This window comes from Prorops nasuta, unplaced genomic scaffold (genome assembly GCF_024137725.1).
Source record: "Prorops nasuta isolate Cenicafe-Biocafe unplaced genomic scaffold, Cenicafe_Pnas_1.2 PNAS00003, whole genome shotgun sequence".
Classification (NCBI taxonomy): domain Eukaryota; kingdom Metazoa; phylum Arthropoda; class Insecta; order Hymenoptera; family Bethylidae; genus Prorops; species Prorops nasuta.
Window position 1 is genome coordinate 1,153,228 of NW_027116800.1, and position 121,896 is coordinate 1,275,123.

The following is a 121,896-nucleotide window of genomic DNA, read 5'->3' on the forward strand; positions in this document are numbered from 1 at the left end:
GCTAGTCAAAAAACACAGCCGTCCGCTTGAAAACGTGATTTTCTGATTCAGAGTCCTACCTTCATAGGTAAAAAAGAAAGATTTTGAGGAGGGCGCGATCCTTCGCGAAACTACCTCCATTCTCTCGAGAATTTTAAAAGCTATAAGACAGTATGGTTGTAAAAAATTAAACAAATTTCCTGCTATCTGAAAAACTTAGCCAAAAGTCAAAAAACATGAAAATTCATCTGTATCTCTGCCTTCAATGTTAAAAAAATCTAATAAGGGAGTCGCTTTCCCTAACGAAAAACATACTGATCTATGCAGAATTTAATAGGCTACAAGATTATATGATTTAAAAAAATGAAAAAAATTTCCTGCTAACTGGAAAACTTAGCCAAAAGTGCAAAAACATAATTTTTCATTTGTATCTCTTCTTTCAATGTTAGAAAAGTATAATCCCACAAAAAACAGGCTTCGCCTGTATAAAAAGGCGGCAAGTGCATAAACCATTTATCATAAATAATATAGTACAATTATCCAATTAAAAAAAGTAGTGAAATCCAAATATTAGGCAAGTGTATTTTTTGTCCTTAGCAAAAATTAAATTTTTAAAAAAAAAAGGAACAAAAAAATTACTTGCCGGGCCCGTAATGTCCATGCACAGTGGGAAATTGAATCGTGTGTGAGATTCAGCTATAGCGTAGTACAGCAAATTTCATGTTAAAATACAGAGTGAAGTTAGCCGAACCACAAACGATTCTATTTCTCACTGTGCATGGACATTACGGGCCCGGCAAGTAACTTTTTTGTTCCTTTTTTTTCCAAAAATTTAACTTTTGCTAAGGTCAAAAAATACACTTGACTAATATTTGGATTTCACTACTTTTTTTAATTGGATAATTTTACTATATTATTTATGCTACATGCTTTATGTACTTGCCGCCTTTTTATACAGGCGAAGTCTTTTTTTTGTGGGATTTCATAACGTTTGGTAAAAGTATAATATTTAAAAAATTAAATAATTCTTTCCACTTTCCTACAGAATTTAAAGAAAATTTCCACACTTCTCATTTCTTGAAACAGCAGCGCTTAACTAATAAAATAATATATATTAATATTGAAAAAATATCACAGTCAACACATTAAATTTATTGATATTTGTAATGCATTCTGCATAAATGAAATTCATAATTAATGCCCCGGCTACTTGTTTAATGTTTTCAGTTTCACTATAATAAAATTTTGATTAAATTTTTCATAATCCATAAACACATACTTTCAACATATAAAAATCATTAAGTAAAATGTATGTTTTAATTAAATTACATTTTCTGTTTATCAACATTTGACTTTTACCACCATCTGACTTTGCCAGACTTCACTAGTTTCATCAACTACTTGAGTTGATACTGGGGCAAGACGACAAGCAATTCGCAAAGCTTTGAATAAGCTATAATCAAGCATATATTCAAAGCTGACAATGTCGTTTTGCATACCACGTTTCTTTTTAGCACCAATTACTATCACATTTATGCTGCTAATTCTTGACAAAGGTGATATAGGAGATACATTGGCGAATCGTCCTTATAACATTTCCTGTGCCAGAGTCCTCAAATGTTCGTTTCGCTAATTTCTATACACTGTTGAAACTGGTCGGATTTCTGGTGTTGCAAAATGGAGTGGAAACCATTAATTTTTGGAATGAGTTTCAATTGAGAATAAACTTGCATTTTTCCATCCATACCAATGACCAGTATACTGCCTTTGGCCTAGAATACTAGCATATGTAACAGAGGAAAACAATCAACAGTTATCAACTCAATTTTACAGAATTTCATCCAATGAGTCTCATCCTTCAATTGTGGCTGAGCAATGGATGACGTTTTTCTGAATATTGGCTTATTCTTACTTTGCCAATCTTTCAATGCTTTCATCTTTGCCTGTTTCTAGTACCAGAATGCAGGAGTAAAAAGCCCAATTGTTGATTCAACTCCAATAGTCAGTATGTGTGCGAACCTTCCTCCTTGGATTTTTAATTCAATTGTACCAAATGTATTTAAGTCAAAACACAAGTATTACTATTGGCTATAATATACTTGCACAGTGACTGTAAAATACTAAATGATAACACCTGAGTAAACCTAAAATCAAATTCATCATTTAAAAATCTCAATTCTTCAAAGAAAATAATATTTTCAAGAAACATGAATCATTCCATTTGTTAATCAACATTTGACTTTTTACCAACATCTGACTTTGCGAAACTTCAGTAACTCCATCAGCTGCTTGAGGTGATACATGGGCATGACTGGACAAGCAATTCGCAAACCTTTAAAAAAACTACATTCAAGCATATAATTAAAGCTGACATTGTCGTTTTGCATACCACATTTCCTTTTAGCAACAATTAATGTCACATTTATGCTGCTAATTCTTGACAAAGGTATAACCTATCGGACAGTTGAAACCCACATCAATTTAAAGAGAAGAAACAACTAAAAATGAATTTTGTTAATAATTTCAATACCTGGAAGTTTAGCATATGGTTTTCAAATATTTTAACAATTTCTTGCAATTAATATGCTCTTGATAATCACCGATGCACATAAATGTTGACAGTAACTTCTCCTTGGCAGTGTTAAAAATATATAAATATTAATCTTACTTCATCCAGTCAGCTCTATCCTCAGTAACTCAATCCACGTAGTTTCATCCTCAGCAATCAAGAGACACGGTGTATATTATATTTTAATCTCTCACTCCACACAGCTCAACCCTTAGCAGTCAGATAATAAACACATCACTATTTAATCTGCAATAAAATCACACAAAGTACCAGAACATATATTACATTTTATATCATAAAATTCATTGTTATACTTATCTAATCTGTTGATTCCTTCATGTAATTAAAAATCCTTTTAATGAGTATAACCTCATCAAATTTAAATAAGAACAGCCTAATCATGTGTGTGTGTGTTTTTTCATTTATTTATTTCATAATTAGGTTCAAATTTGTTTAAGGTTAATACTGTCAATCTTGCAGCTTAACCTGATTTACCGTAATAAACAAAGTAAATATATATCGCTGAGATACACGCACAGACACACTGTTTACAATTGTGTGCAACATAAGCGTTTGACGATCTTTCTATGTAAAAAAAATTATTAAGGTGACCGCGTTCCCTAAAAAACGGCATACCATTAGATTCAGCGTTAAATTTTCTATAAGGAGGAGTCATTTAAAAAAATTAAAAAAATTTCCTGCTATCAGATATTAGTCCGAAAAAGATGTACTGCACTGTAGCCTATTTTAAGCGTTTGACGATCTTTCTATGTAAAAAAAATTATTAAGGAGACCGCGTTCCCTAAAAAACGGCATACCATTAGATTCAGCGTCAAATTTTCTATAAGGAGGAATCATTTTAAAAAATTAAAAAAATTTCTTTCTTACTTAATTATGATTTAAAAGAGTCGGAAAATGAATTTCCTGTATAAACTGTTTTTAATGATTAATTTACACAATTAATGTTTTAAGAATAAATTATGTTGCCTTAAGAACAATTGCGCATGATAGCTATTTGGCAGTGCATGTAAAAACATTTATTATTTATTTTAATAAGAGCAGCGTATACCGGGTGTCGCGCAAGTTCAGAGCGTCTCGCTAGCGAAACTTGCTGCTGGAAAGTCGCTGCCAACTTCAGCGTCATTTAAAATTTTTTCAGATTTTTCAAACTAAACATGAGATTGTACGACCCATAACATAACACACTGCTTTTATCTTTTCTCTCATTCCCTCCCACGCAATTGACGCACGACAGACGTGTATCTGCTTCTCGACTAGCCTGTGGGAGGGGAAAGAAGGGAGTGCAGAACAGCGTTTTATGATTTCGACTCGTGCAGCCTTTTTTTTGTTTGGAAAAATCAGAAAATAATTTAGCGTATTCCTCATGTAATATACTTTCAGGTATAGCAAGAGAAACGCTGGGATCAAAAATTTGGCTGTCAAAAATGAATAAAAGTTACACAGTGTTTCATTGGAGAAGGACGAACGTAAGGCTTCGTGTTTCGCTCTATTTCCTGCTAAAAAATTCAAAAATAATGAAGAATATGAAGATGTACTAGAAAGTAGAGATTATTTCCTACATTTACGCTCAAAAAATCATGTATTAATCAATTTTTACAGATCAGCTGTTGTTGGGAAGAGAGTGATGCGTGCCGTTGTACCTCTGTCCTTCTTCAATTAACTCTCTGTTACATTCAAACATTTTTCACAGCCAAACTATTAATTCCAGCGACTTCATTTTCATTTTAGTCGAAAATATGGTAAATGAGGAACACGCCAAATTAATTTCAGATATTTCCAATCAATAATGTGCCTGTACGAGACGAAAACATAAAACGCTGCTCTGCAATCCCTTCTTTCCCCTTCCCACAGGCTAGTCGTGAAGCAGAATCACGCTCACCGTGCGTCGCCTGCCTGGGAGGGAAAGAGAGAAGAAATGAAAGCAGTGTGTTATTTTTATCGGTCGTACATGCTCATTTTCAGTAGGAAAAATATGAAAAAATTGTTGCATGTTCCTCATTTATTTTACTTTCAGGTAAAACAAGAAAGAAGTCGCTAGGATTAATAGTTTGACTGTGAAAATTGATAGAATGTAACAGATAGTTGATTGAACAAGTACAGACGAACTACGGCACGCGTCACTCTTTTTCCGACAACAGCTGATTTATGAAAATTGATAAATACATGATTTTTTTAGCGTAAATGTAGGAAATAACATCTACTTTCCAGTACATCTTTATATTCGTAATTATTTTTGAATTTTTGAGCTGGAAAAAGAGCGAAACATGAAGCATTATGTTCATCCTTCTTCAATCAACACTGTGTAACTTTTAATGATTTGTCAAAGCCAAACTATTGATCCCAGCGATTTCTCTCTTGCTATACCTGAAAGTATATTACATAAGGAATACGCTAAATTATTTTCAGATTTTTCCAAACAAAAAAAAGGCTGCACGAGTCGAAATCATAAAACGCTGTTCTGCACTCCCTTCTTTCCCCTCCCACAGGCTAGTCGAGAAAAAATCTGAAAAAATTTTAACATGTTCCTCATTTTCCATACTGTCAAGTAAAACAAGAATGACATCCCTCTGACTTATAGTATGCCTGTGAAAAATGTTTAAATGTTACACAGAGTTGATTCAAGAAGGACAGAAACAAGTCTAAGGGAATCTTTCTGCATAAAAACCTTGACCTAATGCCCATTTCATACCTGCAATGTTTCATTATTTTCAGTGACCTTCCATTCTTTTCCTCACTGAAATACTCGCTCTCTCTCTCTCACTCACCCTCCACCTGTCAAAAGGTCTCCTTTCCAACTATTCTTGTGCCCCATCCCTGTACTACCTACCCAGTCTTGTGTCAAATTCTACCTTGTTCACCATTTCTCTCTCTCCTTTGTAAGCCCTTCCCCTCTATTATCCATGTTCACTTGTCACTACCGCAGCTGGACAAATATATAGCAAAATCTCTATTGCACATAAAGATTGAAAAAAGGATAATGGAAGAATCTTTATGTACAATAGAGATTTTGCTATATATTTGTCCAGTTATAATAGTAATAGTTGAACATGGATAATAGAAGGGAAGGGCTTACAAAGGAGAGAGAGGGAGAAATAGTAAGCATCCTAGAATTTGATACAAGACTGGCTGCGTAGTAAAGAGATGGGGTACACGAAAAGTTGGAAAGGACACCTTTTGACAGGTGGAGGGTGAGTGAGTGAGAGAGAGAGCGAGTATTATAATGAGAAAAAGAATGAGAGGGCACTGAAAATAATGAAAGATTGCAGGTATGAAATGAGGAGGAGGAATAGCTGGTGATGGAAGAAGGTTTCCTTACACCTGTTCCTTTCTTTCCTTCCTGCGTCACCAGCTATACCTTCTCCTTATTTCATACCTATAATGTTTCACTTTTTTCAGTGACCTTCCATTCTTTTACTCACTGAAATACTCGCTCTCTCTCTCTCACTCACCCTCCACCTGCCAAAAGGTCTCCTTTCCAACTATTCTTGTGCCCCATCCCTGTACTACCTACCCAGTCTTGTGTCAAATTCTACCTTGTTCACCATTTCTCTCTCTCCTTTGTAAGCCCTTCCCCTCTATTATCCATGTTCACTTGTCACTACCGCAGCTGGACAAATATATAGCAAAATCTCTATTGCACATAAAGATTGAAAAAAGGATAATGGAAGAATCTTTATGTACAATAGAGATTTTGCTATATATTTGTCCAGTTATAATAGTAATAGTTGAACATGGATAATAGAAGGGAAGGGCTTACAAAGGAGAGAGAGGGAGAAATAGTAAGCATCCTAGAATTTGATACAAGACTGGCTGCGTAGTAAAGAGATGGGGTACACGAAAAGTTGGAAAGGACACCTTTTGACAGGTGGAGGGTGAGTGAGTGAGAGAGAGAGCGAGTATTATAATGAGAAAAAGAATGAGAGGGCACTGAAAATAATGAAAGATTGCAGGTATGAAATGAGGAGGAGGAATAGCTGGTGATGGAAGAAGGTTTCCTTACACCTGTTCCTTTCTTTCCTTCCTGCGTCACCAGCTATACCTTCTCCTTATTTCATACCTATAATGTTTCACTTTTTTCAGTGACCTTCCATTCTTTTACTCACTGAAATACTCGCTCTCTCTCTCTCACTCACCCTCCACCTGCCAAAAGGTCTCCTTTCCAACTATTCTTGTGCCCCATCCCTGTACTACCTACCCAGTCTTGTGTCAAATTCTACCTTGTTCACCATTTCTCTCTCTCCTTTGTAAGCCCTTCCCCTCTATTATCCATGTTCACTTGTCACTACCGCAGCTGGACAAATATATAGCAAAATCTCTATTGCACATAAAGATTGAAAAAAGGATAATGGAAGAATCTTTATGTACAATAGAGATTTTGCTATATATTTGTCCAGTTATAATAGTAATAGTTGAACATGGATAATAGAAGGGAAGGGCTTACAAAGGAGAGAGAGGGAGAAATAGTAAGCATCCTAGAATTTGATACAAGACTGGCTGCGTAGTAAAGAGATGGGGTGCACGAAAAGTTGGAAAGGACACCTTTTGACAGGTGGAGGGTGAGTGAGTGAGAGAGAGAGCGAGTATTATAATGAGAAAAAGAATGAGAGGGCACTGAAAATAATGAAAGATTGCAGGTATGAAATGAGGAGGAGGAATAGCTGGTGATGGAAGAAGGTTTCCTTACACCTGTTCCTTTCTTTCCTTCCTGCGTCACCAGCTATACCTTCTCCTTATTTCATACCTATAATGTTTCACTTTTTTCAGTGACCTTCCATTCTTTTACTCACTGAAATACTCGCTCTCTCTCTCTCACTCACCCTCCACCTGCCAAAAGGTCTCCTTTCCAACTATTCTTGTGCCCCATCCCTGTACTACCTACCCAGTCTTGTGTCAAATTCTACCTTGTTCACCATTTCTCTCTCTCCTTTGTAAGCCCTTCCCCTCTATTATCCATGTTCACTTGTCACTACCGCAGCTGGACAAATATATAGCAAAATCTCTATTGCACATAAAGATTGAAAAAAGGATAATGGAAGAATCTTTATGTACAATAGAGATTTTGCTATATATTTGTCCAGTTATAATAGTAATAGTTGAACATGGATAATAGAAGGGAAGGGCTTACAAAGGAGAGAGAGGGAGAAATAGTAAGCATCCTAGAATTTGATACAAGACTGGCTGCGTAGTAAAGAGATGGGGTACACGAAAAGTTGGAAAGGACACCTTTTGACAGGTGGAGGGTGAGTGAGTGAGAGAGAGAGCGAGTATTATAATGAGAAAAAGAATGAGAGGGCACTGAAAATAATGAAAGATTGCAGGTATGAAATGAGGAGGAGGAATAGCTGGTGACAGAAGAGCTACTGTCATGGAAAAATATATTAAAATAAGAGAGAAAAAGATAGAGAGAAATGAAAACATAAAGAAAAAATGGAGTAATTACTCACCTATTACGCCAATCTAACCAGGAACCACTAAATAGAATTATTCACTCACAAAATCACTTTTTAAATAAAACTGCACACTGCACTGAAAGACTTTTAAATCACGTCTACGTCACGCACGCATACCACACACAATTGAAGTTGTCACCACTGTAGACATTATAGGGAAATCGCGAATTATGGGTAATATTGGGTAACCGATGAACGCCCCCCCTCCCACCTGCGGTGAAGAGCATTATTAGTTCCGTTTGAATCACACCAGTGAGAGGATCGTGTGTGCAATCGAGTCCATCATCAATGTCGGAAGGAAGTGCAAAGAAAATGGTAAGTGTTCTTTATAATTCTTATTCCGCGAGTGAAGTAGCTGTAAATAAAAACCTGAAAATAAGAAAAAAGTGTTATAAAATATATTCAGTGTTTCATATATTTCTGTCCTTTTTACAACTTCTTATATCTAATTTTTGTAGACTTGTAATAAGTATGCAAAGAATAGATATAAGAAGCTGTACAAAAGACAGAATGAAACAATGAACATATTTTACACAAAGCCGAAATCAGACCATACTTTTTCTCGTGCTGGATTACTTGATGAATTAAAATGTTGTTTACTGATTGGTTATAATAATGCAAATATCCAATCAGCAGTCACCATTCTAAATTCAGCAAGCAATTCAGTACGAGAAAAAGCATCGTCCGATTTCGGATTTAGTTATATTAATTATTAAAATTTTATATCCATGTAATGGCAATAATATGTACAACCTTCAAAGAGTCGCAAATGTGGTTTCAGTTACGCTGTGAATGTAAACAATATCTAACATAATGTTTACATTCACAGCGAACTTCGAAACACAAAAGCGACTCTTCGAAGATTGTACATATTATTGCCATCGTCGTTATTTACTACAAATGATATTGTTTTTTTTCAGAATACGCGACGCTCGAGGACCCCCTCAAGAAGTAAGGAGTTTCCCCCCTTACCATCGCCGAAGAATTCCACTTCGGCCACGACTGGGTCGCGGAGAGGGCCTAAAAAGGCCTCGCCTCCGCTGCCATCTACCAGGTGGGTGCAATGGGTGCCACCTCCACCACCACCACAAGCCATCGCCGACGCCGCTGCACCTCCGCCACAAGCCGCCGCTGCACCTCCGCCACAAGCCGTCGCTACACCTCCGCCACAAGCCGCCGCTGCACCTCCGTCACAAGCCGCCGCTGCACCTCCGCCACAAGCCGCCGCTGCACCTCCGCCACAAGCCGCCGCTGCACCTCCGCCACAAGCCGCCGCTGCACCTCCGCCACAAGCCGCCGCTGCACCTCCGCCACAAGCCGCCGCTGCACCTCTGCCACAAGCCGCCGCTGCACCTGGACCATCCAGGACTAAGAATCCGGAGGAAAAAGTGAGTACCTACCATTTTGTGTTATATTTATTTAAATTAATTCTTTTTTTAAATTAAAATTTCAATTTTCAGGAGAAAGCTCGCCTCAAGAGGCAAAAATACCGCCAAGGGCGGTCTAAAAGATTGGCCGCTGCCGCCGCCGCTGCTGGGGCAGCCGAAAAGAAGAGCCGCCGCGCCAAAAAAACCTCCAACGTAGCTGTAAGTAAAAAAATCACTCAATTTCATTATTTATTGAAACATATTCTAACGATCTGACTATTTACAGATGAGGAGCTTCTCACTCCAATCCATGGAGGTCCAGCCTCCACCGCAGCCAACGGCAGTCCACCACCACCACCACTACCAGCAGCAGCAACAGCCACATTACCCCATGTGCTATAACACCCCCCCTACATTCATGCAGCCCCCCAATTTAGTTTATGGGATGCCCCCCCCCGTTAGCAACTATTACCCCTTTATTCCTAATTATCAAATGTACAGATAAATAAAACATTGTATATTTTAAATTAATTGACTCTTAATTTCAAAACCTTCAAAGCTTCTTTTGCAGGTAATAAGGAAAACATGCAGGAGATCCGTCTGTCCTTCGTCAACCAACGATGAATAACATTCAAACATTTTTTATAGCTAAACTATTAATCCGAGCGTCTTCTTTCTTGTTTTAGTCGCAAATATGGTTAATGAGGAACACGCTATATTAATTTCAGATTTTTCTCATGAAAAATGTGTCTGTACGAGTCGAAATCATAAATATTGCTTTTGCCTCTCCCTTCTTTCCCCCCCTCAAAGGCTAGTCTAGTAGCAGATTCACGTTCACCGTGCGTCGTGTGCCTGGGAGGGAAAGAGAGAAGAGACAAAAGTAATGTTTCATGAGTTTCGGTCGTACAGGCTCATTTTTGATGGGAAAAATCTGAAATTAATTCAGCATCTTCCTCATTTACTATGTTTTCGACTAAAACAGGAAAGAAGTCGTTCGGATTAATAATTTGGCTGTGAAAAATGTTTGAATGTTGCATAGTATCGATTGAACAAGGACAGACGTACTACGGCACGCGTTACTCTCTTTCCATCATCAGCTGATCTCTCAAAATTGATAAATATATGAATTTAGGATCGTAGATAGAGAAAATAACATCTACTTTAAAATAAATGCTTATTTTCTTGAACATTTCTTCGATTTTTACCAGGAAACACAGCGAGGCATCAAATAGTTCGTTTATCTTTCTTCAACCAACGATGAATAACATTCAAACATTTTTTATAGCTAAACTATTAATCCGAGCGTCTTCTTTCTTGTTTTAGTCGCAAATATGGTTAATGAGGAACACGCTATATTAATTTCAGATTTTTCTCATGAAAAATGTGTCTGTACGAGTCGAAATCATAAATATTGCTTTTGCCTCTCCCTTCTTTCCCCCCCTCAAAGGCTAGTCTAGTAGCAGATTCACGTTCACCGTGCGTCGTGTGCCTGAGAGGGAAAGAGAGAAGAGACAAAAGTAATGTTTTATGAGTTTCGATCGTACAGGCTCATTTTTGATGGGAAAAATCTGAAATTAATTCAGCATCTTCCTCATTTACTATATTTTCGACTAAAACAGGAAAAAAGTTGGTCGGATTAATAGTTTGGCTGTGAAAAATGTTTGAATGTTACAAAGTGTCGATTGGACAAGGACAGACGAACTACGGCACGCGTTACTCTCTTTCCAACAGCAGCTGATCTCTCAAAATTGATGAAAATATGAATTTAAGATCGTAGATGTAGAAAATAACATCTACTTTAAAATAAATGCTTATTTTCTTGAAGATTTATTCAATTGTTACTAAAAATCACAGCGAGGCATCAAATAGTTCGTTTATCTTTCTTCAACCAACGATGAATAACATTCAAACATTTTTTATAGCTAAACTATTAATCCGAGCGTCTTCTTTCTTGTTTTAGTCGAAAATATGGTTAATGAGGAACACGCTATATTAATTTCAGATTTTTCTCATGAAAAATGTGTCTGTACGAGTCGAAATCATAAATATTGCTTTTGCCTCTTCCTTCTTTCCCCGTCGCTAGCGAGTCGAGTAGCAGATTCACGTTCACCGTGCGTCGTGTGCCTGGGAGGGAAAGAGAGAAGAGACAAAAGTAATGTTTCATGAGTTTCGGTCGTACAGGCTCATTTTTGATGGGAAAAATCTGAAATTAATTCAGCATCTTCCTCATTTACTATGTTTTCGACTAAAACAGGAAAGAAGTCGTTCGGATTAATAATTTGGCTGTGAAAAATGTTTGAATGTTGCATAGTATCGATTGAACAAGGACAGACGTACTACGGCACGCGTTACTCTCTTTCCATCATCAGCTGATCTCTCAAAATTGATAAATATATGAATTTAGGATCGTAGATAGAGAAAATAACATCTACTTTAAAATAAATGCTTATTTTCTTGAACATTTCTTCGATTTTTACCAGGAAACACAGCGAGGCATCAAATAGTTCGTTTATCTTTCTTCAACCAACGATGAATAACATTCAAACATTTTTTATAGCTAAACTATTAATCCGAGCGTCTTCTTTCTTGTTTTAGTCGCAAATATGGTTAATGAGGAACACGCTATATTAATTTCAGATTTTTCTCATGAAAAATGTGTCTGTACGAGTCGAAATCATAAATATTGCTTTTGCCTCTCCCTTCTTTCCCCCCCTCAAAGGCTAGTCTAGTAGCAGATTCACGTTCACCGTGCGTCGTGTGCCTGAGAGGGAAAGAGAGAAGAGACAAAAGTAATGTTTTATGAGTTTCGATCGTACAGGCTCATTTTTGATGGGAAAAATCTGAAATTAATTCAGCATCTTCCTCATTTACTATATTTTCGACTAAAACAGGAAAAAAGTTGGTCGGATTAATAGTTTGGCTGTGAAAAATGTTTGAATGTTACAAAGTGTCGATTGGACAAGGACAGACGAACTACGGCACGCGTTACTCTCTTTCCAACAGCAGCTGATCTCTCAAAATTGATGAAAATATGAATTTAAGATCGTAGATGTAGAAAATAACATCTACTTTAAAATAAATGCTTATTTTCTTGAAGATTTATTCAATTGTTACTAAAAATCACAGCGAGGCATCAAATAGTTCGTTTATCTTTCTTCAACCAACGATGAATAACATTCAAACATTTTTTATAGCTAAACTATTAATCCGAGCGTCTTCTTTCTTGTTTTAGTCGAAAATATGGTTAATGAGGAACACGCTATATTAATTTCAGATTTTTCTCATGAAAAATGTGTCTGTACGAGTCGAAATCATAAATATTGCTTTTGCCTCTTCCTTCTTTCCCCGTCGCTAGCGAGTCGAGTAGCAGATTCACGTTCACCGTGCGTCGTGTGCCTGGGAGGGAAAGAGAGAAGAGACAAAAGTAATGTTTCATGAGTTTCGGTCGTACAGGCTCATTTTTGATGGGAAAAATCTGAAATTAATTCAGCATCTTCCTCATTTACTATGTTTTCGACTAAAACAGGAAAGAAGTCGTTCGGATTAATAATTTGGCTGTGAAAAATGTTTGAATGTTGCATAGTATCGATTGAACAAGGACAGACGTACTACGGCACGCGTTACTCTCTTTCCATCATCAGCTGATCTCTCAAAATTGATAAATATATGAATTTAGGATCGTAGATAGAGAAAATAACATCTACTTTAAAATAAATGCTTATTTTCTTGAACATTTCTTCGATTTTTACCAGGAAACACAGCGAGGCATCAAATAGTTCGTTTATCTTTCTTCAACCAACGATGAATAACATTCAAACATTTTTTATAGCTAAACTATTAATCCGAGCGTCTTCTTTCTTGTTTTAGTCGCAAATATGGTTAATGAGGAACACGCTATATTAATTTCAGATTTTTCTCATGAAAAATGTGTCTGTACGAGTCGAAATCATAAATATTGCTTTTGCCTCTCCCTTCTTTCCCCCCCTCAAAGGCTAGTCTAGTAGCAGATTCACGTTCACCGTGCGTCGTGTGCCTGAGAGGGAAAGAGAGAAGAGACAAAAGTAATGTTTTATGAGTTTCGATCGTACAGGCTCATTTTTGATGGGAAAAATCTGAAATTAATTCAGCATCTTCCTCATTTACTATATTTTCGACTAAAACAGGAAAAAAGTTGGTCGGATTAATAGTTTGGCTGTGAAAAATGTTTGAATGTTACAAAGTGTCGATTGGACAAGGACAGACGAACTACGGCACGCGTTACTCTCTTTCCAACAGCAGCTGATCTCTCAAAATTGATGAAAATATGAATTTAAGATCGTAGATGTAGAAAATAACATCTACTTTAAAATAAATGCTTATTTTCTTGAAGATTTATTCAATTGTTACTAAAAATCACAGCGAGGCATCAAATAGTTCGTTTATCTTTCTTCAACCAACGATGAATAACATTCAAACATTTTTTATAGCTAAACTATTAATCCGAGCGTCTTCTTTCTTGTTTTAGTCGCAAATATGGTTAATGAGGAACACGCTATATTAATTTCAGATTTTTCTCATGAAAAATGTGTCTGTACGAGTCGAAATCATAAATATTGCTTTTGCCTCTCCCTTCTTTCCCCCCCTCAAAGGCTAGTCTAGTAGCAGATTCACGTTCACCGTGCGTCGTGTGCCTGGGAGGGAAAGAGAGAAGAGACAAAAGTAATGTTTCATGAGTTTCGGTCGTACAGGCTCATTTTTGATGGGAAAAATCTGAAATTAATTCAGCATCTTCCTCATTTACTATGTTTTCGACTAAAACAGGAAAGAAGTCGTTCGGATTAATAATTTGGCTGTGAAAAATGTTTGAATGTTGCATAGTATCGATTGAACAAGGACAGACGTACTACGGCACGCGTTACTCTCTTTCCATCATCAGCTGATCTCTCAAAATTGATAAATATATGAATTTAGGATCGTAGATAGAGAAAATAACATCTACTTTAAAATAAATGCTTATTTTCTTGAACATTTCTTCGATTTTTACCAGGAAACACAGCGAGGCATCAAATAGTTCGTTTATCTTTCTTCAACCAACGATGAATAACATTCAAACATTTTTTATAGCTAAACTATTAATCCGAGCGTCTTCTTTCTTGTTTTAGTCGCAAATATGGTTAATGAGGAACACGCTATATTAATTTCAGATTTTTCTCATGAAAAATGTGTCTGTACGAGTCGAAATCATAAATATTGCTTTTGCCTCTCCCTTCTTTCCCCCCCTCAAAGGCTAGTCTAGTAGCAGATTCACGTTCACCGTGCGTCGTGTGCCTGAGAGGGAAAGAGAGAAGAGACAAAAGTAATGTTTTATGAGTTTCGATCGTACAGGCTCATTTTTGATGGGAAAAATCTGAAATTAATTCAGCATCTTCCTCATTTACTATATTTTCGACTAAAACAGGAAAAAAGTTGGTCGGATTAATAGTTTGGCTGTGAAAAATGTTTGAATGTTACAAAGTGTCGATTGGACAAGGACAGACGAACTACGGCACGCGTTACTCTCTTTCCAACAGCAGCTGATCTCTCAAAATTGATGAAAATATGAATTTAAGATCGTAGATGTAGAAAATAACATCTACTTTAAAATAAATGCTTATTTTCTTGAAGATTTATTCAATTGTTACTAAAAATCACAGCGAGGCATCAAATAGTTCGTTTATCTTTCTTCAACCAACGATGAATAACATTCAAACATTTTTTATAGCTAAACTATTAATCCGAGCGTCTTCTTTCTTGTTTTAGTCGCAAATATGGTTAATGAGGAACACGCTATATTAATTTCAGATTTTTCTCATGAAAAATGTGTCTGTACGAGTCGAAATCATAAATATTGCTTTTGCCTCTCCCTTCTTTCCCCCCCTCAAAGGCTAGTCTAGTAGCAGATTCACGTTCACCGTGCGTCGTGTGCCTGGGAGGGAAAGAGAGAAGAGACAAAAGTAATGTTTCATGAGTTTCGGTCGTACAGGCTCATTTTTGATGGGAAAAATCTGAAATTAATTCAGCATCTTCCTCATTTACTATATTTTCGACTAAAACAGGAAAAAAGTTGGTCGGATTAATAGTTTGGCTGTGAAAAATGTTTGAATGTTACAAAGTGTCGATTGGACAAGGACAGACGAACTACGGCACGCGTTACTCCATTTCCAACAGCAGCTGATCTCTCAAAATTGATGAAAATATGAATTTAAGATCGTAGATGTAGAAAATAACATCTACTTTAAAATAAATGCTTATTTTCTTGAAGATTTATTCAATTGTTACTAAAAATCACAGCGAGGCATCAAATAGTGCAATTATCTTTCTTCAACCAACGCTGTGTAACTTTCAATCATTTTTTGCAGCTAAACTATTGGTCCGAGGGATTTTTTTCTTGTTTTAGCTGAAAGTGTGGTAAATGAAGAATATGCTACATTATTTTCAGATTTTTCTCATCAATAATAAGTGTATACGACCGAAATTAGTACAACGCTGCATTTGACGCCCCTCTTTCCACTCCACAAAGCTATTACGCCAGCGTGAAACCGAGTTTCATGATTATTGCGCGGTATGACGTAAGGGGAACGCTCCGCTCGCTAGCGGGCGAGACGAAAGGAGACGCGAAGGGAATGCAAGTTATCGATTAAACAATTCTTATTGCCAAACCATTGGTCCGATCGAGAATATCTTTGTTTTAGACGATAGTCTGTCTAAAGATGAATATGCCTTATTTTTTCCAGATTTTTCCACCTACAAGTAAGCCCGTAGTATGAAAATTCCTTCTGAGAGACTTGCATTCCCCTCGCGTCTCCTTCCGTCTCACCCGCTAGCGAGCAGAGCATACCCCTTACCTCATACCGAGCAATAGCCTAGAAGCTCGGGTTTACACTGCGTAAATGCTTTGGTCAAGGAGAGGGGTGCGGGAAGGGGGGGCAAGAGGAGCGTTGTACTAATGTCGGTCGCACACGCTCATTATTGATGGGAAAAATATGGAAAAATTATAAAGAGCTCCTGATTTGCAACATTATCATTTAAAACAACAACGAAATTGATCCGACCGATAGTTTGGCTGCAAAAATTATTTGAATATCATCGATTGTTGGTTGGAAAAGGAAAGAGATTCTACAGTTAGCATCGATTCTCTCGATCATTAGATGAGCAATCAAAACAGTAATTTCTATTCTTTTAAGCTAAAATCTATATTACAACATCTACCTTGATAATTATCATTTTATCTTCTTAATTTCGTTTATATTTGAGATTTGTTGCTAGAATGGATAGGAGACAGAAATCACTACGTTTATCGTTTTTCAAACATCTTCTCTGTTAGATTTATACATTTTTTGCATCTAAACTATAAGTCCGATCGTCTTTGTTGTTGTTTTAGCTGAATGTGGGATGAACAAGGCATCCCTCTCCTTGTAGCATCAGCTTCAGCATTCTCAAATAATGTATGTAATAATAATCCTGGGAAGCCGTATTTTGTTTTGAATACTTTTATTTATAAAATCGTGTATTTACAGTGCCCTCTTTTGGGTAAAAATAATATTAGAAAAAGTGTTCTGTTTTACCGACATTACGTCTCTTTAGAGCAAATTTCATCATAATTACTAGTTTTCAAACTACAGCGTTATTTGTGAACCGATTTTCGATTTTGAGGACATTTTGGAATCAGCAAAATAATGTCTATGGGATAAAACAGCGAAATCTTTAGATTTTAGCTTCATTAAATTTTAATATTTTTTTATTAATATTCATATATATTTTTTTTTTAATTTTACAGTATTTCTTTGTTTTATCCCAAAGCTGCTATTCTGCCGATTCCAAAACCATCGTAAATTTGAAAATCGGTCCATAAATAAAGCTGTAGTTTGAAAACTAAGATTTGAGGTGGAACCGCTCTGTAATGTCGGTATTGACCTTACTCTTAATCACATTAAATTTGATTTGTATATCGAAGATGGTAATTAGGAAATACATTGTATAATAAATATATGTCACTAATTTTTTGATAAGCATTGTATAAATATAGTTAAGGTACAAAATCTAAGAAATTATTGATGACGTATTCGACTGTATACTTATATGATATAACAAAGTTTTTCAGCCATAAAAATTGAATATATTGTATATTTTGGCTGGTTAAATCGTGCATGGCACTCAAGAAATATCGTTTACTGGTTTTTTCTTGATAATATTGACGAATATTGAAGTATAGCTTGCAAAGTTCTATAGCTAAAAAAATCGTTTAACATATAATTAAATTTACAGGAATTTGCTTACAAATACAGCTTCTGACTCGTTGAAATAATGTAATTATCGAGATTACAGACTTGTGCGCTTGTATCAAAAGCGAAACGCTTAATTGACGGATAATATAATTAATGAACTGAAGTGGTATAACAGTATCGCATTGTAGTATCAGGCATTGGTAACGTACTGAAAAAATCACTTGTCAATTTATAACCCTTCTTCGATATACTACAAATAATGGCAATCGCTGATGACAGTAAACTGAGAGTAATGAAAAACTCATCACGATAAAATCATATATTATATTACAACATAGAGGAACCGAGAAATCAAACTATCAAACTATATAAATGTATTTGATGAAAATTCGACTTAATTAATTACTCGGAATGTACTTAATACTCGATTGTTTTTTTCTGAAAATAAAATTATATATAAATCTGCAATATTTTTTAATTGTTCGAATCTCACTGTCGTATTTGTACTACTCCTTTTCTCTATTTTTCTATATGGCAAAAGAAATAAACTTTAAGCGCTTCTCACCATAAGGAATAAATATGAATAATCTTAAAGAATTACCACAATTAGCTCACTACAAAATACATAAACATTGATAATCAAACGAATATATTAAGTTCATTTGTAAATTTTATGCTATGATAACAATGCAATTGCATTGCTTTAACATAATTTTCTTAACTATAGGCTCAAAAGACAAGTAAAGGCGATGGCGACTCCTACTGTACAACCAATGTATTCGTACATTATGTACAGAAATACATCACACACACACATGACATAATACATAACTGCTGTCGCAAATTGGAGATACTGCGAACCTATTAGCATGTCGAACATTGCTGGATTTGACTTTTATAAATAGGCTCTATACAGAACAACATCGAAATAACATCGATATCTCCCAACAAACTCGCGAAACGCGAGAAAGTCAACATGTATACATGCCAGGCAAAATAGATCGTTAGTAATCTTCTCTATTACTATATAGCATAGTACAAATGTACTACATATCCTTATCGGATTATCTCATTTAGTAAATTTCAGATAAACCATTTGGCATTTTAAAATTTTAAATAAAATCGACCATCCTATATTAAACGTTAGATCCTCCTTAAAATAAATTTTAATCGTTTTCTCTTTCGTAATAAAATATTCCAATTCTGATAGTATCAAACTTCCAATATTGTATCAAACATATTGCTGAAAGATATCCGTTTCTTTGTAACATTTAACAATATTACTGATACAGTATTAGAAATTTGATACTGTTATGAAATAAACCTAATGAGATAAATAAGTTGTACAATAATAACGTGTATCAAAATACAGCTATTTAATAAAAAATTTAAATTGCTTTCAAACGGAATATGGTTTTTTTTCAATTTACAGCAATTAAATTTTGATGCAAACTACAAGGTTATTTAAGATAACGCGTTGTTCAGAAGATTGTACAAATTGATTATCAAGATCTGATTGCAACAATTAATAAGTATATAGCACAAATCTCTTTGTGCTTTTTATAGTTAAATTTCCACATATACCGTGTCCTGTTTCATTAAAAACAAAAAAAGATTTGAAACACAAGGCTTACTCATATTGACTATTCATCGGATTGATGCAAACGACGTTCAAAAATAGAGTTTGGTCGCCAATCAAGCGCCCATAGATTTGTCATATCGGTTCTTATTTATTTGCAATATTTTTAATAACTCGTCGTTAAAGTACATTGCATCTTTTAATTGCAAAGTATCGTATATAGTATCTGTAGCCCATTACGTAAGTGGGAAAACATTTTCTACAAATGATCCCTTTTATTACAGCTTCCCCTTCGTCATTTTACCACAGATAACAATAGCTTTTCGACAAAAAATATTCTATGTTTTAACTTCTTATTATAGGAGCTCTATCGATTATCTATGGCTATCGAATAATATATAAACGACCAAGCTCTTGCACCCGACACTTAGATCTTCAGTATATTCTAAGAATATCAAAATATTTATTATATTAGAGGGCTAATTGCTCATTGCTCCTTAAGAAACGTTCTAATTCCCCTCTAAGATCTTCAAGAAAAATTAATTAAATAATATATCAGGGGTCTTATAAAGAAATACTTTTTAAACGGGAGCACTATTGTGAACTAAATAAGGAGTGCGAAATAACAAAATGCTCATACGTACAAAGTAATTAAAGTTTGCCTTATTTACAAAAATTGGCACACCTTAGAAACACGTACAATGGCACTCAATCCGATGGGATAGTCAAACGAGTATACCGCAGGGAATATGCAATAAACGAGAACCTTGATTTCGTAGAGAGACGCTGAAGAGGATTTTAAAGTTATCAATATCATTTTTGCTAATTACGTATCTACGTATATGTACAGCGATTAAGGACAGTGTCTCTCGCCTTTTGTATCGCATCAATTTTTCTCTCTCCTCTTTTTGCTTTCCTTCCTCTCTCTTCGTTAAGCTACTTATTTACGTTGAACACAATAGATTCATAAATGTAACAGCGTAGATTTGACTACAACGTACGACCAGAGTGCCTAGTCAAACACGGTAACCTTCCTTTGCTGTTGGTTTATATATGTACTGCATACGTTCTGGCTTTACATCTACAAACCTCAGTTTCGTCATACCAAAGTCTAATTATTAAATATCAATTTGAAAATATCTTTATATCAATATTCACAAAATCGCAATGTTTTGCATAGTCAATATAGTGGTTCAGTATTATTCATTAAAATTTGAAGAAATCTAGAAAAGAGATGAAAATATCAGAGTCTTGCAAAGCAAGGTGAGACAAAGGGGGAAATAAATCTTCTGCCACGCTGCGCCTCCCAACATATATTTACTCGATGGTACTATTTTACAAGACTGGGATGATCTCTATTACTTGGCGCCTGGTATTTTACTTAGCACCTGTGGGAAGGTAAATTTCACATCGTTAAGTATTTTACATTTTAACTGCATTTTAAGCACTTTCGCTAGCTACTTACTTTCGAAAGATCTACACCGGTCAGTGCTTGGACAGCTGGGGGTACTTGTCCCACGAGACGCGTTAAATCTCCGCTAGTACCGTCGTTTCCTCCAAGCAGAACTATCTCTTCTGTTCTAGCTAATGGTGCTGCAACTTCCGCAGCAATCTAATCAGGAAAGTGTCTGTTTTAAAATTCGCCGTATCACTCCAGCCTAGATTATACCAATCTCTTGGACGTATAAATGTTAGAAAAATCATTTATACACAACAAGTTTACCTTTGGCAAAGCGTTCAAGGCTATGTTGAGTATAGCCGCATCCCCGTATTTCTTATAGATCGCAGCCTTCATGCGCATACGTTCGGCTTCCGATATACCGATTGCTTGTAATGCTTCAGCTTCGGCTTTTCCCAGTAATCGGATTTTCTCTGCTTCAGCTTCGGCCCCGTTGATAGTCTGCGTTCTACAACGAAGACAATGCGTTGAAGCTTGATAAGCACACACAACATCAACGTGCAGGCATAAAAATGTTAGCCGATTAACAAGCGAATCGTGTGTACCTCTTTCCTTCAGAGATCTTTCCAATTCTGTAACTCTCAGCCTCCGCAGGTAACCTCACTGTACTCTGAAGTTCGTGTTCCTTTCGTCGAACCTCCTGTTCCTCCACTTCGATCAGCTTACGCCTTTCCACGACTTCGATCTGTATTTCCTCGTTTCTTATTCTCTGTCGTATTTTAGCTGCTTGCAGCTCGTAGGCCAACTGAGCTTCGGCTTTCTGCAAGAAATTATTTCCAGCATTAATAGACACTAGTGTAAAATTTGGGAAATTCTTCCGGTAGACCGAAATTCTTACCGCTGTGTTCACTTCTTGGTCGAAATTAGCCTTTTGAAGCTGGTAGAGCCTCGCGTTGTCTTCGATTTTCGTGTCGGTATTGTACTTTATGTCCATTGCTGCTTTCTCGCATTCTGCTTCCTGTAGAAATTTTACAGTGGTCTTTAGAATCGAATATATTACATGCCAACACTAATACGCTTAACAGCAGCGTGCGTGAAAAGTTTTACGGGAATAGGAACCAAAGGGATGATCTCTTTTTTGACTCGAAGCTTTTTCATTGGCTCGTGCGTATGTAGGATAACGATTTAACTGGTTGTGTTAGAGGCTTTTATAATTAAATCATTAATAAATTCGTTGGTAAAAGGTGGGTGAGACAAGGACGATAATTACTCGTATTCCAGCGTCACGATTTGCTTCGGCAACTCCAACATCCGCGTCCCGCTTCACGGCCGCGGTTTGGGCTTTGCCGAGCGATGCCAGATATTGAACGTCGTCGTAAACATCCTTTATAGTGAACGAAAGGATCTCGATACCCATCCGACCGACATCCGGGGCAGCGACTTCTCGCACTAGTGCTGCAAATTGATCTCGATCCTTGTAAACTTCCTCCACCGAGAGTGTTCCTAAAAAGAAAAAAAAATAATCATCGATATAAAATTTTCATTTTGCTATTTTCCTCCTGAGAAAAATAAGAAATTTTCAATAATACCATTGCAACAAATTAATTAAATTCGCATTTCTCGTTTCGAAAAAATACCATGTAATTTTTATAATATTTGATATTGTAAAAATATTTAGGACTGCGTTATTTTAATACATATTTACCTAGAATTGCACGTAGATGACCTTCCAGTGTTGATAAAATGGTCGATTTGATCTCGTTGACGCTTTTGCCTAGAAATTGTTCGCTGGCAGTGTGCAACAGCTCGTCGGCCTTCATGATTTTGCACTGCGCCACCCCTGTCACGGTTAGGGGCACGCCCTGCGCTGTCTCCACGCTTTCGCACACAGGGTTCAAGGTCATCACCTCCAGGGAAAGCCGCTGTACGTCCGTGACGAACCACCAGGTGAACGCGTATCCACCCACGATGGTCCTCTTCTTCATGGAGCCACAGCATCCTCCTGTAAATTGTTAAATTTTCCAAATAAAAATCAATCTCTCTCTCTCTCTCTCTCTCTCTCTCTCTCTCTCTCTCTAAGATGGAGAACAATTTAATGGACATTATGAAACAGTCTATGATTCCTTTGTCCATACATATATATATATACGCGATTACCCCTTTTCTATGATTCTAAACATGCAGCGGAAGAGCAAAGTGTTTTCGCAATTTAGAAAATTTTCGACGTGGACAGGTGAATTATTTATTCCGCATTGATAGTCGAATACACGCGCGTGTTGCAACGTTAAGTGGGCCATTCCCGCAGCTACGGCGGGGATCTTTACCGTAAGCCAAGCTGCGCTGACGTCATCAACCATTCTCTAAATGCCGATATTCGCGTAACCACATTTTTTCGTTCTCGTCGCTCCTCCATTTATCAGAGTTTCGTCAAAAGGCGCAACATTTCTTCCGTATCGTTTAACAAATAACAGATAATCTTAGGATAACCGACGAATCATTAATATTTACATTTTCCTCGAGCAGCGTACGCTCGTCTCGCTTGGGCCGAGTGCAGAATCGAACCCCGATGCGTCGTCGTTCGTTCATCCCTATCTATATTTAGTTGCGGATTATTATTAATAAATAAAAGACTGTCTGGTCGCAATGTTGGCACGATAGGAATAAACTGGAAGGTCTCTGGGGGAATAGAAATAATCCGGAGTATAATCGATAATAATCAGTTTTTCTATTAGAGAGATGTATAAGTGTAGAGGAGAAACTGTTATTATGGTTGAATGGTGGAAAATGAAGAAAAAGGAAAATGAGGTAAGAGTTAGAAGAGGGTTGGTAGGTAGAAGAAGCGTGAGGGGGAAAAGAGAAGAAAGGGAGTATAGAGATGAGTGGATGGAGAGAGGGGTGGGGGAGGGGGCAGTCAACCGTTATCCGCGCGCGTGTGAAGCGTCACGAAACCTGTTTATACTTGGCTTCGTTCGTGGTACCCGAAGAGACGATGATCCCGATAGCTCGATGCCCCAGACCCGACTACAGTGCTGAGAATAGTTGTGTCAGCAGCAAGGTCATGGTACCTCTCACACTTTTCTTCCTTCTCAATCTGGCGTTGGTTTCGTCATCCACGCACGTTTTACGCAAAAAAGGACTCGATGCTTCGCGAGTGCTTAATGTTTGGAATCATGATTTATCCAAGTTTTGAATTAATTTGAGACATCGAAAGCCAATGGTAGCCTAACAACGCGATTAGGATCGAATTGGTCGTAATGTCTGTTATTAGCTTGCTTTTTATTAAGAGTCGTTTATTTGTGAAATTTTCTTAACGCCTCTCGCGATCTTTTTTTCTTTCGCGTCAAAGGAGAGTATCGGGGTAGCGTGACGGGTATAGATAGAGTCGGTTATAGGAAGGAATACGGATAGTTCTTAGAACCGGCATAGTCGGTTCAGCCAAGCGTGCCTTGGTTTGTTGACAGTGGCACAGTGGCCTCGACATTGGTAACAGGAATTTTGGAACGCGCTACAAATACTACCGTCTACTGATAAAATAAAGGGATTTTATTTTAATCTATATAATTGGATGACACGTTTATGCTGTAAGTTGAACTTTCTGTCAATTTTGGTTTGAATTTATGAGAAGATTTGCACAGAAATTAAATTAAGCGAGAGGCGAGTAATTAAATTTATATTGGTTTTCTGGTATATTTACTAATTGACTGATCGTCGATCTGTGCTAAAGATAACTTTAATCCAAATTTAATGGTGTAACAAATAAAAGAATTCATCTTAATGATTTTATCAATCTTGCTATACCGATAATTTGGAAAATTTCCATAATGACTTTTGTGCCACTTTAATTATTTATAGGAGGACTGGAAGCTTCTAGAATGCACATTCACCGGTGTGTAGCTTGCAATCTAGGTGAACCAGTGTATGCAGCTTTCCTTTTCAAATAGACAAACTTAATCTAGAATGAAGAATGAATAATTATAAATTGTCGCGGTGAGAATCACAACAAAGTAGATTCAGTGGAAAGTTTATTCGAAAATAAACGAAGTGGCAATTACACCTGAAGAAATTACGAGTAAAGCAGTTTAACACTTGGTTTTTGAAAAGTATTATAAGCATGCAGGAAATTAAATTCTTTACTTGACCATTAAATCGTCCTTATATTTATTATTGCTAATAAGAAAATTGTATTTTAACTATTACGACAAATTAAAAGTTATTTGCCAGAAGAAAAATTTAATAAAAATTTAGTGGCTCCAAAGATGAATCATAGCAATAACACATTGACTATTTGACTTAACTGTGAATAGCTATACCTAAACAAAATTACCGGTTTAAAACGGTTTTATATATATATAGTAGTACTATATTTAAAGGACATGAAACTCAAAGTCATTTTGTTTAATATTCCACCAGATCAGTAAATTTAGGATTAAACCAATGAGGATTCGAGAATTACTATCTAGAGAGTGAAATGTCAAAATCTGTTCAGATCTAATAGCTACATTGCGGAAACAATGTAGTAGAGAATTTGCATGGAAGAATTTTGCTACTTTTACTTGCATCAACATTGCAGATTTACAAGGAGTTTTCGCTGGCCATTATTTATGAGCATTTTCTAGTCTTAGGCGAGGGCTCGTGAGAAAACTGGAGAATCGTGTCGCGTCACCGCCAGGAGTGGGGGAGGGGGGGGGGGGATGGAATCAAAATATACGAGGACCTTGTAAATATTGGGATAAGTGGAAATGGGAAAGACCAGAGATCACCTTGAATCAGGATAATTAAAATTGAACGAGGCTGACTATTTGTAAGAATTAATGGGTCGTTACTTAACGGTTGAAAGTTAGAAGACCAATTGTCATGCAGAAGAGGAAACGCGTTACGAGTTCCGATACCACGTGCAGGACTGGACGCGTCTTCGGCTCTCTTTCAGACAGCGGCACAGTTTTCTACGTGACGATAGTCAGGATATCGGTTTCGTTGGAGCAACTTTTAAAGTATAGCTTCTTAGAGCCAACAGTTCCTCTATCATTCAGTCGACGTCGTTCGAACAAACCTCACCACCCCTCCCTCTCATGATCAAAGATCATCAACACGGGATTTAAAAATTTTTTCAAAAAATTCTTCACTCGAGCCAAAAAATTAATTTCCAAATTTGCATATTTTTCCATGGTATACTGACAATAGTGCTTGTTTTTATTATCTTTTCTTACATCGACCTAAGATGATGAGTGTAAAAATTAGTATACAATTAATGTTTTATGTGGATAATTTTCAGGTGTCCGGTGAAAAAATAGAAGAAAATGGGAATTGAGAACGTTATTGCGGGTGGCTTGACCTCGGCGTCAAGTGGTTTCCAGTGGTTTTTTCCAGCACTAGCAGCGGCGTTGGTTTATTTTCATTACGAAGTTATGGATTCGGAATCTCCACCCATCAATGTACCATCGGAACTGTTGTTGCCAGCGTATGATTTTATCGTCATTGGTGGAGGCTCCGCAGGTTATTATAAGAAAAGTTTTACTATTTTAATACGTTTCTTGGAATAAAGTCATCTTTGGTCCACTTGTAGTATTGTTTTATACAGGGTGTAACATGAATGACTTATTTTCTTGGAACAGTGGATGGAAAACATAATTCTTGGAGGAAAACAGTTATACAACTGATTGATGTTGGCAAAAGTCTCCCAGGTATGCAACAATATATTTAAACTAAAGGTCTGCATAAATTATTATGGAGCTTGGTAAATACTGATAACATTCAAACAAATTTATAAGGGTTTTTTGTAAATATTATAATAATGATGAAAAATTCTAATAACTGTTTTTCTTATTGTTAATATTTTTCAAAATACATAAGAATCTACTTAGGTGTGAATTTGTTCGGATCAAAAGAATTGTGCAACTCGAAAAATGATGACAGTACTAAAAAATTGTATAACAGTATCTTCTGAGAATCGAATCTTCCATCCATTATTCCAAGAAAATAATTCATTAACGTTAAACCCTGTATGGAATTTGTGCCCTTGAAAATGGCTCTAAGCATGCAAGCAAGAAACCGTTTATCTCTGTAACAATCTAAATATAAAAATTATTTCTTGCAAAAGACCTACTTGAATTGAAATAATAAGAGGTTTTGAAAAAGGTTGTATACCAAGAATTAATATCTCTTATAGTTAACGAGACGAAGGCTGTCTTGCATCATTGCTCTGTTGCACTCTAAGTGGCAAATGCAGTGTACAGAAACAAGTGTGTTACTCGTTGATAAGTAACACATCTGAAATTTAAAGTATAAGTTCATAATAAATAAAAATATGTTGATGAACAGGTGCTGTAGTCGCTAGTCGATTATCAGAGATAGAAAATTGGAATATTCTATTGTTGGAAGCTGGTGGGGATGAAACTGAAATCTCAGATGTTCCACTCTTAGCTGGATATCTACAGCTTACCTCATTGGATTGGCAATACAAAACCGAGCCTCAGGGAGAGTTTTGTCTGGGTAAGTGAATATAGATTCTAATACCGAATGAAAATTAATGAAAGTAATTACGATATGCTTCCGTAGTCTGATTTAAAATTCGGTGCACGTTACGCGAAATACTCTGATAATTCATGGACTCTCACTGTCTAATTTCAGCAATGGAGAATGGCAGATGTAACTGGCCCAGAGGGAAAGTAATCGGTGGCAGCAGTGTACTTAATTATATGCTGTATTTGAGAGGCAACAAGAGGGACTACGACAATTGGGAGCAGCAGGGAAATCCCGGTTGGGGATACAAAGATGTTCTGTATTACTTCAAAAAGTCAGAGGACAATCAGAATCCTTACCTAGCCAGAACAGCTTATCACTCGACAGGTGGACTACTGACAGTACAGGAAGCACCCTGGCACACACCTTTGGCAACTGCATTCGTGCAAGCCGGCCAGGAGATGGGTTACGAGAATCGTGACATTAATGGCGAACATCAAACCGGCTTCATGATTGCTCAGGGTACGATTCGACGAGGAAGTAGGTGCTCATCGGCAAAGGCTTTCCTCAGACCGGCCAGACTTCGAAAAAACTTGCACGTTGCTATGTACGCTCAGGTAAGAACTTTTTCCATCCCACGAGAAAGCACAATTTTCTCCATTGACTAATTTCACGCGTGGAATTCTAGGCCACGAAAGTTCTGATCGATCCAAACTCCAAAAGGACCTACGGCGTGGAATTCATTCGAGACAAGAAAATATTTCGTATCAGGGCCAAGAAGGAAGTCATCGTGTCCGGTGGTTCCATCAATTCACCACAATTATTGATGTTATCCGGTATAGGACCCAGAGAACACTTGACGGAGCACGGAATCCCAGTGATACAGGACTTGCGCGTAGGACAAAATTTGCAGGATCATGTTGGCCTCGGAGGACTGGCGTTTATGGTGAACCAGCAGGTATCCATGGTGGAGAAAAGATTGCACAATGTTCAGGCAGTGATGCAATATGCGGTTTTCGGCGACGGCCCATTGACGGTTTTGGGTGGTGTCGAAGGATTGGCCTTCGTCAACACTAAGTACGTCAACGCGAGCGACGACTTCCCCGACATCGAGTTGCACTTTGTGTCTGGATCCACCAACTCCGACGGGGGTCGTCACATCAGGAAGGTTCACGGTTTGGCCAAATCGTTTTACGACGCGGTATTCGGGCCCATAAATAACAAAGACGTCTGGAGCGTGATCCCCATGCTTTTGCGACCTAAAAGCAGAGGTGTGATCAAGCTGCGTAGCAAGGATCCTCTGGATCACCCGTTGATCTATGCTAATTACTTCAAGGAGCCAGAGGACATAGCTACCCTAGTGGAAGGGGTGAAAATCGGTATAGCACTCAGCGAAACGCATGCTTTCAAACGCTTTGGCAGCCAATTGTACTCGAAGCAATTCCCTGGATGTAAACACATCACGAAGTTCACCGATGAGTACTGGGAATGCATGATTAGGCATTATTCGGCGACCATATATCATCCTGTGGGAACTTGCAAGATGGGCGCTTATTGGGATCCTGAAGCTGTGGTCGATCCGGAACTCAAAGTTTATGGAGTTTCCGGTTTGAGGGTCATAGATGCCTCCATAATGCCTGATCTCGTCAGTGGTAACACCAACGCACCCGCTATCATGATTGGCGAAAAAGGCTCCGACATGATCAAGGAATTCTGGCTCAAGAGGAAAACTAGAGGACTGCACGGATAAGCATCGCTAAACCTCTAACCAATACTGCGAATAACGATACGTTATTTTGTATATAATTAGATAGGAATGCGCCATTTTATCTGTTACGTAATTTCTGCGTCTTTTCATCCGCTCTGTTACGAGAGTTTTTACATCGATTTTATCATTTATTACGACAATTTTGGCAAATTGCGTGTATTTCATTTTAGGGGGGTCGCGTAGCCTTATTTACCTAAGATTAGTGGTAAGAGAATTATTTGTATATAGATATGTTGCAGAGTGTAATTGAATGATCGTAATTGGTCAATTGTTCAGTTACTGCGCATAGCGGATACGATTGAAATTACTGTGATGTTTATTGATATAATAGTATTTAAAGTCTTGAAATCGAACAAAGTGTGATTGCAGCGTTCCATAAATTTTAACTCGTACCTTTTTATGCGCATAAAAAATTATACGTCACAGTATCGGCTACCATTTTACAGTTATTTGTTAGTTTATTATGATTGTTTAACGAATGGTTAATTTTTATATTTGTACATATAATATTTTTATACTTTTTAATTACGTTCATTATTTAAATCCCGAATACAGTATTAAACAAATATCAGCAAATATTGTTAAATTTCAATAGCAATAATAGTGTAGATTTAACAAGTTTAATTAGCGATATTCGGCAAAAATACTTTATGAATTTAAGAGAATATGTCACTATTGGCAAAAACATTTTTTACTGCAGGTACAATTTAAAATTTTAAACAAAATATTTTATAGAAAGTACGTTATAATAAAACTATATTGTAGAGCGTTCAGACGTTTGAATGTATATAATTGAGGCAAACATTTGCTTTGCTTTCAATACTTGCTGGCTTTTATTCAGTGTCCGAAAATTTCGGTCGAGAATTGTCTATTACCAGTTTTTTATACGTTATATTGTCTCGTATAATAAAAGGACAGATAAGGCTGGAATAAAACTTAAAAAGAAAATTGAGTTAATGATATGTTGAATAAGACTTTTTTATCCCTATATTATTCAGATAAAATAGATGGAATAAGCAAATACATCATTTCATTGAATAATATAAAACGTGATCTCCGCAATATTCTAATTTCTACCGAATACTAGGAATCTTTGGATTGAAATTTCGGTGATTCGATTATTTAAGAAACGAATGTTATCATTTGCGAATAGTCAATAAATTGATTTACCACTTTTACAATTATTAAATTATGTACTACATCTGGAGGCTCACAAATCTACATATATAAAATGCAGTTTTCCCATAGGCATATATGATACAATAAAAAGCGTTAGAATACATATTGTGTAATCAAAGATACACAAGATTCTCTTTGCTAATTGTTATAATTATTCAGCCTCGTTAATAAAAGATGAGCAGATATTGATATTAGTCTTGATCGAGGTTACGCGCTGCAGACGAATTTACGCTTGGCTAAAACTTGGATAAACCGCCAGAAGTCCATTTCAATGTATGAACAAGTGCTTTAAGCAACCTTTAACGATCATACTCAATCCACTGATCGAAAATCAGCTAGCACCTTCTTATATATCAACAGCCAATACTAAGACTTCATTTGTAAAATTTGTACTGAGATGGTGACACCAACGCGGAAATAATCACTCTCTTAATTAACTCGTGGCTGCAGTCCGACGCGTAATAAGACTCTTAAAAATAAATTGGGTGAGCAATATAATTTATTTACTTTACATTTAATTCATAAATTAAATTCATTCAAGAAAATTTTTCATGCTTTTCGAATCCTCATTGTGAATGCTTCCTACACCATACTTTCTACATGCATGTAATATTTGTTTTAAAGTCATCCACAGTAGCATATAGAAACTCTTAAACGTTAGAATGCTGCAATCAATGAATCTTTTTAGTCTGTACTTGGCAGTTATAGGTATGAAGGAAAAAAATAGCCTTGATAAATATGAGACCTTAAAGTTTTAACAAGACTTCCTGACCGCGTTCGATCGAGCATAAAAGGATAAATCCGGATTACACAAACATTTCACTGTTTATCTTATACACAGGGGGTCCTGCTCACAATCTTACGTGTAATATTTAAGCTTCGCCTCACATGTTGGCTTCTGCTCTCGAGAGTCTCGCGACTCAAAGTATACTTCCATCTTAATGTAACGTTGACGTCATACGCGCACCATGGATTTCTCGGGCAGCATGGCATATGGTGACTAATTAATGTGTTCACCACTCTTATAACATACGACCAGTGGTCACTGCTCTGCTGCCACTCGAGAGAGTCATCTTCCAAAATTCAAACGTTTTGTAGCTCGCATATATATAGTGCTCTAAAAGTGGTTTAAATTACAGGTAAACCCCACAGTGAAAGAAAAGTTACTTTAAATTTCTAGAGCTGTTCACTAGTTTATTACTTCAACTATAAACAATTTAACTTCAAACTATTACCCAAGTGCAAACATTTCATTGATACATGTTACACTGGTGCATCAATTAAAACATTAATTAATCTTTGGTTCTTTCCAAAAAAATTCCAGCGCACGAATCATTTGCCAAACCGTTAAGTGACATGATTTTGGTTAATTTTTGTAATTGGCATTCTCAATCTGATGTATCGTTTTTTATAATTATCGTCGACACTCGGAAAATGTCCTTTCATAGCTGCATGGCTGAATTATCGTTTATTAATGATAAAATTGTGAAATATTCAAAGCATCGCGGGGAACGTGCAGCTTGGGCAAACATTTCGTTCAATTTCCATTGAATCATTACTAAACACGTCGCACGTCAATGGTATAGCCGAAGATTAATGAAAAGGATACTATAGGGTACTCGTGAATTCTTAAATTTTTGCACATACAGATTACAGGTGACGATCGAAGTTGCTCGAGGAAAAAATGCGGTTGCTGTTTGTATTTTTACTGGTTCACTGTTCCTTGGCCGCGCTCAGGAGACACAAGGTAAGACAAATAACCTTGGTCGTAAGTGTTAACTTTCGATGGATAATTTTATCTGAAATAATAGAATTATGTGTGCGTCAAAGCGAAGCATGAATGAATTTTTTGGAAGACTGGCAAAAATGAGCGAATTGAAAATTAGCATTTGTGCTTAAAATGCGGGTCCTATCATATGGGTGAAGGTTAATAGAAATATATATTATGGCTACTTTATAAGTATGATGGCCAAAAATGCGTTCTGCTACTCGAGGACCAATCGCGCAACGCTTCGTATTCTACTTGCAATTATTAGTAGTGTAACACTATGTTAACGTTTAGCAACGAGTCGTCCACAGCCCGTCTAATGGTCGCGTTGTTATTATTACCGGTTCGTGATGGAAGGGTTTAATTGAAAATTCCAGCTAATGTGTTTCATGCTAATTTTCTTGCTTGCAGTATCAGAATGTGGCAGGTTTGAGACATCAGATTAGTTTGGAGCCAGGATGTTGCGCTTGCAAGTTTGACGATACGAAATACATGAACGCTGCTTGTGGTGGTAAAACGAGCTTCATGGATCTCGTGCAGAGTCTGATGATGGCCAGATACGATATTTCTGATCCCTGTAGAAGGCTCGGGACTGATGACATTCCCAAAGGAGAATGGTCGATATCATAGAATTCTTTTATTAACGTTCCAAGTAAAATAATTTTTAGAGGCTTAAATTTGAAATTTGGATCAAATCCGAGGATTGTTTCGCAGGTACGACTTTGTAATAGTCGGTGCTGGTGTCGCGGGGCCTGTATTGGCTAGGAGATTGAGCGAGAATCCATCGGTCAAAGTTCTGCTAATCGAGGCAGGCCCGGAAGAGCCCACCATGACGGCCATTCCAGGATTAGCGTTCAATGCAGTGAATTCGTCCCTCGACTGGAATTACCAAACCGAACCCACTCGACCGAACCCTACAGCTTGCCTTGGTAAAAAATCCTTCGCTTTAATTAACCCCCCTTAAAAGGATCTAGAAATATAAATCTATCCCTGTGCTTCCCTCGCACATATTTGGAGTGCATATACAATTCCGATGAGACACGCGATGGTTTAACAGTGTGATTGAAAAGAGAGAAGTGTTTGAATTTTGTTAATTCACTGTTGGTAATAATTACATTGGTATATACCATTCAAAGTGTAAATTTGTATAGGAACCGATGGTGTGTGTTCTTGGCCAAGGGGTAAAATGGTTTCCGGTACCGGTGGAATTTATGGAATGATGTACGTGAGGGGCCATCCGGAAATCTATAACAAATGGGCTCGTGCAGGAAACAAGGGTTGGTCCTACGAGGAGATCAAGCATTATTTCGAGAGGGCGGAAGATCCAGTAGATCCTATGGCTCTTTCGGATCATCCCAGAAGCATGCAAGTCGGTGGACCTTTAAAAATTGAATATTTCAAGCACAAACCAGATTTCACTGGCCACCTCTTGAAAGCAGCATCAGAGCTCGGTCATAAAACTGAACGTTTGAAGGAATATGATCAAACTGGTTTTATGATTGCTCCAATGGCGACCAATAATGGGCTCCGGGAAACAACCTCCAGGGCGTATTTAAGACCGGTGTTTGGTAGAAACAATTTGCGTTTACTCACACGTGCTCAGGTATACCATGTGTAACTATAAAAAATTACCAAACAAAAGCTTCGATTGCCACCTTCAATATTGTTCATATATAATAATTACAAAAACTTTCTTACAAATATATAGGTGACGAGGATACTGATCGATGAGTGGAATCATAAAGCAAGTGGAGTAGAATTTGTAGACAAGAATGGCGCGAAGAGAATAGTCAAAGTGAACAAAGAGGTAATATTGACTGCTGGTGCAGTGGGATCTCCACAGATTCTGTTGAATTCCGGAATTGGACCTAGGAAAGATTTGGACAAACTTGGTATCAAGGTTTATAAAGATTTGCCTGTGGGTAAATCTCTGCACAATCATGTGTCAGTGGGTGTAGATTTCAGTATCAGCGATACGCCTTATGAAAGCATGACCATGGATGCTGTTAATCAGTTTCTCGACAATAGGGCTGGACCCCTGACTAGTACTGGATTAACTCAGGTTACAGCGTTCTTCGAGAGCTCCCATGCTCTACCAGGAGTTCCCGATATTCAAGTTCGAATCACTTTTTACAATTCTACCAAAAATACTGTAGAATTTAAGGATTAGATTTTATACTAAATTCTTGCAGGTATTCTTCGATGGCTTCAGCTCAACCTGCCCAAAGACTGGACTGAAACACGAGTGTATAAACGGTGTTCTGGAAATCTGTCCAAACCGACGACCGATCACTGCAAGGCCAACGGTGGTTTGCGTAGAGTCCAAAGGAGAATTGAAATTGCGATCTAACAATCCTTTGGACCCACCTCTCATTTATCCAAATTACTTCACTGATCCAAAGTCAAAGGATATGAAAGTTCTGTTGGAAGGTATTCGTAAAGTCACTCAACTTGTAAACACTCCAGCGATGAAACGGTTCGACTTGAGATTGGAGCCTAAAAACAATCCGAGATGCAAAAAGTAAGAAAGATTTCAATGGTTTTGCTAATTTAAGGAATCTTCTACTTGCAGATTACACTAATTTATCTTCATTACTTTATTCAGTTTGTTCTTTGGCACGGATGCGTTCTGGACGTGTATCATACGGGATGAAACTGGTCCGGAGAACCATCAATCAGGAACTTGTAAAATGGGACCGGAAAGCGATCCTACTGCGGTTGTTAATTCTCAACTGAGAGTCCATGGAATTTCTAATATCAGAGTAGCAGATGCTTCGATTTTCCCCATAGTACCTAATTCCAATCCAGTCGCAGCAATCATTATGGTTGCTGAGAAAGCAGCTGACATGATACAGAATGTTTATCGTCTTTGATCAAAATAATTAGCAAAAAAAAAATTTATTCGAATTCTTCTCATTCTGTTTTTATTAATTACGAATCATCATCATTGTTTTGTGATAAGATTTTTTCATGTGGCAGTATCACCGAAGCAACAGCACTGTATCTATTTAAAGCATGACAGAAATACATATTTATACATAGTGATAAGCGAATTATAATTTATTCGCGTATGGTGCAAATTCTCTTTACAGCACATGAGTATCGTATACTTTAGATAATAAAATGACCTATTCGCAGTCTTGAACTTTCGATTATCTATGAAAAGGAAGTGCTGCTTTGCAAATATGAAATATTTATCTGCAGCTCTTACGTAGAGACAAACTCGTTCTCTGCTTGCTCGACAATAATAGTTTTGTACTTATTTCAGTCCTTGTATATAAATATTTGTTTCTTAAATATTATTAATATAATAATATTAATGGTGATAAGTCATTTATAAGATTATGTTGTAATTGAAGATACGATATATTATGTTTGCTTTCTACTAGATAAGTGCATGAGTATATGAAATCTAAGCTGTTTACTGAGATTGTATTACACGAAGTCTTGAGAAAATACAGGGTGTCTCTCGATTCAGACAAATGTTATACAATATTAAAAATGCAGACGAGATTTTTCGCCTTAAGAGAATTGTTCAGATTTAAAAATATTTCTAAGATTTAAGAGATTGATTTACATTTTGAAGAATCTTCGTAGTTCACCTGGCAGACTAGAACCTATCAATAAGTGCTTCATTTTAGACGATACTCAAGGTTTCTTGTCTCAAGAGAATTCCCTATGTATAAAAACATTTTCAAGAGTTAAAGGGTTCACTCAGACATTGAAGACAGTCCATAGTTTATCTGGTAGACTCAGCCCTATCAATAGGTGCTTAACTTTGGTCGATATTCAAGGTCTTTTGTTTCAAGTGAATTCCCCATGTATAAAAATACATTCAAGATTTTAAGGGTTGATTCAGACTTTGGGGTCACTTTGCAATTCATCTAGCAGGCTTAGTCCAATCGATATATGACTGACATTGAATGATTTTCAAAATCCTTCGTCTCTCTTTCTCTCACTAAAATTCTTCACATATCCAAAAATATTTCTAAAATTTAAGGGGTTGATTCAGACTTGAAAAGAACTCTTTAATTCACCTGGAGGCAAACTTAAAGACTCATGTGTATATATGCTTGACTTTGAGTGACCTTTTCAAGGCCTTTTGTCCGAAGAAATTTTTCCATATCCAAAAGCATTTCAGAGGTTCAAGGGGTTGATTCAGGTTTTATAGACACTCTGTAGTTCATCTGGCAGACTCAAGGAACGGTAGGAGGGATACAGAGCTGTATAAAAAAAGAGCAATGGCAAAGAAACTTGTATTGTAGCTCAACGGTAACCAGTCTAGCCTCGCCACTAAAGCGAGGTAGATCTCGAGTAGTTGCTTCTTCCAGACTCCTCGAGCGGATGCATCTCGCGAAACACTCTTTTGCAATTTTCTAAAGTTACTATTTACATTAGCAAGCAAATTACCTTTTGGTAAGTTTGGATTTATTAGATTAGACAAAAGTGTATATCATAAGCGAGTGTAAAATAATGTTCATCTAGAAATGGAGAACTGCATAGCTGCAACTTGTGCAGCTGCAGCTCAAGCACCACAAGGATTGCTATTTGGTCATTTGGTGCAAACGATATTAGCGGCCCATTGCACATTGGTACAGAACGATTTTTATCCTCCCGATCGTACAGAAGAAATTTTGTCAAATCCCACAAATGAATACGATTTTATCATCGCGGGAGGTGGATCTGCTGGATGCGTCTTGGCGAGGCGATTGACCGAAGTAGAAAAGTGGAAAGTTTTGTTGATAGAATCAGGAGATGATCCTTCAGTCTCCAATGAAGTTCCCAGTTTAACGTTCCAAAATATAGGATCCGAGATGGATTATCGTTACGAGGTTGAGCTTCAGGACAACTTTTGTCAGAGTTCGATCAACAAACGTTGCAGATGGGCCAAGGGAAAAGCTCTTGGTGGCAGCTCGGTTATCAATGCCATGTTGCATGTCTATGGAAACGATAAGTAAGCTTCATTTATTTATGATTGGTTCTTCAGGTAGGGTTTAATTAAACAGCTGAGCAGTACAATTAATCGATTTATCTTTATAGAGATTTTGACGAATGGGCAAAGTTGGGAAACAAAGGCTGGAGCTACGAAGAAGTTTTGCCATTTTTTAGGAAGTCGATCAACGTGAGTCCAGAACTGATTTCCAAAGGATATGAGAAATATTTTGGAACCGATGGACCTTTGCCAATAAGACCGTACAATTTCACTGGCAGCAATATGCAGGAGTTATTAATCAAAGCAGCTAAAGAAATGAAGATACCGATCATGGACTATCTGAATGCTGGCGTTTTCGCAGGTTACGGGAGAGCACACGGTCACCTTGACCAAGGTCGACGAGTGAACGTGGCTAAAGCATTTTTAGCACCGATAAAGGATCGACAAAATTTGTACGTAATGAAATCAGCCAGAGTGGATAAGATTTTGTTGAATAAAAACCGAGCGAGTGGGGTATTGGTCACTTTGAAGACCGGAGAGTCAATCGAGATCAAAGCGTCTAAAGAAGTGATTTTGTCTGCCGGAAGTATAGCCTCGCCACAAATCTTGATGTTATCCGGTATAGGTCCCAAAAAACATTTGAAAGAAATGAATATCTCTGTAATAGCTGATTTACCAGTAGGTGAAAATCTTAAAGATCACTTACTATGGTTCGGTCTCCATTTGACCTATCCCAATCCAGGGAACCCTCCGTCACCTACGATACTCCTGGACTATTCTTACCAATATCTCATACATAATTCTGGTGAATTAGCATCGACCGGTGGCACCGATCTTTTAGGATTCTTGAATCTCACCGATTATCATGACAAATACCCTGACGTTCAATTTATTCATGCGTCAGTACCTAGGTGGCACACGTTTAAGGGTGAGTGTGTCTTGAAGAGTCTAGGAATGAACGAGGAAACGATCGATGCGTACTCGAAGCTAATCATGGAAGGTGACGTGTATACTTTCTGCTCGATACTTTTAAAACCTAAAAGCACTGGTCGATTGAGGTTGGTCAGTTCTGACCCTGCTGTTCCCATGAAAATCTATGCCAATTATATTCGAGACAAGGATGACCTTGAGACGTTATTAAGGTCCGTGGATTTCGTCAAGAGAATGCAGGAGACTGAGACGTTGAAGAAACTCAACATAAAATTGGCACATTTCGATATTCCTAATTGTCGACACACCGTACCAGATTCTCGAGAGTATTGGGAGTGTAGTTTGAGAAATGTAGCTACTTCGGTTTATCATCCTGTTTCTACGGCTCGAATGGGTCCTAAGGGTGACTCTCGCGCAGTTGTGGACCCAACGTTAAAAGTTCACGGAATTAAAGGTTTACGAGTCGCTGATGCATCGATCATGCCTACAATTACGAGTGGCAATACCAATGCGCCTACTCTAATGATTGCTGAGAAGGCAGCCCACTTGATTAAACAAGAGTGGGCATTGAAGGATGAGCTTTAAATTTGTTAATGAATGCATAAGAATTTTTTGTTTTTAATAAAATAGGCGAACATTTAATTTCTTTTTGCAAACATACGTATTTAATAAATTGTTTACTAATGTTTAATAATTGGACTCCCTTGTGCAATAATGGATTGAGAGAGAGAGAGAGGGGAGGTGGTTAAATTCTTTAAGAATTTTATTAATAGCAACACCAGATATCTTATATACATTAATAACTGATAATACATAGTATATCTCTCCCTTTTTTCTTTACATGCAATTAGACTGATTTTATTGAATTATTTTTAAAAAATCACGCATTATTTCATCATCTAGCATCGCACACATCAAACAAGAGATATAGTTATTCTAAGCAGCAATAATTATTACATTATATGAGTATTTAGAAAACTAGTATTTTATTATATTACAGAATTATGCACCTACTATTTTGATGTACCACTTATATACTTTCATTGTCAATAAATAACACAGTGAATGTCAGCAGATTTTGCATAAATAAAAATCAATTGAAATTCTATTGTTTTCACTTGAATCACCCCGCTTTATACTCGATCATTCGTATATAGTTGACTGGTTTCACTAAGCTAACAAGTTTTGCGGAAACGAGAACTAGAGAAAGCCCCCTAGATTAATAGATTTGTTGCTCCCTAATGATTTGCGGTGAAATCTGTGGCGATCTTCAAGGCTCATTGGAACGTTTTGAAATTCTTATTCTTGACAATAAAAATAAAAATATGCTCCTGTATCAAAGCGAAATGATGCAGGTGGAAAAACAAATTTGTGCAAAGGTATGTGACGCGGAGAACGTGCCGAACCAAGAGAAACAAATTGTTTTATCCGAAAGTCGAGAGATTAGTCGAATATGATAAGGATATGCGTCAGCAATATGAATTATTTGTCTAATATACGTACATTTGAGATGAAAAACAGGGGAAGGAGTAGCTCTAGCAAAAACAATTGGCCAATTTTACTTGGCGTTACAGGTGGGGTTAAATGGTTCATACCAGCGCGTTTTAGTCGTTTCGCGATATCGCCGCGATCCCACAGTATATTTACTCCCATTTTTTATTGGTAGTAAGCAATAAAGTCAGCTCATTATTGCCGCTACGCTCTTCGTGAAAAGATCCAGAGGCAGTTTGTCAAAAGTTGCCAACGGTTTAGCACGGACGGTTTTCGATCTTTCGAGAAAATGTCTTGGGTTCCACCTGATATGGCAGGACTCTGCCAAACTCACGCAGCAGCCTCCGTGTGTCAGCCGTCGTCCTTGCTCTTCCTCACAGTGGTAACCAGGCTTTTCGGCTTCTCCAAGGACAGAGACTACATATTCGGGGAGAGGAACCCTCCGCGAGGTCAGTTTCGCGACCTTCGCTTCGAATCTAGCAGCAGCAGGGACGAGCCCTACTGGCGCCAGCAACGAGTCCGAGTTTATCCACCAAACACACCACCCTTCCACCCTTTGAGCAACAATCAGTTCTGGAGAATAATATCGAACAACAACGACAACAATCACGGAAATTCGATAAGAATACGAGCTCCCCAGAGGAATGGACCACCGCCTTTTCGTTTCAATTCAGCGACTGGAACCTTCGAAAGATTCCAAGGTGTACCATTTCGAGTGCAACCCGGGATAATGGACCAGCAACTCGATGGGACTAATAGTGGATACTCTCAATCGACCGGCTTCTTCGGCCAACGCACCAATCCGATACTGATGAAACGGCAAGTAGTCGAACTTACCGATTCGAACGAGGATTATCTTGATAGCAACGAGGAGACTCCAGAGTTTGTCCAAGTGTCCAGTGACGACTGTACGGACGGTGACTATGATCTGGATAACGAAGAGGAGACTTCTGGCAATTACCGGAAAGCTCCGATTGATTTTCCTAAACCTACCGGATTCAAAATCAAGGAATACGATTTCATCATCGTCGGAGCTGGATCTGCTGGATGCGTTTTGGCGAACCGACTGAGCGAGATTAGAGACTGGAGAGTAAGTATTTTAGGAATTTATGTTAAACATTTTTTACGATCCTCGGCTCGATCCAAGTTGACAGTGCTCGTATATAAGTAATGGAGGATAAAGTGAAATATATAGGAGGAAGAGAACTCGGGTGTATTGTGATCGGAGTTTGAATTATTATTTTATAGCATTTTTTATGGCTAGGAAAACGTCCGTTAAAGTGTATATTTGTCGCGTCTACGTAACAATAATAGATTCTAGAATTTCGAAGAAAGGACCGAATACGTGATGGGGAAAGTGCTTTCAAACGACGATAAGAGAATTTGTCTTGGCAATTAGCCTTCCCTGTTGGCAAAGTGTGCGCTGCTGTTGTTTGCCTTTTCTCGGTACCAGAAAACAGCAACTCTATATCCTATGACAACGTCTGATTTGTACCAATAAAGAAACGCGTTTATTTTTTATTTGTTTGAAATTCACTATGAAAGTTTATAAAACAGCTTTCTTGCAAGGTTTTTCAGAGAGGTTCTTAGCGTTTTCTCGGTACCAGAAAATAGAAACTGTATTAGGATCGTAAATGCACCGACACAGTGACGAAATATTGAGAATCTTTAACTGTATATCTATATAAAAAAAATGGTTAAAATGGCAACATTTATCGATAGATATCCTTATAGTACAAATTATTACACTACTTCAACTCAGTATCACTGCTGTGCATCAGCATAATAATATCAATTTTCACACGTGTAGCTGTATAAGTGTAGGAAAAAAGGCCATTAAAAATGCAAAAATTGATCAAAAGATTGCATTGGTACATATATGCATCTCTGTACATTCTCGTCATAGTGTTAATGTGTTGGTATGCAGAAAACGTGCAGCAAATAATAGTGACACTGAAGTGTGAACGTGTAGTGGCATATACAAAAAGTACACGCTAAAATATGCAAAAATTGACCGATTGATAATGTTGAGATAGTGCATATAATTTACTGTGCATATTTCCATTTCACTGTATAACTGTATTTGTTGCACATTCTCTATACAGGAAGCAAATATAGCTAATCAAGGAAGATTGACTGACAATCAATGATCGATTCTTGCAAATAAAGGAACGCGTTTGTTTTTAATTTATTTGAAATTCGTTAACAAAGCTGATAAAACTCCTGTTTTACAAACTTTCCTCTGAAGAGGTTGTTAACATTTTCCCAGTACCAGAGAGCATCCACTGTACAGTTAATTCGGCAAAAACATCGGTTAATAATTAATTCATGTCAATACATGCAGACACGCGTTTATTTTTTATTTGTTCGAAATTCATTAAGAGCCTCGACCAAACAACTCTTTTGCAAGGTTTCCTCAAATGAGGTTATTAACATTTTCTCGGTACCAGAAAACAACAACTGTACAGTTGGTCAAACAAAAACATCAATTAACAATCGAATTAAGCCAATAAGCAGTCTAGTTATTTTTTAACAATTTAAAATTATTTAAAAAAAGATTTGTGATAAAACTGCTTACAAGATTTTATCAAATGGGATTATCAGTCTTCTCGGTACCTGAGGACAGAAACTGCATTATACAGTTACCAAGGGAAGCCAACAGATTGAATACTCAAGTGCACCAACGAAGAGACGCGTTTATCTTTTTTTATTTATTTAGAATTCATTATGTAGGAAGTAGGATAGAGCAGCTTTTTTAACGAGGCTTCTCGAAAGGGGTCACAGGAGAGAAGATAGTCTCTTGCTGACATATCACGGGGGCATTGTGCGGCTTCGCAGCTGCCGAAGATATCTACAAGTGGTTTCATGGTCGTTTGAGCGTGTCAATCGAAGAAGCGAGAAACGCGATTACGTTGGAGTGTAAAAGTTCCGGGGTGAAAGATGGGGAGGAAGTTGGCGCACTCGTGACCCGAATAAAATTAGCCACGCCTATACTATATAGCATGCTGCCAATGCTTCCGCCTAGTCACCAATAATAACAATAAAATGTAACCGATCGATCGATGATTACTGTACACAGGTGCTCCTGATAGAGGCTGGTATCGAGGAACCGGAAGTTGCGGATGTGCCATCGTTCGCCTCAATGTTACAAGGCAGCAACATCGACTGGATGTACCGCACTCAGCCTCAGGAACACGCGTGTCGTTCCAGGCCAGGCAAAAGTTGTTCTTGGGCAAGAGGAAAGGTGCGACGTTTAATTAAGATACTTTTATTTATTTTTAGAAGTTGGACATTCCCCCAGCCACTCCCACTTAAACTGACAAATGTTTTTATAAGACTTTTGGAAATTTACATAGTGAAAGTATTGTTTCCTTTATGTCTTTATAATGAACACCTTGCTCCGAAGGTAATGGGTGGCTCCAGTACGATCAATTACATGATGTATATTCGAGGTAATCGGAAAGACTACGATAATTGGGCGGCCTTGGGCAACAAAGGGTGGAGTTACGAAGAAGTGTTGCCTTACTTCCTTAAATCAGAGGATAATCGAGATCCAGAGGTGAACATTTTTCACTCTTCTGTTATATATATATATATATATATATATATATATATACTATACAATTCAAGTGCAATAAATCATATTAAAATAACGTTTGAAAAGAATTCATTTAAAGAAAACAAAAATTCCAATTTATTGAAAAATATTCGAAAATTTAGTTACACCCAATGACGTAATCTCCACTCGAAATAAATTCTTGTTACGATCGAACGCAGGTATTGGCGGAAAATCCTCATTATCACAGGACAGGAGGCTACCTTACAGTCCAGCGATTCAATTACACCGACGCGAACACGGACATTCTTCTCAACGCTTGGCAAGAAATCGGATACCCTCTGGTGGATGCGAACGGAGAACAGCAACTGGGCGTAACGAGAATGCAGATGACGTCGAGCGATGGTGCGCGCCAAAGTACGAACGGTGCTTTCATTCGTCCGATACGTGCGAGGCGCAACAATCTGGTAATCGAGACCCAGGCATACGTCACGAGGGTCCTGATCGATCCACGAAGCAAGCTCGCGACGGGAGTGGAGTACACCTCTGGCATCACAGGCTTCACCAAGGTCGCCCGAGCCCGAAAGGAGGTCATCCTCTCGGCGGGTGCTCTCAATACTCCGAAAATCCTCATGCTCTCCGGAATTGGCCCGGAAAAGCGACTCAAGCCTCTTGGGATCAAGGTCGTCAAGGATTTGCCGGTTGGTGAAAATCTGCAGGATCATTTGACCATGACAGGCCTCACGATACTCATGAACGAGAAAACTTCGAGGTTGGCTGACTACAAGCAGAGGATGAAGGACATTTATCAGTACGTGGAGGCCCACCGTACTGGACCACTCTCCGCCACGGGAACCCTGTCCTGCAGTACCTTCGTTCAGACTCCTTACGAGAAGGAGGAGGGTCAGCCAGATATACAGTACGTCTTTGACGGGACCAATTTCAAGGACTTCCTCATCGACCCCAAGATCCAAATTGGTACCGCTCCGTTGGCTTATTACAACGCCATTAATTTCCGTCCGATACTGTTGGCCCCCGAGAGTCGTGGCTACGTCACTCTGGATGCTTCCAATCCACTCTGGGGACCACCTCTTCTTTATCCTGGTTACTTCAACGATAAACGAGATATGGATGTCATGATGTCCGGCATAGAGATAGCCTTGCAATTGTTCAATACCGAAGTGTTCAGAGAATATGGCTTTGAATTGTTGACCGTTCCTGTTCCACCTTGCGACGTGCACCAATTTGGCAGCCGTTCCTACTGGTCGTGCGTCATGAGAGAATACACCAGTACCATCTTCCACCCTGTGGGCACTTGCAAAATGGGGCCTCTGAGTGATTTGGACGCCGTTGTTGATCCCAAGTTGCAAGTTTACGGAGTTCAAGGACTTCGCGTGGTGGACGCATCGATTATGCCTGTTATTGTCAGAGGAAACACCAATGCACCTACTATTATGATAGCGGAGAAAGCCAGCGATATCATCAAGGCACGCTGGCTCGATCGATAGGAGTCAACAATTATTAACGATCGATCGCTGGCTGCATTTAAATATATATGTATAGTGTTATAGATAAGAGGATAAGAGTACATTGCCATTTTAGTGCTGCATGATTGAAAAAAAGCACTGTTGTTAACTGCTCGTGCCAACGTTATACGAAAATGCTTTGATAACTAAAGTATTTTTTTTTATATTTTTGTATTTTGTAACGCCTGTAGAAAGTAATAAATTTCATACAAGATTTTTATCGACATGCCTCGTTAATATCTGATCGTAGAGGAATATATGGTTTTTAACGATTTAGCATTATTTGTACAGCGGATCGTTTATGATCGATATATCGAGAAGAAACTTACCTGGAAAGAGTAACTAGTAAAAAGCAGAGAGTGCGGCGAGCATTTCCTTACCTGAAACAGAAATTAATACTGATCGTAAGTTGATCTGTTTAGACGCTGCATCCATATAGCTATTTGTTTAAAGTGAAAATTATATGTGGAAGAATTAGAGCTTAATTCAATTGAATTACATTGACCATTAAAGGCATTGGACCATGAAAGATGTTATATAAGCACTCGCGTTTTTCAACGCAGACGTTTAAGTGAATTTTCTTGCGTGCTACTGCAAAAAAACGAAGGATCTCTTTTTCCCTCATCGCGTTAAGGAAGTTTCGGAAAAACAACAACAGAACTTTCATAGCGTTTCTTCGCTGATTATGCGAAGAGCCGGATAATGTTCGAAGCTCGAATGTTAAGGAATACCGAGAATTTTCGAGGAGCTGCTAAAAAAACTTTTCTCCTTTTAAGGCAGCATCGAGAATTTAAGATAAAAACGCGTAACGATTGTACATTGTGCGCCGAAGCAAATCACTTGAAATACAATATTTGGATTTACTGCTCTCAATTATAATCATAATTGAGAAAATTATTGCGCAACACACTGGCCAATTCAAGAGCATTATAAACTTTTTGTTAATGATCGTAAAATTGCTTCCTCGTAATTATATGCGTGTGCGGTGTAGCATTTAAACAAGTATTTTAATTGTAATTCGTAGATTAGAAAGTAGCAAAATTTGAAAGAAAAGTCACACATTGCCATAAAATAGAATCATCATCGAAAATCACTTTCGCCGGAAACTTTCGTCACGTGGTGTTGAAATCGTATAAACATATGGCGCTCCGCACACGCGCGCGCTACGTTATTACTATTTTTATATAATATTTAAAACTCACGAGTCTTTAGGCGAGTCCAAGAGCTGATGACTTTTACCGTAATTAAGATGATTAGAAAAAGTGCCGTGACGTTAGCGATGGAACGAGGTGACAGAAATCTGTTAATTACTAATCAACGTTGGGAAACAACGCTCGATCCTCCGATCGTTATATGTTCCATTTTACGTATAATCAAGCGAAGATATTTATATTTCATTTTATTTTTTTTTTTGTTTAATGAAAATCTGCAACGAGATATTACAAAAGCTTGTTTCGTGGCAATCTCGGCGAGTCCTGCGGGAGGTTTCAGGTCAGTTATGACTGATGCAAAAAATAAATAAAATGTATAGTAGCGTAGCGCGTGCAATGGGGAAAGGACGGATAGCCGCGTTACAACTGTCGTAAGGTCGCCGCTGCATTCAGGTTTCAATTGATAGAAAAAAAAAGAAATCATAGTAATTTCTAGGTTACTAGTACGTATTATAATAAAGGAGTAAAGATCATATTGGCTCGAAAATTACGCAACCCTGCGCGAGGCTGAGCGTAACCATGGCAACGACCTGCAGCATCTTCGTTAAAATCCACTTTCCAGAGTGAAATTTTAATCGTCGATGCAAAGTTGTTTCGGCCAAGTTTCGTCTCACCGACGACGAATATGCGACCTATGCGACACATTGAGTAATATTGATTCTTCGAATAAGCAGACATTTTCAGTTGCTCCACACCACAAGAGTGGCAAATGTTTGTCTTATAATTATTATTATAACGTATCCGTAGAAATATATGCAGCAAAGAACAATAATTTATGTGTATATAAAGAAGACAATTGAATGACATAATCGACAAGCTGTGAATCTATTAGGAATTACAGCGTTGACAGGATTTTATGGTTGAGAAGTTTATGATACGGAGCTATAATTTCGGTGAGGAATTTTAAACACCGAAATGTATATCGTTATAGGAATTTGTAATGAGTTAGGTGAGGTAAGGGAAGGGAAGAAAAGAAAAGAAAAGAAAAGAAAAAGTGTTTGGTTATTTGTGTGTACGAGATTGCGAGTAGCCCGGGGGTCAAAGATTCAGGCAGGACGACACGAGAGTCTTGTCTTTCTCCATATCAAAGTGGTGGTACTTGCAAGGTTTATACGTTCAACGTAATGTTCCAACTCTCAGTCTTTCGCTTTCTCTGCCTTAGCGAGCTGCTCGATCGCGGCAAGCCGTTTTAATACCATGTGCTTCTGAATGTGGTCCATGCTCATCGTGTCACGTAGCCGGGATTCCCGTCTGGATCTCCACCGGTAAATGTCATATAAGCTTTCTTATGTACCCACACAAACTACCACACAATTACCGATCAAATACCTATAATTCACCAGACAATACCTTATCCTGTCACATTATTTCAGCCTTTAACATTTCTCACTATATATAATAGCAGCTTTGGACAAAAATTTAGAGATTTCTAAATGTTAATTAATTACTTTACTGCTCCTTATATTAATTTGTTTGTTCTTATCTTAAGTTTTATGTAATTATCCATGTTAAAGTAGGATTTTCTTTATTCAACAGGCATAAACTGTCATCTTGTATCATTTCAATTTTTAAGCTTCTCACTGTATAATCATAATTTTACACAAAATATAGAAATTATCTTTAAATTTTAATACACACTTTAATTAATTAGTTTTCAATTCTCTGTTAATTTATCTGTTTTCGTCCAAAGTTATACGCAATCATCTGCGTGAAACACAAGTTTTTTAAAATTCAAATAGCAATACCTAGTCCTGTCGTATTTTATCAATTATTAAGGTTTCTCTCTATATAATGACAGCTTTGCAGAAAAATATAGAAATTATCCTTACAGTTTTATAGTCTTTAATTGATTAGTTTTCTACTCTCTGTTAATTTATCTGTTTTCATCCATACTTATACGCAATTAACCATGTGAAATAAGTTTTTTAAAATTCAAATAGCAATATTTGGTCCTGTCGTATTATATCAATCTTTAATGTTTCTCTCCATATAATAACAACTTTGCATAAAAATATAGCAATTATCCCTAGAGATTTCTACACTTTAACTAATAACTATTCTAATTTCTATTAATTTATTTGTTTCCATCCAAAGTTATAAGCAATTATACCAGCGTGAAACACAGCTTAATTAAACATGCTTTAAAAGATCATAAATTTTGCAACAAGATTTTCTGCATGAGTAAATAAGTGAAATAAACAAGTCTGTCGCCGGTAGCTTGGACAGCTTTAATTGTTCATTGAACCTCAGCGAGGAATTGACAAGTTTAGTCAATTAAATTTATTCTCTTCCCGCTCGCTAGCTTCTCCGTTACAAACACCGAAATAAGCGTGTTTCATTGGCATCTTTCTCAGAGAGTCAGTTTGTTTAAGTTTAAAAGAAAATACGAGTTGTTTGTGCGGGAAGAACGGTGGGGTTTTCAATTGGAAAGAAAACCACTTGGTTGGAAAAAATCTTGGAAGAAAGGGAAAATACAGGGATTACACATTAGTGAAACCGGAATAACGTAACACAGTCGAGTTTTAAGAACCTTTCAACGTTCGCGTAAATTCCGGCTATTCGCCACGTGTTGCTTTATATTAAACAGACTGTTACAAAATATCGTTTGGTCTATTACGAAAATCCATAGACGCGTAGGCTCGTTAAATGTTCCAAGCGCGTCCACAAACCAACTTCTCCTCTCCTCAGTCACGGAATTACCATTTCCTGAAATCGAGATACGAATCAGCTCGACTGAGAGTGAGAGCGGGGAGGAGAACAATAATAACGTCCAGCAGCTCCATAAACGAGGAGTTTTTCAAAGCTAAGCGCGTGACTTTGCGAATCTTCGCTGGCGAACGCATGGTGGAGAGAAAAAGAAAGAAAAACAACGGTACCTGCTTCGCATGCATAATGCTGCACTTAAGAAGGTGCATCATCGTTCAGTCGAATCGAAAGCAGGAAGCACGGCGAAGCACGATTCGTCGATTCACGCGAAAAGTCCAATGGCTCTGGGTGCATTTGACAAAGGGATTCTTCTATGGCATGACGCATTGATTGCGTCATCTCCCCGTACTCTCCTCGCGTGCTTTACGTGAAATTTGTTTCATACGTGATTGCAGGTTTCAATGGTACGTGCACCATAAGAGGCAGGATAATGGGGATCTTCGTCAAATGGTACTCTCGTGCCCCTTGAGGGTGTGCGCGAGATACACGCGAGAACGCTCGTCGATTCTACGGAAGGACAAATTTTTCTTTCGCACAAATGCCAGACGAGTGACGGGTGTCGATAGAAGAGGATCGATAGTCGAGTTTCGTCAACACTGATGTTCCTGTCGAACGTAAACACTGCAGCTCCTCTACGGCAGATTTCGGTGTAGAGAAAAAAAAAAGATGGGTATAGTGACTGTAATAACAGCTGCCGTAAAGGCTGCGACTATCTTGATCGGCATTGGAAAACTGACGATCATCCCCGTGCTAATAGCCTCCATGGCTTATTTCAATTACGATCTGGTGGATCCGGAGAATCATCCTAGGTCAACCAGGGAACTGAGAAAAGAATACGATTTTATCGTGATCGGTGGTGGCTCGGCTGGCAGTGTTGTTGTAAATAGACTCACGGAGAATCCTCAATGGGACGTTTTGCTTTTGGAAGCTGGAGGTCCCGAGACCGAGATCACCGATGTGCCTATCCTCTCTTTGTACCTGCACAAGAGCAAGATAGACTGGAAGTACAGAACACAGCCACAGGATTCGGCCTGCCAGGCTATGGTTGATCAAAGATGCTGTTGGACGCGTGGAAAGGTGAGAAGAAAATCTTTTTCATTAATCTTAACGAGACTGGTCAATGATACCTCCTTACGAGCTGTAGTTATATAATTGAATAATTGTAGAATCGTTGAAGCAAAGGTATTTGGAAAATTTAAATGGAAATTCGTGGTGATTATAATAATTATTATTGGAATTAAATTTGAGAAACTTTGTATATATGGAAAGTTGTGTTCAATCCATTTGATTGAATCCTGATTATTTTTATTTGGAGTTTCACGTACAGCAACCTGTTGCATTGTTGCTGAATGCGATATGGCGAACGAGAAATTCTTCCGTTTATTGCGTTATGGCGTAATATCTCGAGTGTCAAGTACGTAATACGAAATTGGGTCGGAGAGTGAAAGTAATTTCGGACCACGTTGCACCGTTGAGCTACTTGTTAGAAACGAAGAGTGCAGTACAGTGGACGAATTATCGTAAGGGTGTAAAGTCGTTGGGTCTAATTATTATTATTTGATTCGCTGGTTAATTTGCAGCGAGAAATGGAATATTTTTCTCTCGAGTCGATAGGATGAATATTTGCTCATTCCCTGTGCGTACGTGGTAATGCAAAACGAAAGTGCTTGATCCATGTATATACTCTGTGTAGAGTGTGTTTATTAATAAGACACGCACGTTTCAGAACTAGAGCGAGGTAAATTATGATGCATCGTCGTTGCCGAGGATGCTCATCGATGTAAACACGTTTTAGCTCTGCCATAAAAGAGTCGTGCATTTCACTTTTTCATTTCAGGTACTTGGCGGCTCCAGCGTGCTCAACACTATGCTGTACATCAGAGGAAATCGCCGAGATTTCGATCAGTGGGAAAGTTTTGGAAACGAAGGCTGGGGTTACAAGGATATTTTGCACTACTTCAAAAAGTCAGAGGACCAAAGAAATCCCTACCTGGCGAATAATCGCTATCACAAAACTGGTAAGCTAACCCAACTTTTCCCTCTACCCTTCGCGCTCGCGGCGAGAGAACATAACCTATCTCTTGCATCAATGGCATTCTTGTCAAGAGCACTGACCTAGCGCGTGAAATGTTAATACCGGTTCGATTGTTGCAAGCGCCTGCGCAGTTTTAATAAATCGAATTTTCATAGGTGTCGTAAGATGTCGTATACGTTCACCGGGAAATTAGGTCGGGTCGGAATGGCCAACCGTGGATAACCGGTTCTCTTAAAACACACTATTAAGTAATAAATGCCGAATGCGCAGGATCGATCGAAAAAGCGAATTTAACGTGACGAGACGCGAAAGGAGAGTTTCGAGAGACAAAATATCACATGGCTTTGGAATATTTTTCAGGCGGATATTTGACCGTTCAAGACGCTCCCTACAACACGCCATTGGGAGTGGCGTTTTTGCAAGCCGGAGAAGAAATGGGTTACGACATAGTCGATGTAAACGGCGACCAGCAGACAGGTTTCGCCTTTTATCAGTACACCATGAGAAGAGGCGCCAGATGCAGCACTGCGAAAGCGTTCGTTCGACCCATACAACTCAGGCAGAACTTCCATTTGTCACTGTGGAGTCACGTGACCAAAATATTGATAGACCCGAAGACCAAACGGACCTATGGCGTGGAGTTCGTGAAGGAGGGTAAGAAGCAGAGGGTGTACGCGAAGAAAGAAGTGATTTTATCCGCGGGAGCCATCAATTCCCCTCAGTTGTTGATGCTATCGGGAATAGGGCCGAGCGAACATCTGCGGGAACTGGGGATTCCAGTGCTGTACGATTCCCCGGGAGTCGGACAAAATCTGCAGGATCACATAGCAGTCGGCGGTCTCGCCTTTCTCATAGATTACCAAATTAGCGTGGTTATGGACCGATTGGTAAACATTAACTCAGCCTTGAGATACGCCATAACGGAGGATGGTCCCTTAACCTCCAGCGTTGGCCTCGAGGCTGTCGGTTTCATCTCCACGAAATACGCCAATCAATCCGACGATTGGCCGGACATCGAGTTCATGCTGACGTCATCCTCAACCAACTCGGATGGCGGTACGCACGTGAAAGTGGCCCACGGTCTGACTGACGAATTTTACAACGAGGTCTTCGGCAAGATCAACAATCATGACGTTTTCGGGGTTTTTCCTATGATGTTGAGGCCAAAGTCACGTGGCTTTATCAAACTCAAGTCGAAGAATCCACTGGAGTATCCGTTGATGTACCACAATTATTTGACCCATCCGGATGATGTTAACGTGTTGCGAGAAGGAGTGAAAGCAGCGATCGCTTTCGGGGAAACTTCGACCATGAAGAGATTCGGTGCGAGATTTCACAGCAAGCCGGTACCCAATTGCAAACATTTGCCTCTCTTTACGGATGATTACTGGAACTGTCTGATAAGGCAGTACACCATGACGATTTATCACATGAGTTGCACGGCAAAAATGGGCCCCCCTACGGATCCCATGGCTGTGGTCGATCCACAATTGCGAGTCTATGGAGTTTCAGGATTGAGGGTGATAGACGCTTCTATCATGCCGACCATAACCAATGGAAACATTAACGCGCCGGTTATTATGATTGGCGAGAAAGGCTCGGATATGGTGAAGCAATTGTGGCAAACTAGACAAAAACGTAGCAACGCTTCTGTCGCAGCTGCGTGACAGACTTTTATGTAAATTATAGCATTTAGTAATTTAATGATTTTAACGGGACCAAAAGTTAGGTTATAATGACTAATTTTTGTACTAGGGAATTTTTACAAAGCAGTCATGCGAAAAGGTTACAAACGCTTTTCTCTCATACACGGAAACAAGTGGTTTTAGCGATTAAGGCAAACATTACAATTTTTCTCATGAAATATTAAAGTATTGCTCTGATACTAAGGCAATTTTTCGAATTTTACGTAGCACCAAAATCCCTAGATTCTGAAATATGAATTATTACGGTGCGGAATGGTAAAATTCACCGCGTGCATGGACAACAAAAAATTGCCTCCTCAATCGCTAGATGACAATTGTTACCTATTTTAAAGCTATAATTTCGGAAAAACTACCAATTCCGCACTGTAATATTTATTATTCGACCGATTCTGCATTGTAAAATTGAAATATTGTCGTCTCGCAATCGAGGGAATCTGGTGCCATGTCATCGTGGCAATTCTTACAGTTTTATCTCCTCCGTGTAGCTGCGTTATAAACAAAGGATAAAATTTAATAGGCCAATGATGTTAAGATTATCAAAAGTTTCGTTATAACGACTGGTTTTACCACTAGAAGATTTTGACAAAGCAGTCAAAAAGATTAGAAACGCTTTTGTCGTAGCTGTGTAATAGTTTTAAATGTAAATGATAAAATGTACCAATTTAACGCATTTAATGACGTCAAAATAATCAATTTTGTTACCAGAGTATTGTGTAAAGGCCCAGTCAGCATTGCTTAGGGCAATACGTCGAAAACCGATATCATATAGTTATCATTTTTATACCTTTCGATCGTGTGAAATTTTAGTTTTCATAATGATAACTTTATTACTCGACCATGTTGACATTGTGATATCGGTTTTTCCTGCATTGCTCTGGGCAGTGTTGACTGGGAGTGGTCAAAAACGTAGCAACGATTTTATCGTGGCTATGTCCCAACTAGCACAAAGAATTCTTTCAGTACAGTCGTGGAGCTCCTTTTATGAAACAAAATAAAATATTCTCTCTCCAACTCTTTAAGAATTCTAAAGACATCTTCTAACACCATGAAAGTTCAAAAGGAACTCATATTTTGTCTCAATAAAATGGAACTCCAAAAGGATTCTCTTTTTACTAGCTGTGGTTATATCTCGAAGTAAAAATAACCAATTGTATACTTATATTTATTTAACTCCGTGTTGTTTCCTTGCCGGTATTAGAAAATCGTGGCAAAATGAACAATATCTATTTCCTCGTTTGGAAAACGTTATTTCGTTTCTAATAGGCAGACGTGGGATAATTGTGCAATGATTTTTAATCACAAATTATATTCATAGGCGGACCTTGTGGTGCTGCTGAAACGATGTCCTCGTATACCTTGGGTGTAGAAATTTTTCGGAATTTTTCGAAATTTATGTTTCATTTGAATGCAGATATTTTATCGAATAACGTAAGAGCGCTCAATGTTAAAAATAATTTAAGAACGGCTACTACCTCGCGGTCGCTACGGCTCGGCGAACGTTTCCCTTATATTCGCTGCTGTGGTGCAAATTCTTGTGTTCTATAAACTTAATATCATATACATTAAACAATGATAGCATTAAGAAATAGTTTATGTAAGTCAGATAATAACTTGGAGTGAGAACTATTTAATTGTTGCGTTAGGTTTCCGTTATTTAGATCCTAAGATAGACTAAATGAGCCATTTGTTGTACTAGTTACATAATATTTGTATTATACCAAAACCAAGTAAATAATGCATATATGTTTATCGTTAAAATTCGCATCTCGTTAAGTTTGCAATTATCTAATGCATCGGGCTTTGATAGGTGAGGCAGAAAAATGTAATGGGCGGGAAGGGTATCGATCAGAAACGTTAGAAAAAAAAAAAGTTGCACGAACCCTTGCCACGATTAGTCATACCACGTTGAAGACGTCTACTGGAACTAATTTACCATTGCGTCAGGCTGTCCACTTTGAAAAATAATTGCATGCGCTTTCGGATGTCGGCACGTTACCTCAATGTGGACTGCGAGATTTATTTATATAACAACAACAAAAAAATACATCAACTGGAGCTTCAACGTCCAGCTATCATATTAATAATTGCCCTGACCATTAACGACGGAGAGATTGCGCGTTAGTTTACATGATTTATAGGTTTGCCATTGGAGTTAAGAAGCGTGCGTTGATTATTTAAAGCTGCCTGCGACTATAGTGTAGAAAAAATACTATTGTTTTTAACCCATGTTATATAAGTCTTAATGGCATTATTACACGCATCGCGCGTATAGTTGATTTCCAAATAAAACTCGAAAGTTCGTTAGAGTGAACTGGGAAGAGTAATAGATAGTCGTCGGAATATTTGAAGAAAAATATCAATGCTATTTATGGCGAGTATTCAAAGATAATGTATGAGTTGTGCGTCTTCCTGGGAGAATATAATTTATATAATAGTGCGTCGAACAATAAAAAATTACTTTGCTACATACTAAGAAAGGATTTTGCTCAATGAATGTTTGTTGATGTATATATAGATAAGCCGTTTTAATAACACAGGGTGTCATCCTTCGAATAAACAGTCACATTTATATATATAAATATTTCCAATGGTTTGACATTTCCAAAAATTTTTCAGCTTCTCCGTTCTCACGTCTTTTAATCGGCCTTGGCTGAGGAGTGACGTTGATTTGTTCGATAAATGAAAGTAAATTTCACCTGCGGTATTAGTTGCATAACATCTGTTTAATGCCAATGCAAGGTCCGGCTGTCTTTTAGACATTATTATTATAATAAAAATGAGAAATTGACCCCCATTCCGACTAGTTACGTTTATTATTCGTAATTCATCGAGTAGCGCTCAGCGTTATTGCTTATAAATAGAATTTCCATAAGTGGCACGTTGCATTATCCACCTGTCGATCAATTCGTATTATTATCAATTTAGAGGCTCGCGGTTTTGACATTTATTTGCAAAACTATCATAAAAGTGTTCGAGTCGTCAGCTATTTAGCGTAACAAAAAAAAGTGCAATCAAGGTAGTATAGTATATACCGGGTGTCCGCGGGCGTGATAACATTTGTAAAATTGTGAAATTTGAATAGTACGGGAAATTCTAAAAAATTAGGGTAATAATTAAAATTTTATATATATTTTTTCTTTCGTGCAAATTATCTCTACTACCCTGAAAAATTTATTATTTCAACGTAAATGAATGGGACACCCTGTATAGAGGTAAAATCCGTTAAGAACCACAGCGCGATCTGGTAGTGAATCCATGAAGCGAAATCTTCCATACCGAACAGTCTTTCGATCCTCGATCTCATAAGATCGATAAGTCAGGTTTCTGTACGAAATCTATATACATAATTATTCTTTGAAAGAATTTGACGCTGATCTAAACGCGTCCGTACGTATTTGCGTTATTATCGTCATATATTTGCGTTTAAATAGTTGGTCGATCGGTGAAATGTTAAAGACGGTGATAAAAATTTGCGGGTAACAGGTCGTCGTATCGTATATATAAATATGTGTATATATTTATCTTGGGGAAGGTGCAATATGCAGATTTAACGATTATGGTAAAAAATAACGCCGTGAAAATATATGCGGACGAATGCAGACAAGTTTACGGCAGGCAAAGTTTTCTTAGCTTTCTACGATCATATATGCAGAGTAGGTAGGTCGTGTAAGTGTGCTTAAGGAGGAAATTGCTGCGGCTCTCTTTCTCGAAAACTGATCAAAATGTGAGGCACGCGCGGATTTGGTGAAATGCACGCAGGAACTGCTCGGCGTCTCGTCATTGATTTTGTAATCCGTTGAAACGTTCAGGAAATCCCAACCACCGTCGCTCCACTGTCAGGATGATGTACATTAATTTTGCGCACGCTAGGTAAATCGCACGCTCGCCTGTCGCGAAAATCCAACGAATTCTCGAGAATGAACGCGATTTCTTTCCCATTCGCTCTCGCGCATCAACGTCGTCAGAAACATATAAGTGGAACACAATAGAGCCGCTAGAATCCTCCTCGGAGAAAATAGCAAATAAACCGCCAAAGGAAATTGCATAATCAACACTCGAATTAACTTTTTCAGCCGATGCACGTGTCTACTTAGATTTATTACTTTTTATTACATTTGCATGTTCTTTAATAGCGCTGTCTTGTATACGGTGAATTAATAATTACACCGATCAGAGTGGAAAGTTTAATTTAATTATTAAAATTTCCACGATGGATCTTGATCAAGGTCTTGCGATTAAATGCAACAACTGTACTCGTTCCCGAAGAGTGCTCTGAATATGCATTGGTAGGATAATGAGGAATGTCGAAGAGTCTGAGGAAGATGGAGGAAAGGATGACTTTCTTTGAAGGTTTTAGCGCAATGCCAAGGTTGGAGCGAAGAAAACTATTCGAGAGATAAAAGTGTACGTAAAGTGTAGGTTGGTTGGACGGTGCAAACGGCCGAAATGTATATGGAAAGATGCCGGAATCGGGGGGCCTGAATGGCACGTAGACCGAGAAGAGAGAAAGTAAGTAGAGATAAACACAACGCGCGCGCCGCTTGAATCTGTACATGAAAGCAAAGAGAAAGACGGCGAGACATCCTTAATTTATACTGAAAAGAAAACGACGATTGGTTCGACCACTAGTCACGTAGGCCACCTGGAATATTTTGCAATACTCGCTAATTGATTTGGTTCAAAAATCCGCATTCAACGTATACGCGTGGCGTATTTGGACTTGGAATTTGCGAGATACAGCGATAAATATCTAGCGAATGATCGAACATGCTGGAAACTATATTTTCTTCTTGGGTGGATCGTTATTATTTGCCTCGAGAGAGATCAGAGTCTCTCTTCCGGCTGGGATTGAAAATTGAGGTTACTCGAATTTGAACAGTCACGTAGGACTCTTGGAATATTTTGCAAACGATTGCTAATTGATTTGATCCAACCCGCTTAGCATACGTATTATCAAAAACGTTTCTAAAAGGTTACTGGTCCCAATCTGAGACAGGTTGTTTTTTTTTTTTTTTTTTCGTGATTGGTGTTTACACGTGACCTGTCAAAATTTCTCAGTCAATATGGAGATTTCTTCTCAAGTTCCACTTTATTACGGTAAAGATGAGTTCTTTCCGGAACTCAAAATTCCTTAGAAAACGCCTTATAATTTTTAAATAGTTTAAGAAATAATTCTTTTGTACGAGCGTAAAATGAAATTTCGGTACTGTTCTAAAACAGTTCTCTATATACTTGCAAGAAGAATCCTTTTAGAATTACATTTTATGAGACAAAAAAATGAATTGTTTTTAAAGTCTCGTAGTATCAGAAAGTGCCTTAAGAATCTCAAAGAGTTCATAAAAAGTTTATAAGAGAGAATACCTATTTTGTTTCATAAAAAGATCTCCACAACTGTTTTAAATAATTAGGTTTTGCTGGCCTGGGATCAGTAAAGCATGAACGATAAATATCTCGTGAATCTGAAAGTGCCATGAGGACCTTTGCCGAGAGAAGGTATCGAAAAATTAGGCTAGTTAAGTTTGAGGACTGAGTCACGTAGACCACTCGAAAAATTTTGCAATGATCGTTGATTGATTTGGTCGAAAAGTTCACGCTTGGTGTACACACGTGGACTGTTTGGCTTTTGAATTAGCGAAGCATGAACGTTACGAATCTCACGAACGTTCGAAAGTATTATGACCTATATTTTCCTCTCGAGGATGATTATCGTTTACAGAGACCTCTGCGTTGCACCGAACTAAGAAAGACCAGCAAGATCAGGGACAACCTTTTGACACGAATTTAAAAAATTAGGTTAGTCGAATTTGAGAAGGAGAGCGACGACTGGGATGGAAAATTAGGTGACGCGTGGTTAGGTTATGCAGCTCCAACGTGAAGTTGCCATTGAAAGGCGCTACTGGGAGTCCAACTGGTTTTCACTCTCAGCATTCACCACACCGCAGTCGGTATCAACCGGTACTACTCGAGTTCTGTTGCCATTTTGCCGGTCAATCTAACGTAATTATTACTTATTTTTATGAAATACGTGCTAGAATTTGCCAAGTACAAAACTCGCCTTCCAATCTCCGCGAGTGACCAGTTGTTTGGTGCAAACGCCATCATGCTAACCCGTGTATATAAACATTGACAAGTGAAACGGGTAAGTTCTCTTATCTCTTCGAAGATTCCACAAAACTTCCAAACGCTCCAAATATCTTAATCGTTTATTTATCGCTCATATATAAATACTGGCCTCGCTTCTCTTCTATTTCTTGCGAGAGGTGTACAATGTGAAAGCCTTTAAAATTTTTTCCTATTAACCTGTGCGTTTCGGGTACCGGTACTTTTGAATTCTTGCGGTTTTAAAAGTGTCGACGTTCGAATCGAAAGCTATAATCGAGAAGGTCGAAAATTGTGTAAAACCGAATAGAGGAGCTACGAGTTATCGAGCGATGTAGCTGTGTCGTCGCGAGTGATTGTAAATATTTTCGTTTCTACCAAGCTCATTGTTAGTGCAAGCAGAGATTCCGTTTCGTAGCAGTGCATACAATGGACGCGATTTCTCAAGTTTTCCTTGGGAAGAAATCTAGTACGTGCTGGTTGCGTCTGTGGCACACGCACGACGAATAATAGTAATCTCGCGAGGAAATATTGTTTCTTAAGATCTGTAATGAAAGCCCGTACGAAAAAAATGAAAACTGAGAAGTAAAAAGGTAAGGTTTATCCTACACCAGAAATTATTCTCGCGTTGACTCTCTATTATTATCAGTCTTTCGTACAACCTCATATTTTCCTTAATACTACCATAGTTTCTTTGCATTCGTTATAATTTTATACTTCCGGATACGCGCAGATGGCAAATAAATACAATTATATATGAACGAGCAGAGGTTTACCATTGTCTTTGATAGCTTCCTAAATATTAAGAGAGTACAATTTTCAGGCAGCGCTACATTTGGCAGGTAAAAGTCAGGCGGAATAATCTTGGACGATTTTATCGAATGGCAAACGATTGGCTAATGACGGCTCGGGGTGGACATAAAAAAGGAAAATGCCGATAGGATTCGCTACTTTGGCTGGAACAACTTCCGTCGTAGGCCTCAGTTTAATTCCTCTGCTTGCGATCGGCCTGACAGTTTTACGATACAACAATGCCGATCCAGAAACGCATCCGAGTAACACCAAAGAGGTAATTATTGCAATGGTGAAACTTGAATTTTATTGCAAAAGAGCAAAGGAGCGACCGATGCGTATACATCCATCTGCCTTCTTTTTTAGTCTTTATACGCGGCAGAGTAGTTTCTCGCACAAAGCAGTGATTATCCTTTCATTGCGTTACCAATTAGAATCATAATGCGAAATATCGGGCAAGGTGGGAGCGTGTTTTACCGATGAGGTTATGTTGTTGTTGTTGTTGTTGGCAGTCGGTACGGCAGTACGTAGGATGATCGAGGTAAAAGAGGCTTTCTCCGGAAGAATTTCAAGTTTCTTTTTCCTTTCAGCTGCTTCGAATGTACGATTTCATCGTGGTGGGTGGTGGCAGCGCCGGTGCAGTGGTGGCATCGAGATTATCCGAGGTATCCAATTGGACCGTTTTATTATTGGAGGCTGGAGGTGACGAAAATGAGATTTCCGACGTGCCAGCCTTGGCAGGTTACACACAGTTATCGGAGCTAGATTGGAAATATCAAACCTCCCCACCAACTACCTCCGCTTACTGTTTGGCCATGGTAGGTGACAGATGCAACTGGCCACGTGGTAAAGTTCTAGGTGGTAGCAGCGTCCTAAATGCCATGATTTACGTCAGGGGTAACAGGTAACTCTAAACCAACAACGGTTCTTCAGCCTAACGTTCAAAATTCCATTGGACGACGAAGGACAACCGTTATATATATTAGGCAAATCGATCAATCGTTTGTCATATTTCAGGCTGGATTACGATACGTGGGCTAGATTGGGTAACATTGGCTGGAGTTACAAGGATGTGCTGCCATATTTTCTGAAATCCGAGGACAACAGAAATCCTTATTTAGCGAGAACGTCGTATCACAATACGGGAGGATACTTGACTGTGCAAGAGGCACCCTGGCGTTCTCCACTTTCCCTCGCGTTTCTCCAAGCTGGCCAGGAGCTAGGCTATGAAAACAGAGACATAAACGGCGAGAAGCAGACTGGATTCATGCTGGCGCAGGGCACGATTAGGAGGGGCAGTAGGTGTTCAACGGCCAAGGCCTTCTTGAGACCAGTGAAGAACAGGGACAATCTTCACGTGGCGATGAACGCCCATGTGTTAAAAATTCTCTTCAACGACGAGAAAAGGGCGACGGGTGTCGAATTTCTGCGAGATGGTTTAAGGCAAACGGTATATAATCAAAGTAGTTATTGAATAATAGTATAGGCAATGACAAGGCATGGAGGGAACTCGAGGAATTAATCCTTGGACTGTTTTCTGGATTTTCAGGTGAAATGTCGCAGGGAAGTTGTTCTGTCCGCAGGAGCAATTGGTTCTCCGCAACTGTTGATGGTGTCAGGAATTGGTCCCGCTGATCATTTAACGGACCATGGAATACCGGTAATATCAGATCTAAGAGTCGGTGATAACCTGCAAGACCACGTGGGCCTGGGAGGGTTAACTTTCATCATCAATGAGCCAATCACTTTCAAGAAGGATCGTTTCCAATCATTTCCCGTGGCACTGGAGTATATCATGAACGAAAGGGGTCCGATGACCTCTCCAGGCGTCGAAGCCTTGGCGTTCGTCAACTCGAAATATGCCGATAAATCAGGTGCTTATCCGGATATTCAGTTCCACTTTGCTCCGAGCTCGATAAACTCGGATGGTGGCGATCAAATCAGGAAAATCTGTGCTCTGAGAGACAGCGTTTATAACACCATGTACAAGCCTCTGGTGAACGCGGAGACTTGGACTATATTACCTCTTCTTCTCCGGCCAAAGAGTTCGGGATGGATACGACTGAAGAGTAGGAATCCCTTGGTGTATCCTGACATAAATCCTAATTACTTCACTCACCGGGAGGACATGGACGTGTTGGTCGAAGCTATCAGAATAGCCATGGCAATTTCAAATACAACGGCCTTTCAGAGATTCGGATCCAGGCCCCACACGATACCGATGCCGGGCTGCCAACGGTATCCCTTTGACAGTTACCAATACTGGGAATGCGCCATTCGACACTTTACATTCACGATCTATCATCCCACTGGAACCTGTAAAATGGGATCGAAACGCGATCCAACGGCGGTCGTTGATCCTAGATTAAGGGTGTACGGAGTGAAGGGTCTTCGAGTCGTGGACGCCTCGATAATGCCGATAATCGTTAGTGGAAATCCTAATGCCCCGGTGATCATGATAGGGGAAAAAGCAAGTGATATGATCAAGGAGGATTGGCGCGTTAAGAAGAGAATCACGGCTAGGTGAGATATCGAACTTGTCCGCGATTATAAAGCTATGGATTTGTTGCGTGAATATAGCTCTTTGGACTAAAAAATTCTCTCGATGATCAAGTACACCTTGGTCACTAACCTGAAGGATCTTTTAGTGGTCGACGATTCTATTTTACGTCCATTTTCATTAGCGGAAATCCAAGTGCTCCACAATTATCACTATAGAGGGGAAAAGAAATATTCGAAAATTATAAACCATTCGATTTAATTTTATTCGCTACAAAATCTTTTCTGCGATCATTAGTCGACTTTGATCGCTGGAAAGTGGCATTAAAATTGTATGGAATTTACGATTACAACGATCACCTTCGTGAAAAGTCCAACCAACAATTGTATTTTATTACACAACGTAAAAATATTATTGCATTCGCAATATCTGCTGCGTTTTCTGTTAAAGCTTAATAATTAAGGGAAGCATGAAGCAGGTATTCCGAGAGAATTTATGCAAAGGTATGACCAAAGAAGACATTATTTTTACTAATTATTGTTACCAACGCTATAGATAATTGTAATTATTACTCAGTCGATAGTAGGTAAACGCTAGAAATTCGGTCCTCTATAAACCGTCTAATTAATATTTATTTAGGAAAGTGCCATTGTTTCTAACAACTTACTGTATACTAAAATCAACTTTTAACTCAGCACTAATGTATTCGTATTTATGTAATATAGAAATTAGCAAATATACTTTTTTACACAGCTGTTGAGTTTTGGTTTCTCTTCTCAATTCTGATAATATGCTATTTCCTCGATTTGGACGCGCACCGACGAGCACAGGGTATAGAGAATAGAAAAGTAATCCGCGCGCACATTTGTAGACCAGACTAATTTCGCACCGCCAAGATCTTGAAGAGATTACGGCAGAGTAGCTCAACGGTATTAGAGGAGCGCGCTCGACTTATCAAGATGATCCACGAAGCACGAGACTCTAACTACTTTCGTTTTATAAGCAAACTAGCATGCTTATATAAGACTCGGTTTGGCGAATAAAAATCCTCATTCTCACGAGATCTCTATTAATCTGTTTTCTTCCCTGTGCAATTAAATAAATTTTGTCGTTTACATTCGATTCTCATTTCTGGATATACGTTCGCACAGTAGAATAATGTCGGGGATAGGGGGAACTTTCGTTTTTATCGTTTCTCGCGCTGTGTACAAAGAGGCGAATCTCGATTTTTAACGTACGGTTCGGTATATCTTTGCGCCATATATGCTTTACTGACCAATACGTAACGTAATTAGCTTTTGTGTAATAGAGGATGGAAGAGGGTGACAAAAAGAATCGTTTGAGTTAAGATCCGTACGTTAACTCGACTAGCGCGTAATAACTAGCATCGATTAGAAAGCAGCAGCTAGTCAACTGCATTAATCACCGAGTGCACTTGTGTTTTGTCGCCGGTGTGCATCGACGACGACGATAATGCGTGATCCGTAGGTGTAAAGGTGCGCACGTAATCGCGTGTCACTCGATCGCGCATATGAAGCAACAGTTGCTCGAATTACGCGGAAAACCGGACGTAACGTACGTTGAAAAATCGAACAGTGCGCCAGCTCTTGCGTCACGAAAATTTTCAACATTGTCGCTTACATCGATGCTTATACATATATATATATATATATATATATATATATATATATTATATACTCGCGCAGGCATCATTTTTTCACAACCAAAACTCGTTTCCGTCAACGAAACTGCTGTGTGCTTTATTACTTATTAGAAACCAGCATCAATTTTCCTGAACATTTTACGAACCGCGAAACTTGACGTTCGCATGATCAGCCTCTCCGAGTCTAATTAATCCGTCGACCACCGGAGAAATTTCAATTGACTTTCCAAAAGGTGAACAAACAATTTAAGAGAGAGGGGGGATTTTCAAAAGACGTTAATTGTTTCGGAGAGATCTTACTGGGTCGTTTGAGAAATAGAAAAACATGCGGTACGTTCCAGATAGACAATTAGACGAAGGACAGTTGTAAAAGTTGATCGAAAGAGGTAGGGAGGGAGGGGGGGGGGGGGGTTACGTTAAGCATCAGTAGAGGAGAGCCGTTGATAGAGTCTAACATCGAAACGAGCGTTTCGCTGACTGTGGATGGTTACCACACTCTTATATATCGGGAAGACAGGTGTGCGTGCGTTAGTGAGAAACCGCAGGAAGAGAATACTTTCACTGCCAAAGTGCGACCGAGAGTCTTCGAGAAGGACGATGAAAAGAGAGGGGGGGGGGGGGAGAGATTTTTCGACAAGCAAAAAATGGAAGAAACAATGGAGGAAAAATTACGAGCTGAGAGGACTCGCTATAGCCGAAAATAAGAGAGAATATAACCACCGTAAGAATTTTCGATCGATCGAAAACGAGAAAATAAGGAAAATGGGGAATCGGAGGAAGCAACGGGATTTTTTGGAGAAGATTTGATTAAAATTAAAGGGAGAGAGGAGGGTGGGGATGAGGAGGATGATATCGCTAGGATATATCGCATCGTTGTGTCCCGTCCGTCCGTCATTACTGTACCGGTTCCCTCTCGGTCACAAAGCGATCGACCCGTTGCAGAGGCATGCTTACCTCCGGTACGCCGTGAACAGTGAACACACTGAAAATCGCGCGCAGGAAGTGGAGGCTAAGCCAACGAGGAAGGAGAGTGTTCCTCCACTGCAGGCTGCCCACCTAGTGTAGACCCGCTCGAATCGCTGCGACTCCACACTCCGAAAAGTTGCTAGCTAGCAGCACGATGACCATTATCGTCCAGCAACGCTGCTAATAACATTTTCCACCTCCCGTCAACCATTTTCTCAAAATTCCATTGTTCTCGGTGTTGTGACTGTGCTTGCCAACGCAAGTGGAAAACAAACCTCGTCCTTTCAAACTTTCGACGTGCAAGGATCACCTCGATTCTCATCCCAACAGGTAAAATCGATTGAAATAGCTTTCTTATTTAAAAAAAAAAAGATTTTTTCACAGTGACTATATCGAGAATAATTCGTGTGTGTGATTTTCCGATGAAAATAATCGACGGCTATATATATACATATATATTGGATGCTGAATAGAGGAAGACTCGATCGAAACGCGCTTCCTTGTACGTGACGCGGAAACGAGACGAATTCCTCGTGAAAAATACAAAATTTTATTCGCTATTTCTCAAGCGTGCAAAGACTAGTTGTGATTTTCCTCGTTTCCAATTACGAACGATGGCTCTTGTGCAGCGTTTTTCTTCCATCTGGCTTTTCCGTAGATTTCAATTAGAGTCGAGTGTTTTATGCACGCACGATCGCGCGAACGTTTTCGGTAATTTTTTTTATTTTTCTAATTTGTCGAGTTGAAAAATGTTCGCGAGAAGCGGAGAATTGGCGGAAGGAGGATCGGATCGCATCCGCACACGTGCCGCCGAGGCTGGCTTGGCGCAGTCCACGTAAAGTACGGTGAAATACTTTCGATTTGCCTTTCGTAATAGTGCAATTACGCGGAATGCACTGTTGCTGATGCCGGACGGACGAATATTATTAGAACGCTCTTCCGGTAATGTCAGTTTAACGCCCGGGGCAAACCGCGTGTAAAATTGTAACAGAGATACAGTATCACTTCCGATTTTTTTCCCGCCGACGGTCATCACGTACAGCTCTCTGTCGTTTCACTTCAAGTATTTGGGACAAGTTAACACAGCCTCGTTACGTAAGTTACGAAATTCTTCCCCACCAAAATTATTTCGAGGTGTCAAGGAATCTCGTTTTTATGGCAACAAAATTTGTGAAAGTGCTTTCACCTCATATCGGCGCGCGGCATTTTTCGTCATTAGTATGTATTATTCAATGATCGAGAGCTCGTCATCATCGAGGACGCCAGGCTGATAATGCAGAAATTATACCACGATTCCCACTTTTTCCTTCCTATTACGTGATTGAGAACCGACTGTTCATTACTCTCCCATGAAATTTTACGATAATTTATTGTTTTATAGTACGCACTGTACGAGTTAAACAAACAACGTATTCTTGTTGTATCTTTCCAGATCGAATTATACACATCATTATTTATACACCTACAGAAAAAAAATCATTCATGTGAGATAAAAAATCTAGGATAAATTAAAGCTTGGGGCGAAGATGTTGAGAGGATAATTTTGATTTTCGCAGGAGAAACAGAGTTGGATAATTGGACCGTTGGAGTTATTATCCGAGCTGTATCGGTTTATGGGAGAAAGGGTTGTCTTTATTTTCTACCTTCGCTACATCCCTGATGGACAACGCTAATGATCGAAAAACACTTCGGGTGAGTTGTTTTTTATTTTGTTTGTTTTTTGTGAAATTCAAGCGACTCTCGATGCAAACGTTCGGTTTAGAAATTTTATAGGGTATCGAATTATCTCGATCTTTAATCGAGACTCTGACTAGATATATATATATATATATATATATATATATTATCACAGTGCACTCGCGAGGATTCGAGTACTAACGAGCAACTCGCTATATATACGCGAAGGATAGACGTATGTACCACTTCCGTGTTGCTTTCAGCGCGTTTATGAAATCAGCTGATTCGATTCACGCTCTTTCCAACTCGTTCTCAGTTTCTTCCCCTGCACCGAAAGCCTATAGGAATAACGTTTTTATTTATTGCACGCAATAATATTTTATTCCCACAGTTGGAAAAATGCTATATATAGATTGGACCGTTAAATTTATCGCCAGTGGCAATTTGAATTTTAGAGGATTCCTCGAGTAATTTGGCAGTGAAAAGGCGTATCCTGGAAATTGCTATATTTCGATTTCTCGAAAAGAGTGGAAAATTAATGGAGGAAAAGCGCGCAATTCTTTGGCTGGGAGAATTTTTACGATTGGTCGTCGTAGTAACTCTGCTACTCGAATGGATCATAAATGTACGGAATTGGAGAAGACCTTGTATGCAGCAAGCATAAATAATGGTAGGTGTCCTAACCGACGATAATTTTACGCTATAAGAATCAACCACGCGGTTCTCTCATCGTGGACATCCGGTGCTGCGGAAAACCAAACGGAAACTTCCTCTTCTCTTTTTACCCACGCGGAAAGCTCGCCAAAAATAGGCACGTGTACACTGAAAACCCAGCCGTCTTTCTTCCTTCCGCATTGCAACTAGTTTCTTTACCGGCTCGATTCCTCTGCTCTGCTCCTAATATATAATACCAGCACGCTAATTAAATTTCCCATCGTTTTAATGAAATCACTCCCTCTATATATAGCCATATCGATTATATTTTCAACATTATTATCTCTTTGTTTTGCCTATTAAATGTTTTTGATGGATTTACTCAGAGGTGCAAATAATTCAATTAAAATTTTTGTTCTTGAAAATTTTACTTTCTTGTACTCTGGAATAGAATTTAACGATGGAAACTCTATCGTCGTAAACGTGTTTTGTGTCATCGATGGATAAGAGTTATAGAGTGCAACTGCACTTGACGTATCTTCGATACGAATTTTTTACTTGAAAATTTTGCAGTTTTATACCAAACAAAAATGTAAATATGATTCAACTATGAAAAATATTTCGTCATCAAGCATATTCCAAATTAGCAGCAGCAGGTTCGACACGTAAAGTATATACATATATATAATAACACGTACTCGATGATTCTTAAATACAAATTGTCTGCTTGAAAATTATACTCCACTACCTTCTCCGGGTGTAAAATTCAAAGCGAAAAAGTCATTGATACATTCTCCATGTTAAGAAAAATGACCTAAAGTCTAAGAAAGTATAAGAAGTGACTACCGTCAAATCCTTCGATAGTTCCAACAAAACCACCCCTTTGAAAAAAACTCACCTCCTACGACCCAATCTAAATTCACTCCCGAATCAAGCGAGATGAAGAGAACAAAAAAGGTTCCGCATCGTTAACAAATTCGCGTCGCGAGGTGCAATTGCACTGCCGCTGGATTTTCAGATAATATTTCCGGCTTGATAATTTTACACGTTCTTGCTCTCGAGTGGAATTCAACGCGGAAGCTTCGTTGATATGGTTTAGGTGGGTAAAAAAAAATGCGGGAGGGGTGGTGGGTATGTACGTATAGGAAAAATTTGCTGAATAAACGTTGAGATTTTGGGGGTGGGGAGCTTGGATGAACAATCGGTCGTGGGAACGTTGCGATGGTCAGGTACTCTGGTCCGTAGGGGAATTAGGCGCGTGGAATATAATCGATGGTGACGCGCAAGAGGAGATTCGAGAGGCAGCATCGCAACACAACACAGCACATATAACGTAACATCGGCTATCCTGGAAGAAAACGAGCAGCGTGCGCGCCTGTCGTTCGCGGCGCGCTGCTGAAACACTTTCTCCTTTCCCCCGTTATGAGATCACCATCTCGTTCCTCCACTCGGCACTCGCCGGTAGAGCCATAACTTCGTCAGGCTTGTGTTGGTTTATGCCAGGATTAGCATGAGCTCCTCGGTACCTCGCTACCCGGCAAACGCACTAAAAAAACAAGCGAACCTCCACTCGCTGCGTGGCGCAGAACGTGCGCTACACACCAACATTTTTTTCCTTCTTTTCGCGCCGTTTTCAAATTTTACGGCCACTTTTATTATCGGCCATCGCCGACTCGCAAAAGCCCATCGAACTCTTTCCTATTTCGACTCCGTGCACCCATTTCGCATTGCTCCAAGAAGAAATTTCTCGCCCCGGGAATAATAAATAATTTATCGCGTACTGCGTCTAATTAACTTTCTTTCGTCGTTGCTTTTCCTTCGATATCGAAAGGGAAAGGGGATAGAAAGAGCGGTGGTGTAGATCGAGCGCTGCTATATATATGTAAATCCTCCTTATATTTTATCCAGAGTTAAAATGCTGATTCCTGCAATGACATCTAAATTTCTACTTTATATGGCTACGCCTCGAAATGCTTGTTATATATTCGTGATGTAAGTTTGGCGGAGAGCGTTATTCGATCGCACGCGGCATATCGAGAGTCACGTTCGCGTTTTTCTGCACTGTTACACGCAGTTTTCACCACCCCGAGTGTTTTCCGGCAGGAAAGAGGCGTTGTACGAATTAGGGGAAAAGTTTTTTCGCCTATTGGGAATGCTAAATATTTTCTTTCGTATGCAACGCGTGACGGGTGCCGTGTAAGCGTTTGCTCGCCATTTCCTTATCCTCTAGGCATCAGCTGTTATTATACACTGTCACGTATAATAATCCCGAGCGAGCTACAGCGCTTTAATAGTCCGTTCTCTCCTCTGTACCATCTCGGCTGAATCTCTGCTGTAATTGGTGATTTTGCCACTTTGCATCCCGGCTCCTTTGCGTATAGAAACCAGATGCTGAGCGCTGTAATACGTATGTGTCCGTAATTCTTGCCCCCTGAAGCCTCACAGAGTACACCATGAAATTTGCAGATTGCTGCTATTTGTACTCTAAATGTGAAAGTCAAATGCAACTTGAATCGTGCATTGCAACGCTTGGAAAAATATCGTTTATTGATTAGCAGAGTTTATTAAGAATATTTTATTGCAATAATAAACTTGTTTGTCAATATTGTGGATATGTTGTAGTTTGTTCTCTCGATCGATCGAATGAAATTATGTTTTTACGTCTAAATAAATGGTTTGTTTCGATTAGTGTTGAAGAATTGATCGAGACGATTAGTCATTTAATGTTATTTGTAAATATGGTCATATTTTCCTTTAAGATCATTAATTGAATATATAAACGAAGTAATTAATATAATCATTTTACTTTTACTATTAATGTGTAGTTTTGTTTACCAAATATAAATTTTTAAATATATCTTTATCCATTAGGAGGAATGTGTGATCATTATTATTGTAGAGTATTTATAAAAACTCATTTATATGCTGGATATATTTCCTCCAACTAATTAAATCATAAACGCTATCTAGCTCTAGCACAAAGAATCCTTATGGAGTTACATTTTACGAGACTAAAAATAAGTTCTTCCTGAATTCTTAATGTATTAGAAAATGTTTTAGAATTTTAAATAGCTTGAAGAGAGAATTCTTTTTTAATCTCATAAAATGAAATTTCACAACCGCTCTAAAAGAATTCTTCGTGCTAAATTAAGCAGTTTGCCGGTTCTAAAAAGCTGGTTGTTAGTCGTATTCTAATAATTAGATTAATCGTCTCATAGAACATTTTTATGAACATTACGTTCTCTTTTGATTAAAATCAAATACACTTCCTTGAAATACGATAAAAATAAGACTAAAATTTGCTCGTTTTCATTTCGATGCAAGAACTTGGCGAAATGTCAAACCGCAAATTCTAAAATATTTCCATGTTTCAGGATACAACAGCGGCGAATCTCGATGGTTCTCTGATGAATAAACTGAAAGCAACGACCACACCATGAAGATCGAAAAGCCTGTACTGCTTTTCTCGAAAAATCTTGAAAAAATTAAAACGAGGCCACCTGACATCAAGCTTTGACAGCTGGATCAGGAAGCCGAAGAAGCTGAAGAAGCCGAAGAAGAAGAAGAAGAAGAAGAAAATTGGCAAATTTTCAATGATCGAACAATTAATGTACGTTTCGATAGTAACGGATTGCGGTAGGCCGAGGAAGCGTTATCTATCGAAGCAAGATGGTTTTCAGCGCTATAGTCGTGACATCGGCCTTGAAAGGAGCAATAGGTCTGGTCGGCACGAGTCTGTGGCTGGTACCACTATTAATAGCAGGACTATCTTATTATCGTTACGATCAACTGGATCCGGAGAGTCGACCTATCGACAGATATCCACTATATCCGGAATACGACTTTGTCGTGATAGGAGGAGGATCGGCAGGTGCTGTGGTAGCCAGCAGATTATCAGAAATACCAAAATGGGACGTGTTACTCTTGGAGGCTGGTCCGGATGAGAACGAAATAACCGATGTCCCTTCGCTGGCTGCTTACTTGCAATTGACCAAATTGGACTGGAAGTACAAAACGGAACCAACTGGAAGGTCCTGTCTGGCTATGAAGGGTGGTCGTTGCAACTGGCCACGTGGCAAGGTATTGGGAGGTTCCAGTGTCTTAAATTACATGCTCTACGTCAGAGGAAACAGGCACGACTACGATCACTGGGAATCATTGGGTAATCCTGGCTGGGGCTACGACCAGGCGCTGTACTACTTCAAGAAATCTGAAGACAATCGAAATCCATACCTGAAGAACAGTCCTTATCACAGTACAGGCGGTTACCTGACGGTTCAAGAGTCACCTTGGAGAACGCCACTGGCAGTGGCCTTCGTGCAGGCAGGCACTGAAATAGGTTACGAGAATAGGGACATCAATGGCGAATACCAAACAGGTTTCATGATAGCCCAAGGAACCATTCGTAGAGGCAGCAGGTGCTCCACTGCAAAAGCCTTCCTCAGACCCGTTAGGCTGCGAAGAAACATTCATACTGCCATGAATGCCCACGTGACTAGAATTTTGATAGATCCGTTGAGCATGAAGGCAGTGGGAGTTGAATTCGTGAGGGATGGTAGGAAACAGATTGTAAGAGCTCGCAAGGAAGTCGTCTTGTCGGCGGGTGCCATCAACAGCGCGCAGATCTTGATGTTATCCGGTATCGGTCCGAAGGATCACCTGAGGAAAGTGGGAATTCCAGTTCTGAAGGATCTGCCAGTTGGCAACAACATGCAGGACCACGTGGGCATGGGTGGTCTGACGTTTTTGATAGACAAACCTGTGGCTATAGTTCAGGACCGTTTCCAGGCTGCTCCGGTGACGATGCACTACGTGGCCAATGGCAGGGGCCCAATGACCACTCTCGGAGGTGTCGAGGGCTACGCTTTTGTCAATACCAAGTACGCCAACAGCACCGGTTCCTTTCCGGACGTACAGTTCCACATGGCACCAGCGTCCATCAGTTCGGACGCTGGTATTCAAGTGAGGAAAGTTTTGGGCATCACCGACGAAGTCTACGACGCTGTTTATCGACCAATCACGAATAGGGACGCCTGGACCATCATGCCTCTCCTGCTGAGGCCAAGATCCAGAGGCACCGTCAGACTGAGAAGCTCCAATCCCTTCCACAGTCCCATCATAGATGCCAATTACTTCTCGGATCCTCTGGACATCGCGACTCTAGTCGAAGGAGCGAAGATCGCTATGAGAGTGAGCGAGGCCAAAGTGTTCAAACAGTTTGGCTCGAGGGTTCATCGTGCCAAGATACCAGGCTGCAAGCACTTGAAGTTTGCTACCGATGCCTATTGGGAGTGCCACATTCGTCACATAACGATGACGATCTACCATCCTGTTGGAACTGCGCGTATGGGCCCTGCATATGATCCGGAGGCAGTGGTGGATCCAAGATTGAGGGTTTATGGAATCGTTGGTCTCCGAGTGATCGATGCGTCCATCATGCCAACCATTTGCAGCGGAAATACCAATGCACCGGTTATTATGATCGGAGAGAAAGGAGCCGATCTCATTAAGCAAGATTGGTTGCCTGTCGCAGCCTAACGTCGTTGTTATACTCTTGAATCCATCGTCCTACGGGTCGCCTGATGAATCTTGATCACTACCTTCTCAAATTTCTTCCTTGCATTTTAATCAAAGTTACCATTTTGATAAATTAAGCGATTCTAGTTGTTAAGCCTCCAATTGTACCTTTACCGCTATATAATAAGAGCAACGCGACAGCACTTGATTCCACATAACACTGATCGTTTGTTTAATTAATCGAACGAACCACCAATGTAGTGTGTATTTTAGACGACAGAAGAATATTAGTCCTACGCGACTCAGGTATCGCTAGCTACACATGTGCCATAATTTCTAAATTACATTTTTTATGTATAAGGAGTGTAAGGTCACTTTCTCACACGACTATATAGTTTACGCCTATTCGTACATTTGTTTTTCGTCGCTTTCTGTAGATATATTTCATAGTTTGTTAAAGCCAAATATTATTAAGCAATGGTGTACATTTGTAAAATAATTCGTTATGCTTGTGCGTTTTTATATATATATATATATATATAAAGTGTTAATCAAACATGTTGATTTGAATATATTTTTGCATAAATAAAAAAATAAGTTTGTATACTTTCTTGTTCATCTCTTTCGCAATTGTCGGTGGATCCTTGATCGACGGCTTCCTTGTTTATTTTAAGATAGGATTGGTAAGTGCATATCGGTAACGAGACAGTTCTCGGTTGATTCTCCATCATTAAACGATTTGAGTAATATCGATGCTTGTCGGATGGATTGGATCAGTCGATATTGACGTATTTGTACATTAGCGTATGCCGGAGGGTTCGAGGATTAGCATTTTTAAAAGCTGATCAAAAGGATAGTGGCTGACGTTGATGAAAAATCCCGGTAAAAAGGGGACATCTAACGATGACTGTGCATGGATTAATTATAAGATGTTTGATTTTCATACGGCGACTATTAGCCAGAAAAACTTTAAATTAGAATGACAAGCAAGGCCTCTAATTTGCTTTCCATTACCATTTTGGTCATGGTAAATGGAGACACACGGATTTCCGACATGCCAATAGTAGGAAATCCAATAATAAATCAAAAAGATACAAGATTTTAAACGTATCGTGTTCACTTTTAAGAAGATCTATTGCTATAAATTAGAAAAAATCTCACTATATCGTGTTAAGAATAACTAATGTGTTTACAATTGTCCCAAAAGAATTAGCATTTTAAGCAACTGAAATTCATAAAACTTTAATGTCACGAAGATACTACATATTTATGTGTGCGCATCTTCTTGAAAATTGCATGGGTATATAGGTGAGTAGCGGAGAAGGAGCAGAAAAGAATAATTCCATCGCGCATTGTCTGACATAATGTCGTTGAATCTTGATATGGAGATGTGTTGCACGACATTTCAAGCATCCGCTTAAGAATATGCTTGCGTATGCTTGAAAATTGCTTCTCAAATTTAAAACGGGTGCTCGAAGACTGTTTCTATAATTTTTATCCTCATTGCGGTGAGCCTGTAATTACAAAATACTTGAATACTGCGATGAGCTTGTTACTGGGAAATGAAAAAACGGGTTTGCATAGTTAGGCCGTGTATAGAGGTACGGTAGAAAATTACTATGTAAATGGATATATTAATAAAAATCCCAATGTCTCTCGAGAAGATATTAATAAAGAATCAACGTTCGCTTCGTTAGGAGCATGTTGTTAGGAGATAATAAAACAGATGACAACCTTAACCCTGCATAGCTGTCGGGCCAATAGCCTTCGATTATAATTAGATGTACGTGATCAAAAGCTTCTTCTTATCCTATTTCGTCATATTTTTCAAATTACTTTGCTACACGAATGACGATTCTTCCAGATAGACGTTGACCCTGAAAATGAAGAGGGTATATATACATCCCGGAGTTTACGAAGAGACGCATACTCATTTTGCAAATTCTCCTATTCAAAGGATGATCATGCCTCTTCAAGCTTGGTTGCTCTGGCTCTTGGGCTTCAGCATGGAGAACAGGCGCATCTATCGCGAAGTTCCAACATCGAGAAACCTTTACAATTCCATGGAACATCATGCAACCATCGGAAACACAGTTTTGGCTTATGCTGGAATGCTCGCGTTCTTCGAGGATCACTTAAGGTATACGTTCGATGAAAGAACTGGTTGCTCTTAAAACTCTTATACAGTATAAATTTTATTTTAGCTGATGCGATAATTTTCCCTTAATCAGGTTCCAGAGGGCGGAAACACCGGATATCGATCCAGCCATCGGAGGAAGCTACGATTTCATCGTGATAGGCGCCGGCTCGGCGGGTGCTGTGATGGCTAGCAGACTCAGCGAGATTCCACGAGTCAATGTGCTCCTACTGGAAGCAGGTGGAAACGAGAACGTCATCATGGACCTACCATTATTGGTGAACGCTTTACAAGGTTCCGAGAGTATCAATTGGGCATACCAGGCTGAGTCTTCGGATAGATATTGTCTCGGTATGACGGATCAAAAATGCAATTGGCCACGTGGCAAAGTGATGGGAGGCAGTAGTGTGTTGAATTACATGATCGCGACCAGAGGTGATCGAAGGGATTACGACAGATGGGCCGAGTTGGGGAACGAAGGGTGGTCCTACGAGAAGGTTCTGCCATATTTTAAGAAGTTGGAGACAATGCTGATCCCGGAATTACAAAAGGACACTGTGCTGCATGGTCAGGAAGGTCCCATGACTATAAACTACGCTCCGTTTCGTACTCCACTGGCACGTGCTTTCGTCGAAGGTGGTCTTAGCATGGGCTATGAGCAAGTAGACTACAATGGCAACCAAACTATGGGCTTCAACTACGTGCAATCCAACATCAAAAATGGAGAACGGTGCAGTACCAACAAAGCTTATCTACATCCGGTTAGGAACCGGAAGAACCTCTTCGTGTCGAAACACACTCTGGTGAAGAGGATCATTTTCGTTGGAAAGAGGGCCATTGGTGTGGAGTACCTGAAGAATGGTAGACCTGGCGTAGTTTTTGCCAAGAAGGAAGTCGTCCTCAGTGCTGGTACCATTGGCAGTGCTCAGATCCTCATGATGTCTGGTATTGGTCCCAAGGATCATTTGAATGATATTGGTATCGAGGTTGTCAAGGATCTACCGGTTGGTGATAATTTGATGGATCACATCGCCTATGGGGGATTGGTGTTTTTGGTGAACGAACCAGTCGCGATAACCTTGAACGATATGATGAACCCGATGTTTCCTTACGCCAAGGATTTCTTCACTCAGAAGACTGGGCCCTTCACGATACCGGGTGGTGTGGAAGGATTAGGCTTCATCAACGTGGATGATCCAGATAACAAAACTGGCTATCCCAATGTCGAGCTCATGTTTATAGGAGGGGCTCCGGGTACCAACAGTGGTTTGCGTACTCTCTTCGGCATTACGGAAGAAACCTGGGAGTCATATTACCATAACATCGTCGGAAAGTATGCTTGGACTGCATTCCCGATACTGCTCAGGCCAAAAAGTCGAGGCTGGATCAGACTTCGCGATAAGAACATTCATTCCAAACCTATTATCGTTCCTAATTATATGGAGGATAAGGACGACGTGAGAATCTTGATCAAAGCCATTAGATCCACCATCAAACTTTCGAAAACTGATGCGATGCAAAATTACGGATCAACGTTGCTTCAGCCAAATTTCCCCAAGTGTAAGAAATTCTTGTACGATTCTGACGATTACTGGGAGTGTGCTTTGAGGACGATGACATTCAATATTTATCATTATTCTGGCACGTGTAGAATGGGTCCTGAGAACGATATCGCTTCTGTGGTTAATCCGGATCTTAAGGTAATTCGAGTGCTTGATTCTCATCCTTACATTGAAAGTCTGTGTAACGAAAAATGGTGGGGAATAAAGATGCAATGTTTTTTGTAAACTTATACATTGATAAATTTTACAGGTGATAGGTGTGGATGGGCTCAGAGTGGTGGATGCCTCCGTGATACCAGAAATCATATCTGCACACACGAATATTCCTGTAATTATGATAGCTGAAAAGGCTGCCGATATGATAAAATCCGAGTGGGGGTATTGAGTGAAAACAGTAGCTAGGGGGTGGGAGAGGAGGAGGAGCAATTTTATGCCATTTCAGGTTATGAATAAGTATTGACTGAAAAAGTGGTTTTAAAATCGCGAAACTTTTTCTTCAAAAGTTTTGCGGATGCCTGTTGAATTATAGGTGATAAAACTGTGGATAGTTTTGTGGGAGATTAAAACGGACGAGAATCTGTATCGTGAAATATCAGCATATCTCGATGATCCTACGTTCCTTGATACAATGAACATAACGATGACTGTTATTCGTACGTAAGCTTTGTTGTTATTGTTTTGTTAAGAAATAATTTATTTGCGAAAGAAAATATGTCCAAATACACATCGACGAAAAGAAAAGTTCCTGGCACGTTGGTAAATTTCACTCTCCACTAATAGAAGGTTGTGGGAATGTACAAGGCAGCGGATAATCTGCTGGATGATTTTGTTCGCTTTATTATGGAAACAAAGTAATAAAATCGTGCTCGGTTTCACTCGGCGTAGCTTGATAAGTAAGCAGAAGAATGCAAACAAACGAAAAAATGTTCCTATAAGTAGTAACCAATAAGAATTGAGAAGGGGTCGTCTGAAATCTACCTGACATCATAGAAGTCCAGCTGTTATTACGTGAACCAGCTCGAGAAAGCGCATTTCTCCGCTGGATCTCGAAACGGAGAGTAGGGACGCGCGGATCTGCCCAGTTTGGGCTCGGTTAAGTTGCATAAATTCGAACTTTCTTTAATTGGATTCACTCAGTGGTCAACGGGAAATAAAGCAACAACGACTAGGAAATTTCTCTAACGTAATAATATACGCACACATATAAACGGAGTAAGTATTTATATATTTTTCTACAGAAAAACGAGGAAAAAATAAAGTTACATAAGAAACGCATATTTGTCCAGGCGTGAAAGTGGTCGAATACGCTCTGTTACTTTGCAGATATATTAGTTAATCGACACTGTTAAACTCGCTTGGCGATTACACGAAATTTCATTGTAACTGTGTAAACGCCAAGTGTAATCGTGGAACATAACAAACAACGGTGGATCCAGCGTGAGTGAAATGTAGGACGCAAAGTGGCATATTATATATGAAGAGTACTTTTATCGGACAAGTAACGACGATGTGAGAAATCTCTTGGCTGTAAGGCTAATAAAAATAACCATCGAGCATCGTTATTAACGACGTTTAGTACTTTGTTAGTAGAGATTAGGCAAATTAAGCTATGGCTGTGCAAGAATAGCTACATTAAGAATTCAATTAGACGTTTACGAGTAGACTCTGCGCTATAAAATTAAATATGTTTCAGCATAATGAGTAAATGTGTTGCTGTATTGCTGACGCTGCTGTTTCTCAACGCGTTATCGAGCGGGAGTGCGCAAAGCTTTCTGGATCTTTTGAGAGGATACATTGTTCAGACGGAAAAAGTGAAGGTAGCGGAACGACCGAGTTTGACGAAATACGACTTCATAATTGTTGGGGCAGGTTCCGGAGGATCCGCTCTGGCAAATCGACTATCGGAAAATGGCAAGTGGAACGTGTTGTTGCTGGAAGCGGGCAGACCGGAGGGCATTTTGAATCAGATCCCGGTATTGGTCAGTATCTTCCAGCTGACGGATTACAATTGGGGCTATAAGGTGGAGCCGCAAGATAACGCTTGTTTGGGAATGATCAATCGACAATGTTCATGGCCAAGAGGGAAATCGCTCGGTGGCACAGGGACTCTCAATTACATGATTCACACGAGAGGTAACAAATTGGATTATGATTACTGGTCGCAACTGGGCAACGAGGGTTGGTCCTATCGGGAGGTGCTGCCTTATTTCAAGCGGAGCGAAAGATTCAAAGTACCAGGTATTGTCACCGTTAATCATGATAATTAGTATAAACGTGCGTTATTATCAACGCAACGCAAGCTCGCGTGCAGTGCAATTGTTATCTTTGTGCGTTACAGGTGTACACAATTCCTCCTACCACGGTGAAACTGGTTATTTGTGCGTTGAGCACGTTCCATACCACTCAGAGTTAGCCAAGGTGTTTCTTGAAGCAGGTAAACGACTCGGCTACCAGGTTTTGGACTACAATGGAGAAAAGCAAATTGGATACTCGTACATCCAAGTGAACATGGACAAAGGTACGCGGTGCAGCGCTGCAAAGGCCTATCTCAGGGTAAAGAGGGCCAATTTGGAAATAATCACCGGTGCCAGAGTAACAAAGGTCTTAATTGACGAGAACAAGCAAGCTTACGGCGTGGAGTACGTGAAGAACGGTGCTTGGTACAAAGTTCACGCGTCGAAGGAAGTCATTCTATCAGCCGGTACCATAGACTCGCCGAAGCTTCTCATGCTCTCCGGCATCGGTCCCAAAGATCATCTCCAAGAGCTGGGAATCGACGTGATAGAGGATCTCAAAGTTGGTTACAATATGTACGAGCATGTCGGGTTCTTGGGACTAACGTTCTTCGTTAACCAGAGCGTCACATTGTTGCAAAATCGTTTGATCAATCCGAAAATCCTTTTGCAATACGCTTTGCACAGAAGCGGGCCCCTTTCGATACCAGGTGGACCCGAGGGACTGGCCTTTCTACGGACCAAGTACGCTTTGGACTCGAGGCCCGACCTGGAGCTATTATTCGTATCAGGCGCTCTGCACTCGGATAATGGGCTTACGCTTAAGCGTGCTCTCAGGTTAACGGACGAACTTTACAATACAATTTACAAGCCTATCGAAGGTCGCGACGCATGGTCCATTTGGCCAATCATGCAGCACCCGAGGAGCGTTGGGCGCTTGACTCTGAAATCCAAGGACCCCTTTGTGGCCCCGCGAATGCAGCCCCATTTCTTCTCTCATCCTGCGGACGTTGAGATCATTCTCGAGGGCGTCAAGCAGGCCATCAAAATATCCGAGACTGCGCCCTTCCAAGAGTACGGCTCTCGACTGCACACAACCAAACTTCCAGGATGCAGACAATTCGAGTTTGGAAGCGATGATTATTGGCGTTGCGCTATCAAACATTTACCCTCCATGATGAACCATGAGATTGGAACTTGCAAAATGGGTCCCAGGACTGATCCTGATGCGGTGGTTGATCCACAACTGAGGGTCTACGGCATTCAAGGTCTTCGGGTGGTGGATGCTTCCATCATGCCCACGATGCCAGTGGGTCACGTGAATGCAGGGATTTATATGATTGGAGAAAAAGCAGCGGACATGATAAAGCGAACGTGGCAAAGGTCGTAACGTGCTTATTAAAGCCTCGCTGTTCGATGTTGCAGAAGACACGCATCATATACCTAAAGCATGCTCGTCCTCTGATAAAAGTGATAGAGCCAATTCAGCTTGATGAACGATTGCTATTCCAGATCAGATTGGAGGTTACGTGCATATTAACCTTCGTTTGTAGACGCTAAGGAATGATCAGTATATACATACATATATGTGTATAGGAGGAGTGTTCTGAAAGTAGAAAGTAAGAATATGTTAGCCAAACCAAAATTACTAAGCTGTAACAACTGTGAGACTTACATCTTGCTCAAAAAGAATATTATACCATACACGCACACACATATATGTGCTGTACGTGACGACACGAACCAATAGCGGCCAATGTGGCTTTGAAGAATGCTAAGGGAGTAGGGGAAGCTTCTACGTTTGCAACAATGCGGACCGATTGGATGCATACGAGAATCTTTCTGGCCATTACAGAAGCTCCCATTGCAAGCGAGCTAAACTCACTGCGTTGTGGCAAATGGTCGTGTATGCGAGTAAAATACGTGAAGCCCTTGCGTAACCGACGATTCATGACTTATTTTTTAACGTATTTTTTATCCAAAGCTAGTTTAAGGCGTAGAGTAATGCTATTTTATTAGAAAATCTTACGTAATAAAGTTTTTTACTATATTTTTTAAACATCGTCTTTTATTATTTCCTGTTGTGTGACCTATTTATAACTAAATACAAAAGAAATTTTCAGTTACAAGTAAGCATACAAGATATTAATCTCACCTGCTTTGGGTTAACTTCTTTTCTTTTAACGGCTTGTAAAGACTAATGACAATTGACCTTCCTCGAGTAACCTACATAGGCTATTGCTAGTTTAGTGCTCATATAACTTCATGGTTCTTTCTAGCTATACATTGTATACTCGTTACAAATTCTCTACCATTGTGGTAGATTTCTACTTTTGATAGAAACTTAATATACGTAAACAATGATTTATCTTAGAGCTTAATTATGCTAAAATATTGATCTTTTATATCTGTTAAAGGGAAGGGTATAAAGTTTCAGTATAATATGCAGCAATAATAAACATGAATTTGACCTAATAAATAAATGGAATATTGTAACATATATTTTATCTTTAGTTTTTGTATTTGAATGTATCGCCTTATTTATAAAAGCACTGGGTATAAAAAATATCTTGCATCTCATAACCTCCTTTCACAAGCATAAACAAAATTCTATTTATAGCACCTGAAAGAAAAATAGGAAAATAATAACAAAAAAAAAGAAACAAGACAATTAAATAAGTAATACAGTTTGTAATAGATTTAGGAGCTTAGATAAGTGTTAACTATGATGGTTGAAGATAGACTATGATGACTCATAATAGGAATATGCTTTTTATATGTTTTTATATCATGAGTACCAGACTTTTTGTATAAATAAAACATGCAACTTATAAATCTTCGAATCGAAAACGAATCATTTGTATTTGAAAACAATGAGAACATTCATAGGAAACACAAATTACGTCAGCGTAATAGAAGCCAAGCAGTGCATCTCTGTGAAAATTTTGCACCGTTTGACAACTGTACGAAAAAACATCTTATTTGAAAATAAATCCTTACCTGATACAACAAGAGTCTCGTTTGGTCCACACGTATGAAAGTTTCCCATTTTCTTTTCAATTATTATTAATCAAGATGAAATAACAAACCGGCACAACACAGAAGCTACACTAAATACGATTACAATTAAACTAATAAACCCAATTATCAGTGGCAATGTGTACTGTATATTTTTCAATTTAATCCGAGCGTAACAACATAAACTTGTTTTAATAAAAAGCAGCAGATTATGGTACTACTCCAAAAAGCCACTACCCAAAATTATTTTGTAGCTTTTACAAAACTATATCAGAGATGACTATATCAAACTGTAACAGTGTTGCCAATACAGCTATGTTAATTATATACAATCCATGAAGAATGCAAACTACTAGATTTATAGCTCTACGTTATTTTTTAGCATTAAAGTAAAGCATCATCTTCTGGCAATTTAATTTACTAACAGTACTATTGGGTGCAGAAATCTTGCGTCAGGCGAGGGGAAGTACTACCATACCGGCAACTACAGTACAGCGCTAATAGTAATTTGCTTTCAAGGTTGCCAAGTGTAGTACTTTCGGTACTACCGTAGTACCCAAAAGCGACATATCCTATAGCGTAGTACTATTTTGGGTACTACGCTATAGTCGCTGCTGATACTACTGGTCGGCGGAAATACGTCAGAGGGTAGAGACTGTAGAAGGACCGCAATATAGATATTTCTAATTACTAATTTCAAAATACATAATGCATGGTCCGTGAGCCAAGACAAATGTTAGTATATACATACCACAAGTTATAAAGTAATATAAAGAAATAAAGTGACAGTTTTAATCTTACTGACAGCTGATGTACTGATGGTATAAGTGAATAAATAAAGTGACGAAATTTGTAAAATGTACATAAAAATAATTTTTAAAAGTATATAAAGGACTGAACATTTTAGATAAGTATAACAATAAATTTTATAATATAAAATGTAAGATATAAATATTTTGTGGTACTTTGTGGGATTTTATTTCAGATTAAATTATAGTAATGTGTTTACTACGTCACTGTGCTGAGGATGGAGCTATGCAGATTTTCAAAATTAAAATAAAGGAATAGACTAAACATAATGTGGTTATTGTGTCATCGTTGAGATTCAAACTATGTTAATTGAGACGGATAATAAAATAAACGAGTGAAAAAACTGGGTAAATACAATAATAAATAAAGAAGCTGACAAATTAGATATATAATATAAAATGTAAGATATTTTATAGTACTTTCTGGGATTTTATTTCAGATTAAATTATAGTAATGTGTTTACTATGTCACTACTGAGGATGGAGCTATGTGGATTGAACATTAAAATGAAAGGAATAGATTCACCATATTATGGTTACTGTGTCATCGCTGAGGATCAAACTGTGATAATTGAGATGAATATTAAAATAAACAAGTCAACACATTGGGTAAATACGATACAAATAAAGAAGCTGACAGATTACATTTGTAATTTCAAATGTAAGATTTTATATAGTACTTTTTGGGATTTTGTTTCAGATTAAATTATTGTAAAGTGTTTACTATGTTAATGCTGAGAATGGAGCTATGTGGATTGAACATTAAAACAAAAGGAATAGATTCACCATAATGTTGTTTCTGTGTCATCGCTGATGAGGATCAAACTGTGTTAATTGAGACAGACATTAAAATAAATGAGTCAGCATTTTGGGTAAATACAATAATAAATAAAGAAAATGACAGAATAGATATATAATATAAAATGTAAGATGTTTTATAGTACTTTGTGGGATTTTGTTTCAGATTAAATTATAGTAATGTACGTGTGTTTACTGTATCACTGCTGAGGATGAAGCTATGTGGATCGAACATTAAAAAAAAAGAATAGATTCACCATAATGTGGTTACTGTGTCATCGCTGAGGATCAAACTGTGATAATTGAGATGAATATTAAAATAAAGAAGCTGACAGATTAGATATATAATATAACATGTTAGATATTTTACAGTACTTTGTGGGATTTTATTTAAAGTTAATATATGTAAAATAAAATTTTTGTTTTCTTTTTACAATTGTATCTATATTAATTACTATATGTTGCAATCTCTTAAAATTAAGCCTCTGCTTTTATTAGCAAACTAATAGTTCCACACGGCAGTGATGCCAGAATCAAGCTTTTAGCAACAAAAATGAAGATAAGCGCTAGCCAGCAGGAGTATAGAAAATTTAAAGGGAAGCGGTACAAACACAACTATGCCTGGAGAGCATAGGTGTGATTTGGACTTCAGGCAACATTGGCTTTAGAAGAAGAGCGACTACCGCTAACCGTGACATTTTTACGTGTTATCCGTGTGAAGTGGTGCTGCGTTTACCTGAAAACTCAAAGCAAATAAAAAAGCTTTTCCTAAATTGATTTGTAATATTGATAAAATGGTCAAATGTAGCCATTAATTAATTAGATTTGGTAATAAATACAGAAAATGCGTTTTATTATAACAAATGAGTTGAGGTAAAATAAACTCAATGTTTTTATATTAATCTGTTAACAAATGCATTTTTTTATTTATTATTGAGTCCAATAAGTTAACGGTTATTAAAAAAAAAATTCTTTGTAATGAAACAAAAATGAAAAAATTTTAATCTTCACCAAGACTCGAACACGAGCCCACCGCTTGATAAACGGCAACCTTACCGCCTGCGCTACAGCGCTCACTTGATGTACCAAGAGCAAAACAGCCTTTTTAAAGACTTACTACAATTCTTTTATTAATTCGTCATAAATGATCAAGAATTAGCTGTAATAATAAATACATTTATCTACATAGCATTATTGTACTAAATTTATTGTTTTTAATTTGAAGCATACATTTTGCATGAAGATATGATAATTTAAGGGTAACCATTTAGTACTCTATATACAAAACTATTCATATGCTCAACTATCATAAATTAATTAAGTAATATTATAATATTTGTTATATGTAGTCGAATAACTATGATAAACCAGCATATGAATAGTTTTGTATTTAGAGTATTGCATGAACACCCTTAAAGTATCGTATCTTAATGTAAAATGTATGCTTCAAATTAAAAACAATAAATTTAGTACAATAATGCTATGTAGATAAATGTATTTATTATTACAGCTAATTCTTGATCGTTTATGACGAGTTAGTGAAAGAATTGTAGTCAGTCTTTAAAAGGCTGTTTTGCTCTTGGTACATCAAGTGAGCGCTGTAGCGCAGGCGGTAAGGTTGCCGTTTGTCATGCGGTGGGCTCGTGTTCGAGTCTTGGTGAAGTTTAAAATTTTTTCATTTTTTTTTCATTACAAGGAATTTTTTTTTTAATAACCATTAATTTATTGGACTCAATAATAAATAAAAAAATGCATTTATTAACAGATTAATATAAAAACATTGAGTTTATTTTACCTCAACTCATTTGTTATAATAAAACGCATTTGTTGTATTTATTACCAAATCTAATTAATTAATGGCTACATTTGACCATTTTATCAAAATTAAAAATCAATTTAGGAAAAGCATTTTTATTTTATTTATTCACTTATACCATAAGTACATCAGCTGTCAGATAGATCAAAGCTGTCACTACTCCTTATTTCTTTATTACACTTTATTTTTCCGTATAAAAAACATTTGTCTTCGTTCACGCCGTTCACGGTGACAGGCTGAGAATATAATATATATAATTTTTGATATATTACGTTCTGCATTTAAGATGGCTACTGACGTATTTCCGCTGGCAGTATACTTTGTGCAGTCTGCATTCCTTATATCAAAATTCACTTACTATAGAGCGTAGTACTATTCAAGATGGCGGACTTGGCAACCTTGTTTGCTTTATGAACACGCCCTTAGGATTGTTCGTGGACCGAATTGACTGAAGGACAAGGTTGCCAAGTGTAGTACTTTCGGTACTACCGTAGTACCCAAAAGCGACATATCCTATAGCGTAGTACTATTTTGGGTACTACGCTATAGTCGCTGCTGATACTACTGGTCGGCGGAAATACGTCAGAGGGTAGAGACTGTAGAAGGACCGCAATATAGATATTTCTAATTACTAATTTCAAAATACATAATGCATGGTCCGTGAGCCAAGACAAATGTTAGTATATACATACCACAAGTTATAAAGTAATATAAAGAAATAAAGTGACAGTTTTAATCTTACTGACAGCTGATGTACTGATGGTATAAGTGAATAAATAAAGTGACGAAATTTGTAAAATGTACATAAAAATAATTTTTAAAAGTATATAAAGGACTGAACATTTTAGATAAGTATAACAATAAATTTTATAATATAAAATGTAAGATATAAATATTTTGTGGTACTTTGTGGGATTTTATTTCAGATTAAATTATAGTAATGTGTTTACTACGTCACTGTGCTGAGGATGGAGCTATGCAGATTTTCAAAATTAAAATAAAGGAATAGACTAAACATAATGTGGTTATTGTGTCATCGTTGAGATTCAAACTATGTTAATTGAGACGGATAATAAAATAAACGAGTGAAAAAACTGGGTAAATACAATAATAAATAAAGAAGCTGACAAATTAGATATATAATATAAAATGTAAGATATTTTATAGTACTTTCTGGGATTTTATTTCAGATTAAATTATAGTAATGTGTTTACTATGTCACTACTGAGGATGGAGCTATGTGGATTGAACATTAAAATGAAAGGAATAGATTCACCATATTATGGTTACTGTGTCATCGCTGAGGATCAAACTGTGATAATTGAGATGAATATTAAAATAAACAAGTCAACACATTGGGTAAATACGATACAAATAAAGAAGCTGACAGATTACATTTGTAATTTCAAATGTAAGATTTTATATAGTACTTTTTGGGATTTTGTTTCAGATTAAATTATTGTAAAGTGTTTACTATGTTAATGCTGAGAATGGAGCTATGTGGATTGAACATTAAAACAAAAGGAATAGATTCACCATAATGTTGTTTCTGTGTCATCGCTGATGAGGATCAAACTGTGTTAATTGAGACAGACATTAAAATAAATGAGTCAGCATTTTGGGTAAATACAATAATAAATAAAGAAAATGACAGAATAGATATATAATATAAAATGTAAGATGTTTTATAGTACTTTGTGGGATTTTGTTTCAGATTAAATTATAGTAATGTACGTGTGTTTACTGTATCACTGCTGAGGATGAAGCTATGTGGATCGAACATTAAAAAAAAAGAATAGATTCACCATAATGTGGTTACTGTGTCATCGCTGAGGATCAAACTGTGATAATTGAGATGAATATTAAAATAAAGAAGCTGACAGATTAGATATATAATATAACATGTTAGATATTTTACAGTACTTTGTGGGATTTTATTTAAAGTTAATATATGTAAAATAAAATTTTTGTTTTCTTTTTACAATTGTATCTATATTAATTACTATATGTTGCAATCTCTTAAAATTAAGCCTCTGCTTTTATTAGCAAACTAATAGTTCCACACGGCAGTGATGCCAGAATCAAGCTTTTAGCAACAAAAATGAAGATAAGCGCTAGCCAGCAGGAGTATAGAAAATTTAAAGGGAAGCGGTACAAACACAACTATGCCTGGAGAGCATAGGTGTGATTTGGACTTCAGGCAACATTGGCTTTAGAAGAAGAGCGACTACCGCTAACCGTGACATTTTTACGTGTTATCCGTGTGAAGTGGTGCTGCGTTTACCTGAAAACTCAAAGCAAATAAAAAAGCTTTTCCTAAATTGATTTGTAATATTGATAAAATGGTCAAATGTAGCCATTAATTAATTAGATTTGGTAATAAATACAGAAAATGCGTTTTATTATAACAAATGAGTTGAGGTAAAATAAACTCAATGTTTTTATATTAATCTGTTAACAAATGCATTTTTTTATTTATTATTGAGTCCAATAAGTTAACGGTTATTAAAAAAAAAATTCTTTGTAATGAAACAAAAATGAAAAAATTTTAATCTTCACCAAGACTCGAACACGAGCCCACCGCTTGATAAACGGCAACCTTACCGCCTGCGCTACAGCGCTCACTTGATGTACCAAGAGCAAAACAGCCTTTTTAAAGACTTACTACAATTCTTTTATTAATTCGTCATAAATGATCAAGAATTAGCTGTAATAATAAATACATTTATCTACATAGCATTATTGTACTAAATTTATTGTTTTTAATTTGAAGCATACATTTTGCATGAAGATATGATAATTTAAGGGTAACCATTTAGTACTCTATATACAAAACTATTCATATGCTCAACTATCATAAATTAATTAAGTAATATTATAATATTTGTTATATGTAGTCGAATAACTATGATAAACCAGCATATGAATAGTTTTGTATTTAGAGTATTGCATGAACACCCTTAAAGTATCGTATCTTAATGTAAAATGTATGCTTCAAATTAAAAACAATAAATTTAGTACAATAATGCTATGTAGATAAATGTATTTATTATTACAGCTAATTCTTGATCGTTTATGACGAGTTAGTGAAAGAATTGTAGTCAGTCTTTAAAAGGCTGTTTTGCTCTTGGTACATCAAGTGAGCGCTGTAGCGCAGGCGGTAAGGTTGCCGTTTGTCATGCGGTGGGCTCGTGTTCGAGTCTTGGTGAAGTTTAAAATTTTTTCATTTTTTTTTCATTACAAGGAATTTTTTTTTTAATAACCATTAATTTATTGGACTCAATAATAAATAAAAAAATGCATTTATTAACAGATTAATATAAAAACATTGAGTTTATTTTACCTCAACTCATTTGTTATAATAAAACGCATTTGTTGTATTTATTACCAAATCTAATTAATTAATGGCTACATTTGACCATTTTATCAAAATTAAAAATCAATTTAGGAAAAGCATTTTTATTTTATTTATTCACTTATACCATAAGTACATCAGCTGTCAGATAGATCAAAGCTGTCACTACTCCTTATTTCTTTATTACACTTTATTTTTCCGTATAAAAAACATTTGTCTTCGTTCACGCCGTTCACGGTGACAGGCTGAGAATATAATATATATAATTTTTGATATATTACGTTCTGCATTTAAGATGGCTACTGACGTATTTCCGCTGGCAGTATACTTTGTGCAGTCTGCATTCCTTATATCAAAATTCACTTACTATAGAGCGTAGTACTATTCAAGATGGCGGACTTGGCAACCTTGCTGAAGGACCCAAATACATACATACGTCATGAACAAACTCCTGGTGGCCCTGGTGCTAGGAACGCTAGGAACTGACAGGACCAGCAGACAGGATAGGTGCTGCCTGCTGCCAGCCCTACCTAGATACTAGATAAGACGCAGGACATTTCACTCACATTTCAGTAGGAGCAGGACCAGCAGGACTCAGGAGTATTTAGGACTGTTTAGGACTGCCAGCTGAGTCAAGTCAAGGGTTAAAGCTTGGCTTGGTGGCGTTATTTCTCACTCACTCACAATAGTTCAAAAGAAAACAGAAGAAGATGAGTAATTTCTGTGATTTACAAAATTTGGATTTATATGAATTGGTTGGGGCTTTACCAACCTCTTCAATTCAAGAAGTATTATTTTATTAAATCACTAAAATGTCATAGACTAGATACTTATAAATTACTAATTTATTCTATTGTTTTAGATCAAGAAAGCTTATCGTAAAAAGTCATTATCATGCCATCCTGACAAAAACCCCGACAATCCAAAAGCTACAGAGCTATTTCATCAGCTTTCTAAAGCATTGGAAATTTTAACAGATGAATCTGCTAGGGTATGAAATTTATATATAAATTTTAGCAGTGACTAAGGCAAAGTTAATAATTTTTTCTTTTACAATTTTCGAATACATGATATAAAAACATTTATCCATATTAACAATAATAATACTGTGCCAAACCAAGTTGAATTTTGCTAGTAATATATAATAATCAAAATATTTCAATTCAATTATTGACCACAAGTTATAAGATATTTTGTTTTACTAAGGCTTCAGGCTGACTTAGCTATAGATTCTATTATTGTTTAATATGTTAGGCTTTACCTAGTACATTAATCCCTTTATAATTAAAAGATTTGATTAAACTCTTAATTAGTTTGAAATTTTTTTTTCTTTATAGATTGCTTATGACAAAGTATTAAATGCCAGAAAACAAAGTAAGCTTAGAATTAAAGAATATGATGCAGTTAGGAAAAAATTTAAAGATATTTTGGAAGAGAAAGAAAAAGCTTATGAAGAATCACTTCGTCAAAAGGTATACAATTTTAGCTAATTTTATGAATGTAATATATATTTAATATTTTATTCATTTTAGGCAGAAATGGAGAGGTTACAAAGAGAGGAAAGAAGGAAAACGGAAGAAGAAATGCAACGTTTGATTGAACTTAGGAAAGAGCAAATTGAGAATGAAAAATTAAAATCCTTTAGGGTCAAAATTAGATGGAAAGTAATAGGAAAAGATTCAAAACAGAATGGATACAATTATGATTCCTTATACAAAATATTGTCTCAAGTATGGATAATTTTATTTAAAATACTAGAATATGAATCTGTTTACTAACACATTTTTTTTTGTAGCATGGTGATATAAATGCTCTTGCATTGTCGGCAACAAAAGAAGGAAGAGCTATAGTGGAGTTTAAGGAGGCTGCAGCTGCTGTACGTAGATTTTTATTGTTCAGCAAATAAATTGCATTTATTCATGAGTTTTGTGTGGTTACCAAGTTAGATCATTTTGTTTTATTAGCATTTGCATTTCTACTTATTTTATAAAAATTTGAAGATTTTTTGTTATTAAAGCATTAGTGCAAATCCTAAAAACTGAAAATGGTAACTTTTCAGAAATGAAGTTTAAATAACATAACTGTAGTTGGACATTGTTCAAAATAGCAGAATGGTACATTGTGTCAAATTGATTTGTTGGTGCTTCAACTACCTTCAATCTGTGCTTCTGAAGCCTATACCTTTGCAGAAATTTTCCTTAATATTTGGTGTTGGCTGTATAGATCAGAGAAGCATGGAGTAAATTTAGTTGAAATGCCCTCACATCAATTTAATTCAGTGTTTATTATTATTCTATGCCTACTTCAGAATAGGTGTAGAGTAATAGGTAATGGAAGTGTGATGTGCAATTAAAGAAAGTACATCCTATCTACTAAGATAAATATCTAAAATCTAATTAAATTCAAGGAATCTGCTGTGAAACTGGAAACTGGCCTAAAAGAAAACCCTCTAAAGCTTCAAGGTTTATGGGTTAATACAAAATTAGCAAAAAACAATGTAGATTGTACAGAAGGTCAATCAACAAGATTATTTACTTCACATAAGGATTCACAATCTAGAGATACAAGGGTATGTAAGATTTAAATGTAAATATTCGTTTTCTTAAAAAAATAAATTATTCTGTTTTTAGAAGTGGACTGTAAATGAATTTAAAGAATTCGAGAGGTCAGTTCTTGATAAGATAAAAAGAGCTCAAGAACAAAGAACAGACTAAATTAAACTAATAACTTAATTGGATGTAACATAAAGAAAATTTATATTCCTTATTTGATAGAAGGCAAGTTTGTATTTTATTGTTTTTGTTGACTTTTTAAAGAAAATGTGAATATAATAAAAATTTAGAAGAAAATGAAGACTATAGTATTATGATTTATTACTTTTTGTAATTAATAAAACCAAATTATTATTACTAAAATTTACAGTATATGAAAAAACTTTAAAACTATTAACGATACTATTTACTTAGTGGTAATTAATTAAATTTAGATTTAAACAAATTATTTCACTGCTGTGTGTGTTTTATAACTGTAATAACAAAAACAAAGAATCTTTAAAGAAATGATCTTTTGTAGATGTATATAAATAAATTTGTTATCTTTATACTTTAAAAATCATCTATTATAACAAGAACATATTGATCAATCCATTTTGCTAATGAACTTAATATAATTGGTTCTATGACCACGATGACGGTGGACAGGGTGGACCGTGGATATCATGCTAAAAAGAGAAAGAAGAAAAAAGTTAAATTAGAAAAATAGAAAGCTATAATTGCAAACAGTCGAGGGTCGCGCAATTACCCCATAATCAATTCATAATCCATCCATCTCTTTCTAATTTTGATCAGTGATGCCAGAATTGGTTGTTTTGTAGCTAAAACACAATTATGTTTCTCATGTAGATGTGCGTCCGGATGCATGCATGTATCCCCCTCCATTCGTTTGTTTGACTGCAAAAGAGCCAATTCTGGCATCACTGATTTCGATTGTCAACTTTTGGAGTATGGCAGAGCTGGCAGCACCGTAGTTGACCGTAGCAGGCCAGCGAACTGCAGCAAACGTGACATTCACTTATCGTATAATTTTAAAAATGAAACCAAAAGCGCCTTTAACGAGTGAACCAGTGTGGAATAAACTTCAACAGTATTTTACGAGCAATGGATCAAAAATTAATATAAACGATCTGTTTAATGAAGACCCAAATCGTTTCCAAAAATTCAGGTATGTTATGAAGGCAGCCTTGACACATGACCTTTAAATGACCTTAAATATTTCATGTATAATAGGTAAAATTTAAATGCGGTTAAGGTCTAGCATTTTTATTAGTTTTTTTAATATCATTAGGTGTAGCAAAATATGCCAATGTGTTGAGTAACTAATTAGTTTTTTATTATTTGTACATTAATATTAAAATCAAATATTTCAAATTAATCAGCTTAGAACTTCTTACTCCGGATGATGGCCCTATTCTCCTTGATTATTCCAAGAATCGTATTACATCAGATGTATTGCAACTGTTATTTGAACTGGTATAAATTTATTATAATGAGTGTGTAACACTTGTTAATTAATAATAACAGTGGTTATACTGTTTTAGGCCCAGGCACGTCAAGTTGAAGAAACTAGAAATGCCATGTTTTCAGGTGAAAAAATTAACTTTACTGAGAACAGAGCAGTTTTACATATTGCACTGCGTAACCGAACCAATTCACCAATTTTGCTTGATGGTAAAGATGTAATGCCAGAAGTAAATGCTGTATTGGAACATATGAAGCAATTTACAAATCAGGTAAATAAAATTATCCATTGTAAACATATAATGTATTTAGTTGGAGTAATCAGATGTTTCTGATCAATCTGCTTGATATAGATAATTTCAAAAGAATGGAAAGGCTTTACTGGTAAACCTATTACAGATGTTGTTAATATTGGTATTGGTGGCTCAGATCTGGTAAGTTATTTATTAAATAAAATTATGACTAATTTTATCATAATTGTTTTTTTTTTTAAATAGGGTCCTTTAATGGTAACAGAAGCTTTAAAACCATATCGCATAGGCCCTAATGTTCATTTTGTCAGTAATATTGATGGCACTCATATTGCAGAAACATTAAAGAAATTAAATCCAGAAACTACCTTGTTCATTATAGCTTCTAAAACATTTACAACTCAGGAAACTATAACTAATGCAAACTCTGCAAAATTATGGCTATTGGATGCATTAAAGAATGTAAATAATAAATTTTAATAATAGACAAAATATAAAAACATGTTTTAAACAGCTAAATAATTGATTTAAAAGTAATAATGTGTACTTACTTTAGAATTCTGCTATTGAATCGCATTTTGTCGCTTTGTCCACTAATACACAAAAAGTAAAAGAATTTGGTATAAATGAGAAGAATATGTTTGGCTTTTGGGACTGGGTAGGAGGAAGATACTCTTTATGGTCTGCTATAGGACTTTCAATTTGCTTATCCATTGGCTTTGATAATTTTGAAAAACTACTTAGTGGAGCACATTATATGGATAAACATTTTTGTTCTGCTCCATTAGAAAAAAATGTAAGTAGTTAATCATATAAAGGTGAATTTTTTTAGTTATTTTGGAAAACTAATCTTATTTGAAATTAAAATTTGTTAGGTACCTGTCATATTAGCCTTATTAGGAGTTTGGTATCATAACTTTTATAATGTGGAAACTCATGCTTTATTGCCATATGATCAATACTTACACAGATTTGCTGCTTATTTCCAACAAGGAGATATGGAGAGTAATGGCAAATATGTAACATGTGCTGGCACAACTGTTAATTACTCTACTGGTATGCCTTACTCAATCAAATTATTTTTTAAGTAATACATTCTACAATAAATAATAATTAAATAATAATCTCTTAGGTCCAATTGTATGGGGAGAACCAGGAACAAATGGTCAACATGCATTTTATCAATTGATACATCAAGGCACAAGGCTAATTCCTGCTGATTTTATAGCTCCTGTTTTGTCACACAATCAGGTATATTAATATTTATAATTATATAAACTTAATAACAAAAAAATTTTTTAATAATAATATATAGGTTCAAGGTGATTTACATCACAAAATTCTACTTTCTAATTTTCTGGCACAAACAGAAGCTTTAATGAAAGGTAAATCATCAGCTCAAGCTAAAGATGAGCTGGAAAAATCGGGATTGAACCCTGAACAAGTCAGCTTACTATTACCACATAAGGTATTTGAAGGCAATAGACCAACTAATAGCATTTTGGTTAAGAAAATATCTCCCTTTACTCTTGGAGCATTAATTGGTTAGTATAACAGAACTAGTTTAATATAAACTATAATACAAATTTGAATACTAATTTCTTTACTTATAGCTGCATACGAGCACAAAATTTTTGTGCAGGGTGTGATTTGGGATATTAACTCCTATGATCAATGGGGGTATGTAAATATAATTATGCAAGTTCTTTACATTTTATTTGAAGAATTATGCAAAGTATCTTACTAGGTATATATGTTTTTAGAGTTGAGTTAGGAAAACAACTTGCTAAAGCTATTGAGCCTGAGCTTGCCAGTGCTGACAAAGTAACAACTCATGATTCATCAACCAATGGACTAATTGCGTTCATAAAAGCCAATAAATCTTAAAAATAACCTGCATCATACCTTACAGAAATAAATACTGTTTAAATTATATACCAAATTTTTAGATGTTGAATATAGCGTGATTTCAAAAGATCATAGAATGTTTGTTGAATTGTCAAATTTTTTATTAAATCTGCAATTAATTTATTTTATGTATGTATACTTTTATAGGTAAAAATATATTTAAACGAAATGACTACAGAGAAGAGGAATAGAATTGTTAGTTTTAAGTGATTACAATATAACCTAAAACAGATAGATTGTAAAATATAGTGGGCATTTGTGTGTTTTATGTGAGAATAATTTTTTGTCTCCTCCGACGTAATATAACGTCGAAAAAAATTAATTCGTTTATTAATACGCGGTTGTCTATAAAATAAAAATAACTCGGTATTTACAGGTCTAATGTTTTACAATATATCTGAAATAATTTAAATAGAGATATTTCCAAAATTTTTATTCATTCTTCGTTAACAGAACTATTAATTTTTACACTGCGTTAATATCGACAGAAATGTGATGCACTTTGCTCCTTAAGTAGGTATATTACGGGTATGAAGCGCGTCAGTACGTCATAAAAAGCGTATTCACTGATGTGTAATTTCAGCTTATGTCAGTGTAGTGTAGTGTAGTTTAATCGTTTATTTCATTTTACATGACTGAGTGAGGGGGTGTGGTTATTAATCTATAAAAAAAGCTAACCATTCTCTACAAAATGGAAAGTATAAATTGGTGGAATGTACACCTTGAAAAAAGAATATCACAGAGCTTAGAAAATAATGGAGTACGACATCGGTATGTTCATTCATAATAAACTTTTCCTTTAAGATAAAACATAACCTTAAAGAATAATTCATTCAGCATTTATCTATATTTTACATTACTCATGATGAATGTAATATATGCTATTTATAAATACTATATTAACCATTTTTATTTTCTTCAACAATGACAAATGACATTTAATTTATAGTTGTGTTTACTTAACCTGTAATGTTAATATAAACAATGAATTATCCTACAAATTTTTAGACCAAATGCTACAAGTGGCTTCTGGCTTGGACTTCTAGTAGGAATTTGTGCCATTATAACAATATTAAGAGAAGATAGCAGCTATTCAGAAATTTGTCTACTTGTTGGTATCACAGGTTTCGGATTGGTTGCTAGCTGTTTATGCCTCTTTTTTCGCTTTTCCTTTGAAAAAATAGCAGTTAAAGACTACCAAGTTATTTATTTTTTACCAGCAATTATAACATCTTTGCTGTATCTTCTTATAGTAAATAAAGGTATGTATCCCATTGATCTGCTAAAAATACTAAAACCTTTTCAAAGAAATTAAAGTATATATTTTGATGACTAAATTGGAATACTTATAAGTATGAATTTACTAAACCAGCACTATTGGTAAGTGTCACATGGGGATTGACCGTTGCCAGCTTAGGCACTTGGGGTGTATTGCAATTAATGTCAAGATTTCCTAAGTGTTTCACAATTGGAGAAGCAACTGCTGTTATGCATGGAGGCATATTATGCTTACTTTCTGCATTTACAAATCTGCCCTTAAGATATCATTTACCTCCAATACATACTAATGACATTATTACCGTTATTTTGCAGGCAAGTAATTAAGCACTGATTGCCTTTTTCAATTTATCAAATTAATTTAATTGCAATTATTTTTCAGATGGGCATAATATATGTTGTAACATTGTGTTTACTATGTGGACAATTTCAAATTTTTTATAAGGTCACATATTTTTACTTATTAATGATTAGTTTACTGGCAATTATTATTCTTCCATTACTTTATATTTTACTTGATCAAGATCCAATAACTTGGATAATATTGTTTATCTTTCGCAAGAAAAGCAGAGTAAGTTAAATTAGAAAAATTACTTTCTGATGGTGTAAGAAGATGGGACTTTAACTAAATATATATTTCAGGTTATAATAATAGCATATTGGGCTACTCTGTTAATACTTTCTGCTGTGTTCATAAAATATAAAATAGCATCAAAATCTCAGGCTACAACTTCAGAAAGAAAGCTTTTCCATATTCTGGCTGTACTAGTTTACATCCCTGGTTTCATATATGATCAATCTTTATTATATCTTGCCAGTGGATCTATGATGTGTTTATTTATCCTGCTTGAGGTATGCTGTGCTTTATCACAATAGCAGATTAATTATTAATAATTGAACAATGTAATGTGTTTAAACCAACTTTTTCAAATTTTTAGCTACTTCGACAAATGAAATTACCACCACTACAACAATTCTTAAAACAAGGATATTTTTCATTTTGTGATGAAAAAGATCATTTGATAGCATTAACTCCATTATATTTGTTGGCTGGACTATCTTTACCACTTTGGATGCCAACAAACAATTTACAAATGATACCCTTACTCAGTGGTGTACTAAGTTTGGGAATTGGTGATACTGCAGCTAGCATTGTTGGAAGTACTTGGGGAAATCATAAATGGCCTGTATCAAAAAAATCGATTGAAGGAACAGTAGCTTGCGTTGCTAGTCAGCTATTAACAGTAATTTGTTTTGCCTGTTTTGGTAAGTGATTATAAATTATTTAAGTTAATAATATGTTACTTAAAATTTTCATATCCTTAGGGTACGTTGAAAATTGGTTGGTTATGGTACAAACTACATTAGCTATAATTGTCGTCTCTCTTGTAGAGGCATTGACAGACCAAATTGACAATTTAGAATTGCCATTATTAATGTACGTATGTTTGCTTATTTAGCTAGTTTCTTATGAAGATTGATATACTCTTAAGAACATTACAATCGCACACAAAGTATGTGATATATTTGTTTATTATTTGTTATTGAAAAGTTAATTAAGATTAGCAGTGAACCAAGAATTAATTTACGCTTATTTATTTTTAACTACTATATATTTGTCTGTTGTATATTAGTAAATAATTTTTTATTGTAAATAATTGAGCAGTACTTGAAGATACAAAAAATAAGGCGATGTATCTCTAATTTAATTTGATTGTTAAACTGCATTTTAATGAAAATATGCATGCTTACAGACGATGTATAGAATGTTTGTTTGCTCTGTATATATTTTAAATGTGTATATCTTTGCAAAATAAGGCTAAAAAGAGCGACGAACAATCACCTTAATTGCTTTAAGTTTATAAAACTGCATTTCATCAGGATTAAACTTCGGTATTCTGTAGTACGATTTTTTTTATTATTTATTAAGGTAGTAATAATTGCATTTTTCCGTAAAATGTATTTTACTCATTTTAGTGTAAAATATCTGCATTCCCACATATTAATGCATTTGTCTACTCTACAAATATTTTTATGCTTTACGAAATATATAAAATATACATGTGTTAATAAAATATTTTTATAAAGACAGTTATATAATTCCATAAATTTTGCTTATTTTTAATCAATTCTATTTCCCTTTACCTGTAATTTTAAGTAAGGTTTGTAAAAAATATAGTAAGCATTGTTTGAATTTTTTATTGACCACACAGCCTTAACTCTGTCAAGACATAGCATTTTCGCATATGTCACAGCTTCTTTTGCTCTTCTGCATGAAAAATGAAAACTTACTCATTGAGTTAAATTGACTACACAATTTTAAATTAATAGGTACTAAAAACTGTTCAAAATTATACGGAGAAAAATAACAGTCACATTGATACTTAATGAATGCAATGACGCGTTATGCTTTAATCAAAATTAAACAGCAAGTGAACATTTGCCTTATAAATTACTTCTTGGCTTATGTATCAGTATTGTTCGCGCTACTTTATAGTACATATGTAAACTGATATGCGACGATATTTTTTTTTATTATTATTTTCTCGTTGCTGTTTTTCTCCGTATATTGTCTTTTGCAAATAGTGGACCAATGTCTTGTAGCATGAGATGGATCCATCGCTCTTAATTTAATTGAATATGATACAGTATTATAATTTTTACGGTATTACCTTGACAAAAGCAATTATCGTCTATACTTAGAATTAACCCCGAAATAAATACACATGTACAATGAAAAACACGATTAATAATCATGGACCACACTCTAAAGGCAGGGATGGCGAACGTATTTTCGTGTCCGCATGCCAATTATAGAGAGTCATTAAATTTTGAAAAATTAAAGTGCTGAACATTTTGCAATAATAGAAAATTAATTGGATCAGTATCTAATAGAAAAACTGCTTTAGCAACCAATATTTCGATTCCTAATACACAAATTTAAAAAAAATGGAAGTTTTATAAAAACTATAATTATTCGTCGAACAATTTGCAGTTACTGTTCTGATATTTATTTCTCTCGAGTGGCTCGCACATAGCGTTAAATTTTTTCGATGTGCCACAGGTTCGCCATTTCTGTATTTTGCAGTAGGAAAATAACTTCAATGTAGCCAGCCTGTCTTTTTTTAATCTGTTTCACTAGTGCAAAAAGCTGAAATAAGATACATTAAGTTTTTCTATATTAAACTTGAGGCAATAGTGAAACGGTATAATGAAAGTGAATCCAGGCTTAATGTTTGCTTTAATTCTTTAATACGAAGCAAATAGAAGAGCAAAATCACGCAGTGTCTGTATGTATGTGTATGTGCAAAAGATTTTATGCATTGTTTCGAACAAGCAGTGAGAGAATAAAGTTCTACAAAATAAAGTCGTAGAATTTTCTTACTGCAGAAATATCCATTTATAAAGCTTACATGTCTATTGTTTATTCGCAAATAGTAAATATTTATCAACTACCATAACAAATTTACAATTATACTTGTATAACGTGATTCATGGGAATGCTTATTTCTAGTATAATTAACACTTTTCTAAAATCTGCTTTACTAAAAAATTCAATTTGTAAAACCAAAAAGTTAACTTTGATAAATATTTAGTCTAGCAAGGACGATAAACGAAATTAACGTAATAAGAGCTAAATATATTTTTACAGCCATTGCACGGATTTTCATAATATTAACTGAAATTAATGCATAATTAACTTCAATTTTGTTGGTTAATGCTAAATATATTTTGTAAGAACAGCTTATTTTATTTAGGGAATCGACGAAATTTTTATTATATTTAGTATACATTTGATAAACGTTCTGATCTTACTTTCGATTAAGCGTTTAATATTTTCTTCTAATTGTTTGCTTTGCTTAATTCACACAGTTTTTGTACTACTAAACTCATCTTTAAGAAGTAAATTGATAAAACTGAATTGTTGCTAATTCTATTTTACAAAAAATAAGTTAATACAAAATTCACTTGAGATTTGATTCTTAGTAACAAAACATAAAGATTGTTAAATATAAATCTGAGTATGATTTAACAGAGGAAATCTGACTTTCTGCTCATCGTATAATAAATACATACATTTTCTACGCGTCAGCAAAGAAACTCCAACAATTTTTCTACTTCAAGTCTAAATTTACACTCAACACTTAAAATACACAACCAAAAAGATATTCTTTTTTTATATTATTTGTTTCATATAATGAGAAATACATACAACTTAATCGTATCCCACATTAATTTACTTTTTCAAATACTGCTGATTCCTTTCAAGTCTGTTTTTTATGTATCAACACACTTTATATTATTGGTCTGTTTTTTATTGGTGCACTGCTCATTTAGTGCAATCAGTTAGAATGTGATATCATACACTGGTCTTACATAAACTTATTACACCAATTGAGCGCTGCAGCAACAGAAAACACACTTAATGTATACAGTAAGTTCATCTCACGTGTCAAAGTGTGAGTTGACAGTTGCTCGACTGTTTAATTAGGTCAGTTTCCTCAAAAAATTCCTCCATTCCTCTCTATAAATATATTATAACTAATCTAATCGTAATATCCGCTCGAAACTGCGCTCTTCTCGTTTCTAGGAGCGTCTCTACGTGTCATGTGAAACGTACCAGGCAAATCTACTATATACATCGATTAATAATAAAAGAAAAAAATAACAATATCCTAACATTCGATTCTGGTCATACTGCAATAATGCAATAAATCTTTCATCGATCTTGGTAGGACTGTGCAACGAAATCCTTAAACAGTTCTATCTATAGATAGCCAGTTTATATTAGTCAAACACGTGCATCGTTCTTATCATTAAACCGATAAAGATAAAAATAAGGCTGTTTTCTAAAATCCTAAACCTGTTGTTTCTTTTAAAGAGAATCAAATTGAAGTTGGGACGTATTCCATTGTGACATTTATCTTGCTTACTATGAAGAATTATTTATCGTTATAGAATATACACATCCAGCAAGTTAGCTAAATATTTCGTTGCACATCCATCACACTTGGCAAACCACAAAAGTTTACTAATCTCTTTTTATGCAAAGCCCAATCACTAGTTACTATACTTTCCAGAAGTGAACTCGTATAATTCACGTATGAGCACGATTTAAAATACCTAAGACCCTTATCCAAAGTGCACGACCCTGCAATGCTTATTTTGGTACTCGCAATATCTATAATAATATTCTACTGTCACTTTGAATTAAATCAGTCCTCTTAAACCATCTTAAACTCTATTTGTTTTTAATTGTAAAGCTTCTTTCTTATCAGTCCGCCTGGACCATACACATCCGCAATATTACGAAATCATTCTGTTGTATATTATTTAGTATAAACTCGTTATGTGTAGAACTTGCAAATGAAGAAAAGCATTGGCAATCGATTTGTCTTTCGTTGATGAATGCATTAAAATAAAAGAAGACAAAAAAAGGAAGAATGTTTAAATATCAATAAAATTTGTACACAGAAGTATTTAACGGCAAGGTCGGAGCGGACTAATGACCACCTGCTTCAAGCTTAATGCACAACGAGTTTTATTTAGGTTTATAAAACAGACAGCCCTTAAATCGTGGGGCATCAATGGTTTCGCGGGAATAGTGCTAACGCTTTGAAGAATAGTGACAGGTGGTTAAAAGGAAATTTTAGATACAGGATATACCTTCTCGTGTCATGGAAATATTTATTCTCTCAACTTGTGCCACTCAGCTATCTGTCGCATATCCGACTTGCTGATTTCTTCCCAATGACTCAATGCTGATCCTTGACATTTCTTACCACCAAGAATCAACCGACCAATCACCTGAAATCAATTCATTTCACTTAGTCCATCCTTCCTAACTTTCGATAATTCTTTAAGACGATGGTTGAACATCTCGCACGTGTCTATTCCATTTATTAGCGTATGTGTGATGTTATAAATTAAAATTTCTAAATGTCTAATTGGCGCTTACGCTTAATTTGCAAACGTCAAATTAATATTAAGAAATAATTTAATCGAATAAATTTTTACAAATTTTAAAATGCTTTTTTTCATGGTTCGTATTACACATCGCATATTATACGCATTTCTTGTAACTTTCTTTTGTAATATTATTTTTAAGTGGTACCATGCCTAAGAAAAAGATGCAATTTAATTTATAATTAGCCTAGATTATTCAATCACTCACCTCGTTCTTGGTAACGCGATCCCAATCCAGCAAAGTGAATTCAAGACTGGCGTGTTTGAACCCCTCGGCTCCATTTGGTATTTCAAAAGTAAAGGCCTCGTTGAAGACTGGATTCAGCGTGCGCTTCTTCACATGGGTCTTCTTCTTAGCGATACGATGGGTGTCGTACAGTAGATAAATCTTAACATAAGGATCAGCCAAACCAGTCACGTCCATCTTTGGCAAATTTCGTGCCTTCAGTACTACCACTTTCAAACGAGACAAAAATGGCTGCCAGCATAACGAGACCAACAATTCTCCCCTACCTTGAGCTTGAATCTGCACAATTAATTATTTTAAATATCATTAAAAATACCCAATTTTTTTCGTTCAATTTCTCAATCGAAAAATACCTTAAAGCTCCTCGGGCAGATCTTTCGAGTCAGCGAAAAATCTTCAGTGTTTACCTTCCCAAATCCAGGGATCGTCGATAGTGGACAAATCACTTCACCTATTATGTCATCTCGCGAGTACCTGTCGAAGCTCAGCACGATGAAGTGTAAACTTATTTCCTGTAGGATATGAAAGATTAATGATGAAGTTTGCTATGAAGAGGAGATAAATCGAGGCTCTCCTACCTTAAGCTGAGCTTGAGATATGCCAAAGAATGTAAAGTCCTCGTCGTATACGGGGTCTCTGGTGTTCCTGAGGACTCTGGTCTTGACTCGATGTTCTTTGGCTGGTAAAAGCAAAAGTTTCACGTAAGGGTCACATGTGGCATTTTCTTGTCCTCTAGCAGGGAGGTCCTTGCACTTTACGACGGTGACGACCAGCGTACCATACTCGTTCATATATCGTACGACAAATACCAACTCTCCCAAGCCATCCCTACTACCCTCTGCACCTAATTTCCCACGTTCTACCTTCTCGTTCTTTTCTATTTCAGCTTTATCACTCTCGATGGTCAAAGTTGTTTCTGCGAATGGAGTTTGAACAGGACTGTTATTATCCTGCGGTGTTCTCGTTTTGGATCCTGGATTCGACGACTGAAATATTTTTCAACACACTTAGCACTATATCTGTGAATGTTAATTACGAAGCAGTGATAATGATAATTAAAATTATGTACTGCATGTGATCCAGTTGGACTGGGAGTTTGTGCTCCAGATCCTGGAGGGCTCTTTCCTATACCGGTGGGACTGGGACTCTTTTTCAAGTAGTGAGTGTTGCTTCCTGGGCTCTTGACAGCAGTTGGTTTCCGGTGAGGTGGTCTGAATGCTACAGATTTTTCAGATTGCAATTTCATGTGCTCGCGACGTCGTCTACAGAGCAACCAGGTCATCGCGACGGCGCACACCAAGGAAGCAACGGCGAGGCATAGCTCGACAAGTGTTGTTGTCGAAACCCCCACCGATTGTCCTGAAATAATTAGATTCTTGTCTCACTTTGTTAACTTGCCCTAATCACGTCCTGTATGCTCGTTACTCTATTCTTCTAATATTTCTCTTATTTAATTATCTTAATTTAATTATTTACATTATTATGAGCTCCTTTCTATATTTTATCAACCTGTTGAATAATATATATACGTAATATAAAGAAACATAACGATAACGTTGTCTTTTTGCGATTATCACAAACCTTTGCGTTTATAAAGATGTGAAAAGCTTTTTATTACGCAGTTTAAAAATTTTTAATAACTATAGCTCGGACGCAAATGTATCATTTTTATAATTATGTAAACTCCTAAGATTGATTTTATCATCTTCTATATATATATATATATATATATATATATATAATAAAAATATTTTAATTTACATTCGAGTATATATTTTCTCAGTTTATTGTATTTCACAATAGTGGTAAGTCAAGGCATAATGAGGGGCAATGTGTTAAATAAATAAAAATATATTATAATTTTTGAAGGAATACATATAGCTAAAATACATAATTATTATATATATTTAACTAAATAAAGCTATTAAAGGAATTATTTTCACGCTACTCACTTTAGCACAAATAAAAGCATAAAAAAACAATAATTCAAACATGTAAAATGATATTAACAAAAAAGCATATAAAATCTCTTACGTGCTTATCAACAATTTTCTCAAATCTGAAGAACGTAGAAATTGACTAAACAACACAATGATTCACCCCAGATTTGATAATGTGCATTAATATTTGTATATTTTACAAAATGTATAATCTTTTCCATGCTATATAACACGTGACGTTGAGGTTTGACGTTTCAAGGAAATCACTTTGGAATTATATTAATTGCGACGATAGGAAGTGGAAACATACGGTTAAGATCAGACGGTGCGGTAGATAAAAATATATGGAAGAGCACGAGAGAGAGAGAGGACTCACCGGAATCGATGGGTTTTATGATGGGGCCGTCCTCCGAAACGCCTCCAACCATTGCTGGAAAGAATTTTCCTCACTCGCGTGTCTTTAATCCAGAGGATTGGTTTTTTCTGATCCTCGCGAAGGTAATATTTACAGTGTGAAAACTGTGCGTCGATGCACGACGGCACAGGCAGCAGCTAACAACGAAAAGCGGATCAATAGACCGAGAGTGAGAGAGGCCAACGAGGCGACAGGACTTGCGCGCAAAAGCTTTCGCGTCGTTGGAAGAGTCGACGAGGGAAAGCTCGAAGAAACTCCGTTAGGGGTGCGGCGCTACGGTAGACCTGTCTTTTACCCTGCTGCTCCACCCTCTCTCACAAATTTAATTGCGTTGCACGTGGACTGCCAACGATCCATCTCTCTCTTCCCTCCTTTTCAACTTTTCCCTATGACGCAGGCTGTGCTCACTTGCCAAAGAAAATCAAATTTCTTTTTTCTTGTACATATATATGTTTTCGCTAAATAATTGAATAAAACGAACCCCTATTAATTAATTTTCCCAATAGTGCAATATTCATATGTCGATTGTTTATTATATTATTACTATTCATAATGTTTACACACACAATTTATTACATTAATTTATTATTTGTGTAACTGATCATTGTTTTATAATAATTATACAGTTTACTATTATTTACGTAAACGTTGCATCATTGATAATTTTACTATCACATGACACTCGTAAAGATATATTTGTCAGATTTATCGCATGCACGACTGAGCGGATTCTCGAAATTGAAGAAAATCTTGCAAAAGATTGTATTATAGCACGATGTCGTGTGCGAGTAGGAATAATATAATTTCCGGAATTTAAAGCGATTGAGTAGAGTCGTCGAATAAAGGAGTGAATTAAAGTTAAACATGTTACGGATAATTACGTCATCTCGGAGACGTTGGTTAGACGAGCGCGATGACGTCACCTTACATAAGCCGGAGGCGCATGCGCATTCTCATCGTTTCTGAATGTTACGAGGTAGGCAGGCCGGTATTTACTACTGCACGACCAGGCTGGATATAGAACCACACCACGGCCAGAGTAAGTATAACTGGCCTTCCATACACACAACATAATTTGTATTCTTATACACGGATTAACTCGAATTCCAATTCAAGCGGTTTCTCCCAATGGAACCAAACGAGATGGACTAGCTGTTAATCTACGGACGAGACAGTTCGATAAAGGATAAGGGAACCCACGGTAGAAACAGCTGCTATAAGTAGGTAAAGCAGGGCGGTACTGGCTAAAAAATGGGTCTTCAAGAATTTACGATTGTATTTGACAATCAAATGGCCACATATTACCCAGGACAGACAGTGTCGGGAAACGTAGTTTTAACGCTGAATGCCATCAAAAAAGTTCGTGGTAAGTCAAACATTTTTAAGCTCGCGTTATTTTCATTAAAATTGAGCAAAGAAACCTATATGTATGTATATACGTTAATTCACGTTTTCAACAGGCATCAGTATTAAGATCAAAGGTGAGGCGAATACCAAGTGGTCATCGGATAAAAGAGAAATGGACGAGAGAGGAAATTATGAGACTGAAACAGAAACAGTGAGAGGATATGAAAATTATTTTGAAACAAAATATTATTTGGTTGGCTCGGCTTCCGGTAAGAATTTTTTTTAAACCCTCTTTATCAAATATAAGATTGTTCAATTTTGTTGTTGTTGTTTTTTTTTATGGAAAGGTGTGGAAATAGAAATTCAACAAGGAGAGCATCGATTTCCGTTTAGCTGCGCTCTACCAGCGACTCTGCCAAGTAGCTTCGAGTCTGATTATGGTCACATACGGTACACGGTCAAGGCTACCTTGGATCGACCTTGGAAATTTGATCAGGATGTGAAAGCGGCATTCACGATTGTCGACCCTCTCGATTTGAATCATATACCGAGTGCATTTGTGGGTCCTCCTTAACTTCCTTTGCATGCAGGGATAGGAACGATGGTTAATTAAACATTTTATTTCAGGAACCTGTTAACGAAGAGATGAGCAAGACGTTTTGTTGCCTCTGTTGCGGTTCGCCTCCACTAACGGTCAATTATTCATTACCAGTTCGCGGTTATGTACCAGGCCAGACGATGCCAATTAAAGTTAATGTAGAGAATTCCTCGGGAGTCAGGGTGATCGAGTTGAAATTAAAATTGTACAAGGTAGACCATAAACTGCATTTTTTTACACTTATCCCTCGTTTTATGTGGAAAAATAGTATACAAACCGAGGATAGGTGCAGTTTTGAGATAAGTTTCAGTATTATTAATGGTTGTTACAAGGTTAACTGATAATTTGTAAGCCTAGGTAGTAACTTATCGAGCTGCAATACCACGTTTCGACACAAAAGTGGAAGAAATTACTGTGAAGCAAGTCAGTCGAGGACCGATCGACGGTAACGAGACGATGGAGTACGAACAAGGCCTGGATATTCCTCCTCTTCCTCCCTCGAATCTCGCTAATTGTGGAATAATCGATTTGTCTTACGTGCTGGAAGTCAGAGCAGCGGTCGAGGGATGGTTTGTATTTATTTATGGTTTTTCATTGAATTTTAATTAAATAAAAGGAACCGATATATTTGATCGATGGACTACAGGTACCATGAAGATTTGAAAGAGAGCACCGGAATTTATATAGGATCGATACCATTGGTGAATTATCAGAGACCGAGTGCACCACCAATTGATCCATCGTATCCGATAAAAGCTAATGCACCTTATCCAACCTCGCCGGATCCAGCTCCAAATTATTCTCCACCCGTGCCTCAGCCACCCACTTCGAATCTATATCCAGATTTGCGTAAGAGAAATGTTACATTTGGTTAAAACGGTTAAAAATTATCTTATTGTAATGAATTTGTGTTAGAGAAAATTATTTCATTTTTTTTATCTTACAGTCAAGTTTGCTTACTTTCTTTTTGTTACAGCTCCACCCTCGTATATGGAAGCTACGGATCCAGCGAGAAATCTGCGTGAACGAGGAGAATCCGAAAACGTGATAGGCCTTACAAACATCTTTGCTCCAAGATACCCAGTTTACAATTTTACCGCACCAAAGTAACGAACAATATTTTAATATTGCCGTGTGCATAACGCACGCTTTAAACCAAAAATCGCGTGGCTTATGTAAATTTCTATTTTTTGTAACAAACTTTTGCAAAATGCTGAGATTTAATATTGATATCGTACCTGTGAAATCAAAAGACGCACAAGTATTGTAATAAATAGTTCAATGCAATTTAATGAAAGTAAAATATTTATGTATTTATTTTTTTATAAACATTAGATTTATACAGATCAGATTTTATTAATTCATAAAGAAAGCGAGTTACTCTCTTCACTGCCAACTAATAATATTTTCAAATCTGCTTCTTTAAGATCGTGTGAGTTCTTCTTGATAATTTTACATGTGTAAAGGCATTGAGTAAATATGAATAGATTAAATCATAAATAATCTGCGTTTAACGAAACATTGTAGCTTGTAGTGTGCTCTGTTATTACTAACTGTAATAGTGTATCGTATCGCTAATAATGCTAGGGGAATAGTGAACAATTTGAAATACTTGCTTTTTTCCTACTGCCGGTAAAGCAGATTCAGTGTTAACCGCGCTGCCACAGACACGTGTACCACCGATACGAAGAATGAGTCATGAATGTAACTTTAATCGACATAAATAAAGCAGCATTTGTTAAATTATATAAAATATTTCAGCTCTCTCCTGAATTACTATTTAATATCTTACGACATTTATAATAATAATGATAAAAAAATAACAATTATACAAATCTACGGAAAATAAAGAAAGTTTTAAATAAAAATAGGACATCTAATAGTAATGTATACTTATTGATAAAATTTGTTACTATTAAGATTACCAATGAGATTAGGCAAATAAACATAGTGTTTTGAATTTTTATTCATGGCCTTTGTTAAATTTTAAGAATACAGCATAATCATAATGGAAAGCAGGTAAGAGGAGTAGAAAATGCATCGACGTGGTGGCTTGCATTCTAATCGATCATACACAGAACCATTAACGGTCTACCATCCTTGAGAATATAAAATGGAACATTCGTAAAGTTAGTAAGCCAACTTTGTTGGATTTCTATCAATGAGGTGCCTATAGTCGTATTCACCCTGAAGTTTTATTATGATTACATAAGATATTTACCTCACAACTAAATTATACATACCAAAGAAATGAATATAAAAATGAAAATCTTTATTCTTAGCTCTAACCGATTCAAAATTGAGTTACTACACATTCCAAAGCATTTTCTAATATTGGATGATAAATGTTCTCGCAATGAAGTTTGTACGGAAAGGAATTATTGCAAATTACCTGGTGAAGTTGGACAAAGTTAAATTGTATATTGCGAAGGTTCAAAGGTTCAAGAAGACAATCGGTTGAGAAGTGGAAGGGAGAGGGGTAAAGGTACGCAGGACACAATCGATAAATGTAAAGTAAAAGGTATCGTTGTAGAGTATCGAGGCAGGCAAAGCAAAGTTATATAGTGGAAAAAAAAGTAGAAGATGTGTCGTCATTGGGTACGATGCACAAGTTTCGCCAAAATGTTGGGTACCATGCAGGGTGGGAGAAAGTTCATAGTCAGTGGTGTTTCCGCAGGTTGGCAGACTCGGTTGATTCCAAGTGGGAAAATTGAATTGAGAAGACCACAGCGAGTTTTGATCGAGTTGGCAACATTGCCGGTGTCCCGACGACTGCGCGAAACGTTCCAGAGGCGCGTGTCTGTTATTACTCCTGCCTTATGTCAGAATCGTTAGTCCTCGGTACGGCAGGACGACTTTGCCTTTCGCGTTTTCATCGAGCTCCAAAAAAACCAGCTTGGCTGCCGAAACTCTTGATCGATACCTCGCCAATCCTTGATATTACCAATCGCTCACCAACCCTTTCGATATTTCCCCATTTTCCCAGAAACCTCTCAGCTTCCAGGACTCGCCGTGTCCTTGCGTCTGATCCTGAAGCGCGCTGCACGTGCACACTCCTCGCACGCACAATCCGATACACACATGCGCATAATTATCCCGTTGCATTGGACGCAACTCACTCTCTGCAAAGCACGTGTGCCCATACGAGCGAATACATTCGGTGACCCTTGTCACTGGGAAACGTGCGAATCGCGAGTGTCCTTCTCTTCGCTCTTTCAAATCCAAATTGGAACTCTAAAATTAACGCCAGGAGTACTCAATTTTCATGCTGAAGAAAAGGAGAAGAAAAAGAAGTAGCGAGACTCGAAATTACTCCGACACTGGTCACGTGTACGGGCACACACGCGTGAACATTTGGATTCGACGTCTCGCAACAGGTATAATTTTTTAATTCCACGTTTGATCCTTGTTTTTCTTCGAACTTTAAGCTCCCGAGCAAAAGTTCCTATCGATCCTTGTAATCGCGATGCGACAAGGTTTGCGATCAGTTTTTGCATGCTTGTGTGGCGTGATATATTGTCACGTGAGTTTTCTACCGCCTTGCCAGACACGTACCGTGCAAATTTCGATTCGATCCCTTAAAAGGTACGATTTTTGAATTGTCAGTCTAATAATTCTTTTGCTTTAAGTTTGAAGTTTCCAAAAGCAAATAACTTCGTATCGATCCTTGCAATCGTGAGGGGATAAGGTTTGCAATAATTTTTCTTACGCTTGTTTGGCGTGTGATATTGACATGCTACTATTTTAATGCTTCACTCGTGTATTGTGGACATTTGGATTCGATCTCTCAGTAGGTATGATTGTTTGATTTCAAGCTTAACGATTTTTGCTTTCTTTCTCATTTGAAGCTCCGGAGGAAAAGAACGTATCGATCCTTGCAATCGCGAAGGGGCATGGTTTGCGATAATTTTTTGCATGCTTGTGTGCATGGCGTGATATTGTCACGTGAGTTTTCAGCTCTCTGGCTAGACTGAATGGCTCGAACAGGGTGATTAACCGTTGGGGGAGGTGGTGAGTTATTCGATGCTTTTCTTGAGGCATGGATGAAATACAGAAGATTTTTTGTGATACGAGTTAATTGCGGTATATCGATGACAGGTATGTTAAGCGAATGAGCACCTGTGGTTGCGAAAAATTAAACTGAAAGTTTGCGTGAAACTCGTTGATCACTGAAAAAGTAATTAATAAAGTAATGTAAACATAGACACGCAGCAAACTTGATGAATGTTCGTTTAAAAAATCGTAATTTGCTAGATAGTTAAACATTTGCAAAGTACGTAATTGTTTTATCAATAGAGGCTCGATAGCAGGATAATATCTTTTTAATTCATGAAATTTAGAGGATGGGAAAACGATAAAATACAAATAATAATATATCTCTCACATAATATCTTTGCTCAAAACTATATCCTACGCCAATAACAGTGTTCGGTACACTCAGCAATATTAGCACTTAATATCCATAAGAGTGGTTATTAGAGAAAAGTCCTATAAATATTTTAAATATATGATTATTTGACATAAAAAATTTATTATCGACCTAAAGTTAAATCAGCAAGATAGGTCGTGAAAAATTATGCACTAATTACTATGAATGAATATTACAAAACGTATTTTCCCCAGTGTATAATACGATTTTATTTAATCGATTAATTATTGACTAATTAATCAGCACTTAATTATGCATGGATCGATCGAGTAGTCTCCATTTCAATTCAGTGGCACTGTAACATTTCTATCAAAACGATCGAGTAATAAGCCATCGTTGGATTCTATCAGAAATCTTATTGACGTTTTAATATCTTACTGTCTTCCGTTTAATCTTCTATATTTGAGCTCGGTGAAAAGCGGTCAGACTGATATCGTTGAGTCACAAATTGCGTAATGGATAGTTAGGGACTGCTTAAAAGCCTCGATTCCCCCTACGCTTAATAAAATCTCAACTCATCGTCTATTATAATCGCCAAATTTAGCGAGGTTAGAAAAAACTTTTGAGGGCGCGTCTCGTACAATGGAACTTTAGTACAAGGACGTGCACGTTATTTCTAATCGTTATCTTTTCACCGTTGGGATTTAGATAAGTTTTGGTGAAGGAGAACTGCGTATTTGCTATATACGTTCTCGCATTGAGAATCACGTCGTTAAAAACCGAATGAAAAAATGTATATAAAGTCCCCGTCACTCTATAGCGACACACCAAAACATACACGTAAGAAAAGGTTTATTTTTATCTCTACGAATATTAAAGGCATAACAAATTTGTTTAAGAACATAAGAGACCTCTTTAAACAACAATAGTGAAAGGCTTCAAAAAGTCTTATGCAACAATTTAATATCCCTTATAGAGTTACGGACATACGCGTCTTTTTCATCTATGCTCTGGGCCGTTTTAAGTGACGAGCCCTAATATATATACCCATCCTCGACCAATTTAACTGGCAGGTAAACACGAAATATCATCTTGCCGTCGGAGAGCAATTAAAATCACCTGTAAATATTAGGTTAACATCCATAGGCTTTTCAAATGATGGACTTTTGATATTCTTTCAATGAACGATGAATACATAAGTGAGACATTATGAAAATGAGCAAACTACTCGATATTCGTATACAAGTCAGCTTTTAACGAGCTGTTGAAATTAACTCGTAACGATAGATCGATTAGCGTCACCTCTCATTAATGTGTGGTTAAGCATTCGTGTTTTTACTGATCAAACAAAAATAGAAGAAGAAACGATGCGGGAACGTTGTTCCGAAAATCCTTTATGATGTTGAACGATCCATTTTTAGCGAGGAGTGATATTGGATTACTGGTGGTATAGATTATGTGTATACACAGGGTGAACCGGACCATTCGTTCATCCCCTTTATTTCGGAAAATAAAGAATCTATAAAAATAAAAATTCTATACTGCTTGTTTTGCTCGAAGGGGTTATCTAAAAGTCCTCTTGATTTTTTTCCACATAACACACTGTATATTTTTATACGTTCTTACAGTTTATCCGAGGAATATTAATACGTATAAATAAATTCAACAAAATCTTTGTGTGGCCTTTGACCAAACCTTCAAGATCAAGACAATAATATTTTCTTTAATTTTTCTCTTTAAATCTAACAATTTAATATAATTTCTATGTTCTAAATGTTTTGTTTTCGAAGTAAAGAGGTTAGGCGAATTATTTAAGACACCCTATACATATATGTAAGGTAGGGTAGACGAAATGTTCCAATGATAATAGACTTGCGTGACGATGTTCGACCCTTGTGAATTATATATATATATATATATATGTGTGTACACACATCCCCAATATACTATGCTATATATGTATATCTATGGAAGGTTTGCGTTTGCTGCATAGGATCCTAATAAAATTTCATTTTTATCCCTGGTAATAATCCTGAAAGTTTTTGCACCAATGACGCGTTCTTTTAAGCGCAAACTGAAATGAGGAAAAATGCTAATATTAAGAGAGAAAGGGTCGAGAAAGAGGGGGGAGGGGATGAAAAGTAGCTCGTACTTGCACTGTGGAGCTTTCAAGCCTTCACGTCGCAGCGAGAGCAATAAAAGTTTTAATTACGAATGCAGTTTCATCTCCATGGCAAATGAGAGTATCAGAGGACAATTCGTAAAATATTATCCCGAATTTTATCAGGAAAAAGTTTGCTTCAAGAATATACATAATTATTTTAACAGGCAGCTATGAGGTAAGATTAATGAAAGCTTACTATAAACGTGACAGTTTTGTATTACTATCTTCTTGTGCTTCGTAAAAGTTTATAAGTTTGTGTCGTGTTAAATTATGTTCTGCAGGCAATTAGCTTTAACTGTCTTGATGCTTTTCAACCCTTCTTATTTTTGCTATGTAGTTAATACACCGTTTTTGTCTTCCAATTCAACGATGATAACAAATATCCAGAAATCTATAATTGTACAAGTGATTTGCAGTAGTTTTATTAATTTATTTGTATCAAAAGCTAGAAGCATATGTAACTGAAAAATCAAAAGTAAATCGTATCAGCTTTTTCCTTTATTGTCATTTTGATTCATAGTTACTTGATAAAATATGTACAAGTTCAAGGTGGACTTGACAAAGATAATTTGCAATATTATATTAAAAATGAAAGATCACGATAGTCGTCATAATTGTCGATTGTGGACGTGTAAAAATAATGGAAGTGAAAAAATTGTCACGCAAAACTTTGGTACGTGCAGTAGAAAAAGCATATCCAATGTAATTCGCCATGAACTCCGTAAAGTTTTTCAAGGTTGGACACTACCATCGGGTTGCGAGATCCACATGCACAATAATAAGCGACCTAATAACATACACAGTTTTTTTTATGTATTTCATGGTAATTGATTCTCTTGAAAAATGTATAGGTTTAAAAGTTTGTTGATTCGCGTGATAAGAATTTTATGATGTAATCAAAATCTTGCACTGATAAAAAGGAAAAAGATATTGGCGTAAAATGTTCCATATGTAATTTATATTATATTAATATTGGTATTAATAATGATCAATTTTATCATTATTATCAGCAGTGTTAATTTATTCCCTTACGCGGATTATAGTATACAGGTCATTGTTATCGTTTATATGCGTCTGTCAAAATTTATGTCATCCTACGACGACATTGTTACGCTTACAAAGGAATATAATACTACCTCTATTATGTTATAAACACGTTTATATCTTACAAATATAGGAACAGGCATTTGGACAGATAACTATTCATAGATATTTAATGATGTCACGTATTCAATGAAATCGTGCAGTGAATAGATGCGTCATTTCTAAATGATAAAATCATTGCATTGTTATATCTAAAGTCATCAAGCATTTTAGTGTTTCTATATCAGCGATCAAACTTGAGGGAACATCATAATGAAGTACCAATAACATGTTTTTCATTAAAATTTGATGGCTGAAACACAACGTATCTGGATTCGACATATGTTTTTGCTTTTCGCTCGTAAGGCGTATCCTTGACATACTACATAATATAGGCGTGGCAGCATAAAAATTGCTTGATTGCCTTTGTAGTTTCTTCCTCTCGCAATACCGTTTCTTCAATCGACCATGCGGGGATGATTACGATACACGCGCAACAAACGTGTATATAATATATACCAACGAATAACTCCTTATTTATATACTAATTAATATAATAAACTACTTGAAAGAAAAGCAGTCTATTAAATACTTTATTTATACCAAGAAAAATAACAAAAGTAAATACCTGAAATATCTCAATTCGCGTGTTATTTCATACATAAATGTCAAACTGCTCGCCAGTCCCGGTCATTTCCCAACTTAGACGTTTAATATTTCATAATCAGTTGCTAGCACTATCGATTGATAGATTTCAGCTGGATTTTCTTTGCTCCTTCCAATGTCCGGGGATCAAAGGATCGATTGGATAATTATCGATCATTCATTGCTTCTGCACGATCGTTATAACTCACAGGAAACAATCGTAACAGGGCGTTTCACGTGTCGTATATATACATTGTACTCGAAACTATGGGTTGCCACAGGCTGAAATCTATGTTGGGGGAACACACGGATGTCAGTGAATGTGTCAGTATAATAGAGAGGGTTGTAACACAGCTTTTATCTTCTCTTACCTTCATTACTTCCTGTATTTCTAGACGCACGTGACAGCGTGCGTTAGTGACCCCATTGTTATCAAACTCTCGCGCTATACGCTATAATATATATTACATATCTCACGTATACGGCAACCTTAAACAATTTTCCATCTAATATGAGTCATACGTATAGCTTGGTTAAATTGGAGGGTCGGAATTTTAAACGAGTCAGCCAGATGAATGAATCCACTTATCATACCTTACGTTTAACCATTTATGGACCAAATTCTCCTTTATTTTTAAAGAGTATTTTGCAGGGCTTCGAATTGTCTGATTTATTCAGCTGTAACTGATTTTCTTGATCTTTTATCGTTGCCTCGATTATGCAGTCAATATCTATGTCAAGAGAACCTGATCCTGGATGTATTGTTTCGCACTTGTTTTGGACGGTATAGTCTTGATATTTTCAACAGTTCTCTTGAACAATTCAGGACCTTCTTCCGTCATTCCCTTAAATTATTCAGGATAATACTGGCCACTAAAGGTTTGGTAAAGATACTTATTCTATGTTTTATTTATCTTCTTGTTTTTGCAAAGGTTATTAATGGAATTCATTTTTCTATACGTTCGCCTTGTGCATTTTTACTTTGCCAACGCTAGTTGTATCGATGGGAAACTCTTTCTCGTAATTCAGTTAAATAAATGAAGGGAAATGAAACTGAAACAGAACTTTCTAAAGCTGCCTCGAGATGTATTGAATTTTAATAGTCCTCCACTCGAGACGAAATTCCACGTGAATAATCGAAGCGAGTGTCCCTACAAGTTATCAAATGGTTCGAAATTTCTCTACAGAGATAAATAATCACATTTCTATAAGTTTTTAACAAAAATTTACTCAAACTGGTCATGGATGAATTAATATGATTTTTAAATGTTAAATATATAAGAGACTTTTATAATTGTTTAAAGATTGTCTTAAAGAAAACGCAACTAAAAGTTCAGAAAATAACAGAGAAAACCTCGTGTATCATCGAAGAATATCTATACCACGTTGAAAACTATTTTATTGAGATTGTCTTATAAAGTTAAAAAGTTTAGTTTGAAATATCAATTTTTCGGCGGGTTTAGCGACCCTCTTTAACGATGCAAATGTCGCAATGTATCCGGCCGGAAAGTTGACCTATCGTGCTTCGCTCGATTTAAGTGATAGCTCGCGCGCGCGGATGGTCGATGAATTATGAAGTTGGCCTCCGTTCCTTTTTTTGTGATAAATACAGGCAGAAGGCTAAGGGTTAAAGGAGTAACTGGCGGCAGCTGGTATCCAGAATTTTTCCGAAGACAGTTTGATAAATCACCGTTTGCAGGGGGCAAAAGAAACCACACCCCCACCCCTCGTCCTCTAAAAATGATTTATTCCAGCCAAGAGTCACGTTCCTCGAACTCGACGTTTCGTTCAATAGAGCGCCCATCTTTTTCGCCTCTTAACGAAGTGGCAGAACTTACTCTTCTGCCAAAGAGAGAAAAAAGACCCCATTATTTCTCGGTTCAGACTTAAATGGCATCGCTGGACTAAAGGAGACTGAGAGAACAATCGAGACACAGTGGCCGATCTTCTCAAATTTGACACTGAATCTTCTGTAATATTTTTAAAAACTCGACAGGGTGTCATGAATTCTAGAAAAAATGTATGATCGAGCGATGATGGCGAGAAACGCGACAAGGAGCCTTGTTACACCAGCTTTGCATTGACTATACATATAGCCATCAGTCTTGTAATTCATCCATTGTCTTGTATCGATCCAAAATGTAACGCTTTGCATGCGCGCGAATTGCTTGAATTCTCTTGTTTAAATATTGTATCGTTATTGCCAATAGCTGCACGTCTAGACGAGAAAAGTTTTTCTTCGTTGAAAAATGCCATTTTATCGTGTACTTTTTACATAGTGAAAAAGAAGGAGTAGGGCTGTTGATAACGCTTTAAAAAGTTCATTGTCAACCCTCTAAACGGTGACGTCACAGAAATATAGCTGATACAGTGTAATAATTCTACTGAACTAGACCTACTAACCAAAGGTACACTCTCTATCGATTTATACTACTATCCGCGGCAGATGCCAGCGTGCGTATATTGAATTACGTGGTTGTGCGTCTGTGTATACATATATAGTATATACATGCGCGAGGTAAGCAAACACCTTAACGTATGGACTTAGCATACGGATAGGAATGCACGATTATACGCGGTTTATTTATTGGTCTAAAGTCTGTGCAATCTAGCTTCATCGATTATACATTCGTGCCATATGAAATTTCTTTCACTCTTTTGCAACCTGACAGATTTTAAAAATAGAAACACCAATCAAAATTTATACGATTGTCGGCCCTACGATAAAATTTACATTAGTTTCATTCTCTATGGAAGAAATTATTTGAGAGTAGTCTCGGAAAACGCGCAATGATTTATAAACTATTCAGCAGCATTGGTTGCATGGATGTAACAATAAGGAAGAAACTGCTAAATTGGGGAACGAGCTTGCATGAAAAGTTTTAATGGGCAGGCCGAAAATAAAAGGAAAATATACATTGATGGGTTATTAGTTGAGTTATATGTATATATAGAAACAGTGTATAAATTGGGAGAATTCTTGGAAATAATTGAGGAGCAGTCTGGCCATATAAAGTTGGAGTTTAAGTGCGAAGGTAAACGCAATATTTCTTACTACTAATATGGTAGGGGCTGATTCAGCGGTCTGTACATAAACTCATGGAGTTCTTGGAATTAACGAACGAAAAAAGCACAAAATCAGATATGAGGTCTGAAACGCGATGCCCCCTAGATGGATCGCGATAAGTTGTAAGCTAATCAATATTTATAAGTATATAGTACCATTTATAAAGAAATCAGGCAATAACACGAATTGGAGAATATCGATTAAAAAAGAGCATTGTTTTTGGAAATAATCAAAGGGATCAATTAATTTTCCTCTTATCAGTCTCGTGTGATTAATTTATTTCAAAGAAATTACTATTAAATTTTTCTTGGAAAATAATCTCCAGTGACGAACAATGTGGAGAGAGAGAGGCACGTGGTCGATTGGTCATACTGCCACACGCCATTCGAGGCTTTACTTTCATACTAATCAATGTGTGATTAAATTATCTCTAATGACATCGAACCCTAAAAAAGTTCAATAAACAAGTTGAATAATTTCTGTACAGTCTCGGTCACGCGAAACATTTCGCGGGTGATTAGAAAATGAGTTGGTATATGGGTATATAGCTAATACTCTTTCCCTAGTTCGAAAGTGTTCAGTCATAAATCAGTCGTTTGCAACTGCGCGTGTGCTTGTAATAATTAACGAAATTGATAGTATTTCCTAGTCAATTTGTTAAAATTACAAGGAATTTGGATAAATCTTATGGCCACTTAATTTGCAAATGGGATAGATCTTCGCGAAGGGGTTGGATTAGATTAGGAGAGAATAGTAAAGGGATCAAGGTGAATATTGGAGGTAGCAGTGGAGGTTAGGGTACTCGTGGGATGGTTATTAATAATTTTAATGTAATTTCAGGTGGCCGGTAGGTGGCAGGCTGCTTACAGCGGACTGCAATTGGTCGGTGAACCGCAGGTTGTTTCGTGAGAGCAGGGTATGGTCTTGGCTGAGACGACGGGGCGATGACGCTCTATCATCATCAGCAGTCATCGCCAGGGGTCCCCGAGGACTCACCACCTGACCTTCTCCCTTACCCGAGTCTTCGTCACGATTGGAGTCTGAGACCGGTGCCACATTTGACGTCGATCGACGTCTCGACGCTGGCACCCGAGTGCCAGCAAGCGTCGAGGCATGAGAGACCATCGGCAGCGTTATCGGGACCACCACGGTCAAACCATGCCCCTCGAAGAAGTTCAAGGCCTGCTTCTTCCACCCTCCAGAACAGGTGTTAATACAGTCATTTTTATTCTTCGACTATATACAGGGTGCAACGAAACAATCCTATACTAATCCCTAACTATTTTCTTTATTCATAAAGCCTGTCTGCAGATTGTAAACTTCAAGTCCCATTAAAATAGCTGTGCACCCTCGCAGCTGGTCGATATAACGCTAATGTACTCGCGTGACGTCACAGCTCCTCGTTCTCAACTCCTTAAGAGTATCGTAAAGCGTTGGTATTCATAGGTCTGTAACTTTGCAACCACTGTACCGATTTTAATGGGGCTCGAAGGGCGGTAATCAGACGGTTTCCAGAAAACAGCCCTTTAAAACGGGCCAAATGCTCAGTTTCACCCTGTATTAGCAAATTCGTGCCTCTACCCATTACGCTCCACGTCGATCGACTGGCGGAGAACGATTTATAACAATGCTGATCAAAGGAGTGACTCTCTGGAGGAAGTTGTTTTATTTATTGCTTTTCTTCTTCTTTATTTTACAGCAGGTAACCGTGGACCTCTGAATGTGACGATTGTGCAAGTTGGGAAAGGAAATGGTGCTGGTGGAGATGGCGGTGGTGATTTATCGAGATTGGAACCACCGGCGGATTTAAGACCGACCCCGTCGCCTCTTTCTGACACCAGTACCACTATACAGTCCGACAACAATGACACTTTCACTTTAGGTACTTTTTGCTAATAGAAAAACTTCCTTACTATCTCACGCTATCATTAAAGGAATGGCAATATCATTTGTAACCTGGCTTCAATCCGAATCCCTACCTTATATTCTCGATACTCTCGTTTCAACCAAATCCCTTTCATTTCGTTAATTGATCACAACAATGTTTCACACAAAGTGTATAAAATAGTTATACAGATTTTTTTAACATAAATACTGAAACATTGTATACGACGTTGATAATTTCCAAAGATTTAATCGTCTCGTTTATATAAGTTTTATTTGCGACGTTAAAGCACATTAAAGATTCCAAAGCACCTCGCCTACACGTCTTCCTGAAATATTGACAATATAACATCATTTATGTACAAACTGCTTCGCTTTGGTAGGGTGCATGAGTGACGTCATATCCTGACCGCGGAAGCTTTCGGGGACTTTCCCCGGTTACTCAGGGGTAACCTCGAAAGCCGCATAGTAAAACAGCAACTGAAACTATCAAACTTTGCTTACGTAAGATTTGTTTTAGGCGAAAGCTACATTTTTATTCCCTTCATAAATTTTGTCGTCTATAAATCGACGTGAATCGATTAAATCGTAAATAAGAGTTTTATGGAAGAATATAGCAGTAGAAACGTATTAAAATTTCAAGTGCTTCTGGCAGAATGTAAAAGGAGGATAAATCAAGATATATGCAAATGTGAAATTGAATGCGTGTTGTTATTTTGATTTTGCATTTAAAATTGTCTCGGTAGATATTTTTATCTACTTGATTGTTGACACGTGTGTACATTTATATTGTTTTCCAAGTTTTCAACACTAAAATTTGGTTTATCTTGTTTCTCACACTCTTCCAATAGTCTAGCTTCGTTACTCTCGAACGCTCCACACTGGTAATTGCATAAGAGATTATTTTCACAAGTCGGAAGTAAGCCGCGAACTTGAAGCGCCAATAATTGGATTTTATGCTGTAGTCGAGCTCCCAACTGCGGTCAGTCCGCTGTTTTTGTCTGCTTAAGTGACACTATCGCACGACCAAACAACAAACAATTCAAGCTTTTTGTTGTTCGTTAAACAAATCTAATAAATGACACTTGCTTTTAACTATATACTCGTCCATCGATGATTCTCGCTGGTGGTTACGCGATAATCTATAGACTTTGTTTTCAGTGCAAACTAATTTTATATATACTATACAATAAAGGTCCAAGTGGCATCATTTTATCTCGAAAATTTATCAAATATCCGCTATTCGGTTTGATTTAAATGGGAGACAGAAAAACGATATTCCTCGAGTCGAAAGTTTGAAAGGATATAAAGATGGCAATTGTATTTGTTTACGACTGACGATTGGTTAAAAGTATATAAAGCTTTGGTTTAAAAGTGCAATGATGAAATTTACGTGACGATGGAATACGACGAATCATGTTATATAATAAAAATGAAATTGTGAACAAAACGGCTTCAGGATTGCTGATCCTAAAAAGAAAGGAGTAATTGTTTATGCGTGGTGAAATTGTTATTAGCAAAAGTAATCTATTTTTTGGAAATGTTGAAATCCACCGATCGGATATGAGCCAAACATCACAGGGTTGTACGAGAGACTTGCACAAGATAAATGGGATCTGTTCCTTAAAAACGTCCGTGCTCTTTTTATTTCACGTCGTCATGCAGTGCGATCCGATAAGGCCAAGTATATTTGTGATTGATTGTGGGAATGATGGGAACAATAATAACACCGTTAAACGCCACTCCCTCACCAGAAATTCCAGCATTCATCTGAGACATTTCCGCACCAGTGATATAAGTATTTATCGATGCTCTTTGGATGATTAAATTTACAGCAAATTTATTTTGATCCCAAAGCATTTGGCATATTTTTAAATTTTTTATCGTTAAAGTAGGTATTCTGCTTAATGGTAAAAATTAAATTGATAGTATATGCTCATGTAGAGGCTTTAGGATGTAACGATAATGCTAAATTGACCAAGAAATATACATGCTTCGACATAGGGGCTTCCCCTTCTAATCCTAACGAAGATTTGCGAAACATTCAAGGCTTCGACGATAGGTAAACTGTTTTATGGCATTCATTTACGTAATCCGTGGGCAAAGAAACTTTTTCCAATAATTTCAAATTGAAATGAGCCAATATTACGTATGAAAGTACTTATACCTGCAGTACTTTTTTCTTGTTTATATATACCATTTGTCAGAATATAAACTACTTATAGTATATACCCTCGAGTATTATTTGAAGCCTGTCGTACCTTCGGGTCCTGTACGTATTTGATAAAAAATCATTTATTTGAAAGATTAATGTTCCTTCTAATATCTTAGCTGAGCAGAATTTATTTGAAGCGAAAAAGTGATAAACGAGTCAATTTTCCACAGAGGTTTTATGCCCCTTATCCCCTTAAGTCTCCATTCCAAAATCCAGCATCATAGTTTCTTGTTATATTCCTTTCTCCTTTTCTCCTAAATCCGTAAGCTCAATAAGTGGTAAACGAAAGCAACCTAAGGGTACATTAATGCTGCTATTATAGAAAAAGAAAAAGCTCTTGGTGATTTGCTATCCAAACGCTATGATTCCTTTGAAAACAGATTTCTCACCTACTCTGCTCTCTGTTCGGAACCTGAAAATGTAGCAAATTTATTTTACACTCAGAAATTTGGCAAATTTGAAGGAGCAGAGACTTTTCAAGATTTATCGCAAATTCGCGTCTCTCGCAATTCGTTGAAAGGCTAAAATGAGGTTTTTACTGCACTGCCGCATCACGCTTATACATATTAGTTTTATCGAGTAACGTGCTTGGGTAAACATGTTTAGCAGGAGTTTTCACTGGAGTCTTACGAGATAAAATTTCAGGCGTCGATCCAAAGCTGCTGCTGGGCACCGGAGGAGATCGTAACACGTGGGAAGGCCGTTATCATACTAAGGAACATCGTCGTGCCGGAAAAGCTACTTTTCAAGGTCAGGTTTACAACTTTCTGGAACGACCGACCGGCTGGAAGTGCTTCCTATACCATTTCTCTGTGTGAGTAGAAATAATTTTTCATGCACAGCCATTCCAGCCACTTTCCCTGCTCGCGAATCTGCCAAAACCGTGATTATCAGTTTTTGCGACGTTTCCTTGAAACATTTCCGATAAGAAAAATAGTTTATCGTGTTTGTTATCGTCCCAGTTGCAATCTGTCCCATAGCTTTTTACAAATTGCGTTTCTACAGCGATAGCCTCGATATATGCACCTTC

General features: G+C 37.2%; 15 protein-coding genes and 2 long non-coding RNA genes across 21 annotated transcripts; 15 read left to right on the forward strand and 2 right to left on the reverse strand.

Moving 5' to 3' along the window:
• The first annotated feature begins 8,201 nt into the window (after positions 1–8,201).
• Positions 8,202–9,891, forward strand: LOC136785804 (testis-specific gene A8 protein-like). Its single transcript, XM_066747085.1, has 4 exons — positions 8,202–8,334; positions 8,940–9,407; positions 9,480–9,605; positions 9,673–9,891. Exons 1-4 carry the CDS (start codon positions 8,308–8,310, stop codon positions 9,889–9,891), a joined length of 840 nt encoding a protein of 279 aa, XP_066603182.1. The 5' UTR covers positions 8,202–8,307.
• Positions 9,892–16,843: 6,952 nt separating this feature from the next.
• On the reverse strand, positions 16,844–80,969 carry Flo2 (flotillin-2). Its single transcript, XM_066724984.1, has 8 exons — positions 80,677–80,969; positions 22,313–22,609; positions 21,878–22,110; positions 21,506–21,625; positions 21,213–21,427; positions 20,932–21,115; positions 20,674–20,820; positions 16,844–20,596 (listed from the first exon to the last, which is right to left on the reverse strand). Exons 1-8 carry the CDS (start codon positions 80,723–80,725, stop codon positions 20,567–20,569), a joined length of 1,275 nt encoding a protein of 424 aa, XP_066581081.1. The 5' UTR covers positions 80,726–80,969; the 3' UTR covers positions 16,844–20,566.
• On the forward strand, positions 24,069–29,756 carry LOC136784442 (glucose dehydrogenase [FAD, quinone]-like). 4 transcript variants are annotated; one of them, XM_066745091.1, is made up of 6 exons: positions 24,080–24,188; positions 24,460–24,594; positions 25,880–26,100; positions 26,926–27,096; positions 27,235–27,683; positions 27,755–29,756. In XM_066745091.1, the coding sequence occupies exons 3-6, from the start codon at positions 25,905–25,907 to the stop codon at positions 28,814–28,816; spliced, it is 1,878 nt and encodes a 625-aa protein (XP_066601188.1). In that variant the 5' UTR covers positions 24,080–24,188; positions 24,460–24,594; positions 25,880–25,904; the 3' UTR covers positions 28,817–29,756. The 4 variants fall into 4 exon arrangements, with proteins under 4 accessions (XP_066601195.1, XP_066601188.1, XP_066601202.1 ...); XM_066745098.1 differs by lacking the exon at positions 24,460–24,594 and having other exon boundaries at positions 24,069–24,188; XM_066745105.1 differs by lacking the exons at positions 24,080–24,188; positions 24,460–24,594 and adding an exon at positions 25,516–25,598.
• On the forward strand, positions 30,421–34,675 carry LOC136784433 (glucose dehydrogenase [FAD, quinone]-like). The gene is made up of 8 exons (XM_066745079.1): positions 30,421–30,498; positions 31,663–31,760; positions 32,193–32,398; positions 32,496–32,710; positions 32,933–33,384; positions 33,490–33,897; positions 33,974–34,302; positions 34,387–34,675. Exons 2-8 carry the CDS (start codon positions 31,698–31,700, stop codon positions 34,652–34,654), a joined length of 1,941 nt encoding a protein of 646 aa, XP_066601176.1. The 5' UTR covers positions 30,421–30,498; positions 31,663–31,697; the 3' UTR covers positions 34,655–34,675.
• On the forward strand, positions 36,059–38,750 carry LOC136785663 (glucose dehydrogenase [FAD, quinone]-like). The gene is made up of 3 exons (XM_066746840.1): positions 36,059–36,197; positions 36,267–36,735; positions 36,822–38,750. Exons 2-3 carry the CDS (start codon positions 36,269–36,271, stop codon positions 38,227–38,229), a joined length of 1,875 nt encoding a protein of 624 aa, XP_066602937.1. The 5' UTR covers positions 36,059–36,197; positions 36,267–36,268; the 3' UTR covers positions 38,230–38,750.
• Positions 39,425–44,383, forward strand: LOC136786146 (glucose dehydrogenase [FAD, quinone]-like). The gene is made up of 4 exons (XM_066747679.1): positions 39,425–40,225; positions 42,215–42,379; positions 42,542–42,694; positions 42,913–44,383. Exons 1-4 carry the CDS (start codon positions 39,425–39,427, stop codon positions 44,197–44,199), a joined length of 2,406 nt encoding a protein of 801 aa, XP_066603776.1. The 3' UTR covers positions 44,200–44,383.
• On the forward strand, positions 48,801–51,912 carry LOC136772134 (glucose dehydrogenase [FAD, quinone]). The gene is made up of 3 exons (XM_066724869.1): positions 48,801–49,211; positions 49,972–50,152; positions 50,530–51,912. The coding sequence occupies exons 1-3, from the start codon at positions 48,801–48,803 to the stop codon at positions 51,834–51,836; spliced, it is 1,899 nt and encodes a 632-aa protein (XP_066580966.1). The 3' UTR covers positions 51,837–51,912.
• LOC136772135 (glucose dehydrogenase [FAD, quinone]) lies at positions 57,819–62,007 on the forward strand. 2 transcript variants are annotated; one of them, XM_066724872.1, is made up of 5 exons: positions 57,819–58,567; positions 58,798–59,043; positions 59,357–59,670; positions 59,784–60,216; positions 60,316–62,007. In XM_066724872.1, exons 2-5 carry the CDS (start codon positions 58,906–58,908, stop codon positions 61,291–61,293), a joined length of 1,863 nt encoding a protein of 620 aa, XP_066580969.1. In that variant the 5' UTR covers positions 57,819–58,567; positions 58,798–58,905; the 3' UTR covers positions 61,294–62,007. The 2 variants fall into 2 exon arrangements, with proteins under 2 accessions (XP_066580969.1, XP_066580968.1); XM_066724871.1 differs by having other exon boundaries at positions 57,819–58,014.
• LOC136786147 (uncharacterized) lies at positions 63,777–80,296 on the forward strand. Its single transcript, XM_066747680.1, is given in 11 exon segments — positions 63,777–64,225; positions 65,452–65,587; positions 69,601–71,752; positions 73,612–73,883; positions 73,975–75,580; positions 75,693–75,827; positions 75,972–76,095; positions 76,149–76,198; positions 76,975–77,039; positions 77,136–77,680; positions 77,781–80,296. Coding segments are annotated over 9 exon segments (5,940 nt in total). The 5' UTR covers positions 63,777–64,225; positions 65,452–65,587; positions 69,601–69,895; the 3' UTR covers positions 79,067–80,296.
• Positions 80,970–81,478: 509 nt separating the features above from the next.
• Positions 81,479–82,570, forward strand: LOC136786093 (uncharacterized). Its single transcript, XR_010824748.1, has 4 exons — positions 81,479–81,851; positions 81,944–82,112; positions 82,204–82,375; positions 82,468–82,570. It is a non-coding gene; the product is annotated as an uncharacterized lncRNA (long non-coding RNA).
• Positions 82,571–84,889: 2,319 nt separating this feature from the next.
• Positions 84,890–85,934, forward strand: LOC136786097 (uncharacterized). Its single transcript, XR_010824754.1, has 4 exons — positions 84,890–85,215; positions 85,308–85,476; positions 85,568–85,739; positions 85,832–85,934. It is a non-coding gene; the product is annotated as an uncharacterized lncRNA (long non-coding RNA).
• Positions 85,935–87,849: 1,915 nt separating this feature from the next.
• Positions 87,850–90,325, forward strand: LOC136772166 (dnaJ homolog subfamily C member 17). The gene is made up of 7 exons (XM_066724936.1): positions 87,850–88,260; positions 88,335–88,463; positions 88,810–88,944; positions 89,005–89,202; positions 89,268–89,348; positions 89,880–90,041; positions 90,103–90,325. Exons 1-7 carry the CDS (start codon positions 88,183–88,185, stop codon positions 90,184–90,186), a joined length of 867 nt encoding a protein of 288 aa, XP_066581033.1. The 5' UTR covers positions 87,850–88,182; the 3' UTR covers positions 90,187–90,325.
• Positions 90,326–91,012: 687 nt separating this feature from the next.
• Pgi (glucose-6-phosphate isomerase) lies at positions 91,013–93,825 on the forward strand. The gene is made up of 11 exons (XM_066724931.1): positions 91,013–91,192; positions 91,407–91,500; positions 91,569–91,760; positions 91,842–91,922; positions 91,986–92,201; positions 92,296–92,535; positions 92,615–92,795; positions 92,872–92,990; positions 93,055–93,283; positions 93,353–93,419; positions 93,503–93,825. The coding sequence occupies exons 1-11, from the start codon at positions 91,062–91,064 to the stop codon at positions 93,624–93,626; spliced, it is 1,674 nt and encodes a 557-aa protein (XP_066581028.1). The 5' UTR covers positions 91,013–91,061; the 3' UTR covers positions 93,627–93,825.
• A 364-nt stretch (positions 93,826–94,189) lies between these two features.
• Dolk (Dolichol kinase) lies at positions 94,190–97,012 on the forward strand. The gene is made up of 7 exons (XM_066724932.1): positions 94,190–94,418; positions 94,656–94,909; positions 95,020–95,240; positions 95,308–95,496; positions 95,568–95,777; positions 95,864–96,191; positions 96,252–97,012. The coding sequence occupies exons 1-7, from the start codon at positions 94,339–94,341 to the stop codon at positions 96,383–96,385; spliced, it is 1,416 nt and encodes a 471-aa protein (XP_066581029.1). The 5' UTR covers positions 94,190–94,338; the 3' UTR covers positions 96,386–97,012.
• Positions 97,013–97,097: 85 nt separating this feature from the next.
• Positions 97,098–103,655, reverse strand: Syt4 (Synaptotagmin 4). The gene is made up of 6 exons (XM_066724933.1): positions 103,456–103,655; positions 102,209–102,498; positions 101,718–102,125; positions 101,493–101,651; positions 101,101–101,418; positions 97,098–100,733 (listed from the first exon to the last, which is right to left on the reverse strand). Exons 1-6 carry the CDS (start codon positions 103,505–103,507, stop codon positions 100,614–100,616), a joined length of 1,347 nt encoding a protein of 448 aa, XP_066581030.1. The 5' UTR covers positions 103,508–103,655; the 3' UTR covers positions 97,098–100,613.
• Positions 103,656–104,393: 738 nt separating this feature from the next.
• On the forward strand, positions 104,394–107,379 carry LOC136772165 (arrestin domain-containing protein 17-like). Its single transcript, XM_066724935.1, has 8 exons — positions 104,394–104,533; positions 104,611–104,860; positions 104,955–105,110; positions 105,189–105,400; positions 105,469–105,651; positions 105,797–106,008; positions 106,086–106,288; positions 106,416–107,379. The coding sequence occupies exons 2-8, from the start codon at positions 104,746–104,748 to the stop codon at positions 106,547–106,549; spliced, it is 1,215 nt and encodes a 404-aa protein (XP_066581032.1). The 5' UTR covers positions 104,394–104,533; positions 104,611–104,745; the 3' UTR covers positions 106,550–107,379.
• A 916-nt stretch (positions 107,380–108,295) lies between these two features.
• On the forward strand, positions 108,296–121,684 carry LOC136785849 (potassium voltage-gated channel subfamily KQT member 1-like). Its single transcript, XM_066747158.1, has 4 exons — positions 108,296–108,816; positions 117,608–117,974; positions 118,470–118,649; positions 121,512–121,684. The coding sequence occupies exons 2-4, from the start codon at positions 117,881–117,883 to the stop codon at positions 121,682–121,684; spliced, it is 447 nt and encodes a 148-aa protein (XP_066603255.1). The 5' UTR covers positions 108,296–108,816; positions 117,608–117,880.
• Positions 121,685–121,896: the final 212 nt, after the last annotated feature.

What these genes read in the sequence shown, in the direction of transcription:
- LOC136785804 (XM_066747085.1), top strand. Translation starts at nt 8,308, where the DNA reads ATGTCGGAAGGAAGTGCAAAGAAAATG. An exon ending in CTAAGAATCCGGAGGAAAAA is followed by an intron (nt 9,408 to 9,479) that starts GTGAGTACCTAC and finishes TTCAATTTTCAG; the next exon opens with GAGAAAGCTCGCCTCAAGAG. An exon ending in AAAAAACCTCCAACGTAGCT is followed by an intron (nt 9,606 to 9,672) that starts GTAAGTAAAAAA and finishes GACTATTTACAG; the next exon opens with ATGAGGAGCTTCTCACTCCA.
- LOC136784442 (XM_066745098.1), top strand. Translation starts at nt 25,905, where the DNA reads ATGGGAATTGAGAACGTTATTGCGGGTGGCTTGACCTCGGCGTCAAGT. An exon ending in TCAGGGAGAGTTTTGTCTGG is followed by an intron (nt 27,097 to 27,234) that starts GTAAGTGAATAT and finishes GTCTAATTTCAG; the next exon opens with CAATGGAGAATGGCAGATGT. An exon ending in ACGTTGCTATGTACGCTCAG is followed by an intron (nt 27,684 to 27,754) that starts GTAAGAACTTTT and finishes GTGGAATTCTAG; the next exon opens with GCCACGAAAGTTCTGATCGA.
- LOC136784433 (XM_066745079.1), top strand. Translation starts at nt 31,698, where the DNA reads ATGCGGTTGCTGTTTGTATTTTTACTGGTTCACTGTTCCTTGGCCGCG. An exon ending in CCGCGCTCAGGAGACACAAG is followed by an intron (nt 31,761 to 32,192) that starts GTAAGACAAATA and finishes TCTTGCTTGCAG; the next exon opens with TATCAGAATGTGGCAGGTTT. An exon ending in CAGGAGTTCCCGATATTCAA is followed by an intron (nt 33,898 to 33,973) that starts GTTCGAATCACT and finishes AAATTCTTGCAG; the next exon opens with GTATTCTTCGATGGCTTCAG.
- LOC136785663 (XM_066746840.1), top strand. Translation starts at nt 36,269, where the DNA reads ATGGAGAACTGCATAGCTGCAACTTGTGCAGCTGCAGCTCAAGCACCA. An exon ending in CATGTCTATGGAAACGATAA is followed by an intron (nt 36,736 to 36,821) that starts GTAAGCTTCATT and finishes TTATCTTTATAG; the next exon opens with AGATTTTGACGAATGGGCAA.
- LOC136786146 (XM_066747679.1), top strand. Translation starts at nt 39,425, where the DNA reads ATGTCTTGGGTTCCACCTGATATGGCAGGACTCTGCCAAACTCACGCA. An exon ending in GCGAGATTAGAGACTGGAGA is followed by an intron (nt 40,226 to 42,214) that starts GTAAGTATTTTA and finishes TACTGTACACAG; the next exon opens with GTGCTCCTGATAGAGGCTGG. An exon ending in GTTCTTGGGCAAGAGGAAAG is followed by an intron (nt 42,380 to 42,541) that starts GTGCGACGTTTA and finishes CTTGCTCCGAAG; the next exon opens with GTAATGGGTGGCTCCAGTAC.
- LOC136772134 (XM_066724869.1), top strand. Translation starts at nt 48,801, where the DNA reads ATGGGTATAGTGACTGTAATAACAGCTGCCGTAAAGGCTGCGACTATC. An exon ending in GCTGTTGGACGCGTGGAAAG is followed by an intron (nt 49,212 to 49,971) that starts GTGAGAAGAAAA and finishes TTTTCATTTCAG; the next exon opens with GTACTTGGCGGCTCCAGCGT. An exon ending in TAATCGCTATCACAAAACTG is followed by an intron (nt 50,153 to 50,529) that starts GTAAGCTAACCC and finishes AATATTTTTCAG; the next exon opens with GCGGATATTTGACCGTTCAA.
- LOC136772135 (XM_066724872.1), top strand. Translation starts at nt 58,906, where the DNA reads ATGCCGATAGGATTCGCTACTTTGGCTGGAACAACTTCCGTCGTAGGC. An exon ending in ATCCGAGTAACACCAAAGAG is followed by an intron (nt 59,044 to 59,356) that starts GTAATTATTGCA and finishes TTTTCCTTTCAG; the next exon opens with CTGCTTCGAATGTACGATTT. An exon ending in GAGATGGTTTAAGGCAAACG is followed by an intron (nt 60,217 to 60,315) that starts GTATATAATCAA and finishes CTGGATTTTCAG; the next exon opens with GTGAAATGTCGCAGGGAAGT.
- Flo2 (XM_066724984.1), bottom strand. Translation starts at nt 80,725, where the DNA reads ATGGGAAACTTTCATACGTGTGGACCAAACGAGACTCTTGTTGTATCA. An exon ending in ACCAAGAAGTGAACACAGCG is followed by an intron (nt 21,428 to 21,505) that starts GTAAGAATTTCG and finishes AATTTCTTGCAG; the next exon opens with AAAGCCGAAGCTCAGTTGGC. An exon ending in CCTTGAACGCTTTGCCAAAG is followed by an intron (nt 20,821 to 20,931) that starts GTAAACTTGTTG and finishes TTTCCTGATTAG; the next exon opens with ATTGCTGCGGAAGTTGCAGC.
- LOC136772166 (XM_066724936.1), top strand. Translation starts at nt 88,183, where the DNA reads ATGAGTAATTTCTGTGATTTACAAAATTTGGATTTATATGAATTGGTT. An exon ending in TAACAGATGAATCTGCTAGG is followed by an intron (nt 88,464 to 88,809) that starts GTATGAAATTTA and finishes TTTTCTTTATAG; the next exon opens with ATTGCTTATGACAAAGTATT. An exon ending in TATACAAAATATTGTCTCAA is followed by an intron (nt 89,203 to 89,267) that starts GTATGGATAATT and finishes TTTTTTTTGTAG; the next exon opens with CATGGTGATATAAATGCTCT.
- Pgi (XM_066724931.1), top strand. Translation starts at nt 91,062, where the DNA reads ATGAAACCAAAAGCGCCTTTAACGAGTGAACCAGTGTGGAATAAACTT. An exon ending in TATTGGATGCATTAAAGAAT is followed by an intron (nt 92,202 to 92,295) that starts GTAAATAATAAA and finishes TACTTACTTTAG; the next exon opens with AATTCTGCTATTGAATCGCA. An exon ending in AACTCCTATGATCAATGGGG is followed by an intron (nt 93,420 to 93,502) that starts GTATGTAAATAT and finishes ATATGTTTTTAG; the next exon opens with AGTTGAGTTAGGAAAACAAC.
- Dolk (XM_066724932.1), top strand. Translation starts at nt 94,339, where the DNA reads ATGGAAAGTATAAATTGGTGGAATGTACACCTTGAAAAAAGAATATCA. An exon ending in TCTTCTTATAGTAAATAAAG is followed by an intron (nt 94,910 to 95,019) that starts GTATGTATCCCA and finishes TTACTAAACCAG; the next exon opens with CACTATTGGTAAGTGTCACA. An exon ending in GTTTATTTATCCTGCTTGAG is followed by an intron (nt 95,778 to 95,863) that starts GTATGCTGTGCT and finishes TCAAATTTTTAG; the next exon opens with CTACTTCGACAAATGAAATT.
- Syt4 (XM_066724933.1), bottom strand. Translation starts at nt 103,507, where the DNA reads ATGGTTGGAGGCGTTTCGGAGGACGGCCCCATCATAAAACCCATCGAT. An exon ending in TATCTCAAGCTCAGCTTAAG is followed by an intron (nt 101,652 to 101,717) that starts GTAGGAGAGCCT and finishes CATATCCTACAG; the next exon opens with GAAATAAGTTTACACTTCAT. An exon ending in ATCGCGTTACCAAGAACGAG is followed by an intron (nt 100,734 to 101,100) that starts GTGAGTGATTGA and finishes AATTGATTTCAG; the next exon opens with GTGATTGGTCGGTTGATTCT.
- LOC136772165 (XM_066724935.1), top strand. Translation starts at nt 104,746, where the DNA reads ATGGGTCTTCAAGAATTTACGATTGTATTTGACAATCAAATGGCCACA. An exon ending in AGAGCAGCGGTCGAGGGATG is followed by an intron (nt 106,009 to 106,085) that starts GTTTGTATTTAT and finishes GATGGACTACAG; the next exon opens with GTACCATGAAGATTTGAAAG. An exon ending in GAATCTATATCCAGATTTGC is followed by an intron (nt 106,289 to 106,415) that starts GTAAGAGAAATG and finishes TTTTTGTTACAG; the next exon opens with CTCCACCCTCGTATATGGAA.
- LOC136785849 (XM_066747158.1), top strand. Translation starts at nt 117,881, where the DNA reads ATGAGAGACCATCGGCAGCGTTATCGGGACCACCACGGTCAAACCATG. An exon ending in TCTTCCACCCTCCAGAACAG is followed by an intron (nt 117,975 to 118,469) that starts GTGTTAATACAG and finishes ATTTTACAGCAG; the next exon opens with GTAACCGTGGACCTCTGAAT. An exon ending in CAATGACACTTTCACTTTAG is followed by an intron (nt 118,650 to 121,511) that starts GTACTTTTTGCT and finishes ATAAAATTTCAG; the next exon opens with GCGTCGATCCAAAGCTGCTG.